Source organism: Thamnophis elegans, chromosome 8, assembly GCF_009769535.1.
Source record: "Thamnophis elegans isolate rThaEle1 chromosome 8, rThaEle1.pri, whole genome shotgun sequence".
In the NCBI taxonomy this organism is placed as follows: domain Eukaryota; kingdom Metazoa; phylum Chordata; class Lepidosauria; order Squamata; family Colubridae; genus Thamnophis; species Thamnophis elegans.
The window spans coordinates 26,093,986-26,213,205 of record NC_045548.1 but is presented as its reverse complement, the minus strand read 5'-3'; the positions used below and the strand labels follow the sequence as shown (position 1 = coordinate 26,213,205).

Sequence of the window (119,220 nt, the reverse complement as noted above, 5' to 3'; positions counted from 1 at the left end):
GGTTAATTGGGTCAATCAAGTGACTCCAGCTTAGAGTTTGCATCCTATGCTTTACCCACTCCTATGATCGAATTAAGCATGTTTGCAAACTGTATTAAAATTTCTTAATATTTAGTAGATAATGTGTTTCTCAATGAACTGAAACTAATCTTGAACAAATAAAAATACACAGTAAAAGGGATAAATTGCTGATGTAGTTCAAGGGGTACAGTCTATTGCATGGGCTTACTTTGATATTTTTGTTATATTTTAATAACACTAAGTGTGGTTATAATTCTCATAAACTACAAAACAGAATCTAAGCATATCTAAATAATGTAAAATATTTACATGGGTGGCTCAGTGAACTTTGTGAATCTTTAAAAGGAGTCTATGAGCTATAAAAGATAAATTCCTTTGAAATGATACATATTTGAGCTACAATAGGTCTGTGGGATCATTCAAATATAGCATATTCTAGGTTGTACATTACACAATTAATATCTTATGTTATTTAAAGATGTGTAGTTATATTCATATGAGTAGTGTATAGAGAAAGTACAGGTAGCCCTCAAGTTGCCTATAATGGCAACTGGGACAAGAATTTCCATCATTAAGTAATGTGGTTGTAGTTTGGCTACATCACTTAGCAACCTCAGTCCCTGCAGTTCTTGTTGTCATTGACTGAACCCATGATGGTTAGATGAGACAACTTCCTGCTGACTTCCCATAACCAAAATCAGTGGGAAAGAGACAGGAAATTGCCAAGTTCCAGGCCTGACTTGCAAAAGCATAGCACAAGTTAGAAGAAGTGCCATGCAGGCAGGAGATGAGGCATGAGGATGTGGGTGATGCTTGAAAGGTACCATGCAAGTTGGGAGATTGGTGCACGAGAGCTATGGGTTAGGGAGAGTACAGGAGTTGTGCAAGAGGTGCAGCACAGGGAGGGAGAATGAGGGTACACAAGTGGTTAGCATGGCATGAGTAAATACTAGGGGAGGGTGGTCAGACTTACCCACCAACCTGCAACCATCTCTGCTGGCTTCCACTTTGACTTTCTGTAGAAGCTAGCATGGAAACTTGCAAATGGTAATTAGACGATCTTAGGGTGTTTGGCAACCAATTGTATGAACAGGTTGCCTAGCACCCAGTTAGCAATGATGTGACCACAAGGATGCTGGGATGGCAAGGTCTGAAGACTAGTAATAACTACCAACAGTGCAGTGATGTGCAGGCAGGGGAAGCAGGGGAGGCAGAGCCTCACCACTGTTATCATGAAAAAAAAATGTAAAAGGAAAAAGGCAAGAGCTGAGGTCAGGCTGAGCTAGTTGCTGCCAGAGTCACCGTGGATGACTCTGCTTAGTGCTTAACTGTTTAAAAAAGCCTCTAAAAAAGCGCCCTCTACAGGAGGAGCCTCATAGACGTGCCTCATCTAGCCTGACTTTAGGCGTTTTATGTTCACTCGAGCAGAGTTAAGCAAGGGTTAAAAGCCTAAAAATTCCTGACGTAGGTGAGGCACTCCGTTCTCCTGCCTCCTCCTGTAGAGGGCATTTTTTTAGAGACTTTTTTTAAACAGTTAAGCAGAGTCATCCATGGTGAGGCAGCAACTAGCTCAACCTGACCTCAGCTCTCTCCTTTTTCCTTTTACATTTTTTTTCTTTTCATGATGACAGGCAAGAGCAGAGTTGAACTCCTCTCTGAAACAGCTGGAAAAGGTAAGTGTGGGTCGGAGCGAGGAGGAAGAATTCAAACTTCATCCTCCTGGTGCGGCGCTTTGGGCAAAGGCTGGAGGAAAGTGCTCTCCCTCCCAAGTGTAGTTTGATTGCAGGCAGAGCATGTTGTCTTTTCAAACCTGTAATCAGTGAAGCTGGGCTGATCTTTCCGGGGCTGGGGGAAAGTGTGTGTGCTCCAGTATGGCTCTTTCACTGGCTTCCTGCCTCCTCCTGTGGTCTCCCTGACTCCCTCCAATCCAACTTTGTGTGTGTGTGTGTGCGCGCGCGCATGTGCGTGCTTGTTTGAGAGTTTGTTTGAGTGAGAGAGGGAAGGGGGTAGGATAGTCCAATCCAACTTGTGTGTGTGTGTGTGTGTGTGTGTGTGTGTGTGTGTGTGTGTGTGTGTTTGAGAGGGGGGAGAGAGGGAGGAAGGAGGAGAAGGGAGAAGAAAAAGAAAAAGAAAGAAGGAAACTTATTTCGCAAAGGAGAAAAACAAATGCTGTTGCTTTAAATCGGAACTGAGCATGCCTGGCTGTGGAATTCTGGGAGTTGAAGTCCACAAGTCTAAAAAAATTTGAAACCCACCACTGTGTCAGTATCTCACCAGCCATAAACCTCACATGTCACTGCAACAGTGCTGTCATAACTTTGAATGTTCACTGAACAAATGGTCATGTCAAGGACTACATGTTTTTTTAAAAATGATCTGGAAAGTTAAGTTTTATTGTGTTGTTCTTTGAAAGACATACATCTACAAAATATCATTACCTAATCAGCTTCAGCATTCCATGTTTTAGCAAATACATAAGGGAGACATTATATGCCAGTAATGGTGAAACTTTGATACACCAAGTACCCAAGCTGCATGTGTGCATTCCCAAATGGAAAGGTGCATGCACGCGAACCTATGCATGCATGGACATGTGTGAACATGTGCATTTGCAGACATGGACAAATGTGCACAGGCGCAGCAGAGACCCGAAGACCAGCAGGCTGGCAGGAGTTGGGGTATCCCAATACTGGCAGCGTGGCAAGAGGTAAGATTTTTTTTTCTTGAATTTTTGTTTCATCGGTTGCAGGAAAACAGAAGCTCACCAAAAAAAACAACGCCATGGAGATCTGACCTGGGGTGATGTCGCGCATGCGAGCAGAGGGTTCTGCATGCCACCTCTGGCACACGTGCCAGAGGTTCACGATCACGGTTCTATGTGAATTGACTTATTTCTTTGCTTTTTCCTCTGTTCTGCTTCCATCTTTTATATCCTACAGATAAAATATTCCTGAGGAAAGTGTTCATTCAATAGCCTTTTGGATCTCAGTATGAAGGGAAGTATATGGAAAACTGTTACCCTTGGCCATTGGCTTGGCTACAAAGGGCAGTAATAATAGCAGGAATACAGTGAGTGCCAGTCTGAAGGAATTAAATAGGCCTGAAGGAATTAAATAGGAATTAAATTTTTTTAGTTGCTTTCAAAACTTTCACTCAAATCAATATTGTCCTTAATGTTCTGGATGTTTGCTCTTTTCCAGGACAGCCTTCTAAATTGCTGAAACTACCATCAGTTCTCGTGCCTTTTCAACGCTAAATCTAGAAGTTAGCCTATGTTGAATATGTGAAATAAAATCTAAATGTACTATGTGAAAAAACACAGAGGTGTTCAGTTTAAAAAATGTATCCCCTTTGAAAGTCTTTAAAATACTTCTCCAGTAACAGTACTCTGCTGAGTCAAGTAATTTAATGCTTGTTTCCATTGCCTATTTTTCACAGTTTGAATGTAGACATTGTCATTGAATGCAAATGTTTTAGAAAGAATTAACTATATGTTTTTAATCCATGTTAAAGACGAACCATTATTAATTGAACCAATAATATATTTGATTACATCCTGCATTAAAATATAGTCTAAAAGTGAATTTATTAATGATACATTCCATTAATCTATTAAAATAAAGTGATATATACATATATCTTGCTTAACATTCAGTAAACTGTTATAAATCCCACTTATTCTCAAGCAACTGGGTCAATCATATAGGTAATGCTATTTGTTCCTTATATTTGTGTCAGAAATAGGACTACTGGAGGGGTGGGTTCCGGCAGGCACTACTGCCAGTTCGCTCGTGGGCACACTGTGTCCATGTGTAGTGCAATAAAAATTATTCTAGACGCCACCCAGAAAACCATTTCAGGGGTGTGGCAGGCCTGGGTCGCTGCTGGTTCCAGCGAACCAGACCACCGAACCATTACCGATTCAGCTGAACCAGTCCGAACTGTAGGAACCCACCACTGGACTACTCTGATTTGATAAGTTGCTCTTCATGCATAGAAAAACATATGCCAAAGAGTAATTATTGTTCTCCCTTATGTGATACCTTTTTTGTTTAGATGACTACAGAGCAACATTCAAACATCTACTGTGGCCAGGGTGGGTTGCTAATTTTTTTTACTACCAGTTTAGGTGCGCTCACACATGACGCTTCGCCCACCCACCACCGCTACTACTGGTTTGCCCGAACCAGGAGCAACCCACCTCTGCTGTGCCCCACACTTATCAATACAGAAGTTCAGGCCCTTTTATGAGATTAAGTATTTCAAATTGATCTGTAAAATCTTATCTAGAAGAATAGAGAACTAGTGGAACCCCAGTGTACCATACAAATATAGAGAGCAGTCACACAAACAGTAAACAAATGTTTTCTACTTGGAACATGTTAGATCTGTTCAAAGAACAGTTACTAGCACGATTCAAGGATTTTATGTTTCAATGAAACAAAACTTCAGCGTTTTGTGTTATGCCTTAGAGAACAGCAGATTTAAACAATGAACCACCACAAAATTAGGTGCAGTTAGAATTTGTGCTGTGTGCCTATTAAGACAATCTTTGGGGAGTGGGGAAGGGAATAGGATGATTTAAAGAAGATTTTAAAATATTAACCCAGACCACAAATAAATTAAGTGCAAAAAACCAGTCCTCTGTACATGACCTTGAGGCTTTTTCCAAATGCACATGTGGAGCGTACATATTTTGCTTTTATCATCCTGCCTGCATAAAAACCAGCAGTTCACAAACAACCCAAGCGCACTTTTGCACGTAGCCATCTGTAGCCATCTGTCTAAAAAATGGAAGGCACAGTGCAGAGAACATACATGGGCATACATACTACATGCAAGACAGAAATGTTCTCAAAAGTTAAATCACATACATACAGTTTCCTTAGCAACAATATCAAATTAGCCTGTCCCTCTTGCCTTGGATATGTTTTTAATCTAGTTTATAGCCTTGGGATCCTGGTGGTCTCCGGTTGAAACATTAGCCAGGCCTGGTGTTCCTTAGTGTCCGAGCCCAGAGTTAAGCATGCAAACAATTAAAACCATAATAAATAGATTGATTGTGCAGTCAACATTCCCTTTCTTGTTCTACAACATTTCTAAAAATATGAATCCCTTTTTGCTTAAAGCATTCTCCAATTCTGCAACTCTGGAGAAACATAACATTAAGGCCCAAGCAGTAAAAAAGAACATAAAACAAAATGTCTGTATCTGGCCCCCCAAATGAGAACAAAACTCAAGCTTTTTATCCCCAATTTTGAAACATTTTGCAATCTTCATAGAAAATAAGCTGTAATAGCCCACAAAACGTATGTTTTGCATCCGGTCTTTAAACTTTCAAATTTCTGAATTATCTTGTATGCAAATTAAGACTATGAAAAAAATGAATCTGGTATGTTTGATTTGGTTCAGGTTTTTCCCTGTTAAACCCAGTTAATTCTATTCAATTACTGCATCTCTTTACAGGTTTTTAACAGTCATCGAATAGAATATCAGAATTGGAAGGGATCTTGAAGGTCTTCTAGTTCAGGAAACCCTAGACAGGAAACCCTACACCGTTTCAGACCAATGGCTATCCAACATCTTCTTAAAGACTTCCAGTGTTGGGGCATTCACAACTTCTGGAAGCAAGCTGTTCCACTGATTAATTGTTTTGTCAGGAAATTTCTCCTCAGTTCTAAGTTGCTTCTCTCCTTGATTAGTTTCCACCCATTGCTTCTTGTCCTACCCTCAGGCGCTTTGGAGAATAGTTTGACTCCCTCTTCTTTGTGGCAACCCCTGAGATATTGGAACACTGCTATCATGTCTCCTCTAGTCCTTCTTTTCATTAAACTAGACATACCCAGTTCCTGCAATCATCTTCATATGTTTTAGCCTCCAGTCCCCTAATCCATCTTTGTTGCTCTTCTCTGCACTCTTTCTAGAGTCTCCACATCTTTTCTACATCGTGGTGACCAAAACTGGATGCAGAATTCCAAGTGTGCTTTTACCAAGGCATTATAAAATGGTATTAACACGTCAGGTGATCTTGATTCTGTCCCTCTGTTTATGCAGCCTAGAACTGTTTTGGCTTTTTTGGCAGCTGCTGCACACTGCTGGCTCATATTTAAATGTTTGTCCACTAGGACTCCAAGATCCCTCTCACAGTTACTACTATTGAGTACCACATATACTGTACCTAGAAAAATCATTAATATATTAAATATGTAGTTTGTTATGTATAAAATTTTGTTACATTTTTGTAATTCTGGATTGATAACAAAATTAGGAAAACTTGCCAACATTTTTACATAGCTCTTCCAATTTATACCACTCATTAATTTCTTCCCCAATGCTAAATATCAGTGACAGCATCAATAAAGATTTCGTCAGTAGTTACCTATGTTTTGCTAAATGTGTTAGAGAAAATGTGTCTGAGGTTAGCCTTCAGCTTCTATTTTAATTGCAGCAATTTTAGCAGTAATTTGGGATAAAAAAGTTACGAGCAAAAAAATGAGATTTCTATTAATTCATCTCTAAATGTATGCTGAATTTACTTTTCATATTTAAAATCCACCCATGATATGAAAAAATATGTTTGTGAGTAGGGCCTTATATTACATATTTACTAGAAATGGACCCATATATGCCAAAGTAATAAAGGTTAAATAATTAACAAAATATTTATTGTAAATACTGATTTTAAAAAGCTTTCACCAACCATAAAAAACAGATTCAGCAAATATAGTTAATTATTATTTTATTTTTTAAAAATGTGTAGATGTTCTAGTTAAAAACATATTTTTCTTGAGCTGGAAAGTAAGAGGGAAATCACTTAAATCAGTATTATCATTAAAAGCATTTCTTTTTCATTAAGAGTTGATAGACAAAGCCTCTTAAAATGGAACATTTTTCCTCCCATTTAGTAGTCAGGCTGCAGGGCAGGAATGTGGAAAAACTCCACGCAGGTCAAAGGCTTCACTGAAGTCTAAAAAATCTGCTTGCTGGGCTTTAATCAGCATAAAGTTTCTTAAACACCCTTGGAAAGAATTCTTAGTGGTCAAGCAATTTTGTTTTATGTCAGCTGGAAAACAAATGAAAGAACACAGGAGACATGTTTACTGTATGGATAACACTGAATGCATATCTTGAAAGTAATAATTGAAGATAAATTGTCAGGTTAGAGCATGCAACAATTCCTTCAATCAATCTAATTTGCATATGGTAGCTTCATACAATAAAGGGAACCCTGTCGATCATAAAACTAATGAGTGAAAATGCTAATCTGTAACCGTAATAGTAATTATTATATTATTATTAAATCAATGAATAAATAATTCTTAAGGGCTAGATCAGTGAGTCTCAACCTGTGGGTTGGGACCCCTTTGGGGGTCCAACGACCCTTTCACAGGAGTCGCCTAAGACCATCGGGAAACACATATTTTCGACAGTCTTAGGAACCGAGACACCAATTTTATGGTTGGGGTTATGAAGAACTGTATTATGATACATGAAGAACTGTATTAAAGGGTTGAAAACCACTGGGCTAGATGGATGTCTGAGCCCAGGATTGTGTTCAGACAGATTCTCGGGAGGGGGTGGGGGGTGGCTGAGGTATAAAGCTGTAAGAAAAGGAACAAAACTGCAACCAGGACACTTAGATAAATGGACACTGGTGTTTTAATAGTCCTCATGTTTCAGGGTATTAACTTTATGTGGCTTACTATTTTTACATTAGTTACTTGGAAAAATATACAAGTCAAGATTAAGTCAAGATTTTTTCCTGCTTTGCTTTGAATGTGAGTAAAATTACATACCAGGATACCCTCCGACATAAATGGGGTTATTTGTATCTGCAGAGGTTGAATGAACATGTGGATTATCAGTCTGAACCACATTTCCATCGACTGTTAGAGCAATATGATGCTTATTTTTCCTAGCCTCCACTTTGTGCCACTGTCCATCACACAGATTAGACATTCCTTTTGGTTCATAGGAAGCCGTTATTCTGCCAGCTCCATTATTGACATTGAATAAAATCTACAAAAACAAAATAAATCACAACTGAACAGCCAAATGAAGTAAAGGTAGAAGATGGTTCTTTTAACGCAATACATTTTCAGAACTGCTGTGAGTAGGTAATTATTAAATCAATGTTCATTTAATATGAATTTCTTAGCTTTGCATTTTGCCAAGAAACAACTAATTCAATGCACCCTATTTCTATTTCAATACTGAAAGATTTGTTTTATATTAGTCATTTCTCCTCCTACTCCTCCTTGATAAAGTACAGACAAGGTTTAAGAGACATATACTGACTATGTATCTTCCCTGAAAACTTTAATGCTAGATTCTGCTGTCCAGCAATTGATTAAAATGGTTAATTATACTGTGTTTCCCCGAAAATAAGAAAGGGTCTTATTTTCTTTTGATCACTGAAATAAGCACTTGGCCTTATTTTCAGGGAAGTCTTATTATTTTTGAGGTGCAGGAGGCGGAAAGCATGGTCACCTCATGGTTGCTGCTGTGTTGCAATATTTTCAATATTTTTAGCGCATGCACTCAAAAGCCTGATTGACCTTATTATCTGGGGAAGTCTTATTTTGGGGAAAACAGGGTAGTTTGGACCAACTTTCATAATTAGGGGATTCTGAAAAGGGGGGATGTGTATGCTCCCTTTGATACTGTAGGGAACAGTGATGTCTTGATGTATGTAGGGATGATTATTTTTGAAGTATGGTCCATGCAAAAATAAACATCAAATTCTTTTTCAAACAACTATTACTAATGTTGGTATTCCCCTCCCCCACTCTGATTTCTTTCCTTTTAACCACTGAACTTTTCACTCAAGCCAAGATAATAAATATATTTGTAAAATCATAGGCATTTGTCTTCAAATTGGTTTTTTTTATCATTTCATCTATTTCATAATTTTAGAGCCGAGGTGGCGCAGTGGTTAAATGCAGCACTGCAGGCTACTGCTAGATCAGCAGTTCAGCGGTTCAAATCTCACCGGCTCAGGGTTGACTCAGCCTTCCATCCTTCCGAGGTGGGTAAAATGAGGACCCAGATTGTTGGGGGCAATATGCTGACTCTCTGTAAACCGCTTAGAGAGGGCTGAAAGCCCTATGAAGCGGTATATAAGTCTACTGCTATTGCTATTGCTATTGCTATTATTTACGAGCTCTCACATCACCAATTGAACTGTTTCTTCTAGAATAACATTTCTGTTTTCCTATGCATAATAAATGTATAAATAGCAAATTGTAATTGTCTTAATAATCTAAAGATAATTTTCAGAATAAAAAATTCTATTGCTGTAATATAATCAGATATGTTTCACAGAGATCATGAAAACATTAATTTCTATAATCATTATTATATATTAATAATTACCACAGATTTTCTCTCAAAAACTGCATATGTGACTTTCTTATATATATTTTCATATCCATCAGTTTAGGTAACACTTAAGATTTATTAGGATAAATGTATTGCAGCATATCCGTTTCAGAACCTACCTTTCCATTTACAATTTCCAGCCCAATGGCATCTATTTTAGCACTACTGATTCCAAAAAGAATTCCATTCACAACATTCGTACGAAATTCAAATGTAATGTTAACTTCAGATCTGACTTTATAGCCTTCCCTAACTACAAAAGAGAGAATGAAATAATGAAGTTAGAGGTGCAGCAGCCAATCCATCCCATTGCGTGGCGTCGCCATAAGCGGCTGCTTTTGCAATTAGCCATCCACCTCCTCTGACCCCACCGCTGTGAAAAAAGAAACACACACACAAATTCCTCACAATAAAAAATTACAAATCCCCTCCCTCCCTCCGTCCGATCCACATATCTTTTCCAGCTGTGGAAACTCTCAACTCTCCTCTTGTCCGTCCAACGTAAGCGTGCTCAACATAAACGTGCTCATAAGGCATGATTCGCTGCTCCCAGATCAGGAGGCGGGAGAATCAGTGCCCCCTTTGCATACAAATTTTTTTGCTTTTTAACCCTTTCTTAACTTTTAAAAGACGAAAAATTCCTTATGCAAAGGAGGCCTACAGTTCTCTGGCCTCCTCCTATAGTTAACACTAAGCACTGTTACAAGTCACTGTGACTTGGAATCTGGTAGCAACTACCTTGGCTTTAATTATTTTTAAAAAATTCTTTAAAATTCTTTCCTTTTCCTCAGGGGATTGGTGAGGCACCGTCTCCCCTGCCTCTAGTGACTGCACGTTCCTGGTACAATGACAATAAAGTAATTCTAAATCTTGACCAAGTGAGCAGACCAGGAATCACCCAATCAAATGATCATTTGACCAAAGCAACAATAAAGACATAAAAGATAAACATAACAAAAAATAAGATTAGCAAAACCACTAAGAATAAAAACCTCTTACACTAGTCATCGCTACCAACTTCAAAACTAAAGCTCTGTCTAAATGACAGCTCAGTTAGCAATTTACAGAGAGTGATAGGCCTCCATTTTAAAGAATTTTCTACTTATCTTTTATACATGAAAGTTACTGTAAGAAACACAGCTATCTAGGTGGGAAAGTGTGCTCACTTTAAGTGTCTCCTTGAATTAGACAAGTGGGTTGGCTTTATTGGAAACAGAAGTTGTCTGCAATACAGAGTTTTCCTTGTTCTTCAATGAAGCCATTCTATTTCCAAGTAAGGGAAATTATATGATTCTTACCACTACCAGCAGCTACAATAACTCAGAATTGGAAATAAAAGACCAAGAGTAAAACATTTAATGTTATTGGATATTTTCTATATTTCATTTTACACTTATATTAGGGGTGGAGGGGGGGAGAATAATACTTTACTTACCAAGAACAGCAAAACCACTTCCATCAAAGTAAGTTCCTTTCTGGATTGCAGCATAGCATTTATTCACAGCAAAAATTGAAACCAGACTATCTAATTGCTTGCTATTAATGGTTACTTCACTAATACATGCAGGAATGCTGTGAGTAATCTGCAAAGACAATTTGGTAGTTACTCCTGTAGAACAGTGTTTCTGAATCTTAGCAACCTCAAGACTTCTGTACTTCAACTCCTAGAATTCCCCAGACAAGTTTCCAAGATTAAGAACCATTGCTATAGAAAATCTGTATACTACAGACATCTGTTATCACCCACAGAGATATATCATTCAGCGCCTTGCTACTTTATAATTATTAATCATTGAGAAATTCAGACATCTATTAGAGGAAGTCACTCAAACTTTGTGGTAAATTTACACATCATTTTATATAGCATTTTGTTTTCACATAGGTCCCATTGCAGCTTGGTGGCCTGGCTGGGGGGAGGGAAGAGGGGAACTGGGCTGTGCAAGCGGCAGGCCAGTGCATGTGCACACAGCTCAAATTGATTGACTGCCTGCCGGCCCACTGCTTGCGCACATTGAGCTGCATGTGTGCACGTATTCCAGTCAGCCACTCGTGCAGCCCAATTCTGAATAGGCCATGGACTGGTAGTGGGCCGCAGTCCAGAGACAGGACCCCTGAGGTAGCGAGCAAAGGATTAAAGTCTATCCCTTATACAAAGATCCAGGGCAGAATGGATATTCCCTTATATTCTTTTTTGCTTATGTTTATGCTGCTATAGATTAAAAATAACTTCAGAGGAATTTTTTAAAAAAAAAGCAGAATGGGAAATCTTAATTTTTGGGGGATGGGACAGAGAGCTGAACTATAACAAATACAGCAGGTACACCTTTGCATTTTATGATGGAAATAAGATACAATACAGAAAATCTATGACCAGGAGTCATCCACCCAGCCATTTTTCTATTGCCCTGTTAGTCTTGCTGTCATCTATCTGGAACTTCTTGTGGGGAAAACAGAAAAAAGCATTGTTGTTTTGACAGCATCTGTCGTAAATCTGAGTAGCTACTTTGAAGAAGGAGAAGATTTAGGACAGAAAAACAGTGCAGCAAAAGGTTAATTCTGCTCTTTTCCACTACCGCTGTGGAGATCAAAATCGGACTTACAAGAGTTGTTTTATTTTGAAAAAATGTTGGGAAATCCATCTGTTTTCCAGCTTAAAATAGTTTCTTTCCATAGAGTGCAATTTAATACTGCTATTGTTATGACTATGACCATGAGCCTGCTTATTATGGTTACTGGAGGAGCTGAACATGCGGTTTCAGATACAGACATGTTTGATATCTTTTAACAAATTTAGTAAAACAACAACAAACCAGTCTTGTTATTTGAAGTAAAATGCAAACAGAGGAACTGGAATATTTCAAATCAAATGTGGATAAGTAAGTAAAAAATACCAAAATAGCATGTAAGAAAATGAACCTATTATCAGCATTACCCTGAGTCAATTCAAATATATTACAGAGGGAATTCATTTCTTAAATCACTCTGTATGTTATCACTTGAGAGCTCATGGTAAACAGTTCCTATACTTCCTGCGAAACTTCCACACAACTAACAACAACCACTATTTACACTCCACAACTCTTCCAATTAATTTTAAACTGGCACAATTGCCCCTCTAGCTATTGAGGCTCATCTGAATAGTTCAGAACTCACTCCTATCCTCCCAACCTGGCTAAAGGCAGAGGGCAATGAATATGGAGGATAGCAATCTACTGCCCCTTCTCATCAGTGACTCGCTGTGTTTGCAAAAGAGTGTATATAGGGAAATCCCTTGGATTGATCAAGACAACATTAAGGAAGGAAAGAAAAGGGGCCTAAATATGGCACAAGTCCTATCAATGGAAATAACCAGTTGCCCACCAGAGGAAATGCAAAATTATAGCCTCACAAGAGCTGATGTGAGCTGTTCTATATACAAAACACACCACCCTAAAAAAACTTCGCATCCTGGTGGAGTCACAGCACTTCTTCAAATCAGCAGAACACTGATATGGAATGTAGTATGATATGTTTGCATACCTGGCACACAAATGATCAATAAGAAAATAAAGTGCTTACATTTCTAATGTTCTTTGTGAAGTAACCTAAGGGTAGACCTCCCAAATACAATTTCCCATCCACATCCAAGGTGCTTCCGTCACCTGAAACATTGACAGCTTCAGTTGCCTGCCCATCAACTATGATTACACCTTTCCTTTTAGCATAATCTGTTTTTACCTGTAAGGTAAGATACATTATTTGTGAGCAGTTATTCATAGTTAAGAAACATGCAACTAAGAATAGTATTCCATGTATTTATCTGTGACCAGCAGACATTTTTATTCTTGTTTCACAACTGTTTTAGGGTTATAAATACATCAACCAAATATGCCAAATGCAAAAACTATTGTGTACCTAATACAACATTTCTACCTTAGGCGTTAAATGTACCAAAACATTTATGTATCTGGGCAGTTGAATATAAGAATTTAAGAAATGTACCGTATGCCATTTTCCATCGCTGATCATTGCTTCATGAGAAACTATTGACTGTCCTTTTCCAAGATCAAATGCAAAACGAAGCTTTCCTTCTTGTAGTTGAAGGGCTGCATAATCAACTTGCTTCTGATGAGCTGTGTAGTATATTAGACCACTAGAAGCAAGGGTCCTGATGCTTAATTGGACAGAAAACCTACAAAATAAGATATGGAACTGATCAAACTTTGGACATTTCAATACATGCTATGAAGACCATTGAAAATACTGACTTTCTTCCAGTTTGACATCATGACGAGACAGCCGAAGGAAAGCAGGGCTCTGCATTCCATGACTGATTTCTTTCTACCAGAGGCCCCTAAAGGCCTGTAGAGGCAACGATAAAAGTGGAAATCCACTTGACAGCAGTTGGCATGGTAGATCCAGTAAAAACCCTCTAACTGAAAGAAGAGCTCAGTTTTCTTTAAAAAAGAAAAGAAAATAATGTTCAATAAATATTCTAAGCTGAACTGTAGTTCAACTCTGAACTACCCAGAATTGTTGAGAGTCAGGTGGCATGCAAGTTCAATAAATTCTTGTCATTCAAGCATGTTGAGTAGCCATGGTGGTGCAGCGGTTAGAATGCAGTATTGCAGGCTAATTCATCTCACTGCCAGCAGTTCGATCCTCACCAGCTCAAGGTTAACTCAGTCTTTCATCAATTCTTCCCAGGTCGGTAAAATGAGATCCCAGATTGACTCTGTAAACTGCTTAGAGAGGGCTTTAAAGCACTATAAAGTGGTATATAAATCTAAGTGCTATTGTTACTGCTATGTTCAGAGAGAGACATTCACAAGGAAGTAAGATAAACCAATTGATGAAAGCTGTGCTGTGTTGTTGCCCTTCATTTTATTGTGTGGCCTATTATACTACAAACAAATATGAAGAGGGCAGAGTTTATGGAATAATGATTGAAGACCACTTTCACCATCTTAATGAAAGTAGATCCTGCAAGGATATTTGATTCAAATATTCTGTGATCCTTCTTCCTCCGACTCTAAATAATATCACCCTTGCTATTCTGGAAACTTGGCAAATCCTCTGGAGTGGCATCACAGATAATACTGGTAACTCTCCACTGGTTTCTAGTTCCCTCTAATGGGAAATTCCCCTAACATTAACTAGAGTAGTCATAAATGAAACATGCTTTCATTTTCTGGAGGTTTCTGAGAATAGTATAGTACGCGAATAATTATTGTAGAATAATACAGAAATTCTAGGAAGCTATTACCCATGAAGAAATCCATTGGAAAGAAAATAGTATAGGCAGAAACTAAGGAAAAGGAGTTATAGCAAACTGCACAATATTCCAATTTGCACTTTAAAACTTTGTCTATTGAAATGGGAAATTATTTTTAAAAAAGCTATGAGAAAGATCAGTGAACTTTTTTGGCTGTTTTTAAATGAAGCATTTAATGCTAGTTTTACCTAGTTTATATAACATCTATTTTACATATGACTGACAAGGAACAATTGTGGTTATTTTCAGGGTCTGCACAAGCCCCAATCTTTAATATTCAGAAAACTACTGTATATAGATGTAGGAGCAGGAAAACCATTTTAATAAATGAATGAAAAATAGATACTTGTTATGTGGCTATAGATAACCATACAGGAACGAATGGAATTTAACAGTGCCACATTGTTATCCCTTAACTTAATGTTTTCTAGCTGCACATTGGAATAATATTCTATCTCACTTATAGCAATTCTGTACAATAATGTAAGATATACCTACTTTTTTCTTACTGTAGACTGATTGAAAAGTAACATTAAATGACTGTTTTTGTTAACGCCAAACTGATGGGCATTGGAAATGTACTTCAGCTCTCCCCTTTTTGCACACTGTTTCTGTAAACAGAATAAATGAGGTAAATGAAATGAAATTCTCCATCCAATACTCATTCTCTTGTTTTATTAAATATTGATGTCACCCCAAACTTCATGCAAATTTCATGTTCAAATTATCAGAATCCAAGACAACACAAGCCTGATTCTCATCTGCTCAGGCAACTTTGGTAGTTTTATTTTTTATTCTTTTAAGAAAAAAGGGCCATTTTCATGCCTTTCCTGTGAGGTAGGTTGAACTCACCGACAGAAAGAAGGACTGTCCCTACATTACCCAGTTAGCTTTCAAACCTAAAGCGGGACTAGAATTTACAGTCTCCTAGTATATAGCCTGGTGTCTTAACCACTACACAAAAATAGTTCTCTTGCTTCCTTCAATTCCAGTAATAAGCCATGCTAATTTGAAATCAGGAAATTATGCTCCAGTGAGACTAGGTTAGAGAGCAGCAGAGTGGTACTTCCTCATTTTGATGATCAAAAGAACTGAATTTGTGAAATAGCCTCAAGTTTAAAAGTAAAACCATACCTACATTTAAGACAATCTGCAGCAGAACTGAGTACAGCTTCTATCATTTTTACTATGATTACAATGACACATAATTGAAATTATACATATCTAAATTTATATACTTATTGATCCAGTACTACAGTTGCAAAAACACACACTAATATTCAGAAATCAGACATGACTAAACACCAAATAAAAAATAAAGTAAAATTGATTTTATTTATGTGTATATTTAATGAAAAGTAAATGAGTTAATTCAATATGGTTAAGAGGATTACTTTCCCATGTATTTAATAAATTGCCCTGTAAGAGAGCAGGCTGCCCAGAAAATTGCCCGCACCTGTGCTGTTTTCTTTCCTTCTCTTTAAGCTCTCTCACCAGTAGCAGTACAGCAAAGCTTCCTATAAAAGGTTTATTGTGAAACAATGAGGGGTGGGGATGGGGGGGAGAGATATGTGAGGTTTGTATTGAAGTAAAGTAGCCTAAAGTAGCAGAAAGCAGTGAGAAAGCTTTTTTCCCCCTAGCAGTACTCACAAGATACATGAGCAATAGTGGAGAAGAATGAATAATGGAGAATAGTGAGTAATAGAATGTGAGTACTATGTGTGCTTGTGTGTGTTGTCTAGGCACTTGTGTTGTTGTTAACTCTTTTGTGTCTTGAAGTCACCAAATTGGGGCATAGTTAAAAGAACCCATTACAAAGTGGTGGCTTTATGATTTACCTATGGCGAAGAAGTGAATTATGAAATTGAAATTGGAAAATAGAAAAAAAAAGCCTTTCCTACTTAATTTTGCTTAATTATGATCATAACCACATATATAACCATCATAACATACTTCCTTAGTCTGTGAAAAAGACTTTAGAGAACTTGGCAGCATCTGCGTTTCAGATCGGATTTCAAAGTCTACTGGTTGAATAGCAGGCTTAGATGTTTCTGAATGAAAGCAGCTGTCCATATCAACACCTTCATACCTTACTGCAGTGGTGAAATCCAGAAATCTGTATTTATTTTTTTTTAAGGAAGGGAGGAAAGAAGAAACAAGCCCAAAGAAACATGAATTATTTTTCAGGCATAAGCTGAAAACTAAGAACGCAAAAATATTTATCAAGTACCAACTACTTTTCTCACATATCTTTGATGTGAAATTCTAAAGAATTATCATGTTTACTCCAACACTGTGGAATTTCATGATTTCCATGTTATATATCTATGGATCTTACTTTCTATCATGGTGTTGCTGCAATGTCCACAAGAAAAAAACAGAATTATAGCTATCAACTTGCACCAATTTTTTGGAGATATCTCTAACAACTTTTTGGAACATTATATTTACTCACATACTTATCAGCTTTTCACCCACGTAAACTAGGGAGTGACCCTAACAGTTTGAGAACATGTATTTTAATAGGGATGTTATTATACACTATTAATATCAGTACTACATTTTTTAATATATTGTAAAAAGTGATGTCTATTGCTGATCTATGATCGTAATAAAGATATATTCTACTCTACTTGCTATTATGTTCCATATAAGTGACATCTTTTATTGTAGTCAATAGTTTACAGTCTCAATATCTGTAGGCCAAAAATTATCCAACTAAGCATGACATTCTTTCCTATCCCACTGAACAACTAATAAAATCAGATATATTTGGTGTGAAAATCAGTTCTATATATGGACAAAGGAGAACAATTTAAAACCAAATCTGTCCATTAATAAAGCAAAACACATGGAAATCAGACCTCTTGTCTAAAAGAAGGGGCATTTTAGACAGGAAAAAAAGAAACAAGAATTTAAACACTGTTTCACTATAAATAGACTGGCACTTGATACTCAGCAATATTTGGAATTCTTTAATAATGGGTTCTTGGCTTTTCTACATAAAACATTGAATCAGAGTTTCTGGATTCTTCCATGCCTGTGAAGTGGTTTTAGTTTAAGCTTCTCTGACATTTGGCAGAGGAGACATTCCGATTAAAAAAAATGCAGAACTATCATATCATGGTAAAAACAGTAAATGATGCCCTCCGATAAAAGAATCCTTCTCCACCATGAAGATAGTATAGTAAAACCGAAGTAAAGGTTTTTTTTTAAAAAAAAATAATGTAACTTTTTGTCCATTAGATAATTAAATCACTTCTATTAAGTATATATTCTTTATAACTAAAGAAGCTTCTAGGATGAGAAGCAAAGAGTTTTCATAGGAAAAAAACCATGAAAATTCAATTGCCTTTTGGAAAAAGCACCTTTGGGACAACCAAGATGACTGAGAATTGAAGTGGACCGAGGAAGAATGAGGCAGGAGGCTCCTGAGGTAAGCTAACAGCGTTTATTCAAACTGGCTGTTGCTGGCTGTCAGTCGTACGTGCGAGGACTAACACGTCTTCCCCCGCTAGTGAGGGCGCATGTGGGAACATGGCACATGCGTACTCACAAAGATAGGTGGGACGGCGGTGGACACGCCCTGAACGCCTCAGTTCAGGAGGTGGCACCGGAGAGGTAAGATGTCCCTGTTGCAGCTACTCCACGGAGGGAGTGGAGCTCTGGGTGACATCACAAAGGCTTAGTCCGGAGGGCGGAATACCAGGAAAAGGTAGGCCGGGCGGCGGGGGCGCAGCCTGAACAGACAAACTTGCTGGTATGCGGCGAATGGTTTGGGAAGGCCTGGTGGTAAAAGGCCTAGGAGAAACGAACTGGGGAATGCGAGGTCGGGTTGAGACGGTGCATGAGATTGCCGGGAAATGGTAACTGGGCAGGAGAGGCCTGACTTGGGAAAGCCTCAGGTGGAACGGAGGTTGCGAGCGGCGGCGGGCCTGAGGCTGGCTGCTGGCAACGGTGGTCGGCCTCTGCGGGTCGGATTGAGTCGAGGCCTCTGGACGGTGGCGGCGCCTTAGTTGGTCCACATGGTGCCACCACTCAGTGCCATCTGGTAGGTGGACCCTGTAGGAACAGGGACCAGTTATTTTGGTGATGGTGGCAGGCACCCACCGAGGATCCCCAGAGTAGCTTCTGGCCCAGACCAGGTCCCCCACCCCAAAGGAGTGGGAAGGGGCCCCCAGGTTGCCAGGCTGATTCCCTGACTAGAGAGGGTGCAATCTATCCAGGGTAGTCCACAGGCACCGGCCCATCAGTAGCTCCACGGGGCTTTTCTGCGTGATGGGGCAAGGAGTGGAATGATGGCTCATAAGGTAAGCAGCCACTCTTGCTGGCCAGTCGCCACGGTCCATGAGACCCAAAGCCTCCATGGCCAACCAGACCACCCTCTCCACCCGGCCATTGTTGGCCGGATAGTAAGGGGCGACTGGCACGTGGCAGATCCCTTGAGCAGCCAGGAATTCCTGGAACGTTGTGGATGAGAATTGTGGGCAATTGTCGGACACTATGACGTCCAGCAAGCCGTGTGTGGCAAAGAGGCACCGCAAGACCTGCACCGTACTCTCGGCTGTGGTGGATGACATGAACACCAACTTCACCCATCGAGAGTACGCATCCATGACCACCAGGAACATCTCGCCATGGAAGGGACCCGCAAAATCGAAGTGCAGACAGGACCAAGGCCCCCTGGGCAACTCCCACTCCCAGGGGGAGGGGGAGGGGAGAGCAGGATGGGACACTTGGCAGGGAACACACCTCCCCACCCAGTTTTCAATCTTGTCATCCAAGCGGGGCCACCAGACATAACTCCGGGCAAGGGCCTTCATGCGCGCAACCCCCGGGTGGTCTGCATGGAGATGAGAGAGAACCTGGTGGCGGAGGGAGAGAGGAATGATTACCCTGTTGCCCCACAATAGGCACCCACAGTGCAGGGACAGCTCCAACTTAAAGGGGCAGAACTCCTGAGAGACGCCCCCTGTAGGCCAGCCCCTCAGGACTCATGCCATGACTTGCGAGAGGACAGCGTCAGCTTCAGAGTGGGCTGCCACGTCAGTGGCTGACAGAGGAAAGTCCGCAATGGACAGGACCGAGAGGCAAGGGACTGGCTGTGGGTCAGTGCAGGGAAGTGAGCAATGGCTAAGGGCATTGGCATGCCCCAGCTGCTTGCCAGGACGGTATCTCAGCGTATATGAATACACTGCAAGAAACTCCGTCCAGCAGGTCATCCTGGGAGACAGGATGGGAGGGATCGGCCTGTCACCGGCCAGAAGCCCAAGGAGAGGCTTGTGGTCAGTGTAGAGAGTAAAGGTAGTCGTGGAATTTTTGACACCACAGCCAGAGCCTCCTTGTCAATCTGGCTGTAGTTCCTCTCAGCTGAGGAGCGTGTCCGGGAATAAAAAGCCACGGGGGCTTCTGAGCCATTTGGGAGGACATGGCTCAGAACAGCTCCCAGACCGACAGGGAAGGCATCACATGCCAATGTCAGCGGCATCTTGTCACTGTATTGGACTAAGACTGCCTCTGACGTCAGCATGGCTTTGACAGCCGTGAACGCATGCGCTTCGCAGCTGCCCCAGCACCAGGCTGTGGATCGGTCAAGCAACCGATGCAGCGGCTCGGCTAGTAATGCCTTGTGCGGCAAGAAAGGCATCTAAAAATTTAAAAGGCCAAGGAACGGTTGCAGCTCCGCCTTGGAGGTGGGCGTAGGGGCATTCCAGATGGCAGTGACTTTAGAGGGTGTAGGGTGGATTCCCTGGGCATCAATCATGAAGCCCAGGAATTCTACCTTAGGAACAGCAAAGGAGCATTTGCTACACTTCAATTTGAGACCTGTGCCCCTAAAACGGTCGAGGACCTTCCGAAGTACTTCAATGAGCTCTGAGCGGCTGGTAGCAGCAATCAGGACGTCATCGAAGTAGGAGACGATGCCAGGGAGCCCATGAAGCAGCCGCTCCATGAGGCTCTGGAAGATCCCCCGGGCAATGGAAACACCGAATTGGAGGTGGCGACAACGAAAGTCCCCATGGTGGGTGACGATGGTCTGAGTGGCCGCCGCATCATCATCCACCAGGAGCTGCTGGTAGGCCTGCGCCATGTCCAGTTTGGCAAAGGTGCAGCCCCGCCCCAAGGAATGGAGCAAGTGCTACACCACAGGGACTGGATAGGGGTTTGCCTGGAGGCCAAGGTTGATGGTGGACTTGTAGTGCAGATCCTGATGGACCCATCGGCCTTGACAGGAACCACTATTGGGGTCTCCCATCATGAGTGGTCGACGGGTTCCAGGACACCTTGCGCCAAAAGCTTGTCAAGTTCCGCATCCACCTTGGGCCTCAAGGCAAAAGGCACCCTGCAGGCCTTCAGCCTAATAGGGGCAACCTGGGGGTCTAGGTTGAGGGAGATAGGGGTCCCCTTGTACTTCCCTAGATTACCATCAAAATCATCAGCGTAATCCGCCAGGACGTCTTCGATGCCAGGGGGCATGTCCGCTGTGAGGTGCACCCCAGAGAGGGAGAGGCCTAATGGGGAGAACAATCCAGGCCCAGCAAAGCCGACAGAGGCTTCTGGACCACCAGAACAGGCTGGCAGCAAACCACCCCTCCATACTCCACCCGCACCACATAGCAACCCATGGTAGAAATCTGAGTCCCCTGGTAATCCCGTAGAACAGTGTCCAATGGAGACAGCTGGGACTTTGGGATGCCAGGGCAGAGCCAGGAAAAGATTGCCCATGAGAGGAGGGAACAGGAGGACCCTGAGTCCACCTCCATCGTGCAAGGCGACCCCTCAATGAGGAGGGACAGAGTTATCTTTTTAGAGCTTGCCGTCGCCTGGCTGACCGACTCTGCAGGGGTGGCAGGGAGGTTCTTGTCAATGGCAAAGCAGTCATCACGCCGGCGCTGCTGGCTCCGCGGTGGTGCAGGTTGGCCATAGGACAGCAGAGGGACTTCAGGCTGCGGAGGTAACGGCAGGGTGGCCTGGCACACTTGCATTAGGTGCCTCTTCTTGTTACAGGGGCGGCACATAGACACTTTAAAGGGGCAGGATGCCCGGGCATGGTTGCCTCCGCAACCTAGGCAAGCGGCCCCTGCTGCAGCAGAGCAGGTCAGTGCCTGCGGCTGTTGTCTAGGGATGGCCATCAGGTGATCAACCTGGTCCTCCACATCAGGGTCAGGCAGAGGCACCAGCTTGTCAAGCCCGGTGCACAGGCGGAGGCAGGAATCTGGCCATCAGCAGTAGATTGCTCAGACAGCTCCACTGCCCTTTCCTCGTCCATGGCTTGCGGCAGGGTGATGTCAGCCTTCACCAGGAGCCACCACTTAAGCCGGATGTCCCGCACTCCACACACGAATTGCTCGGCGAGGTTGTCATCTAGGTCTGGAAATTCACATTGAATTGCCACGGTTCTGAGGGACTGGAGGAACTGGCTTACGGACTCAGTCTCTTTTTGAACACATTGCCGAAAGGCATACTGGTGAGCGATCTTGGAAGGGGTAGGGGCGTAGTGGTTCTTCATCCCGGCCATTAGCTCATCCCAGCCAAGCTCGTAAACTGGCCTCGGAGCCGCAAAAGTGCAGGCCGTGCCGAATATTTCGGGACCGCAGGCACTAAGAAAAAAACTGCACTTGCGTGCCTGTGAGTATCCCTGCCTGTTGTTCGCTATCAGAAAACACTCAAAGCACTCCAGGAACCCGGCCCACGACTCGCCGGTGGCTCCAAAAGGAGCGAAGGGAGGCATAGCAGCCATGGCTCGAGCGGCTAAGTCTTCTCAGCAGCGTGAGAGAGACAAAAAAAACAAATTCTCTGTCTCTGTCCTAGGCTGTTAAATCAGGGCCTGTGGATCCCGTCCTCGTCGCCAGTGAAGTGGACCGAGGAAGAACGAGGCAGGAGGCGCCTGAGGTAAACTAACAGTGTTTATTCAAACTGAACCGAATAGTAGACAGGTTAGTGGTAAATCGGGACTCCGCCCTGCTTGACAGCTATTTATATGGAGCTATTTATATGGAGCTGTCAAGCAGGGAGGCCAATAGGCACGCATCTGACAGCCCGTGCTCAGCCAGCCGCACCTTAGCCAATCAGGCACGGCCTGGCTGTTGCTGGCTGTCAGTCGTACGGGCGAGGACTAATATGAATCTCCATAGATATATATACTACAGTATAAGGTTAAATAAGAAATTTCCCATACATGGAAAATAATTTTAACTTACTCTGTGTTAAATATCACATTAGCTATACAACCATAGAAAGAATCCATGATTATTAATCCAGAAATGCTTTCTCCAGCAGGAATTCCACCAATGAAGAGCTTTGATATATTAATTGGTCTGCTTTCTGCCATTAGTCCAAGTCTAATTTCTTCAGGTTTACTCTCATCCACTTGTACATTTATTATTCTGGGCAGCAAAAGAAGCAGGGAGAAAACAGAGAGAGTAACAATTTTTTCAAGAGAATAATTTCAAGGAAGAGAAATCAAGTAAATGTTAAAATATTCATAACTGAGACAGACATGGGAACAAGGTCAGCCAATGAATAGTCATAGCAACTAAGCCAGCCAATGGGAGCTTAAACAGATCTGAGTCTGTGAAAAGAATTGAAACAGAAACTTAGGCAGTCTGCTGCTCTGAGAAATAAAGTAGCAGTCTGTCTCGGCTTGTCTGCTGATATGAAACTAACTGCTTGTGTTTGCCTGTAACTATCCTGCCTTGTGTTTATTTGGAAGAGCCACCTGTTGGTATTGTACATTTATTGATTTATTCTTATGTATATAAAGAAGTTAATGAATCCTGCTGCATCAGTTATCTGTGCTTCTGGATTTGAATTTATGCCAGTAAATTTTATAATCCACCCTAAATAACTAGAGCATAATTTTGTTCTCCAACATGTTTTGGAGGCTTGCTACTGTGAGACATCAGACTTTCTAATGACTTTCTAATTCATTTCTCTTGTAGGCTTTTTTTTTTTAAATACATAAGACCTGAAGGCTTCTTACTGTAGACATCTTAAAGTTAATTATGTATTTCTATGTTCTACAAATATTTGGTAACATTCCCTTTGGAAGTCAAAGCATCTACAAATTATAAAGGGAATAATCACACACATTTTAATCTGTAGCTGGACACAAAATATAATTAACACAGGAAACTGAACAACAGGAAAACATAACTGTGATTATTTTTCTGAAATAATGCTGGTCTCTTAGACAACATAGTAGAGAGCATAAGTGGTAATTACATTAGTACTTCAGCTTGTACCTCTTATTCCGAGTGAGGATAACAGAATGTTCGTTTCCATCACTGTAAGTTCCATTGGTAGACTTGACCAGGACCCTTTTTGCAGTTGCTCGGTCACCAGCAAGGACCTGCACAGCCAAGTGACCATTCACTAGCATGATGGAGAAAAAGGGCTACAAGGAATAGGGAAAAAACAAGTTCCATTATTGCTAGGTAAAGGTAAAGGTTCCCCATGCACATAAGTGCTAGTTGTTCCCGACTCTAGGAGGGTGTGCTCATCTCCGTTTCAAAGCCGAAGAGCCAGCGCTCCATGGTCATGTTGCCAGCATGACTAAACATCAAAGGCACATGAAATGCTGTTACCTTCCCACCAAAGGTGGTTCCTATTTTTTCTACTTGCATTTTTACATGCTTTCGAACTGCTAGATTGGTAGAAGCTGGGACAAGTAACAGAAACTCGCTCCATTATGCGGCACTAGGAATTTGAACCACTGAACTGCCGACCTTTCTGATCAACAAGTTCAGTGTCTTAGCCACTGAGCCACTGCATCCCTTACTCCAATATTGCTAGGCATATTAAAATGTGGATAGGGAGAGGGAAAGGACATCTCTCTTTCTTCCTCCGTCTCCCTTGGAATTTTATTTTATTATTTCAAATCCCATTGTCATTCAGAAAGGAAACTTCCTGCCGGTTTCCCACAACCAAAGTAGAGGATGCAACACAGTAAGGGTAAGGAAAATATGGCAAGTGTCAGGGACGTTATATAAAGTTGTAGGTCAATAATATTTTTTTTATTTATTTAGGGAATTTATATTGCTGCCTACTCGCACATAGCAATTCAAGGCGGCTTACAGAATATAAAACCTTATATAAAAATAATAAAATGAATAAGAGTCATATAGTAAATTAATATAATAAAATCACACCCCACCCCAGTGACAGAACCTCACATGAGACGTTTAATGGGCTCCGTCCCACTCTGGCTTCCCCAGGCCCGCTGGCAGAACCAGGTATTCAGCATCTTCCGGAAGAGTACTGGAGTGAGGGCCATTCTAATCTCTAGGGGGATGATGTTCCAGAGAGAGGGAGCCACCACGGAGAAGGCCCTCCCACCAAGTATATCTCCCTAGGGGATGGGACCCGCAACGTTCCCTGCCTCCCCATTCTGATGGGTTGGGTAGATGTGATTGGCAAGAGACGGTCCCTCGGATAATCTAGTCCCAAGCCATGAAGGGCTTTAAAGGTGACAACTAGCACCTTGAATTGCACCCAGAAGCAAATCGGCAGCCAATGCAGCTCCCACAGGAGAGGTGATACATGTGCACACCAAGTCTGCACAAAAAAATGTGGACCGTTGCATTTTGCACAACTGGAACTTCCAGAGGGTCTTCAAGGGCAGCCCCATGTAGAGCACGTTGTAATAGTCAAGACAAGAAGTGACTATGACATGAGTGACTGTGAGTAGGGATTGTTGGTCCAGGAAAGAGCATAACTGGTGTGCAACTGCAGTTGCGCAAAGACCCTCCTCGCCCCAACCGCCATCTGCTCTTTGAAAAGGAGTTGTGAGTGCAGGAGAACCCTGGACTATGCACAGTGTCTGTTTGGGGAAGTGCCACCCCATCCAAGACCAGAGGTGGCAATTCTCCCTGAGCCAACAAACCCCAAACCCAGCACCACTCGGGCATAGGTCAGAGAGGGTGTACAAGGTCAGGGACGGTATGCAGAAAGCACAGGGAGGGTGTACAAAGATATGGTGGGGAATGGGAATGATATGTAGGGGTGCACAAAGGAGTGGTGCAGTATGACACAGAGGGACTTGGTGAGAAAGCATGGGTGGGGAAGACTTAAACCAGCAATTTGTAACATTTCCTGCTAGCTTCCCCACTGGACTTTTTTGAAGTTCACAGGGAAGTTGCAAACAACAGTAACATGATTGCAGAATGCTGCAACCAGTCAGTAGAGATCGTTCTAACTTCAAAAGGTTACTGAATAAATGGCTGTAAGTCAAGGACTACCTGCTTGACGTAGGGATGTGCACTCTTCTACTCAATCCAATTTTAACAGAAAAAGGAAAGTTCTCTTCATTGTCTGAAAATGTTCTCAAACTTTACATGTTTATTGTGCTGACCAACCCAATTTTATTTGAAGAATTCAAACAGAAACACTCACGTATGAGAGCATCCTTATTTCTATTATGCCACCCTAACCTTTAATCTAGCATCTGATGATAAACATCTGTATTTCCTCTGAACTGAACTCAAGGTCTAGTGACTTCACAGGCTTGTAATTTCTTGGCAATAATGTAGAATGGGCTTGCCACTGCCTTCTTCCCAGATGGTCTGTGATTTTTTTCCAATCTAGACAGCAGCCCTGGCATTTTTGGTGGTCTCCAGCGCAAATATTACCTCAATCAGACCCTGCTCCGCTTTTGGAGATTAGTTAAGATCCATTCCAGAAATAACTAAAAGCATAAAATTAAAGGTGATGGGTACTCACAAGATGGACTTGCCTGCGTCTTCGTTTTGCTTCACCTTTGCTAAGCCCTACAAGAATGATTCCACTGGAGTTCTTTGTAGCAAAAGTAGCCATAAGTTCAGATTCCACCAAAAGGGGTTTGGGTGGCAACTCAATGTAACCATTATGTAAGATATTAGACCTGCGTATAGGCTAGATTGCAAAAGGAAAGGAACAACCAGTAAATATATCACTCTAAATCCCAAAAAGTAAAAGCAAAGCTTTTGATTATTTAACACTCAACATGCTAGTCATTATAAAGTCATCATGTATTATTCATTCATTTCTCAGTAGCAAACAGCTTAAATCTAGTGAACAGAACTGTTAGTATGTTTAATATGTCTTACCTCTAGGATGCAGCCTTTTCTCACACCATATGAATTTTTAAGCAAGTCAAAAGTAGATCTGGATATTTCCAAGTTCTTCATGCATCCCACGAAGGTTCTGCTTTGAACCCCTTTCCTAATAAAGGAAAATACTGAGCTGTTAAAATTGAACAAAATACTAAATTCTTCATAAAAGTCAGGATGGAGTCACTGCACAATTAGCTTCTGACAAATCAACACTTTTCCAACAATACCCAGAGACTACATCAATTACAAAATATAACAATAATTCAAAAAAATACAAAACACAATAGGCAGCTTTTCTTTCCATTTGATATTGGCAACCCTTGTGTTCTAAATTCCTATGATGAATTTGATGACTAAAACTGTCATTAGGTGTTTGCAATTTTTGTTGTTGTTGGAATCTAAGATAAGTCTCTTTAGGTATCAGGGAAGGGAAGCAAATGAACCACAAAGTATGGTCCTTCCTCTCCTCCTCCATCTCCAATTTTCTCATGTTTATAGGGAAGGTCTGAAGTGAGGGTGGCTGAATAAAGTTAGTTTCTCAACCAATGAGGAACCTTGATCTATGTAATCAGGGTGGCAGGTGCTCAGCCAATTACCGTTGTTATATTCTCTCTTTTCAGTTTAATACAAAGAGACAGAAATGAAAGCTATCAGATGGCATGGATATCTCATTTCCGTTCTATACATTCTTTTTCCTCATGCCTTAAGAAATCTCTGATCAAAAGAAAAACAGTGAGTGTATGCTCCATATTAAACATGAAAGTGAAGGATTGTAAGCATTTTTTTAAAAAAAAAATCCCTCACATTATGATGGGTACTCTTTGTTCAGAGCCATCACTTAAATCCTGTCTTTGCAAGTACGTATTTCCAAGAAAATCTGAAAAAAGAAGGTACCCTCCACAACTCCAAAAGAAAATTGTTCTATAGACCACTATGGAAGAAAACCACAGATAATGGTTAACGTTAAGCATATTTATGATAGGCAAGAAATGCCTTACTAAATATCCAAAACTCTTAAGATTGATTGTATGAAAAAAGACAGTCATATACATAATTTTGGCCCGAACAGTAGAATGGGTTTTATATACTTTATATATCTTGCTGAAATGGGCAAGAGAGTAACCAGTTTTTATCAGCATCACATCCACTATATTTAGAACCATATGCAATTTCAATATGAGTACACTCAAAACTGAAAATATGTGCCTGAAATATTTATCTTGGAATTATGCCTAACAGATTTGGATTGGCTCAGAATTCCAGATTTTCGTTAAATGACAACCTAGAGGAATTTTAGGGATAAATGACCTATCAGTCTTCTCAGAGACTTCCTTTCCCTACCTCCATTTAGTACTGCCAGAGATTTAATTGCTTTCATACACAAAAGAGAAAAGTAGAAAGAAGTTTGGCAGGGAGTAGGGAGGACTGGTTGGGTATGCTGTCCTTGGACTCAAGGCAAAAGCTTCTCTATCTGTTATCTTGGATTTTTTTTCTTGTACAGTGCCCACCCATGTATCAAACAGTGGAGATTGGTCCTTCTATTGCTTTTGAGAACTTAGATGTTTATGGAGATTCTCAGTTATCCAGGTCATTGCTGTCCCAAAGGTGCTTTTTCAAGAGGCAACTGGACTCGACATATTGCTTCTCATCCAAGAAGCTTCTTCATCCTTTGGATGAGAAGAGCTGAAGAAGCTTCTTGGATGAGAAACGAGATGTCAAAGTCCAGTTGCCTCTTGAAAAAGCACCTTTGGGTTCAAGAAGTTAGTTTTTCCATGGACAGAATGGTTGAGAACATTTTGTGAAATCTACTCTTAAGGATTTCCCTTGAGCATGGTTAATTGTACCTTACTGTCCTTGATCGTGGTAACCCTCCAATGTAAATTGGGTCTTTATCAGAACGATTCAGGTCAGAGGCAACACCAGGGGATTCTCCTTGCTTGATTTCTTTAGAATTGAGGCTATAAGCATCCATGACTGCCAAAATCCCTGAAAGATAAAAGGAATATCTAAGGTAAGCAAATAAGAATAGTTTGTAAGAATTCAGGAATTTCTATTTAAACAAACATTGCAGAAAATGTAACAGTACCAATACATTGTCTTGTTAGTGATTAAGCTCATTTAAATCCCACTCTCATATAGTAGAAATATGAAGCATATAATATTTCAGACAGTACTTTTCAACACATAATTTCACTTTAAACAAAATAGCAAGAAAACAATCTACCCTTCGCTATTCAACAATTGAAAGTATTATAAATATGTACAAAGAAGGTTTATTTTAGGGGAAATGGTTTTCAGCTAACAAAATGCACATTATTTAATATCTACCTAGGGTCTTCTCAGTATTATCAGGTAATTGTTAGAAAAGTGAAAACTTCAATGCTTTTTTTTTTGCTTCAAGGTAACCAACCAACTCTTGAGAGTGGAATATAAAGGCCTTGCTTTTTTCAGCCATATCTCATTCATTATTAAACTGATATAAAGATGTTTTTTTCATCCAATTAAGATAATTCCCAGATACTAGAGGCTCATACAGAATCCATTAAAAAGCATTATCCTAATTCTCCTTCTGTGAATTTTCAGTTGATTTTTTTTAGTGTGCTTGTAATCAGATACTGCTATTATGGTATTTGAATAAACCACTCAAATCAAACTTCTACCAAAAAGCAACGTGTTCATTTTAATTTTCAAAACTTTCTTGTATATGCAGAAATCATTGTTTGAAGTGAAAAAATAGATGAAGCAAGTCAGTCCTGCTATGTGCTTCTTAAGGCAATTCATTTCCATTTCAGTGACCACGTGGTACCTGATTCTTCAAAATAATAAAAGGATTGTGTCTAATTTTCATAGCCCTATGGTTTAACTTTTATAATTAAAATAAATGTCAAGGACAAACACACTCGGCTATATCTGGATTGACCTAACATATTTTACCTTCCTTTTTGTTTCGGCTGAATGAAAGTTTATACCATGTTCCATTATTGTAGCGGTTTTCTGTTTTAAGTGTAAGTGGACCTGAACCAAGCTCAACGGTTACTTTAATTCTGCCATCAACAAGCTCCAGAGACAAAAAATCCTTCTGCAGAAAAAAAAAAGTTAGGGAAATACACCACACTTAATGCTATAACCATTCAACTATACAAGTAAATAACCCTGGAAACTTCTAACAGTTGTATTTCATTTGAAAACTCAGAATGCGTCACATACATTATCTTGATGCAAATTCTGTATTATTAATTCTATTCTAAAAATGAGGAGCTGAGACTTAGTAAAAGCTACTAACTGTATTATAAGTCATGAAAGATTCAACAATGGTTTATCAAATTTATCATACAATACAATTTATGTAATTTATTCTTGATTCTTCATTGATGTCCACATTGGGTCAACAACATCCAAATCATTGGACAGTCAAATCCCACTCATTTTTATGAGAATGCTATGCATGTAACACATTGCACAGATAGTTCATTCTTATAAGGAGGCATTAGGCAGGGTTAGGGTTAGGATAACTTTGGGCCAGTCACTCTCTCTTAGACTCCCCCACCCCACAGGGTTATTATAGGGAAAATAAAGGGGAGGACGAAGGAGTAAGTTCATTGCCTCGAATAACTTATAAAGAAATAAAGGCAAGATAAAAATCTAATAAATAAATAAATAGCTTGTTAGGCATAGTGATTAATTTATTCATTTTTATTTAGTTATTTATCAAAAAATCCCCCCAATGTAGATTATGGACCTTATTGTATGTTTTTTGATAAATTGGGATTTATCCCAATTGGGACTTACTGTGCCATTGGAAGCCAGGTATACTAAGAGTCCATTAGTTGAAAAAGTGTTGAAAAATACAATTATCTGGGTCACAGTGGAGCGAAGTGCTTTCTCCACCACTGAATATCCACTGCCATCAAAATTAAATGAAGGATCTTCATACTGTGGGCTAGGGAGAACAAACAAAGGGAAGATTGAGACTGGCAGGATATAACTAAGTTCTTAACAAGATGCATTCTGCTCACAGAACTCTAGCTACTACACCCTGCAATGAAAATCCAATTTAGCAACAGTCAAAATAGACATCAACTGAGTCTATGTGTAAAATTGCTGAACTGCTCTTTTAGCCTAGGAATAAAAATAGTGCAAAGGATCCAGACAAAATTAATTTGATGTAATTTAATGTAGATCTAAATTTTAGTAAAACTGTATTAAATTAATTAAAGGCAGTTTAAAAGTATATACCAGTATAAATGATTTTTCTTTTGAATACTGGTTTAAATATATTCATGACACTTTTTAATATATTATTTTCCTTTTTCAGGAAAGAAGGCAATATATGAATTTGAAATATTTCAACCACATCAATAAAATAGTCACATTTAAAAAGCAACATAATAAATCCTTCTATAGTGTCTTTAGCAATTTAAAGAAGAGTACTCCATTTGTTTGGAGTATGTCTGTTAGTATTCTTCAAAACAGATTTATAAAATAGTCATCTATCTCCCTCTACTGGTTAAAACATACTTATACAGCTACGAGCGTTTTTTTAAACTGGTTTTGATATAAAAATGATCATTTACAGAATTATCTCTGAATCATCTTTGAGATCGGAGAAAATCCATAAGGTAATTTTCAAGATATATCATTACAACAATTTAAAAACAGAAAAACTACATTAAATTCCATTAAGCACCCAAAATGGAATATGGTACAGAGGTATTTGTAAAAAAAAAAAAAAAAAATCACCAAAAAATTGAATGTACAATGCTTTTACAACCTATCTACAAATTTGCTTGTCTTCTGAACAGGTGAATTCCCCATCAAATGGCATGCTTTACTTACGGATTGTGGTAGATGATCCAAACAATTTTAAAGATCACATATTTTTTAAGTTGCTTCATAGTGATCATGGAAACCCTAATTAGATTTATAAAAGCCTCAAGCAATTCATATATAGGCATACTTTTCAAACCCTAGATACTTGTAGCCCCCAAATTAAATTCCTTTATCTATTGACTGAAATGACGATACACAAAATAAATAAATTAAATGGATATCAGCAGCTGCTTTTCAGTTCTCACCTTCCAAAGCATCCTGTGCACTTGCCTTCTCTTTCCATAAAATTCCAAAGTCCCACTGGTCTGCCATTCAGGAATGTCTCCCCAATGCACCCCTTGAAATGTGTTACTTTAATTGATGGTGATTTCTATAGAATACAGAACATGTTTACTGTAAATAAAATAAGCTTTGAAATTCCTTCAGGTACATAGTTAGAAAGGTAAGTGAAAAAATAGTTTGATTTATTATTCCCTTCTGTGTGTGTGTGTATATATATATATATGTGTGTGTGTGTGTGTGTATACACATACATATATATATATATATTCATCCAAATGTGATTTAGTATAAGGGTAAAACCAAAACAGTTAATAGAACAATGTTTTATGAGCTCTACTGAGAAACTCTACTGTATTTGAGTAGTATGCTATAGTCCGCACTGCAAAATGAGACAACGGTATTTAATTCAAATCAGATTAATATTGACTAATATCATTAATCCCCATATATGTAATAAATTTTACCTATCTCTGGTGGTATCCTCAGGGGCTTGCTGGTTTTGTCAGTATTGCAGCACAACACTGCAAATTCTGTTCCTTTGTGTGTGAGTGCAACAACATGACATATGTCCAAAAGAGATGAATTTGAGTCTTGAAATTAATTTCATGAATTTGTCCCCCACCTCACACCGTTCCACAAAGATGGTGAAGTTTCTCACCTTAAAATTATAGGTAAAGATAAAAGTTCCCCTCGCACATATGTGTTAGGCGTTCCAGACGCTAGGGGGTGGTGCTCATCTCCATTTCTAAGCCAAAGAGTCAGTGCTGTCCAGACATCTCTGTGGTCATGTGGCCGACATGATTAAATGCCAAGGGCGCATGGAGCGCTGTTACCTTCCCATTAAAGTGGTCCCTATTTTTCTCCTTGCATTTTTTATGTACTTTTGAACTGCTAGGTTAACAGAAGCTGGGGCAAGTAACGGGAGCTCACCCCATTATGCAGTGCTAGGGATTCAAACCGCTGAACTACTGACCTGATCGACAAATTCAGCGTCTTAGCCACTGAGCCACCGTGTCCCATTAAAATTATAGTCACTGGCAGTTTTTTAGAGCACTCAGGTTTACAAGAACAAGCAACCTATCATATAGATGTCTTCCTTTTCATTTCTGAATACTTGATAGTTCTTACAGGTTCATTACAGTGAAGAGGAAATCATTTTCAATATTTGCCAACTGAACTATCACAATATATTACAGTAAACCTTTCACCTTGATTTGTCCTCCAAGTCCACCAATGAACATTAGAGTTGACGGATTTACATCTAGCACAGTGGCTGTTCCAGGGGACGTGGCACTTCTTCTGACGGGCTTCTGAGGAGAACTAGTCTCCTCTACACTCAGAGTGCCAGTTTTCGCAAACCTACGTAGAAGAATAATGAAGGAACTAAAATAGTTAAATCTGCTAACTGGTGTTACACATAGATGCAAATATTTATATAGTTCATGGCAACTGTTCTGAATGCCTTATCATTTAGAAGTTGCTATTTATTGATTTTATTTATATCCCATCGTATACAATGGAGCTCCAGGCAATGTATCTACTGCCTCATCCTTTTCCTTACAACAACTCTGTTAATAGATTGGACTGAGAGACAGCGAGCAACTGGTCCAAGGTTGTTCTGTGGGACTAGTCCAACAGCTTCTAAACCCACTACAAAAATTTAGTGTATTCATTAAATTCAGTTTATTTACGCAGACTTTCCCTTTTCCTAAAAAAATTACAGATTCTGTACCAAGGTATGAAAAGTTATATGTATAACTGTGAATAGGCTATAGTGAATTTACAGGATGGTTGAGAAGGACAGAAAGAAAATTTGTTGGTATAAATGAGGCTTCAGCTTTAGCCAAGAAAATGATTTGAAGATGATTTACAAAAACACCTCAAACAGCATCCCCTCTGCCTCTTAATTCCAAGAGGATACTGTAGCTGTTCTAATACAAGTAGTTTTAATACAGTAGTTCTAATATAAGCTGCACAATGAATGCTTCTTAGTCTGGTCTATCTCATATAACTGACACAGCCTTGACATAATAGTGATATTTTTCAGCTAATAAAGTCCCTGGGAGTCAACTTGCATTAAGCTATATAAGTTTCAAAGGCCATTTGAGTGCCTTTCTGTGGTTGAGAGGAGATTACAATGTCAGTCTCCCTGCTTCTAGTGTAACTCCTTAATGAAGGCTCCTGGGCTGAGAGAGGGAAATTGGTCCAGTGAGCTTCCTTATCTGAGGATGATTAAGAGTCTTGGTTTCCCCGTCTCATGGTCCAACACCTTAACTATTGTGCCACAAGGCCCTTAAAATATCTATGTCTGTGTCAGGTTCTGTGATTACGTGTGACTTGTCAGCATTCTTTCATGCTCCTCAAGTCAATATGCTTTAACATTTAGGAGAATGAAGAGGGGTTTTAAAAGGCAGAACAATTACTTTATATTTTACAAAGGCTTAAAGCATCACTTTCAACATTTAAAATTGTTGAATGTGCTGAAAAATTTGGTATTAACTAGCTGTTGGAATTATAAAACCAATAGTATCTATGTATCTCTGGTTTGTATCTGTTTATCTCTTACATCAACTTATGATAAATATCTTTATCAGATAAATTAAACTATTATTCTAAAAATGCTAATAGCTGTTTATTCTCAACACAACTTACCTTTTCTAGATATCTACATAGATAGTATCACATCCATAGTATTTTACCTTGTAGCGTGTATTCTATGCCACTTATTGTTGTTAATAGATAAATCAGGGTATTCCAGTCTTGTTGATCCAGACCCCAAATCCCACAGGAAGGCTACCTTGCCACGTCTCATCTCCACTGCCATGAAATCACTCTAAGAAAAAGTTTGTGAACATAAAAGAACATTAAAGTGTTCTAAAAATTTTAAAAATCTCTTAAAACAATCTTAATTGTTATGGTTCCATAAGAGAAACTATAATCACAACCATTTTAATTTTTACTTTTCTTTCTGGTCCTGTGAAGGAAATTTATTATTTAACATACTGCTCTGAAGTGGGCCATCTCAAATACAGCATCTTAAATATGAGATATACTATACAGTTGAAACTAGCCAACCACAAAAAAACACATGAGAGCCAAGGTGGCGCAGTGGTTAAATGCAGCACTGCAGGCTACTTCAGCTGACTGCAGTTCTGCAGTTCGGCTGTTCAAATCTCACCAGCTCAGGGTTGACTCAGCCTTCCATCCTTCCGAGGTGGGTAAAATGAGGACCCGGATTGTTGTTGAGGGCAATATGCTGACTCTGTAAATCGCTTAGAGAGGGCTAAAAGCCCTATGAAGCGGTATATAAGTCTAACTGCTATTGCTATTGCTACATTGGAAAACCCAGGGAAAATAATATAAGGTAATATTAATGCTGATTACTCTCATATTTGAAAAGTCATTAGTATACACAAGATGTGCTAAACTTTTCCAACTCTATTTTAAGAACTTAAAATAAAGTGAGGACTGTTAAGACATTTTGCTTGTAAATGAAGCATTCAAGAAAAAAAAACATTTTGAAAATGTAAAGGCCACATAAAATTATATAGGCTTAATTAACCACAAAATCTTTTAAATGAACATACTGTACCTCTAACTCTATATAAAGTACAAGCCATGTTTTTAAAGAACAAATTAGAATTACAGAACTATAAACTACTATAAAAATCAATCTAAATTAACTGTACCAATTTAGATACAATTGATTACAATTAACTGATTGGGAGAAATTGTGATGGTAAAAAATACAAAAAGAAAAGAAAAGGTAATATTGTTTTTTGAAATCCAAGTAATTTACTATTGAACTTCTTTTATCCAATTGGACAGCTACCTACTGCCAACTATAAAGGTTAAAGGAAATAAGGTTTCATTATTTATTTATAGTTTCTACTGACCATTATAGTTTACTTAATGTAAACGCAACAATGAATATTTAGATGTATTGAATTATGGTTTGTATAATATCTTGTCATTTGGCCATGCTTCTGGACCCATGAGAATTAGTCCATATTTAATATCCAGTTTTAAGAATTGTATCATTAAGAATGATCATTAATGTTTGAATATTCAGGATACTAAATTTAAGAGAATATTTATTATTGATCCACTGAAGTCTGATATACTTGAAATATTCAAGATATTTCACCCCTGCATTTCATAATAACCCCAAATATTATGCAACATTATTTCATTATCACATATACTAATAAATATTAAAGTTGCCACTATACTCATAAACATGTACAATCACTAAAATTGACCACTAAAATGCAACTTATTTGTTGTATGGATGTCAGATAATATAATTCAGTAGAAACCCAATGTAACTCAGGACTAATATTTGGTAAAGTACCCAGTCTATAGAAGAATCGAGTTATAAAGTGCTGTACTTACTTTACCATTGCTACCCAGATAGAACAAAAGATTGTCAGGTTCCATTGTTTTAACATTTAATGTTAATGTATTGTAGTTAGTAGATAATATCTGGGGTTGGTAGGCCCGAATACAGTCTTTTTCCACAGATACTGCAACTTTAATCTGACAAAAGGAAAAACAAAAAAATTATATAATGCAGGTACAATTTATACCCATACATCTAGAGACACATAGTGGATATCATAGAAATATTATTTACATTAATGAATAAAAAACTTGACATAATCAATATTCTGACTCTGTAAACTGCTTAGAGAGGGATGTAAAAGCATTGTGAAGCAGTATATAAGTCTTAGTGCTATTGCTATTGCAAATCAGATGTAGGAGTCATGAGATGGACAGCATATAAATTTATTAAACAAAAAATGAAATAAACCAACGGAAGGGAGCATCTTTCTCGATGTCTTTATATTTCACCAAAATCATGAATGGTATTTCTATATATTGCTGGTGGGGGCTGCTCTGTACATCCTACAATGCAAAACATATTGAGGAAATAGCAGATCGTGGAAAACAATGCATATTTTTTCAGGACCTTGGTTAGTTGTACTTGATTAGGGACTTATGTTCCCTAAGATGTGGAAATTAGATGTTTGAAGCAAAAGCCAAATGAAAAGTATGGCTTCTGAGAAAAGACTGGAATAAATGGATTAGGGAATGCCTAAAGTGATAGTTTTAGGAAGGAACTGGGATTTTTAAATAGTTGAAGACAGCACTATGCAGAATGGAGTGATGAGGGGTCCTTGGTGCTCTCTGAATTTGGTTACTTTTTTGCAGATGTTTCATTACCCAAACTATGAAACATCATCACTGTTAGTTATCATTTAGCATGGACAATGTTACCTAGTTCGGACAATGAAATGTCTGCAAAAACTACAAATTCAGAGAGTTCCAAGGATCTCTCATTTCAAACCTGAGCTATAAATATTTTCCTTTATTAGAAAGAAACGAAGAATATCCTGGGATGACATGCAGGAAGGCCATGGAGAGCTTTGACAATAGAATTAGTAGTTTGTACTAATTAGTAGTCTCATACATTGCATGAGCCTGTTCTCTTTGAAACTGCATTTTTGAAAATAAAAGATCCATGGAAGTAGCCATGGAAGTTTAATTTTATTTAAAGAAAAATACAAGTTCTTTCCTCCCTCACTATCTACCATAGTAATAGTAGATGCATCTATTTAGGGCATGTACTTTACATTGACGAACATATGTACTTTGTCAGTTATAGTTTATTACAATGATGCAACTATTTAGGATAGTTGCAAAATAGCAGTTTCTTTTCTGGAATACAGAAAAAGGTTAGATGCTTACAGAAGCCGCTTGTTTGCGAGCCTGGTTTATGAGCTCTTTAATTTCAGAGATGTTTCTGCTTAAATTCTCCTCCAGTATTTTCAAAGGTTTCAATCTTCCATATAACAGACCAGCCTGGATTTCAACTTCATTCACTTTTTTTTCAGCTGATGCTGCTGCCAAAACAGAAGTGGAGATATCCTGAAAAAAAGTTTTGGGGCAATTCTGCTAACTATTTATTCATGTTTTAAACTGCAAACAAATAATGAATACATATACAAAAAAATATGTAACTACATTTAATTTTTTACTGATTTTTCATTCAGCCTGGCTAGTCTGAAATGCCAACTTTCAATAAAAAAGATAGAAAATCTCATCACAAGTTCTCACCATATCAAAGTATACTAGTACAAACTGCTTTCAATATGAATAGGATAAAGAATTCTTTGGATTAAAAATTAATCCCTCTCTTGCATGAAGTAACATTTCTAGTAAGCAATCAAGCAGCAAACCTACCAGCATTTGTTGAGTCAATTATAAGTTCATTTGTTTTCTGCAACGTATCATTAACTTTAGATAATGCAGATGAAGAATTCCACAGCTTCTCACTAAAACCGTCAGTACGGCGTATACCATTAAGGGCAGTCAAATTAGCAGAAAGAGCTAGCCCTTTTATTGCCAAAATATTTTCATTAGTATCTGAAACAAATGATCAACACACATTTTATTATCTATCATCCTGCTTGCAAAGAATAGAAGACTCAATCTTTGAAACTTGGTTGCCATCTCCCTCAGGAACAAAATGAACCCAGTAGAGAAGATCTGTGATCAGAATCTCATATTTATTTTAATTCCTAAACTTAAATTGTACCCTACTCTGATAAATGCAGTACTATCTTATGTCTGTAACTGAACAAGTAATCACAGCATTAAAAACCCTCTGGGTGTAGAATTACAACATCTAAGCATATGCCTGCCCACTTCCTTTAGTCACTGATCCCCTATTGTATGGAGAGACTATTAAGATTCATATAAATTGAAATAAAGGCTTTCCACATGACTGTTCCCTATCACATAAACTGGTCGGTTTACAATTAAATGAACACAAGAATAATCAGACCCTGCTATATAACTATCAATTTCTGGAATTAGGAAATGTGTGAATCTGTAAGCAGTTCATTTGCTTTTGTACATAAAACAATTCTAATTATCTCAGCAACCACTCTAATGTGATATCTGTCAAATTAACAATTAAATTTAGGGTTCTTTTTAATCCATATTTCATAGTGTCCTGAATTCGTTTGGTTTCTGTTTTTAATCTTAAAGAATTGACCACCAAAACCAGAGTTAATGTGGAAAACTGAAGTTATACATATAGTTATACATATAAAAGTAATTCATATAAAAATTATATGATTTTTCCCCATTATGGTTTTCTTTTATCTTCAGTATATTAACTAGGTGATGTCTATTACAGTGAAGAAGTAGAAGTAGTACCATCTTGGTAAAAGAAATGAATAACTGATTGCTAATGCAAAAAGCTGCTACTATAAAGCTTAATACAATTGGTTATTACTTATACATGCAGTGTTAAATTATAGTTTGTTGGTCATGGAAAAGACCAATAAAATACCATTCAAATTTGCAATCCTATTTCAGTATGGCTAGGTTTCAGAGCTTTAATTGGCAGAAATCCAGCCAATGAATCTTTGCTTAGCACAATGCACAGGAATGTAAGTCAAATTATTTCTATTCATTTTCTTTTCTTTTTTTGTTTTAAATGAATGAGAACATGCTGAAAACAGCAATCATATATTGTCCTCTTACACACATGCCTTCAAAATCAATCAATCAATCAATCTGACATAAAAAGATCAGGTTTTCCTGTGGTGATGAAGTTAAATAGATTTGCTTTCTGGAATGAAGACAATGCTATCAAGATGAACTTCCCTTACCTCTGGGCAATGCAGTCAGCTGAAGTAGGGAATCATTAAACCTTTTAGCAATTCCACTGGCTTTCGCTTTAAGCCTTTCCACTTTTATGTTAATTTCATTTAACCCTGACCTGATTCCTATAGAGAAAAATAGTTGTAAATCCAAAGCAGTAGATTACTTTTTGTAAGAAACTAAAAGTAGTGAATTGTGCCTTATATAATCTGTAATCTATATGCTAAAAAGATGCCTATTCAGCAGAGGGCTGTATATAGGTTAAACTAATGAGCAAAGGCAAATGTTGCCAGGGATCAGACATAAAAAATGCACTAAAACATAATTGCAGCCTGTGCCAAATAGGTGACTGTTTTATTGCTTTCAGGAAGATAATTTGTAAGTGACCCAAGTTTATAGGTTCTTTGTTACAAAATTTCTCATGCTAATATACAGCAACCAATATTTACATCCAGCAAAGATCTCAGGTGGAGTAAACATCTTAATTTTATTAGCACAAGTGTCTTGTGATTATAAAAGATCTAACATCCCCCAGTAAGCTTCATTACTGAGCAAAAATTAATATCTCAACCTATATGTAATGAAACCTACCATCATACTTCTTGTGAAGATGTTTTGCATCCATTAAGACTGTGGAGCTAAGCTGAAGAACATTTTTCCCAGTAGTGTTAAAGGGCCCTCTTTGCTTAAAACAATCACACGAAAGAAAACATTATTTATGGGGAAAAGCAATATTAATATTACATGATTCAAGCAAAATATAATTTTGAAAAACCCTATGTGTCATGTGGATATAAAAAAACTCATCTATAATTTTATATCATTTTAGCTTATGCTTCCAATCTCACTCCTATGATTAAGCACATCAGATTTATTAATATGAGACAGAAAACCATAAAAACATATCTTCACATACATAACACACAACTATATTAGAAATAGGGTGTTGTGAAGATCATGAATACTTACAAAAATGTTTTGCTAAAATGGCCTTGTACAGATGTAGTTGACTTTTATCAACACATTCCATAGCAGCTGCTTGACTTGTTCAAAGAGATCCTGGAGTTGCACTAAATGCTTACATTGTGCATAATTATTTGGATTTCTGAGAACTTTGACCTGAAGAAGAAGGGTCTCATCCTTTACCCATTTACACAGTACGAAAAAAATATGCTAAGGTTTGCCAGGTGTCACATCACAAAGATTAGGTCTACCTAAAACTGAAAACAATTAAGCTTTCCAATTCTTTTCAATAGATTGAATTTCTTAAAAGGAAAACCTTGTACAAATAAGGAGATGCTTAGCATTCCTTGCTTTCATTAAGTTTTCAGAAGATCAGTTTTATAGACTCCAATACAGAGCTTTCAACAAAGAAAAAATATGATTGATGAACAAGTCAGAAGCCACTTTCATTGTATGCAGTGGTGCTTATTTTTTGTAATTATGCTTACATAATTTCATAATTAGAACAAAAATCTGGCCATTGTGGTTAGCCATTAAAACATTCCAAAACCTTTCATTTATTTGAGAAAGGAAACAAATTCATGTGTAGGATTTTTAAAAATCTGATATTGTGGTATACAAGCTATACATACTCAAGACACAACTGCTTTAAAGAGTCACATTAGAGACACAGGTATTTTAATGAAGCAACTCCATACATTTTTTTCAGGTTTACCTAGAAAAATGTAGTTCCTTTAAAGAGATAAAGGGTTTCATTCCCAGATGTTGCAAAACACGTCTACCATATAAGTTTTGAATGATGAATACCCATATTGAAGAATGTATACATGTATTGATCTTACTCAGACTTATTATGCACTCACCACATGTATTGGTTCATAGATAATCTTAGTGACATCACTTGCCAGATTCTCTGCACTTTCAACTAGATTTCTGATAGTAGAGTACACATAGACAGAATTTGTCACGTTCACAGTCACATTTCTAACATTCAAAAGGCCACTGCAATAGAAGGTGAAAGTTATATCTTTTGCATGGAATTTAAACCTATTAAACCTATTAAATTACGATCATCAAAGTAAAATAATCAGATTTTACTAGAACCTACACATTTGGAACAGTTTATTTATTTATTTTATTAATTAAATTGCTACAATGGCCATCTAGCCTAAATGACTCAGTGGTTTATAACAACATGCACTTGAAAAATAGCATTGTATTCTTTTAAAAACATAGAATATAAGTTGCATATTGAACAATACATTATGTTTCATTCCAAATGCAGTCATTAATTCCAGTGTCCTGTCACAATTGAAAGTTTATTTTCTTGAATAATTATATTATATTCTAGATGAAACAGCTTATGTATTTCAGTTCCAGTAATACTTTGCCTATCTATATGTAGCAATCATGTATGTTAGAGCTTATATGTATAAAAGAAACATATAAACTCAGAAGAGCTGTAGTACCACCTACATTGGTAGCTGATACTACATTGTATTGATTACAATTGCTGAAGAAGGAAATTGTGACCATTGGTTTGAAGCACTAGTTATAACTTCATGAATTATATGCATATAGAATCTATGTCCTTGAAATTCTATGTGTGCAGAATTAATAATCAATTTCTGGTTTGAATGTAAGGGTTGAATTCCACACTCTAGACTGGAAGTTTTGTATTTCCTATGTAAAGTTTTGGGTCTAATAATCTTTGAGGCACAAAGCCATTTCTAATAGACAGACATTTTAGGCTCTACGGACCGTCTGCAATCTATTTAAGTAAAGCATAATCTAATGATGACACTTTTACCTGTCTAATTCATGAACATTTTTTTCCAACTCAGCAGTATGATCTTCTGTCTTATAGACAAGTTCAAGAGCGCCTCGAGTAGACATCTGCATAACCAGGTCATCCACATGTTGTCTTAATTTACTACTCCATAACATCAATTCATCCTGGTGGATTTCTAAATCCTAAACATTCAAAATCAGTTAATATCATATTATGGCTAATTAACTATGTATAAATTAGAATTATGAGTATTCAATGACTTACAGACGTGGAATTAAATATATCCCTCGCAAAGGTGGCAGCAGCAGTTGTTTGGATTTTTCCTTCTTTTATCAGTGTAACAGAGAGCTCCTCGTCTTCTTTAACATTCAGCTTTTTATTCTGAATACAATATTGGGTATAATTAAAACTTTATATCAGCTATTACAGAGTAAGTATATCTTACATAAAATCCCTTTATACTTAAAGGGATGCAAATGCTAAGTGTAATATACTTTGCCTAATGCTAATGTGAAACCTAATTTTTTTTAAACACTATTTTACACACACAGAAAAATCTACTGTAAAATCACATGAAATGTTCTTACATTGAACTCATTGAGGTTGTTATTAATAGGAACAAGCAGACGTCTGGCCTCTTCAGTGTTACTCTTTGCTATATTAACAACATCTTGGGCTTCTTGATGTTTGATGCTATGGTCAGATAAGGCAAGTTTTGCTGCTTTTTGAAAGTCCTTAATTTTTTGCTGTGGTCTCCAATATTCTCTCTGGATTTGTGTCAGCAATTTTTCTGCATCTCTAAAATATATATATAAAAGACATACACAAAGTTATGTGATCCCTTTGAAAGTAAAAGCCATTCTGGATGAAGTTAAGATCTGTCTCATATACAGTAGCTAATGAGAAATTTGGCTTTGTTGTTTACTTACATTGTTTGTAGCCACCTACCATAAAATCATTGTCCTAGGATTACAAGCAAGTGCTTATGATATAAAGTGCAAAGTTGCATTTACCCTTGGTTTGTTTGGATGGACTAAAGTATGACCTGTGTTTGAATATCACAAGATGTTATTCTCAAAATATTTAAAGGAAAGGAGATAAAGAAACTATCTCCTATTTAGTGACAAGGCCATGAACACTAACATTCTGTGCATTCTAAAAGTGCTTTTTCAAATGGTAGCTGGACTTTGTTTGTTCCTTGAAGATGTTTTTTCTTCTTATCCAAGAGGCTTCTTCACTTCTGAAGAAGCACCTCTGGGGCAACCATGACCTTGATGACTGGGAATCTTCATAAGACATTCTGTGCATTCATATCCCAAATCTTTAACTTATTGTTTGGCATAAAGTGGTGAATGCACTTAACATTTATTCTTGCCATGGTCTCAAAAGCAGAAAAATCAGTGGAAAAATATCAGAACTCTTGATGGAAATCAAGACACTTTTTATTGGATGGCATCTTCTTGACTATAACTTAAAGAATATTTCTGACTTCTTTTATTTATATTTTAAGAAATTAATTTTATACATTAAATCACATTTCATTACTTTCTGACTGTTTTTTTTTTTTTACAAATTCTCATTTTGATATTTTATCTAAAGCCACATGAAATTACATTACGACACAGTTTTGGATTTTATTACAAGCGAAATCTTGGCTGTAGTTCTCAGTTAAATATCTTTGATATATATCCCAATAAGAGAAATTTTACCCTCTACTTCTAACACATTCTAAATCTAGTTTCTAAATCAATTTACCCTAAAGACAGCTTGAAACAATTTATCTGCATGAGGTATGAGTTATGTACAATAGACTATATAATTCCTGGAACTGGAAATTAGTGCTAAATTTAAAGCATATATGAAAATCAATGAATCATTCTACGCCTTTAAAAAATTAAGTATTCTAATTTTAGTGAAAATCCCCTGTTGTTTTATGACATTAAGCTTTTAATTTGATTTAATACATTAAGCATTTTAGAAATTACGTTTAGCAATTCATTCTTATAAAAGTCAGATACATTTTTCTTTACTTGTCTTAAATATTAATTATGAAAATTGCAGCAAGCCACAAAAGACTTACTTTAATTCATGTATACTATCTTGATGCAGTTGCTGGAAATATCTTCCACGCATTATGTCCAACCTCTTGGGAATATCATCTTGCAATTTCTGAAGTGTTTTATTTGATTGTGGGAAATCACTAGCACCTGTCATGTTAATAGTAGCTGCCATTTCCACAAGCACTTGGTGGAGAAGAAAAAAATAATTGGGAAAAAAAAAAGAATATTTTAAAAATCACTTTATACAAATGCAGAAACAATAGATTTTATTTAGCCCTCGCATCCTGGTCATAAATTGTTTCAACTCCTACTCTCAAAACAACTTTTTAGAGCATTGTACACCAAGACAACTAGATACAAGAACAGTTTTTTCCCGAACACCATCACTCTGCTAAACAAATAATTCCCTCACCACTGTCAAACTATTCACTAAGGCTGCATTACTATTACTATTAGTCTTCTCATCATTCCTATCACCCATCTTCTCCCACTTATGACTGCAGGACTGTAACTCTGTTCCTTGTATCCTTATGATTTATATTGATATTGTTTCCTGATTGCTTATTTGCACCTTATGACTATCATTAAGTGTTGTACTTTATGATTCTTGACAAATGTATCTTTTCTTTTTATTTACACTGAGAGCATATGTACCAAAGACAATTTCATTGTGTGTCCAATCACACTTGGCCAATAAATAATTCTATTCTATTCTATCTATTTATAAATATCTTATTCCTACTTCATAATATTCCTACTCCAAAACTATAATAGCCCCAAGCCAATCATCACATTACCTTTAATAGTTGCCTGAAATGTGTTGATAAATTTAGCCAATTCTTTACTCTTTTTCAAGGTACCTTCTGTAGCATTGTTGAGATGTTCTCCTCTTTCTAGTATTCTTGTTAACTAGTACAAAAACAAATATATATTTTTATGAAATACGCTATTGAAATTGTGGTTCGTAATTACCATAACAAAGAATGAGGAACACAATTGTCACTCAGTTATATGCAAAGCAACCCTTTTTATTTTGTAAAAATAGCGTTTTATATTATTCTTACCAAATAAATGCTGCAGAAAGAGTAAAATGTTCCAGATACTTAACATTTATGCTAAAAAAAAAGTTTAAGTGGAAAATACTTGCATAGAGGAGAACCGGGGTCTTGAGGCCGTTAAGAACTGGATGAGAGCTAACAAACTGGTACTCAACCCAGACAAGACCGAGTGGCTGTTGTGTTTCCCTCCCAACAATTTGGCCAATGTTCCATCACTCAGGCTGGGGGGTCAAATTTTACACCCCTCAGACAGGGTTCGCAACTTGGGAGTCCTCCTGGACCCACAGCTGACTTTCGACCATCATTTGTCAGCTGTGACCAGGGGGGCATTTGCCCAGGTTCGCCTGGTGCGCCAGTTGTGGCCCTACCTGAATCAGGAGGCCCTCACAACAGTCACCCGAGCCCTTGTGATCTCTAGGCTGGAATACTGTAATGTGCTCTACATGGGGCTGCCCTTGAAGAGCATCCGGCGACTGCAGCTAGTCCAGAATGCGGCCGCGCGAGTGATCGTGGGCGCACCGCGGTTCGCCCACATAACACCTATCCTCCGCGAGCTGCAATGGCTACCTGTTGATCTCCGGGTGCGCTTCAGGGTGCTACTTACCATCCATAAAGCCCTCCATGGTAGTGGATCTGAATACTTGAGAGACCGCCTTCTGCCGATTACCTCCCTCCGTCCCATCAGATCGCACAGATTGGGCCTCCTCCGAACTCCATCCGCCAGTCAGTGCCGACTGGCGACCACGCGGAGGAGAGCCTTCTCAGTAGCAGCTCCGACCCTTTGGAACGATCTCCCCGTGGAGATTCGTACCCGCACCACCGTCCAGACCTTCCGCACAGCCCTTAAGACCTGGCTAGCCCGTCAGGCCTGGGGATAAGATTTTAATCCGCCCCGCCCGAATGTTGAATGAATGTTGTGTTTTACTGTTTTGTTTTATTCTATTCACATTTATGTTTTCTCTTGCACCCCCTCCTACGAGTTGTAAGCCGCCCTGAGTCCCCTCAGGGAAAAGGGCGGCCTATAAATGCCAAATAAAACATATATATATATATATATATATATATATATATATATATATATATATATATATATATATATATATATATATATATATATATATTACATTCCCTAAGAAAATGTTAACAGAGCTAGTGAAAGGTAGAGGTAGTAGTTTTTACTGCAAATAATAGAAAAGAAATGATTGGAGGAGGGAGAAACTACCATGCTCCAGGAGATGTGTAAGTCACATAAGTGAGGTAGAGATCAGGATTCCATGAATGTAGACAAAGGCATTGAATTCAATAGCATTTATTCTAGAGTAAGCATGCCAGGATGTCCTTTTTGTTATTTTATTAATTTATTATTAACTCTACAGCCTAATTGAGCCTCATTCTTTTTAGAGCCAGAAAAATAAGACTGTTTTGATAGTATTCCCAAATTTCTTCAAGCTGCTAAGTAGACTGGACTCAGCAGCAACCAATGCTGGACTAAGCAGTAACTTGGGAATAAGAACTACTAAACTCTGTGCAACTTACTACAAAGTAAAGGGTGGTTAGGCCTAGGTTCAAACCCTTTCTCGTGGTTTTCAGACTTTTTTTCTTTCTCTTTTGTTCTTTCCCATGCCTATTTCAATCTAATTATAATTGTTGTTGCAGGGGGTAGATGTGATTATATTATATGTGAATTGAGATATATGAGAAAACAATTCTGCAAGTCTTTTTTTACAAGCGAATTAATTTTAATCAATATATTAATATTAGCTGATTTATTTTCTCTTAATTTTCCTTGTTTTGGAGTGCAGTTTACACACAGACACAAATTTTCCACATATCTCACACCTACATACAGGCACACTGCTAGGAAAAATATCAAGGATAGGTTTCAGCTGAATTAAATACCTAAGATGGCTAAAATTAAATGAAATTAAATTAATTAAAATAAAATAAAATACTTGTGAAGTCACATAATAATCATGGATAATTAGAACTGCAGAAAAAAACAATTGCTACCAACCTACCTTCAATTGAGGACCTGTATACTGCATGAGTGAAAAAGAGGGCTGTGAAAATATCTATAGACCGCCTCATACCCTGGGCATAAATTGTTTCAACTTCTACCCTCAAAACTATGCTATAGGGCACTGCCCACCAGAACAACTAGATACAAGGACAGTTTTCCCCCATGCCATCACTCTGCTAAACAACTAATTCCCACAACTCTGTCAAACTACTTACTAAGACTGTATTACTATTATTATTCTCATCCTTCCTATTACCTATCTCCTTTTCTACATAGCTATAGCTTTGTTGCTTGTATCTTTACAATTTATATTGTTTCATTTAGTTTCATAGTATGATTTATTTTGAATGCTTATTTAGTATCCTATGACTATCACTAAATGTTGTATCTTATGATTTATGATGCATATATTTTTATGATGACTATAATCATGATTTATTACTTATAGCTTTATGTACTGAGAGCTTATGCACCAAAGTCAAATTCCTTATGTGTCCAATCACATTTGGCCAATAAAGAATTCTGTTCTATTCTATTCTATTCTATTCTATTCTATTCTATTCTATTCTATTCTATTCTATTCTATTCTATTCTATTCTGATAAGCTTTACAGTAAATATACAGGTTTACCAGCTAAACATTTATAATTACCTGGATCCATTCAATGTTGTGGTAAATCTTCTACTTGCAGGTCTACTTTTACCAATTTTTACTTTACCTATTTTTCTAATAGGTAAACTTAAACTTGAAATAAAGACGCAAAATCCCTACCTCTTTGTAGTACTGATCTGAAACATTTGATATTGTATCAAGATTGCCATTCATAATTTTCATTAAAGAGTTTGAACTTTCTTCAATCCCCAAAGATTCCTGGAAATAAAATGTGTATGCAAATAGCTTCAGGACTGGACACAAGGATTTAAATTTAGACCTTTTAGCATGCAATTATTCCCACTTAGATGCTTTAACAGTCCTTTTTATTAAATAATGTTCCTAAAAAACTTCAAAATAACTAAGCAATTTGTTGGAATATAATAGAAAATGAAATAAAAACTATATTACATTGGTATGTAACTGAAACTGATCAACATGTGAAATTTTAATTCAGTCAAGATGTTAGTGAGACAGTCTAAAAATATTAAGTTACAGATTCAATTGATGAATCTTGGAAAACCTGAATCTGTAATAACATTTCAATATAAGTTTACAGTGCTGTACAAATTTGAAAGGCATAATGTGATTCAGAACTCGCATAAGCACATACTCTAAGGATATTAAAACAAATCAGTATTTCTTAAGAATCAGTGATGAAGGAAAGGGCACTGGGAGCATACCACGTATGCTCCCATTCATACGTTGCACAGTGTGTAACATGTGAATGGAAGCATATGTAGTGGTACAATGGTTAGAATGCAATATTGCAGGCAAATTTTGCCCACTGCCAGGAGTTCGATCCTGACCAGCTCAAGATTGATTCAGCCTTCCATTCTTCCACAATCGGTAAAATGAGGATCAGATTGTTGGAGGCAATATGCTGACATCTGTAAACCACTCAGAGAGGTCTGTATGGCTATATATACAACTATGGAGTGGTATATAAATCTTAGTGCTATTGCTACTGCATAGCTGCACATCTAACTACAACACTGCCCTCTCCCAGTTTTGTTATAAAATATTTGAAGACATTGTATAAAAGCAATTATGTAAGGAATTATATAAGTAACAACAACTAAATGGAACATTGTTATTAATTATCAGTAGTATCATTACTGAACATTAGGAATTTAACATGTGAAGTGATAGGTCTGTTTCCAGGAGATAACACATAGATTTATTTTGATACACTTTATATAGGATTTACAGTAAGACAGAAAGCTGTTCCTTAACCATAACACCTGAGAGAATCAGCCCAGCTCCCAACCATGGCTTAGTGGGTGGCAAGTTCAGAAGAATTGATTCCATAGAATTATGTCTAATTAGAAATAATGTTTTATCATAGAAGGCATAAGAACCAATCAAACCATACTTACAGTAGGCCAGTGGTAATAAATATATTCATTTTCAGCTACCTACAAAATAATATAAACTGCAATGTAAAAGATAAGCAATAGCTTCCATACCTTTAAATGTTTTGTGGCATTTTCCAAGTCTGAAAGTGTTCCATAAGGTGCCAAGATAGCACCAGTAAAGTTTACCAAAAGCACAGCTTTGCCAAAATTATCCAGATCATCCAACAACTGCCCTGTACAGTCATCATCACAAGCTGAAGAAAGAATTTCTAGATATTATTTTCAACTTAATACACATATTTGTATTGATGCTTACATTAAGGTTTGTATACTCATGAACTAAAAAAAATCTAAAAACAAAAAAAGGAGAGCCCTCACATTTGTATCCTTTAAACTAACACACGTATGACAACCTTTGTGATGTCTCTTTAGAGTCTCATGTTTGAGCTCCAAAAAATAAGGGAAAAAACCCAGACAACTTTAGAAACTATTTCATGGTTATATTATCATCATATACCTGGTTACAATTTTTTCTCTGCAATACTCAGTACTTTTTATTTATGTACACTATATAAAATTTACCATAGACACTTACTCCTATAGTTTTGGATATATTTTTGGAGTTCTTAATTGCCACTTTTCTTCTAATTATACTGAATTATAACTCCAGGTAATATGCATATGTTGAAAATCACCAGTTCACTGATCGAATTTACATTAATTCTTCCACTCTGTTTTTTATTCCTCAATATTTCTTTATTGATCAGAAAACAGAGTTCTTATCTCCTAATTTTTTTAGGTGGTCAACTTTTGTCAAAATCCAAATAAATATATTGAGTGGATATGTTTAAATGTACAGCATTTTATTCTTCTCTATATGTGCATTTATTTCTGTAGCTATTTTCCTTTGTACTCTCTACAGGAATACATACAGACATTCAACAGCTTCATCTATTTAGTTGGTCCTATCTAAAATATAGACAGCATTTTTTAAGAATGATATTTTTTGAACAAGTATGTTTCATGTTGCAGTATCTTGCAGATTGAATAATATTAAGCTGCATTTATCAGTTCCCATTCCAGGCACACTTCAACTTAAAAAGCAAAAGGGAAAATAAAAATAAAACACTTACAAACACATTCATTCTCCACAAGAATGTGTCTTGAATCACACTGATCACACAACTGTCCTATTACACCTTGCTTACAAACACACTGTCCAGAAGTATGATCACAGTGGTGATGGAGAGAACCATTTGGGTTGCACTGACATTGCTGACATTTTCCACCTGGTACTGTAGGATCTCCATAGTAACCTGGAGAACATCTAGAAAGAATCAAGGCAAGTTAGCCTTTCTTAAATGTCAAATAAAAAATACCTTATCATAAAATCACAATATTGTCTCTATTCTTTCGGGATTTCCAGTCTTTTATTAACGCACGCTACAAATCTCACAATAGTCTGAGACTTAAACATACAAAATATTTCCCATGTTGAAGGGCATTCTACATTCTATAGACTGCAAATGAATTCTGAGAAATTGCAGAGGTAATACTTCATTTTTTTTAATAGCATCACAGTCTTATTGAGAAAATGTCATACTAGGATTGGACCAGTGTAACATAAAAAGTAAAGGCATACTTTTGGACTGAATGATGGCACATTACAACATGTAGAATAGCCAATAAATCAGGTTTAATAGTCACTAGATGTTTATGTTAATACTTTAATTCTACAATGAAATAATATAACGGCAACTTGTTATCTACAGTACTATATTTCTAATAAGGTAAGACATGGGTTTTTGCATTTCTTTTGCCTAGTGCTGTCTGAATCAACTAAAATTAAGCTATGTCAACTCTTCTAATAATAATACAATAGCAGAGTTGGAAGGGACCTTGGAGGTCTTCTAGTCCAACCCCTGCCTAGACAGGAAACCTATACCATTTCAGACAAATGGCTATCCAACATCTTCTTAAAGACTTCCAGTGTTGGGGTATTCACAACTTCTGGAGGCAAGCTGTTCCACTGATTAATTGTTCTAACTGTCAGGAAATTTCTCCTCAGTTCTAAGTTGCTTCTCTCCTTGATTAGTTTCCACCCATTGCTTCTTGTTCTACCCTCAGGTGCCTTGGAGAATAGTTTGACTCCCTCTTCTTTGTGGCAACCCATGAAATATTGGAACACTGCTATCATGTCTCCCCTAGTCCTTCTTTTCATTAAACTAAAAATACCCAGTTCCTGCAACCATTCTTCATATGTTTTAGTCTCCAGTCCCCTAATCATCTTTGTTGCTCTTCTCTGCACTCTTAATGTAGGTACATTTGTTGCAAAAGTTGTAATGACCTTACCTTTCACAATACTGCCCTTCATATCCAGTGACACAATTATTGCAATGGAAATCCTTTATATCTTTTGCAACACATGTTGGACTAAAGCTTGAAGAACAAAATAATGATGATGATGATAATGACAACGACGACGACAACAACAACAACAACAACAACAATAATAATAATAATAATATTTAAGAAAACATATTTATCCAAGCTGGTAAATTATTAGAAAGGCTGAGCACCGAAGAACTGAGGCCTTTGAGAAGTGCTGGAGAAGACTCCTGTGAGTCCAGGGGATGGTAGAGGACAGAAAGGCCTGGGGAAATGTTGTCCATGAGGTCGCAATGGATCAGACACAACTTTGCAACTAACAACAACATTGTTTCATTCAAGGGTTTAAGGAAATAAACAGCCCTTGCTCTCCTCAATTTTTTCAATCCAATAAGCTGCAACAGATGTGGGTGAACTGGAGCCTGACTCTCCCCATTATCACTCCAACATCTTGTACAGCCATAATTAGGTATGTTGGAACATTAAGTCATGTTTCTTTTGATGCCTAAAAAAACCTACAGTTCCAGTACCATTCAATTCTACTAAGTATTCAACATTATGCATATGGATTCAGAAAGTCTCACTGATTTCAATAAGGTTTTTTCATAAGTAAACAAGATTGTTAATTAGCTACATTAATACATAAATACAATTCTGTTCCTTGTTGCAGTCTTAGTGTAGCATAATACTTTTCCAAAAGTGTTGAACTGTTATGTTTAGTCATTGTGAAAGGCTGATACGATGTAACCACAAGATCAACCACTAGACTATTATAATGTTTATTGAATTATCTGTCTAAGATGAATTACAAATCCCATTTTAGTCGACGATTTTAAAAAGAAAATAGAATCACTTAGAAATATAGCTATTGTATTGAAACACCAGCTCTTGTTGATCTAATACTATATTAAGTATAATAATTATTAAGACAGCCAGGTTAATACTTAGCTACCTTTCAGGACTCATTCTTGGACATGCACATGGTGAACAATCATTGATGGATCCTTTAATTTTGCCGTAATAACCAGGGGCACAAATATTGCAATGATCACCAACAGTATTATCTTTGCAGTCCTAGGAAGCAATAATTCATGAATTTTAAAATTAAAATAATTATAATAAAAAGCTTTCCACTTCATAAATACAGTGCTCTCACTAACTACCTAAAATGTCAAGAGATAGACATGACAGATAATATATTTATTCCTTTAATTATAAAAAAAGATTGATATTTGTAGAAAACCAAAGGAGTAAAACTGTAGAAAATTCTTGCCATTTCAATATGGTTAATCCTTGAAGTGAAAGTAATTAGTTCTATTTCATATTTTAATATTGCCCTAATTTCTTCAAGCCATCTGAGTCATCTCCATCAGTGATTCATTTTTGATGATGTTTCAATTAAAATTGTAAAATTTAAGTGGTTAATGCCACTATGCTAACCTAAACTACTGCAGCACACGTCATACAAACAGTTATTTTGAATTCAGAGCATTTTGAACCATTGTGTGCCTCGGTTTAATTTATTCTTTCAATCCCTTGCTCCTTGTACTGGTTTCTTTCAAAGAATAACCTCTTAGACATAGTCTGTATTGTTTGTTTGTATTAGCTTTGTAAATACTTTTGTGAATAAGGTAAGATGACTAAAAGTAATCTTGCAAAAGAATTACAGGTAGTCCTTGACTTATGATCACAACTGAACTCAAAATTTATGTTGCTAAGTGAGACATTTGTTATATGAATTTTGTGACCTTTCCTATCACAGTTGTGAATCACTGCAGTTGTTAAGTTAGTGACAAAGTTATTAACTGATTCTGGCTTCCCCACTTTGCTTGTCAGAAGGTTGCAAAAGTTGATCACATGATCCTGGGACACTGTAAGCATCATAAATATGAACCAGTTGCCAAGAATCTGAATTTTGATCGTGTGATCATGGAGATAACTGCGGTGATCATAAGTGTGAAAACGGTTTTAGTTCACTTTTTTCAGTGCCATTGTAACTTCGAACGGTCACTAAACAAACTGTTGTAAGTTGAGGACTATCTCTAGCCCATGCTAATATTGCAAAGTTTACAGCATGAATATTATTACATATATACCGTTTTTACTAAAAGTTGTTCTTGGAAGGTTTGCATTTCTAATTGTGACCATCTCATTTTCCAGATCTTTTTTATCTTGAATTATTTTATTTATTTTAAACATTTATATAACTGCCTTTCTTAAAGCAAATTGGCCAGCTCCCAAATATTGATACAAAAAGAATTTATTCATAGGAGTTTACATACCGAACATTTCCCTGTTTCTGGATCACAAGCACTGCTGTGATTGTTGCACTGGCAGGGCACACACAGTGAAACTACTGAGGGCAACACTTTTAGGTGTGCGTTTTCATGCCTCTCCCTATAGTATCCTGCTTCACAGTCCTATACAGAAAAGAGCTTTATTAACATGACAGACTTCTTTTTAAATAAGGCATTTAACGTTATGATAAGATGTTACCCTAAAATATTTTTTCACTAAGTCATATCATACCTGACAGGATAGTCCTGCATAACCTCGAGGGCACAGGCATTTTTCAATGTGATGAGCTGGTTCCTTGGCCCAGGGCATGTGATCAGCTTTCACTGCAATTTCCATGGAGACATTTGAGATTCTTAAAGGTGTTCCATAAAAACAAAGTAAAAATGAGACAATCTTCATTTATCAGACAAGAGATAAAAATTTCTTATTATTTCCTACCAATTGAAATGGCTTCTGCAAATATTTTAGTCAGAGTTATAGGTTACAAAACTGAATTGTAGAAATAAATGTCAAAACACAAGATTTGGAATTCTGAGGTACTAGCAGGTAATAAAAATTAATAAAGCTTAAAGGAATGGGCCTCTTGGTTAGACATTTCTGGAGGTTTTCATCCCAAAATATTTAGAAGGACCAGAAGAGCAAGGCTGATCTGCATAGCAAACCTTGTGATAATAATTTTCCTGAATATGTTAGGTGTGCCCATTAAAGTTTCTCTGAATATGCACTAATAATTTTTCATATAAGTTATGAAGAATTGCTAAACTGTGTATTGATTCACTTGGGACTGTCCGAATCTGCACTATAAACTTTAATCGCTTTAATTCAGAGTTTCTTAAGAAAAAAATGTGTTGATTTTCAGAAACATTTTTAGAAGCATAACCATCAAAAACAGCACAAAATAACTTGATATAATATTTATATTTATGTATACTGAGCAGTAATATGCAGTGAATTAATAAGATGGCTCCATTATTATTAACCATTATTTTTTAAGCTGCATTTTTAAAATGTTTTTAATAATAGCAGTTATTTGTGAACTCTTATTAACTTCATTATGCACCACCTATTCACTTGTTTTGTGACATGGATGACTATATGAATTTGATAATAAAATAAAATAAATAAAAACAAAAGTTTTAGCACTTTACCTGCTTTGTTGCAACCCTTGACCATATGAAGCCTTGATAAGAATATATTCAATATGGCTCAGAACTGACATGAAGTCAGAATGTGAAACAGATTCATCTGAAACAGCATTAAAGTATTTCCAAGTATTCTGTTAAAGACAAGAAAAAAATAAACATAAATTAATTACAAACTGTTAATAATATGTACTAGTTTAATGAAATTGCTTTTAGTTTTTTTGTGTATCAGTATTCCCCATTTAGTGACCACAATTGGGACTGGCAACTTTGTCAGCACTGTGATTGTCTTTATGATTTTACTTCAGCTTTCCTTTGCTTTACAAATCTGCAAAGGTCATAAATGCAAGCATTGGTTATAAACTTCCTTTTTTATCGCTGTGGTAATTGTAAATGGTCACTGAATGAGTATTATCAATATTGCCCTCAACACCTTAGCTGCAAAATTAATTGTATATGAAATGTGAAGTGCTTTTGCATTTAATAAAGCTGATCATAAGAACTAGTCATGACACTTTCCTAATTAAGTCTTCACTGGCTTTATGAGCCCAGTGGACTAAAATTAATAACCTAGAGTAACAAACATTAAGCATATTCTAAATTACTATGCTACATTTGAAAGATGTTGAAAGTTATTTTCAGAGACAGATGCATCCTGACAAGGCTCTAAGGAGCAAGACTGATGCAAGAAAATCTCTTCAGCTCAAAGTATAGTAGATACCTCCAAGAGCGGTGGATAGTATCTAGCAAAAGAATATTATTTGATAGATTTAAACCCATTGCTTATGCAATGACTGTGATAATATTTGTGCACTCTTCAAGTCATAAAATGTATACACTGAAAACCTTATACTTTTTATTTCAATGTTGCTCAGCAACAAGTCTTTCAGTAATGGTTGTGCAAGAATTTGCAAACCAATTCTGACATTGTATTCCCGCTTTTGGTTCTGTGACAGTTTATGTATGAATGTATGTATTATAAATGCATGTATGTACATTACATATATAACTTCTAATACACATTTATATTAAAATAATTCTAGAGTGATATAGTTTACAATCTTGGATAGAATATTAGCTCTTCAAATTGGGTTTCATTCACAGTTTTATATGTTGCCAATCAATATTTGAAAGAGAATAAGGACATTTTTCTTGGACATAAGATATTTTAGTATGTCACATGATGATGTCATACAACTTATATTATAAAAGATAAATAACCTGAAAAAACATGGTTGGTGATTTTTCAATTTTCACACAAAAAAGTAAAGAGCAAACAAGGCCTCTTTTCAACTGTGAGCAAAAATTCTAGATACATTTCTACATATATAACCAAAATTTTAGTCTCACCTCCATCATTAGTATCTCTTCATTTTGCCTTAATCCATTTTCTGGAGCAGGAATATCTACGTAGATGACCTGTTTCCTAGGGTGACCTCCCTTAATCAGAACTTGTGGTTCAAGATTTGCAGTTCCAAGACCATCCAGAGCATAAAAAGCTACTGAATATTTCAATTTCCCACCATATGCCATGAGCTGTTTGGATAAATAATTATATTGTTAATTTGAGACATTTTTGAAGTATTTTAGCTAAAATCTAGATTGATAGCAGACCATCTTTTTCCTCTTGGTCTGCTCCAAAATCTGATATCCAGAATCATCTTTTTTTTCCTAATACTTTTCATGTATTGACTTCATTTACAAATCAAGCAAGAATTTCTTATTCTCCAATATAGTCAATATAATTGGGTTTTGTTTTTTGCTTTCCATTTCATCTGAATCAAGAACTATAATCAACTTAACCTACATTCAGTTTTTTAAAAACCAGTTCAGGAATCTAAGATTTCAAACAAATATGTTTAAAATAATCTAAAGTTAACAATTGCATGTCCTTCTAGAAAAGTAAAAGTAAAACTTTAAAAGCTTCTCCACCTGAGAATATGGGGGGAAATGAGGTGAAGAATTATGTTGCAATATACTGTAATTTGGTACACACAGGTAAAAACTTATTTTAACATCTGTTACAATAAGATATGTAATTTAACAGAACCCAATAATAGTTTATATCCTTGCTTCTCAACTTCTTGGATCATTTCATTTTTTTCTCTACCTCTTAGTTTTAGTCACCTTTTAATCACTTCCTTTCATTATTTGCTTGCTTGCAATAGCAACTTTTCTATTACCGTATTCTTAGCAAACAGAAGACCTTAAACGTTTTCCATCACACCTCCCTTTAGTATAACCTTAATATACACACCTTCTCTAAAAATCCAAATACAAGAATAAACACAATAAAGAATACAATGAAACTTAGGAAATATAGATTATTGTAAAAATGTACAACTAAAAGATTCCCCAGGGGAAGTACAGTTCACATTATGGTAAACCTTGTCCCCAAAACACACCATATTCATCTTCCTTGCAGAAAAATAAAAAAGTAAATACAAAGGCTCCCCCCGCACATATGTGCTAGTCGTTCCCGACTCTAGCGGGCAGCACTCATCTACATTTCAAAGCCGAAGAGCCAATGCTGTCTGAAGATGTCTCTGTGGTCATGTGTCTAGCATGACTAAATGCTGAAGGCGCATGGAATGCTGTTACCTTCCCACCAAAAGTGGTCCCTCTTTTTCTACTTGTATTTTTACATGCTTTCGAACTGCTTGGTTGACAGAAGCTGGGACAAGTAAAGGTAGCTCACTCTGTTACATGGCACTAGGGATTCTAACCGCTGAACTTCCGACCTTCTGATCGACAAGATCAGTGTCTTAGCCACCGCATCCATGCTTTAAATGCTTTAAAAAGCATGGACTTTTTAAAACCATGGTTTAAAATCCAGGTAGCAATTATGTTAAACAACTACCAACACATCAGACAGGTCAGCTAAGTCAGCATCAGTTCAGAAAACCTGGGCATTTTGTTAAGCCTTCAATGACAGTACTAGCTACAACCCCAGAAATATGCCATAGTCTCTGTCTCTGAATTTTCACTCTGATTTTAGATTCTATTGAATCTAGTAGCTTTCAAAATTCTGCAAGCAGTCTTACATATATTATGTGATCTCAAAAAAACAAAGATATATAAAATGTTAATAGTTTTGCTGTGAACGTACAGTGAACATATATGAATGAATGTAAGTAGTCAGAAATACACAGTGAATTCTCTTCAGAATTTTAGATACTCAGTTGCGGACTTATCCACAGGGGAGACAGAAAAATAAATATTTACCTGGTTTCCCTGGAACTGATCTGGTAATTTCCAGTAAAAGGGTTCTGCATTCAAGTATTGGCGGACTGTTGCCGCATCCATTACTATGTCTGGAAATTGAAAAAATACACCTTCACTTGTTCCAGTAAAGTTACTAAGAGAAACCACGTGTAATAGTTCCTGTTCTGGAGTCAGTGTTACCTGCAATACCAAGCCAACCAGTTATCCATTTAAAATGAACTACATATGGGGTCAGACTAAGAAAGGTTTCACATGCTTCCTGAAAACAACTAACAAATCACCCATCCTTTGAAATTTGGGAGCAATTTTATTAATGCAGCTTACATTTTGTATTAGAATAAAGGTGCTTCCCTGTTCAATGCACATTGATATTTTTCTCCTTCTAGCTATAGTTATATAAACCAGCTGAAGCTAAGGATGCAGGAAAAGAAAGCAAAAAGAAACAAAACTTAGATAAACTGCATTCCTTAGACAAAAAGCACTGGTTGGGTTTAAAGATGCATAGAGAATCCTACAGTAAAGACAATTCAACACAGTATAAACTTGCCTGCAAATGAAATGCATATAAATAAGTGCAGTTGAGTTATTTAAGATTTGTATTGAACTTTCAATCAACCAGGACAGCTTGCAACAAATTTTAAGAAAATTAAAAGTAGCAAAATAAACTAACTAGGAGTTGGATATGTCTAAATCAAATTCTAAAATAGAATAAAATAATTAAATTCTTGATAGCGGCAAAATTCTAAACATAATATTAGGAAACATTAATACTGTTCCAAACATTCTAGTCAGTGGTAGTATTCAAATTTTTTTACTACCAGTTCTGTGGGCATGGCTTGATGGGCATGGCAGGGGAAGGATACTGTAAAATCTCCATTCCCTCCTGATCAACTGGAACTCGGGAGGCAGAGAATAGATGGGTGCTGGGCTAGTCAGAGGTGGTATTTACTGTTTCTCCAAACTAATCAAAATTTCCACTACCGGTTCTCCAGAACTGGTCAGAACCTGCTGAATTCCACCTCTGATTCTGGTGTATTCCCACCCTAGCTGCAATCCAAATGGTTTACAAGAAGACGTGTGATCACGTGAGGAAGAAATTAGAATAGCAAGAAAAGACAACTAGTACACTTTACTAACCGGAACTCGCACATAACCTTCTACTTCTGCACAGAGTTCTGTCATGCCAGAACAGAAGCAAGGGGTGCATCCCAAAGGATTTACAGCATGTAGAGCAAAGGTCCCGCTTTTGCATTCATTGCAGTGCAATCCAAACACATTTTCCTGAAACAAGATCATGATCAGCATCAGACAATAATGATTTTAATATTTTTTGTGGCCTTAATAGTATGTGGACAATAGATATATAGTATGTATGCCTTCAGGAAAGCTGTAAAAACTTGGCTGTTCCGGCAGGCCTGGGGCTGTTGACCTCACTTTTGTAGTCCAGCCCCGATTATCATGAATGTACGAGGTGTTGCTGTTTTTAAACTGTTTCTTTCGTTACGTGTTTCGTTATGTGTTTTTCTCTTTATTTTTGTAAGCCGCCCGGAGTCCTTCGGGATTGGGTGGCATATAAATGTGTTTAACAAATAAATAAATAAATAATTCTATAAGATACTGATAGGAGCTTGCAATTATTCCCCATATATTAGTTCTAGCCAACTCACTTTTCCATGAGGACTCTGCCCCACTTTAAAAGAAGGCCAAACTTCTGTGATCATATTAAATATATTTATGGCTCAGTTCAGGTGTATCTAAACTGGACAAAAACTTTTTAACCTGCAAAGCTGAGTCTTGAAAGAGATTTAGAATGTCCATGTCTTCAATTTTATATTCCCTTAATTCTTTAGCAGGTCTCTTAAGAGAAATACTTTGGGTAAAACTGACAACGGTTCCATTGGTTTCCTCTTCTCTTTCACCAGAATTGTGGCATGAGGTTGTTTGGGGTAAGTTTTTCATTTTTTTAATTCCCTTTTTGATGTAATGGCAAAGTGAATAAGGAATTTTGGGTTTTTTGCAGAAGTACCTTTACAATGCTTCCCAATTCCTCCTGCTTCAAAAGATTACCGAAAGTTTCTTTAGACTTTATCTTTCTCTCTTTTGTACAGTATACAACCATGATTAGAAACAATAAGGGCCATGATGGTGCAGTGACTGCAGGCTATGTCTGCTGACTGCTGACTGCCTATTCTTCGGCAGTTCAATTCTCACCAGCTGAAGGTTGACTCAGCCTTCCATCTTTCCGAGGTCGGTAAAATGAGGACCCAGATTGTTGGGGGCAAGAGGCTGACTCTGTAAACCACTTAGAGAGGGCTGTAAAGCACTGTAAAGTGGTACATAAGTCTAAGTTGCTATTGCTATTACGAAAATCCTAATAGGCCAATACTGGTGCAGTGGTTAAATGCAGCACTGCAGGCTGACTGCTAGATCAGCAGTTCAGCGGTTCAAATCTCACCGGCTCAGGGTTGACTCAGCCTTCCATCCTTCCGAGGTGGGTAAAATGAGGACCTGGATTGTTGTTGGGGGCAATATGCTGACTCTGTAAACCGCTTAGAGAGGGCTGAAAGCCCTATGAAGCAGTATATAAGTCCACTGTTATTGCTATTATTATTTATCTTATTATGCTATACCTTGCAAACACACACACCCGTTTCCTCTTCACAGCTGCAGATTCCTTGATTGCACATCTCTGCTTTACTCCCACGGATATCACAGTCACAAGGGATACAATCAGGATAGTCCCTGTAACCTAAAGCACACAGGGAACACCTGTCCCCTCCATATCCTTGCTTACATTGGCACTGAGAAGTCAACTGGTCACACTGGAGACTGAGAGAACCTAAATGACTACAATTGCAAGCCTGAAAAAGAAAGGATAGAATCCTGTAATTTGAAAAGGCCATGTTTACAAATTACTTTTGGCAGTCATTAAAAACTCATCAGTATTGTGTTCTTTGACAAGACCCTTTGTTTGTTTTGCTATAAGAGAAACATTCTCTAAAAATATTATTAGAACTCATTTTAAAAGTTGGCTCAAATTAATTTTCAAATATACCTTTGTAGTAGTGATTTTAAGGTGCAATACAGTTGACTGTAATGAAATCAGTCAATTGAAATAGGAAGAGGAAAAATACAGTTTCTTGAGGTGATCCATTTAGAAAAATTCCCTAGGTTTTAAAATTGTAAATCTAGGATGGAATTGGGCAAATTCAGAAAGTTTCAGGAAACATCAAAGGATTGTTGTTGCTCTACATTATCTATTAAATTATTGTAATTGTAATATGGTTAAAATTGCTAGATAAATTGCTTGCTTATACAATATTTTCAATGCGGGTTTTAAATGAGAAGCTATAGTGTATTACAAAAAGATAATATACTATACAATGTGAAAAATAAAATTTTTCTATACAATCTTTTTTATAGGTAGTGTAAAAGATTGTGATAGCAAGATTTCTTACAGTTTAACTAGCATATTAGAGAATAATTTAGAAATTCAGTAATTGAGATATTTACATTTGCATTGTATAAATGTTAGATTAGCAAAAATAAAATTGTGAATTGACCATTTGTACTACAGTAGAAAAGGGATTCTCAGGTCCAGTCCTTCTGAGAAATCTTACATTAATTTTCTTTCATCAGGCAAAAAAAGCCTTATTACACATAATGTAGCAACATTTTGTATAGCAGATATGAATGTGCCCAATTGATCTACAAGAGTCATATCTTTGTATTTGCTCCAACAATCTTTGATCATGTATAAATGATCACCTTCAACATATTAGTATTTTAGATTATAAGATTTTGTAAAATATTTTTTCTATATCCTGAACTTGATTGATTTTCTATTTTTAGAATTCATTTATAATTTTAATATTTTTTCTTAACCTTAAGAATTAATTTTAGGTGAAGCCTTTGTGCTGCATTATTTTACTTATACTCAAGTATTTTGTGGTTTGTATGATAGATTTTATCTTAGTTTAACCTGGTCATCCATCCATCCATCCATCCATCCATCCATCCATCCATCCATCATCTAACTATCCATTTAGATGCATTTGAAAAAAGAGGAAACTTCTCTAAAATAACACATGGTAGAAAGAAACATAATATGTATATTTTTATATAAAATAATTCATTAAATTTCATTCAACTTTTCAAAAATTCTTGATTTCCTTTTTTAACATATTACAACAAGCACATTACCTTGCATCCCTTTTCTGTATCATGACCCCAGAAATTTTCTTCACAGAGTTCACATTTTTCTCCAGTTGTATGAGGAGGACAAATGCATTGTCCCGAATCTTTATCACAAGTATTGTGAGTATGAGCACAATCACAAGCTGCAATTAGGGCAGGACAGAAACAAGTAAACTAGAAGAATTATTAGTTCTTTTTTTTTATCTAGGATTTAAGAATTCTGAAAATCAATGCCTTGTGAAATCCTAACATTTATTTTTCAATTTTTATTAAAAAGAAATTTCTTCCATCCACTATTGTGCCTGTATCAAATAAATGTTTTGCAAGTAAATGTGATGTGTTTTTTTCTTTATTAACTAATATTTTCCATCTGTATTCACTATTAAAATGGACCAGCTTCCTAATATGAAAGAGAAAAGAGAGAGGCAGAGAAACTCAGTTTGGTATAGTTTGGTGCTGGCCTAGAAACCAGGAGACTATGAGTTCTAGTCTAGCCTTGGACATGAAAACCAGCTGGGTGGCTTTGGGCCACTCATTCTTTCTCAGGCCAAACCATCTCACAAAGTCATTGTCATAAGAAAACTAGGAGGAGGAAAGAGTGTTAAGTATGTTCACTGCTTTGAGTTACTTGAAGAGTAATAAAGGAAGGATAAAAATCTAATAAATAAATATAAAATAACTATATTGTAGCTATCACAAGATCTAAAAACAGGTTAGATAGAACAATTCTTCATGTTAAAGTGACAACATGAATATCTTCAAAGAGGCATTTTATATTACTTTGATAGCCTTGTTTGCAGCTCCTGGGCAATGAGCTGTTTTCACTTTTAGAACAATTTTAGTTATTGCAAGCTCTGCTAATGAGCTAAAACTTACGTTTGCAACCACCCTCCTGAAATGCATAAAACCCTGGAGCACAATTATGACACTTGTCTCCAGCCACTCCTAGTGCACAGCGACACTGTCCTCCTTCATTACAATCTTCTTCAGCTGAGCCAATTTTACTGCAATGGCAGGGAAGGCAACTACCTGTAGTACTGAGGCCATAATAACCAAACTGTAAGAAAGAAAAGTATTTGGGTACATTTTAAATCATCTTCCTCCTCTTCTAATACCACATTTTTTATAGACTCTTGCTTGGAAGCACATTAGAAAGGAGTGTTTATCCTCTCTACTTTTTACAGCACGCAAAAATTTAAAATAAAAAGTATTTGGGTACTTCTAAAAGTAATGCCCTGGGATTCTTCTAAAAAAATAATAATGAAACATTTGAACAGTCAACCATCTACTAATATATGTCAAAATGTAGAAATACATTAAGATCAGGTTGATTAGCCAAAACCAATTAAATACTGTCAAATTTAATATTTCAAGGGAAAGTACAATCTTTTACTAGCATATAAACAGCTCCTAAACGTGTTAGGTTATTAATATTTTGATAGCTAGAAGTGTTGAAACATCAAACTACTTTCAAAGGTGTATTTAAGATTGGTGAGAGAAAAAGCTTATTTAATTCCTAATTAATGCCAGATCCTCTGGCTATATAATTTTAGCCTTTATATTTTTAATGCATGGTCAATTCTAAAATGTGACAAGAGGATAAGACACTATGATAATAAAGATTTTGATTACACCAATTCAAGTATGACTTTCTGGAGGTGAGAAGGACATCTGTTTCTATTTTGCTCTTTTTCATTTCTTAATTATAAATTAATATGAAAAACACCTAAAGTTTAATGATAAAGCGATATTTCGATTATCTGAAGCTTTAACTTTAGCCAACAGTCTTGCTGCATTCACACAGACAATATGACTATCATTTTAAATGTTACTTTTTTTTCAATCAACTTTATTTATAAAACTGGTCTCAGAATTCCTTGGAGGCTGGGAAATATGTTTTTGTCACTTCCCAGCATTCCTGCCTTGCAGATGCCAGCTGTATTTTGAATAAAGAAAAAAAAAAGACAAATGTAAATTATGTAGGGTGATGAGAAGGCTCTATTCCACAAGATATCTGGAACTAAAATTAGGCCAGTCTGTTATGATCTCTCGATGGGCAGTATGACTTCAAGCAAAAAAGAATAAAATCCCTTTTTGGTGTATCAAATTAATTTGATTTTACCTTTCAGTAACTATGAATTACATCTAGATCATTTCACCATTATGCTGAAGTTTAAATATATGTGTATATATGTACATTGTTAGATCTTTTGTACAAACAATTTGTAAAAACATAATGTGTTAGTAACGTAATTGCTGGGTTTTTTTTACCAAGCATTTATCACATCTCTTTCCGACTACATTGGCTTTGCATTGGCAGAGGCCAGTTTCATGATGACAGATGTTGGAAACTGAGCCATTTATGTCACATTCACAAGCTTAGAAAACAAAGAGAAAAGATGATTATTATTGTGACAAAATACATAATAGTAACTATAATATACTTTTCCCCTCCAAATAAAATGCAGAATTCAATTTCTTTTTTTTCTATAGTCTGGGCATTATTGTTTTAAATTTATATCTTTGGAAAAAGAAATTAATGTTGCAATCCAAGGAACTCCAACTGTATTTCTACTCGAAGGAGAGTTCTCTGGTTTTATTAATGGGTACCATATTTTTTGGACTATAAGATGAACCTTTTTCCCTCAAAAAAGAGGGTGAAAATCTGGGTGCATCTTATAAACTGAATACAGCATTTTTGGCCTCCTGAAACCCCACCCCCTTTGCAAAAATGGCCCTGCATAGCCTTTAGGAGGCTTCTAGAGTGCTCCTGGGGACTGGGGAGGCCAAAAATGAGTGAAAAATGTGTCATATTTTGCCCTCCCCCCCAGGCCCCAGGAGCACTCTATAAGCCTCCTAAAGGCTATGCATGCCCTTTTTTTTGACAAAAAATGGGCCCGTTTTTGTGAAAAATGGGCCTTTTTGGGAAGTCTGCAGAGTGCAAAAACTTTTTTTAAAATTTGCCTCTTCAAAATCTTGGTGCGTCTTATACTCCAAAAAACACAGTAAAATGTGTTTATGATGCCTCACAACCTTGGGGTGGGGAGAGCTCAAATGCAGAAAAAGGACATACATTGTTGATTGGTCATTATTGATAAGAAACTGAAAATAAGTACTGTATTGAAAACCGCCACACATTTTAAAATTAGAAATATGTATTCTTCACTGTAATCTTAAGATCAACAATTGTAAGAAATTTCCTTGTTGTAAAACAAAATGCTTTGGCAAAGTCTATGAAAAGTTCATCAGTTCAAAACAATGTATGATGCCCCCAGTGAAAGTGTTTAGTATCAGGGGGTCAATCTGGTCAACATGGCTGAGTCAACTAAAAAATACTTTATATTTAATTGATCATGAGGAACTCACCATAACAATGTTTGTTGGTCACTGCATCCCCATAATAGCCATCAGCACACCTTTCACAGTGACGTCCCACAGTATTTCCAATGCATTTCAAACACTCCCCTGTAACTGAATGACAGTGGCCATCTTCCAATGGGTTTACATTGCCATTGCAGTCACAAGGAATACAAGGTTTTCCTGGCAATAAAGGATTGCCATAATATCCATTTGTACATCTGCATATAAGATAGGACAATTGCATCAAAGTAGAAGTTTGTTGTTTGGTTTGTTTATAATGCCACCCATCTTACTGATACAGTGAATCTTTTTAGATCAGGGGTGTCAAACTCAAGGCTTAGTTGAGTGCTTACTGCTTAGATCTGGCCCACGGGGCCGGTCTGGAAATGGCAAAGGACCGGCCCACTTTGCCTCTGCTAGCAAAAAAAGGAGTGAGGGCAGGGTACATGCACACTCCTATAACAGCTTTTGGACTCCTGAGTGCCCCAGGAGGCCATCCAAGCCCAAAACGGGGTCTCCGGAGTCATCCAGGCTCAAAATGAGGCCTCCAGAATGGCCCAGGAGGCCTTCTAGGCCCAAACCGGGGCCTCTGGAGTCATCCAGGCTCAAAACCGAGCCTCCAGAGTGGCCCAGGAGGCCTTCTAGGCCCAAACTGGGGCCTCCAGAGTCATCCAGGACCAAAATGGGGCCTCCGGAGTGCATAAGTCATTTTTTAAGCTATTGCAACTTCACTAAATGGTCACTAAATGAACTGTTGCAAGTTGAGGACAACATGTACTTGATAACAGGAATCCCAAAAGTATTGAATATGAATAGTGAGGAGTTCACAAGAACTAATATGATCATAATAAAGATAAATATTGTCATATTCCAAATGCACTTCTGTCATGGAATCTCTATCACTATTACAATTAAAATGCATTTCAAAAATGATTTTTAAAATAGGATAGAAATAAAGCTGTAGTTATGTTTAATTATATTTAACTAAACAACAATTTCTGCTACTCCATACCTTTCACATCTGACTCCTGAATAACCTGGAGCGCATTTATCACAGACAACTTCACCTCTGCTATCCAAATGACAAGTAGGACTGAAACTAAAAATAAACAACTTATGATATAGATTATATAAAGTTAATACATCAAATACATGCATAGTTCATGACTGCACAATGTAGTAATTAGTGGACAATACAAGCAGTGTGCAATCCTGTATGTGCCTATTCAAAGTCAAGCCACACTCATTACTGTTTCAAATTGTGTTATAACTATGTAAGTATATACACAATTTCATTCTTAGCTACATGCATGTCTATCTGCTTAAAACAACTTTATAGTATCTGAAAGATTCAGTACTTAAGAGAGAAAACCTTTAAAATCCTTTAAAAGATAAACTCCTCCAGAATGCTTGAAACAATTTACTGGACTGCTACCAATCACTTGGCAAGACTCAGCTTAAATTACTATTATTTTATATAAATAGCAAAATGCTAGCAGGTTTTTTAAAAAATATGAGCAGCAGCACACAACACTACTGGATTTTAACTTTAAAAAAGCTGAGAAAAACAAAACTTCCCCATTTGGGCCAACAAGAGCGATCATTTCAGAAGAATGAAGTGGAATTTTTGTCTTGACTTTTCTTCTCCCCATTCTTATTCTCCTTCCTCCACTCCCTTTTCCCTTAGTGGTCCCGCTTGTCTGAAATTGCTGTAGTTTTCATATATCATTTCCAATAAGCAGTTTACTTGTTAGTAGCACTTCTCAGTGGACAGGCACATGGCTGGCAATCTTCTGTGGTTCCCCTGGAAGGCATTCCGTAGAATCCTGGCAAACACTGCTCACAAGATTGCCCTGTGGTATTATGCTCACAAGCCTATAAACACACAAGAAGCCTTTTGATACTTAATTTGGATGGAATTTTATTCCCAGAGGGAGCTCAGTATGAAAAAGCATGCAGATTTAGTATTCAAAGAACAAACACAAAGAAACAGGGATGCCAGTGGCAAAAAGCTTTTGTAAACTCACATTAACAACTTATGCAGAACTGATATGCACATTTGATTTTATAAATTAGTCATGTTACTTTGATGGGGAATGAAAGCAAATTAAATGTATTTTAATTTGGCAATCATACAATTCATTTAGATGTTTTTACTCCATCCTTAAAGAAATAATGCATAACAAAATATTATCTGGAAATAATGTCCACATTATTTAATACTAACTTAATTACCAGTTAGGAGCCACCCAGAAGAGCCACTTTGATGAGACGATCGGCCAAAAAATAAAATAATGTAGTAAAATAAAATGCTCCAGTATTTTTCCATCCAGATCTATAGGAATTTGGCCATTGACTTGAATGGAAAAAAGCTGTAGCCTTTTTGGATGGATTTCTTTATAAAATATGTTTTACATTAGTTATAACTAAAGACAGACTTCGAAGGTACTTTAATGTGCACAAAGAGCAGGCTTTAAAGGTAGCAGAAATGGTTAGGAATATGTGTATCCCTTCTTGTTTGATGCATGTTTAAAAATTCAACATTTTATATACCAGAAATGGTAGAAACAGGACACAAACTTACAATACAAACACCATGACTATCACACTCAGTTGCATGACCATTGCAATCACACGGCAGGCAAATCCCTCCGAAAAGTATTGCATCCACTCGATAGTACCCAGGAACACAGGACTAAAAATAGCATAAAAAAGGAATTGCAACAAGCATGTTAATTATCATAAATCTGACCTTATGGATTCAATAATGTGATATTTTGAAAACCCATTAACCCAAATCAAACGATGTTGCCTATAAATAAGACTTTACAATTTTGGATCTATAGGGCTTTTTCAGGAAATTTAACAAAAGCCTGATTGCAGATCTCTCTCTATGTCTGACAACAATTTCAAAAGTGAGCTAAACTCTCTGAATTCTTTCTTATCAGAAAGAAAATATAAAAGAAAATATTTTCTAAAGATATTAATATCCTTATCAGTTTCATTAATAAATAATAAATTAATAATGACAGTTTTCACAAGAGAAAGAATAACAATTATTTTAATTTTAATTTTAGATCTAGATCTAGAATAGGAAATGGTATTTTGGCACTGCATTTTTCAAAACTACAGGTCAAAAGGCAGTTTGTGTGAGGACTAATTGTTGTAAACTTCTAATAAATTTATATAGATTAAGGATGTATTACAAAACCAAATTTGAAGGAAAAAAGGTGACGGTATGCACTTTGGTGTCCATGAAATGCTTTAAAAATCATATTTTTCCCTTTGGATCATACTGTACTGTCCTAATATGCATGCTAAGTGGCTATGTTAGAGTCAGTTATTAGAATTATCTTAAAAGCCAGTTTGGTGCAGTAGTTAAGGTGCTGCCCTGGAAACCAGAAAACTGTGAGATCTAATCCTAATTTAGGCATGAAAGCTGACTGGGTGACTTTGGGTCAGCCATTTCTTCTCAGCCCAACCCATCTCACAGGATTATTGTTTTGAGGAAAATAGGAAGAAGTAGCATTGCTGCTTTGAGTCATATATAAAAATAATAAATGAGGTAAATCAATCAATCAATTTTTGAAAGTCTTATTCGCTGAGGAAAAGGACATCTTTATGATAAATGCTCTACAATTTTGGAAATTCCTGAAAGAAGTAAAGACTGCACATCATTGTACCATTTTGGCAATGCTGGCAAGTAACATTTTATTCTCTAATCTATTTAATTCTGATCATATTTATTAAATATGGACTTTAAACACATTTGTTGGGGAGGGGGGTTGTTTTGGTTTTGCTGCTCAGTGGTCACTGACTGTGCTTGATGATTTTTACTTCTTACCACTTGATTACATGCTGATGTTTTTCAGTTGTATTTCTATATATGGGTTCACTGATATTGATCATGTGACCCCTTTGGAAAACCCATTTTTAAAATGAGGCAATATTATTACATAACAAACAAATAAATAAAATATTGCAATTACTTCACAAGATATTCCGGAGTAACCCTGTGGACATTCACAATATTCTACATGTACAGCTGAAGACAGATCTATGAGATTAGCATTTGCTGTATCCAAAGTCACAGAGTCCAACCTGTAATAACATAAAAACTGGAAATTAATGGTGTAAACAATGTATTGGGTTTTTTTCATTGTGTAAAATAATGCATATCCACAAAATACACAAATGTACAGGTAAAACTTTGCATTCTTTCTTGTTCTGAATGCATATTTCCACATAAGATACATTTAGCAATCTATTATACATTCAGTAGTTCTGGCTTGTGTTTTTCCCTCCCAAAGATTGGCCTTGTATTCCATCTCTCAGGCTGGGGGGTGAAATTATACGCCCCTCAGACAAGGTTCGCAATTTGGGAGTCCTCCTGGACCCACAGCTGACTTTAGAACATCATCTGTCGGCTGTGACCAGGGGGACACTTGCCCAGGTTCGCCTGGTGCACCAATTGCGTCCCTACCTGAACCGGGAGGCCCTCAGATCAGTCACTCACGCCCTTGTGACCTCAAGACTGGGCTACTGTAATGCGCTCTACATGGGGCAGCCCTTGAAGAGCATTAGGAGACTTCAGTTTATCCAGAATGCAGCCGCGCGAGCGATTGTGGGTGTACCTCGGTACACCCATGTTACACCTATCCTCCGCGAGCTGTACTGGCTGCCTGTTGGTCTCTGGACACGCTTCAAGGTGCTAGTCGTTACTTTTAAAGCCCTACATGGTATTGGACCTGGGTACTTGAGAGACCGCCTCCTGCCAATTACCTCCCTACGACCAATTAGATCCCACAGATTAGGCCTCCTCCAAATACCATCCGCTGGCCAATGTCGACTGTCGACCCCTCGGGGGAGGGCCTTCTCTGTGGCTGCTCCAGCCCTCTGGAACGATCTCCCCGTGGAGATTCGGACCCTCACCACCCTTCAGGCTTTCCACAAAGCTATCAAGACCTGGCTGTTCCGGCAGGCCTGGGGCTGATGAGTTCCCAGCCCCACCTGAATTGCTGCAACTGTTGCGTTGTTTTTAAGCTGTTTTTTGTATTTGTTTTTGTCTTTGTTTGTTGTTTGTATTCCCCCCTCCCCACCTTGTTTGTTAGCTGCCCTGATTCCCTCGGGAATAGGGCGGCATACAAGTGTAATAAACATACAAACATACATACAAACAGTTCTAAATAAAATCCAATTGTAATCAGTATGAGCTGTACAACATTTGTAATACAGCCAGGATCCTGGCAAATATGGGTAATGGATAATACAGGAAACTGCAATTTCAAGTCAAATTATTTGTCTGTTATTCTTTTAAATTCCCTACCACTTAATCCTATTTAACTACAAAAAATTGAGAACCTGATATTATCCTATGGAAAATTAGGTCTTTGCCCAAACGTTTGAATATTTTAATAAAGGAGCACATTAAATCCTCTTGAGATTCTTTTGTTATTCTTTTGGTATGGCTTAAGTATATATATTTTAAACAAATCTTTACATTACCTATATACAGATTTTTCTGCGGTGTTGTAACTGGCCCTAAGTAGAATATGGGTCACATTAACTAAAACAGTCATCAGGGTGTCACGATCTATTGACTTCTTCGTATTAAAATCAACAAAGTTTTCAGATATAAGATGCACTGTACTGGAATATTCCTCATATGGTTGTAAAGACAGCCCTTCAGATCTTGTAGAGAGAATATGTCCATTGCCCTGAAATGACAGGTATTGTTATTTTATACATTTCTAAAGTAAAATTGGAAATCGTTTAAAATTACACTTAATGGAAACCATACTAGGTTCCCAGGATTCCTCTTTTTCCAAAACCCACTCTATCTTTTCCAAACTTTACATTTCTTTAGGAGTGTATAATATGTTTTGAATCTGAACTGTACTTAATGGAAAACATCAGTTTCAAATGTCATCTCTCTTTATCTATATGTCAATTATATTGGAAGTTCATCAAGATTTGAAAAAAGTTATTTTTCGAGTGCAAAACCTTCCACTTTCTAAAGTCTGCTCAAATGGGGTGTTTGGGATTTAAAATAAAGTATTCTGAACAATCCAAATTCAAAACCTTTTGCACGCCATTAATTTCTTTCAAACCATCTTATACTATTTTCCAGGTGTAAAGTAATATTAAGAAATGCCCAGATCATAAATTTAAACACATTTTCATGGAAATAAACCCACTTAGCCATAAAAACCACTTAACATCTTTACTTCCCCATCCAAACCAAGTCTCAATACAACTGGAAGACCCCATGATGGAGAAGACATTCTTGTCCTTAAGTATGATGCACTGACAGAGTACATAAATATCACCACATTTATATATATTTTTTTAATTTTAAAGAAAATTTTAAAAACCAAAAGTCAAAAGTCTGCATGTTACAGGAGGTTTCCAAGTTCATTGTTGCAAGGGTATCTTTTCTCAACTCTCCACTAAAGGACCATCTGCAGAAATTCAGAAGACCCTCTAGGAAGCACTTCCAAAGGAACAAGAACTGCTACCAGAAGAAGGAGCTACAGGTAGTCCTTGACTTACAACAATTCATTTAGTGACCGTTCAAAGTTATAACAGCACCGAAAAAAGTGACATGACTTTTTTCACACTTACCACCTTTGTAGCACCATCATGATCATGTGATCAAAATTCAAAGGACGCTTGGCAACCGGTCCATATTTATGACCGCTGCTGTGTCCCAAGGTCATGTGATCACTTTTTCCTGACCTTCTGACAAACAAAGTCAGTGGGGAAACAGATTCACTTAACAACTGAGTTACTGACTTATCTACTGCGGTGCTTCACTTAACAACTGAGGCAAGCAAAGTTGTAAAATGATGCAAAACTCACAACAGATGTCTCACTTAACAACAGAAATTTTGGGCTCAATTATGGTCCTAAGTCAAGGAGTACCTGTACCAAGTCAGGAACTTTCTCCCTCAAGAGCATTCAGAATACTTTATGCATTAATACTTTGTATCCTTATCCATTTAATACGATTACCTGGATAATAACATCGACACTAGATACCAAGTCACTATCTGTACTGTCCATGGGAATATCGTATGACACGGTATACTTTAAATAGCCACCAAAGGCAGTGAGCTGAAAGCATAAAATGCAAGAAATCAAAAGTATTATTTTTTAATCTTCTTTTTCATTTATAAATATGAAGATGAAATATAAATTTTGCATCCAATGACAGTTTTCACCTTTTTAAGATTTCTTATTAAATTATCTGTAAAAATGCTACATTAGACTCAAAAGAAATAAATCCTAAGAAAAATCTTATTTTTCATATTAACCTTACATTCTAACATCTATGTCTAACTTGACAGTTCTACATTTACTGATTTTTTTTAAATTCTGAACTTCTTTTTAGTTTCACTATCTTTCCATTACATAAAATCATAAACTTTCAAAACCAATTCTTAGTTTTTGAAATAACTGCAGTGCCTAAATGTAATGATTGTTTGGAATATAAATTGTGTCTTGCAACAGTTCTCTGATTATTTCTTAAATCAAATCTTTCCTGTACAATGAGTAAATAATAAAGATATAGACATGGAAAAACAGCTACTATATTTAAATGCACATTCCTTTTTGCATTAAGATGTTTGCATCTTAATTCCAACACCAATATTTCTTGGGGGGGGGGGGAGGCAGAGGTGACATATTCCAGATATAACTTTAATGATCCTAATATGGTAGGATTCCTAGGAAAAGATACCATATGCATTTTTAAACATTACATTATATACATAATAAAGTGAATATGCAACACATAAAACTTTATACATACACAGAACACTTAAAAAAGACACATTTCCTCCAGACTACTTACCTTATTTCCAAGGTATGATTTAGGTGCAGACCAGTAATAAGGAGGGTTTAGTACTTTTGCAACCTCAGTGTCATTAATACTTATTTGATGAGATTTATCAAACTGATCTTCTTGAGGTTTCATAGTTTTTGAAGAATATGGAATTGTCATCTCCCACCCAGTCATAGAAGACACCTTAATAAAACAGAAACATGATCAAGCATTTAAGTAATCAAGAAACAGAGAGAAAGGGTGTGATTGTGTGTGTGTGTGTTGCTTTAGCAAAGCTCTATTTTTATTTGGCCCACCATATGATATTATGTTATGGCAGAGTAATCCAAGCAAAATAGAAACCACAGGATATAGTTTTTTCCACAATGAAAGCATTAAAATGCTTTATATAGGAATGTGATTTCAGAATAGCTGTTTATGAGGCAGTACAAAGACTTCGTGTGGCTTTCCCAGGTCATGTGTAGTATGCCATGCACAGATTTTTAAAAAAATGTATTTTATTTCATCAAGCATGAATTAGATAACAGATATAAGTATAAACATGAATATGAATACATGAAATGAATACGAATACAAGAGAATAGTAGGACAGGGATGCTTATGTACACCCCTTATAGACCTCTTAGGAATGGGGTGAGGTCAACAGTAGACAGTCTAAGGTTAAAGGTTTGAAGAAGCTGTCCATCAGATTGCCATTATGTGATGTTTCATAGCATTTTTCCTATTTGCAGAGCTGGGTGAGGGTGGCCTGCGTGTAATGAATCTGGCCTCTGGGCTGCCAGTTTGACACCCCTGTACTAGAGATAACCTAGGAAGGTTTGGACACATCTTCCGAAGATGCCTCATACTTTTATAGGTTTATACATTTAAATCAATTCATAGTAATATATGAAAGTAGCAGCATATATGTAAGTTAGCAATTATACCCATACAAAATATAAAAGCTACTGTGTATGTGTGTGTGTATGTATGTATGTATGTATGTATGTATACACACACACATATATATATATATATATATATATATACACATACATACATACATGTGTGTGTGTGTTACCAAGCATATATGTTACCAATTACACCTGTAGAAAATGAACAATTTTCAGATCTTACTAGAATAGCAGCATGAACAATATTATTGCAATTCTCACTTGCAAAACTAAATATTTTAAATTCCTAATACTTAAAATTCTAGCATCTCTTTTACTTTAACTGTTAGTGCTTGGTTTTCAACAGGGAAATTGCATGCAAACCTGTAACTGATCAGTATTTTCAAATATTATAATATATCTTTAGATAATTTGCTGCTTTCTATAATTTAAACACATATAAAATAGAAGTATGAATTATGTTTTTCTCATTTGAGATCCAATCTTTTATGTTTATCATATTCTATTTCTTAGATACACTTTGGCTTTTTAGTTTGACCCTATTTTATTTTTATTAAGTGAAATAGTTAACAGAGTAAAAGCATTTATGGAAATTAATGTGAGAAGGAATGCCTGCCAAGCAAAATTAACACAAGAAGGGTGTTTATGTTTGAGGAAAATAAATGAAATACTAATTGTAGAATATTACTCATAGTATACCTTAGTAGCGGACCAAGGAAGACTTTCACACACATCAGAAACACCAAAACAGAAGCATTCCGTGCAACCCTGTGGGTTTCTTTCTTGGAGATTATAGAATCCAGATTTGCAACGGTCACAATTTTCTCCTTCTACATTTTCCTATGAACATAATCAGAACCAGCATACAATAAAGTGGACTTAGCAATTTTACCTTAACATTTTCTAGGATTTTCTTCTGACATAAAGTATTGAACAGAAATTTTTCACTGCTTATATATTATGTGTCAAAAAGTACTTGTATTTTATACTAAGAATATCATATGACAAGCAAAGATACCAATTATGATGCTGGCTATGAATACTGAGGCCACAGGCTCCACATAACTGATTTAATGTCTGGTTCAAAAAAGTCAGTCTACTTCATGTTCGCAAAAAAGTCAAATTTTGCCCTTATTGGTTTTTTGTTTGAATTTCATTAAATCCGTTTTTATTTTGGCACTTACAAGCTAGATATTGAGCCTATGCTAGATAAATGAAGTTTTTTGAAGCTTATAAAATCATATTAGAACATCAACTTCATTATACATAGAAGACTTTTGCTCATCAGTAAATAATGTGTGGGTGAATGTGAATGGTTTTAAAAAAAATCAACTAATGTATTCACAAACATCCCTCCTACAATATTTGAATTTGGAATTGCTTTTTCCAAACCAAGATTTACTCACAGTCTCTGATACATAATTTTGCCAATGTAAAATTATACCTGCATCATGAATCTTAGTTTAAATCCCCATCTAAGAGATTTTTGCTTAAATTCCACTTGTTAGATATAGGATTGCTATTAAGAGAGAAATTTCCCAAAATAAATAAACGGACAAGTTTCCACTTTAAAGTGTATTATTATTAAAATTTTAGTACGTGATACCTAGGTATCCATCATTAATTAGTTCCAGGAGGTGGATAAGTACAAAAAATGATGAGTACCATACAAATTTTTCACATAAGGAATAAGGTAGTGAGTCAACACCCATAAGTTCAAAGCTTATACATTGAGTACCAAACAAATGATGAGTGCAAGGACAGTTTTTTGACATAAAATACATTTAGTACCAAATTTGATGTGTTTCAAAGCAGTTGAGTATCAAGGTACCACTGTATAGTTAGTCAAAGTAAAAATCAAAGCTGTACTTACTTTGCAAAGGCAAGGTTCAGTACATGGATCATCATTTATGCTGCCAACAAGGCTACAATTACAGCGTATGCAATTTGGATAACCTTTGTAGCCAAAGGCACAATAGTCACATTTTTTTCCAGCATACCCTTCCTTGCAATGACATTGACCAGGCTGAATACCTTGAAAAAAATAAAACAAATACAAGAAAGTTGCTTATTCGTTATATAAATACTAATAAGATCCAAATAAATTTAATTTAATTTTATGTTTGGTTGTTTCTTACACACCCAAAACCTGATTTTGTAAATACTGCCTAGACCATTATCTCTTACCTCTTTGGGGGTCAGCATGATTATTATCCTTAACACAGTCAAAGCCAAAGGACCCAAATAAATGACACTCACATGGACGGCAAGGATGGTTGTCGTAAGGAGACACCTGGAATATTTTAATTTTTATTAATTGTTTGATGCTACTGAAAATGAATTCTTGCTCCTGTTTAGGAGTATATATGAAGACATACATCTCAACTGGCAAGGATGGTTAATTATTTCATGGGATGAGTGTAAGGCAAAAACTAGATAAATGCAAGCATAAATGAGGTAATGTTGAAACCAGCCATTATGGCACCGGGAAACACTCTGTATGTTACAAAAATGAACGGCTGGATCCAAAGATGGTTTCTTCAGGAGGGGTCTCACCACCGCCGCTTTAAGTGCGGGGGGAAAGACCCCCTCCCGAAGGGAGGTGGTAACAACCGCCTGGATCCAGCCCCGTGTCACCTCCCTGCTGTTGACAACCAGCCAGGAGGGGCACGGGTCCAGTACACATGTGGAGGCACTCACAGCTCTCATGGCCTTGTCCACGTCCCCAGGGGCAACATCCTGAAACTCAACCCAGCGATGGTCTACCAGGTTATCCCCTTGTGCCTTGGCTGGATCTGCAGAATCGGAGTCCAACTCCGACCGAAACCGAGCAACTTTGTCCGCCAAGAACTGGACGTAGTCTTCAGCCCTACCCTGCAGGGGGTCCCCCGTATCCCTCCTATTTAGGAGGGAACGGGTTATCCTAAACAGAGCGGCTGGACGCGACTCAGCGGAGGCAATCAAGGTGGCAATATAAGATCTTTTTGCCGTCCTAATTGCCCTGATGTAATCCTTGATGCACGATGTTAAAAGCGCTCGGCTCGATTCGGATTTGTTGGATCTCCACAAGTGCTCTAGGCGTCTCTTCCGGCGCTTCCTCTCCCGGAGTTCCTCGGTGAACCAAGGGGGCCTCCTGGATCCACAGCCTCGGAGCGGCCGTAGTGGCGCAATCCGGTCAAGAGACTCCGTCGCTGCCGAATTCCAGGCAGCAACCAGGGTCTCCACCGGACTGTGGGTGAGAGTATCAGGAATAACCCCAAGCTCCGTCTGGAACCTCAAGGGGTCCATAAGTCGCCTGGGGCGGAACCACCTGGTCGGTTCCTCCTCCCTACAGTGGAGGTTTGGCCTCCGAAAGTCAAGCCTCAGTAGGCAATGGTCTGACCACGACAGGGGTATGATCTCACTACCCCTCAGACCAAGATCACAAGTCCACTGCTCTGAGAGAAATACGAGGTCGAGCGTGTGACCCGCTGAATGGGTTGGGCCCCGAATATGTTCTCAGTGTACATAAAGAAAAATAAAATAGAATACATTCATCAAGAATCATAAGCTACAACACTTAGTGATAGTCACTAAAGCCTGGAGGATTGTTCCCTCTGTGCTTCTTTAAAACAGTATATGTTAGAATAGAATAACAGAGTTGGAAGGCACCTTGGAGATCTTCTAGTCCAACCCCCTGCTTAGGAAGGAAACCCTACATCATTTCAGACAAATGGTTATACAATATCTTTTTAAAAACTTCCAGTGTTGGAACATTCACAACTTCTCTCCTGGATTAGTTTCCACCCATTGCTTCTTGTTCTACCCTCACGTACCTTGGAGAATAGTTTGACTCCCTCTTCTTTGTGGCAACCCCTGAGATATTGGAACACTGCTATCATGTCTCTCCTAGTCCTTCTTTTCATTAAACTAGATATACCTAGTTCCAGAAACAGTTCCTCATATGTTTTGGCCTCCAGTCCCCTAATCATCTTTGTTGCTCTTCTGACTTATGACTGTTTTTCTCCTTTATGACCACTGCACCATCCTCATGACCACATGGTCAAAATTTGCTTGGCACCTGGCATGTGTTCATGATAGTTGCAGTATCCAGGATTATGCAATCACCATTTGTCACTTTCCCAGCTGGTTTCCAACAAGCAAAGTGACCGGGAAATGCCAAATTTGCTTAATGACTACATGGTTCACTCAACAATTGCAGTGACTCACTTAACAAATGTGGAAAGAAAGGTCATGAAATGAGGAACCGTCTTGCTTCGCAATGGAAATTTTAGGGTCAATTGTGGTTGTAAATCGAGGTCTAGCTGTACAGTATATGGAAATAATCCCAGTCCCTTAAAATTGAAGTATGCTTGCCTTGCATTCTAAACAACAAAATATCCAACCATTTTTTTCTTAAATATTTTAAGCAAATGTTGTACAAAATCTCCCAATGCAATAAGCTTAACACTGTATCCTGAAGTGTTGGAATATAGTATATGAAAATAGCAATGAATTTAAATGTATGAATTTAAAACTAAGTTTGGAGCTATTGTTTATTAGCCAATGTTGCACTCTATTTTATACAAAATGCTTCCATATCAGAAAACACCCATGTTCGTCTATTCCAGACACCTGTAATGACCCCAAAGGACAGCTATTTGTCTATGACCTTCTATAACAAATTCATGGCTTTATAAAGAGATACAATAATATCAACAGCCAACTATGCTCACTGGGTAGTTTCAGGTAACTGCTATTTGAGGAAAAGTTTTAGAAGTTACTTGCAATCTTGTGGCGAGTTTGCTGTTTAATCTGCTAGTTTTGCAAAAGGAGAAACTACACAGCCGTAAAAATAATTCCTGTTGCTCAATGCAGCTGTGCTGAGCTGCTTTCCTGGCACGATTTGGAAGATATTTGGTCACAGTAGATCAAATATGGATAAGACAGCCAGTTTGCCTAGTAGTGGTTCAGGCACCAGACAAGAAATCAGGAGTTTCTAGTCCCATTTTAGGCATGAAAACCTGCTTGGATGAAATGAGGCCAGTCACTCTTTTTTCCCCTTCTTTCCTTCCTTCCTCCTTTCTTTCCTTCCTTCCTTCCTTCCTTCCTTCTTTCCTTCCTTCTTTTCCTTCCTTCTTTCCTTCCCTCTTTCTTTCCTTTCCTTCCTTTTTCCTTCCTTCCCTAACTTTCTTCCCGCCCTCCCTTTCTCTGTTGTGGGGAGTCAGAAGGAGCATTAGATCTGCTCAACGCCTTAAAAGTGGGATTTTTTTTTTAAATGGCTTTTTTTTAAGTGATTTCAGCCGGGATGCCTTTAGTACTGGCCCCATCCGTCCTCCCATCCATCTTCCAAAAAGTTGATTTAAAAAGCCAGCGATCCGCGCCCGCTTCTCCAGCATTCCTGATTCAGGAGCAGAGTCCGAGACAGTTGCCTGGGCACGCCCTGTTCCCCCCTCAAGACTTCATGTTAATGCCAAAAAGGACCTCCACAGAGACGGCTCTGGGAAGGCAGGGCAGGGACGGGATGCTGGAGAGCAGCTTTCGCCTACAGCCTTGGGGGGAGGGGGTGTTTGCAACCATGCCCTGCTTGGTGCCCCTTGTTGCTTGAAATGGGGTGCACCGTTTGGGGGGGATGCAGGAGGTCCAAATAAGAGGCAGGCTCAGCCTCTGCTGGGATGGAGCAAGCAGAAGGAAAGGCAAGAGAGGGGGGGAAATGGGATTTCGCTGGCGGTTGCAAAGCAGCCTTCCCCCAATGCCCCCAACCCTTTCAAAAGCCACCCCCATCACCAGCCTCTCCCAACCGGATCCCCGCCTGCCTCCCCTTGGCTCACCCGGAGGCTGAGCCGCTTGGCCCAGGACCGAGCCTCCTCCTTGCCACGGTGCCGCCGCCGGAAAGCCGTCACTCTCCCTGCAGAAAAATGGCACGCGCACGCACAGGAGGGGAAGGAGGGAAACCACTGCCCTCTAAAGGCCACATTGGGAATGACACTTCAGAGAAATAAAAACTTTTTTTTAACCGCATCCTTTTTAAAATTGATTTTCTTTCTTTTGGAAAATCAGGACTTTTTGAACACACCGCGGGACACGGGATAAATTATTAAAAATCATGACTGTCCCGCCAAAAGCGGGACGTCTGGTCACCTTATACTACTTCTATAAAGAAATTCCTTTCTTTTGATCTAATATGTATTTGTAAATGACCTCATGGCTGGACAGACTTCCTAGTTTTTTCTCAAAGACAGAATCCTTTCCATTTTCCTTTCAGTATAAATTCACATGGTTTTAATCATATTAAATGAACAAGAAGTAAGGCTCAAAAAAATAGATGTCAACTTTTAGCATTGCCATTAATGATATACAATATTTCAGAATCCTCTTACTTTTTGTGGTCTGTAATAGCCATCACTACACATATCACAGTTTATTCCAGTGGTGTGTTGTGTACAATTTATACATACTCCACCTCCTTTGAATTGACCAAATATGTTTATACTTTTTTTTTCATCTGCTACACTCTGGTCATAATAACAATCTTCTGTTTTGTTGTGACAGTTGCATCCTAAAAAGAACAATACTCTTTTAGTATGTGTGTGTGTAAAAATAAGTTATTCAATCAGTTAAACAGAACACATTATATTCTACACACAAATGATCCTTTTACATAACACTCAATATTAAACACTGATGGAAGATTTTAATCTTTATAGCCATGATGGTGAACCTATGGCCCGCGTGCCACCCATGTGCAATATTTGTTAAGGCACACGAGGCATTGCCCTGTCAGCTCCAGCGCGCATGCACATGCTGGCCAGATGAGTTCGACCTTCATTTGCAGCCATTTTTTGCCCTCCAGAGGCTTCCTCGAAGCCTCCAGAGGACAAAAAACAACTCAATGTGCAAACTGGAAGTTTGGGAATGGACTTCTGAATTTCCTGTAGGACCATTTTTCGCCCTCCAGAGACTTCAGGGAAGCCTCCTGAAGTCTCCGGAGCGGCTCTGGGGAAGCGGGGGAGGCTGTTTTTGCCCTCCCGATGCTCCTAGAAAGTCTGTGGAGCCTGGAGAGAGTGGAAAAGGGGTCCATCATGTGCCAAAAGCGGGGGGAGGATGGGGATAGCATGTGCAGGGGGGTTGTCACACTTGCATGCGCACGTAGGGGTCATGCGCATAGAATTATGGGTGTGAGCAAGCCCGCACACAAACACCCCCCCCCGTGCTTCCCATGCTTTTGGTATGCGATGGCAAAAAGGTTAGCCATCACTGCCTTATAGTGGAAAAAATAGTATTATGCTGATAGTGTTTATTTAGTATTCCCAATTTTATTCTAATAAGATTATTTATGAATTCACATCTAATTTTCTAGAATACATTTATACCTAACATGAGATATTCAGTTTAATAAATGCATTCTTCTCCTCAAAACATATAGATACTGTATTATATCTTTTATGTAAAGATTAGAATGAAAATTAAGATTATGAATAGCCAAATTTTGCATGAAATAGGGTGACAGACTAATAATTTATGATCCAAATAAATAATGAAAAGTTTATAGGTTTTACAAGCTTTGTTTAAATTTTGCAACTCCTAAATTTTGAGTGTTAGAAATACATTTATGCATCATTAAAGAGAATTCCTTTTTCAAACTCATGGCTTTAGTGATGGATGGATTACTTATCTAATCAGTAAAGTGGTAAACTTTAAAGGAACTATCATTTAGTACCACATACTTTCACATTTGTTGCCAGCAGAAATAGTTCCAGGTCTCCATGGTGTCTGATGGTAGCCAGGACAACACTCATTACAACTTTCACCACAAGTATTGTGTTCACACTGGCACTGTAGTTTCTACATGAAAATAAATTATAATACATTTCTATTACCAATCACCTTAAAACAAAACTATTTACCTTAGATTTATGAAATACCTGAAATATCCTCTAAATATTTAGGGCTGAATATATTCTCGTGTATACTACAAGTCTGTACAAAACTATGGTGCAAAATCTTATCTGTAAGCATTGTAGGAATCCAATAAAGAAACAACAATAGCTCAAGGAACTGATAAATACAATTAGTTCAATAGTATGAAAAAAAGAAAAAGAAAAGAGATAGGAAAGGAAAAAGCTTCTTTTAAAATCCAGATACAATGATGACACAGACATTCTACAGGTGCAAATGTGAATGTTATTTAAATGTAGATATGAGAAACTGAATGACTTAATAAAGAATTGGAGAAAGTTACAGTTGTTTCTACCAATATAGGCTGTTCTGAAAAAAGTGGAGAAAGGGTTAGCCAGGTTAGTATTTAAAAGACAGACTATATGGACATCCAGTGCTTGAAAGCTGGGGGAAAAGTCCAGTAGAAGCTGATATGCCAATGTAGTCATTTGAAAAGTTCTTTACTGCTGCTTCAATCTTTTACTTATCTGGTTCATTAGAGCTGAAAACAAAATTCCAGACAATGTTTGTTTTCCACCATTTGTTTTCCACCTAACAGAAAACCAAAACATTCGAATATTGCAAATATTGCAAAATAAACAAATTACCAGAGGTAAATTTGCTAGAAGGCAAAAAGCTAATAATACATTAAAGCATAATATGGAAAAATAAGCTGTAGTATATATTTCATTTGCAAAATAATTTCTCAGATGCTTCAAGCACTTAGCTATGAAAATAATTACAGAAAAATGTGAAGAGACTTTAAAAAAATCTAAGACGTTTAATGATTCAGGTCTTAAACAAGTTTTCACAAGGCAGTGTGCTTGTGCAATGCTTAGGCATTGTTAACACTTATCACACTGCACAGCTGTTTGCTTGCACGGAGATGTTATCTATATATGAATATGTAACTGTGTATACAAAATAGTTTTATTTGGTAAGGAAAGATGTCCAGAAAAGGAAACATAATGCATTTGAACCGGGTCTATAAATTCTTATGTTCCATATTTTCTTAATTCCTACTTAATGTTAAAGCCACTGGATATCCGTTCCTATTCCTGTAAGATTTTTGTGATTTGTATGTATTTGTTCACTGATTTAAAAGGTCCTCTAGTTCATGTAAAGTTAATATGATAGAAAGTGAAGAAAAATGTGAGAAATACTATCATTTCAATAAATAGCAGACAACTATATTATCTTTCTAAATAATCTTGCTTTTCAAAAAAGGCAAAAATGTATATTTCTCTGTAGAAAAAATATTAAAAAATACTACCTTTGTGTCTTTATCCAAAGGACAACTTTGAGCATGGCCATAGCAAATGCACATGCCTCCAACAGAGATGTCTTTTATTGAATAGTAATACTAAATAAAACAAAGTTTGATTCATTAAGTTTAATGCATTTAATATTAGAAACACAATAGCCAATATTCATTAGAAAATAATGATGCATAAATATTTAATTATAATTTTTTTAAAAATCCAGTTTCTAAATTGCAATTAACTTCAGTTAGAATTTACATATGAGGTTTACATGAGAAAGTCTTCATGCACACCCACGCACACCCACAAATTACATTGATCAGTCAGGGCACTGGAGTCATTCTTATGCTAGATGTAAAGATAACATAAAACTGTTCAAGGACATACATATACAACACAATACAACACATTATATTTCTATGAGCTCAAATTTACTTGTGTTCAAAATAAAAATTACTTTTATATTCAGAAATATTTTTAATAAGATTGTTTTTAAAGAAAATTTAAAAAATAATTATATGTCTTCCTTCTCACAGAAATGAAACAAGAATAGTTTTAGCATGGTTATGGCACCTGTTAGATTAAGCTAAATGTAAAATAGTATTAGAGCCTTCAGATCAGGGTTGTCAAACTTCCAGCCTGCGGGCCGCAGGCGTCACATGCTGGCCATATCCACTCTCATTTTAGCAAAAAGGAAATGTCATGATATGTCATGTGACGACAACGTGACTCCGCAAGTTTGACACCCCTGCTTCAGATAATACTACTTCAACACTATTGTTGCTGCTCTACAACAAAATAATGTTCACAATATATAACGACATCAAGATACTACCCGTATTTTATATAAAAGTATACTTGGTATATAAATTGAGTATGTGATCTTGATTTTTACAGAACAAGATTTATGTGCTAGAAGTCAGTGTTAAAGTAGTGCATTTCTAACATGGTATCATGCTCCTTAACTCACACGTTGGCTTCAGCAATCAATTCTATATTTGAAGAGCAATTCTTGTTTACTAACATTTAATTACCGAGGTGATAAGCAAATTGACCCTAAAAGAGCTCTAAATTCATACTTAAATTTCTTGTCATAGTTACCAAACAGATAGCTGGCTAATGTGAAAGGTAGCTGTTGTAGCCTGTCAGCCATCCTAACCCTCCAGCAGCCGAATCAGATGAGGAAGAGGTGTGGGAAGTCGGGGTCAGCATCAGGGCAACCCTGAGAGCTACGAGGGGGAAGAGGGAATGGAGCTGTCAAGAGTGAGACTGAGGTGGAGCCTGGGCCATCTGTCAGCCCTCAAATGGAGAGTCAACAGAGTCCAGGTCTGGAGGTGGCTGATAAGGAAGAGGAGAAACAGCTGGGTCCAGTGCCTGGCGTGAGGACCACAGAAGGCAGAGGAAAGGAGAGCAGTGGAAATCTGTGGGCCGATCCTTGGGACGGAAGAGCCACCGCTGCTAGTAAAACCCCACCCTAGCTCTGGAGATAAAAGGCAGGAGGTGGAGATGAATAGATGTGGCAGACAACGATTCAGCTCTCTGCTGGACAGACTTGTTAGCCTGCGGTGAGAAAGAAACTTATTGTTGGGGCTGCTGCGCTCTTAATAGAGGAATCATTGATTTAACTACAGAGGGTTTGTCATGTTTGGGGAGCTGGGTCAGAACAACAGACCAACTCTCATCAAATCACCAGATACACTATTTTAGCATATTAGTAACTCTCCATTCTCCTAATTTCCAGGAATATTATTTAAAACGCACATCATAAGACAATAATAAGCAAGTGTCTTCATTTTTCCATGCTGAAAAATTAACATTTTTCTTAGCCCGTTTTAGGAAAAATTCCCATGGATCTTAGCCTGTTTTAGGAAAAATTCTATCAACCAGAGATAACAGGTTTCCAACACACTGATAAATGAAAAACACCTGCTTACCCTTCTTGTAACAATAGGATCAACATCTTTAGGATCATGGTGACTAAGTGTCATGAGATCAGCATTAAGAGTTCTTATCCGCTGCAATCGGAGACGGATATATCTTGCAGAGGTAAACTCCAGTAATGTTGGTGAAGGGTCATCAGCACTGGGTCTCCCATTGATCAGTGATGTGTGTATCTAAAAAATAAGACTAATTTGATTATAAACACATTGTCCACATGTGTGCAAAAATAACTGTGGTGTTTCCTCATTCATAGGCTTCTGTAAGAATTTAGAATAATTTACCTGAGCCAATGAGTACAGAAACTTATAGTACAGAAACAAAGCAAAAGAAAACAAGCTTTTGTATGCTAGCAAAACAGGTCAAAAGAAAAATGGCAAACAAGCAAAGTTTTGTGAAACTCAGGCCAAATAATGCTTTATTTTCTTATTTGCAGTTTGTTATACATAAAATTCCTTCTTGTGTCTATATTTACTTATCTAAAATTACTTTTTCAAAGTTTTTTATTTTTATTTATACATTTTTCTTTAGCATATATGGGTGCTTAATAAGCAGTGTATTGTCTGAGTCATTTTTTTTTAAAGCAACTCAAGAATACAATAACAGAACTGGACTGATCTGCACAAGATTTAACAAATTCAAATTCTAGTATGTTCACTAAATACCTACACACACACACACACACACACACACACACACACACACACACACATTCCTTCTTAAAGATGTTGAATCAGCTGTCTGCATCTCATACAAACTCTTTTTTTCTATGGGGAGATAAACTCTGCCAAGAGTGGAAATTTGTAACTTACAATCCTGACAAATTTCTGCTTTAGAAGTTTGAAAAAAGCACAGGAAGATCAGCAGTCCTTGACCTGTTACTAACTAACAAAGGAAAATCAAAGAAATAAACAGTGTGGAAATGCAATCATGCTGAACGTATGGATTTTACAGGACACCAAATGTGCTTAAAGAGGCATTTTGAACTTCAAAAATATAGATTAAAAGGAACTCAAGAACAATCTGCAAGACTGCAGGATACCACACAAAAGAATATAATGGGAAAAGGAGCTTAAGGTAGGTAGCAATTCCTGAAAAGTAGGTACTAAAAGCAGAACTATAAAAACTTCAAAAAGGAAAAAAAAAAATGAGGAATGGCAATAGAAGCCAACAGCGCAAAAACGTCTAATGCAAAGTTGAAAACGAATGATATATGTGAGACAAAATTGGACATTGGAATAATCTATATTTTCTTCTTTGTAATAAAATAATGGAATGTATTCCATCTGTGCATATGTTTGCATGTGTGCGTTTCTGTACTCCCCATCTGTTACAGCGGTATTTGTGCCTTGGGAAGTTCAGGGAGAGCTATACTTAACAACAATTCATTCAGCAACTATTGAGAGTTACAACAACATTGAATGAATGTTAATCTTCGAAGTTCTGGCTATTGTAGTGCCCTTGTGTTCATCTGATCAGAATTTGGGGACTTGACAGCTCGCCTGCCTTTACAACCACAGGAAAATTCAATGCCCTCAACCTGCTGTGAGCTGCAGAGCGCGCATTTGAAGCACCCTAGACAACCAATCTGCGGATTTCAATACACTGAAATTGCAGTCCCTGCAAGACTTTGTAGAATGAAGACTGGGCCAAGATTAGATTAGATTAGATTTATTAAATTTATATGCTGCCCTTTCCCCCCGAAAGGGGACTCAGTAGAGGGCCTGAAGGTACACTCTGCTGTTAGTGGGCTCACCTCCACCCATCACTGAAGCCTGCTGAAGCATTTCCAATGTGAGGTGCAGAACATGCGCTGGCCCTCCAAGAAGCCTTTGTCCCTCCGCTTCCTCCAGTTCTGCCACTACTCTTAACAGTGCCTTCTTCATAGCTTCTACTTTCACCCAGGGAAAAACTACAGCCTCTACAGCAATGGTTCTCAACCTGTGGGTCGGGACCCCTTTGGGGGTCAAATGACCCTTTCACAGGGGTCACCTAAGACCATCGGAAAACACATATTTTCGCTGGTCTTAGGAACCGAGATACCAATTTTATGGTTGGGGGACACCACAACATGAGGAACTGTATTAAAGGGTCACGGCATTGGGAAGGTTGAGAACCACCGCTTTACAGCCTTACCTGCAATAAAGTGTGCCATGCCTCACCATCCTGTCCCACTCCCTCAGTCCCTTGTTGGGCACAGCAATCTCCCTTTGACAGATGAGATTCTACTGCCCTGCAGGGCTTGGTGTTCACATCTCAGAGCTGCCCCCTTATCCATTGCCTGAATCCCTGGCTAGCAACAGCAGGATGAAGACAGTGAAGTTGACAGTTGGATTTTTGTTTAAATAATTTGAGAACTTAAACCTGCCTTCTCCTACTTGGATGTTCTCCAGATGTTGACTTTAATTCAAAGAATTCTCCATGATATAAAATCTGTCTGGAACGTATAGACGGTAATTCCATTTAACTATAAAATGTTCAAAGTCAGGAAAGTATTAAATTCAGTTAAAGTCTGCTAAAATTTCCTAACATGCTTTATTCTAAATTTCTTTCAATTATGAGGGTTAGAACAAATGTTTCAGCTCAGGAAACATCAGAAATATCCAACAATCTGGTATCTCAATTTAATGTTGGACCATACTTGTAACTGGGGCTAAAGCAGTAATTTAACATTTACTAAATTAATGTTAGTAGTGGTTTTAGTTTCAAACACATACCCTTTTAAAAGAAATTTTAGATTTGTTTACTAGTAACTTGGTACTGAGGTCACAGTTCTATCTGCTAGTATATAAGGAAAGGCATTCATTGTAGGTTAGTTTTCAATGCACAATTTCCTTATAACATGGGTTGCTTCTCTGATCTATGCCAGACAGCAAGTATGAATAGAGCTGCTTAAAAGGAATAATAATCAACTGTTGACCTGCCAATTCCAGCTCTTTTGATCAAGCTCTCCTTGAAATGATGCCAACAATTATTCAAGCTGCATTCAGTCATTCAGATTTTTATTCCAGTGTGTTATTTTTTTTCCTAAAGCAATTAAAATTAGAAACTTTCTCTACAAAACAATTGAGATCCAGCTAAAGGGGAATACACATTTTATCTATTGTGCTATTTCATTATTTATGAAGCTTATTAACTGTCTTATTTTTATAGGAGCAAAATACAAAAGAATGGCTACCAGAATGAGTCCCTTCTTCCCATTTATAGAAATAGATACTGCCATCTGGTCAACATCTTCAAAAGGGCTCTCTAAAATATTGATCAGGTTCATGGAAGAAGAGGTATTTTAACCTCTCATAAACACCTTAAATTATGCCTAGAAATCAACTAGCACCCATTTTAGATTTTTCTATAAAGATATGTGATCCCTGTACCATTCCTTTCCTGGGTTAGCAGCCTAATGTAGTACTTTGCATTAATTTCAACTTCTAAACATTTTCCACTTACAATGTGTTGCACTAGTTTAGTATCAAAACAAAGAATACTTGCCTTGTTCAGATACTATCAGATCTGTGGGATTCTACCCATGAGTTATATTAATGTACTTCCCTACTGGTTCGCAAATGTGAGTGCACGCATCTGTGCATGCATTCCTTCTTCTGCGCATGTGCTTTACCTTAAAAAAGGGACTAAATGGGATGCTGTAGAGCTGGGGCGGGTAAGCAGGGCCGCATGTGACTTCTGCTACCAGTTCAGGCGAACTGGTCAGAACCAGCAGAATACCACCTCTGATTCTACCTGAGAGGAGACTAAAAGTGTTGTACTCCCTCCGCCAGAAGTGATTCATAAATTGGAAAGCTTCAAATCCTCAGAAATTAAACCTGTCTCAGTTGCTACTAATGACAGATAAAAGATGGATGGAAGAAAAACAGGATTAACTTTTCAGCAGAGAGATATTTGTTATCACTATATCATTTTATTCCCTCCATGACCACAAATAATAAGCACATGAACTAAAAGAAAACATACCTCTCCATGCTCAAGTGGAACAAGTTTAGAATAATAGGAAGTGCATATAACTTCATTGTCTTTCTTGTATGTAGGAGGACCAAGTCTTGGTGTCACGTTGTATCTAGTTAGACACTCGGTATCACTAATTGCATAGTATTGCCAAGGGCTGAATTCAATACCATTCACAGAACGTTCCAAAATCCAGTTTCCAGGCCTTGGAGCATTAGCAGCTTTTATGATGATGTAAGCAACTTGAAAGGTCTAAAAATAATGTTAACAGAAAGGACAATATTTTACCAGAAACATGCCCAAAGTCAGGTTTACAGGCTTCAACAACATGCAAGGTTACTTCTTTTGATTATATTGCTTATTATACAAATACTTTGCATTCATTTCAATTGCTGATTCCACGAGTGTTCTTTGTACAGAGTTCAATTTAATTTTCATCTAATTTTCAGACTCAAAAGTTACATATTTTTCCCAACACATAAGAAACCCTTTAAAACCAAGCATTGAGGGATGACAGAATTAAAATGTAGCATCATAAATATAAAACCATTTTTGCCACAAAAAAGGGTTTTATAGTAAAGCTGAAAAATAAATTTTAATTAGAATGTAAAAAATATTTTAATACTGCTGGTTTGTACTAGCCTATAGATCCATGCTAAAGGGTCTCATTCAGATTGAATATATACAAAAATAAATCTTGACATTCCTAACAATGTAATTTAATTTATAAGATTTATTTTAATTATTTATTAAATATACCTGTATACTGCCACAATAAAAAATAATTCTCAGTGACTCCATCAAAATACAATGTAAAATAAGTCAATACAAAAATAAAACACAACATTTACATGCACTGGTACTTAAATCATACAATTTTCTCTTTTAAGTACTACAGCATACCGTATTTTTTGGACTATAAGATGCACCGGAGTATAAGACGCACTATGATTTTGAAGATTTTTTTTTAAAGTGCTTGCACTCTGCAGGCCACCCAAACCCTCTAAATTTTTTGCAAAAAAGGGGGGGCATGTAGAGCTTTGGGAGGCTTTGTAAAGTGCTCCTGGGGGCTGGGGGAGCAAAAATTAGCATGAAATGGCCCGTTTTTTGCAAAAATGGACCATTTTTTGCCACAAAAAACGGGCATACAGAGGCTTTGGGAGGCTTGTAGAGTGCTCCTCGGGATTGTGGGGGCAAAAATGAGCAAAGATGGCCCATTTTTGCTCGTTTTTGCCCTCCCCAGCCCCCAGGAGCACTTTGCAAGCCTCCCAAACCCTCTGCACGTCCATTTTAGCAAAGGGGAAGGGGTTTCGGTAGGCCAAAAATGCTGTATTCAGTGTATAAGACGCACCCAGATTTTCACCTTCTTTTGGGGAGGAAGGTGCATCTTATACTCTGAAAAATATGGTATTTAAAAAACCATGATCTAACAGGCTACCATTTAAGGATAAAAAAATCTAATGAGAGCCATACTAGTTCTCTATCCTATTATGTAAGCTATTTGTGTGATTTAAGACAATTATGGGTTTGGTAAATCTGTAATTAGGTCTGTGTAAACTGCAATTGCTTATTTACATAATTTCTAACATAATCAACAAATTGCAAATAATACAATATCATAAAAGTACTACTTTAATTTTATATTAGCTTCGGGTAATATACATAGTTTCTAGCACCAATATTCTTACATTACTCAGGTGCAGTATCTGAGTTTAAAAACATGCATAATGCAGCTGTAGCATTTAAAAATAAATTTTACTTCTAATGTCTTTCTATTATTTGTGGGAAACTGAGATCCCTTAGGTATCACAACCTGTCATAATGTAATTATTGCATGGAATGGGGGGGGGGGAGCTTGTATTTGAGTATTTGCTTCAAAATAAAAATTCCTAATCTTAATAGATTTGATACAGCTGTGCATGCCATGATGTATCTTTTTTCAGATTTTTTTAAAGTACAGGTGTACTTTAATGAATAGTCTAGAAATGCCATGATTGTGCAATGATGAATATTTTTTTTCCTAATAAATTTTAAAGTGTGCATATGGCTAATATTTAGGAACCATCAGTTAACATTCCAGATGTCGTATGTTAGAACTAATTAAGGAAATACTTGCAAATGGTGTTTTTTAATTCTACTTTTCAGAGGACAGCAGAGAAAAACAGGCAAGAATGTAAGTTCGGTGAAGTTCAAGCAGTAATATTTTTATGCAATCAGGAGTTCTTTGAGCTTGGTTGTTTTCTTGCAGAAGTTTCATTACACAGACTAGGTAACATCATCACTAGCAGCACTGATAATATTAGCTAATTTGGGTAATGAAATGTCTGCAAGAAAACAACCAAGCTCAGGAAGCACCAAGACCCCTCATTTCAATCCTGAGCTACAAATATTCTCCTTTATTTGTTCTATGCAATCACCACATATTTTAGGACTGGGTTTTTGTACAGTAACTCTGAACTCATCTTTTGTCTGTGTATAAATTTGCTGAGTTAGTTATTGATTTTAATATTTACCATTCATCAGGAAACAGTTGGAACTGAAGTGCATCACTGGATCAGAACATGTTATGAATTCACATGTTATAGCATCTTTCTTTCCCATTCCCATGTTTGTAATTTTCTGAGTAACTTTTGTCCCACAAAAAAATCACGGGTGCAGTTGGTCTGTTTCCAAGCAAGAGTATAGGCATAAATTTTTTCTCTATTCTTCATAGAATCAGGGAATATATTAATGATACACATGAAGTGAAAAATGAATGGAACAAACATATTTTGGAGCAGAAGTTCAGCAAGACCACTCTTGGTAGACCATTATTTTAACTCTCCTTAACCACTGCCATGTTTGTTTATTTGTTCACTCACTCACTCACTCACTCACTCACTCACTCACTCACTCATTCATTCATTCATTCATTCATTCATGTACAGCTAAGAGATCTCTCAACTGCAGATATCCCAGGTGACAGACATTAAAAGCTAAGAACAATTAAAAAAAGGAAATTTAAAAGATCATAAACTTTCAAAAGAGAAACTACATATAACAACAAAACATCCTATGATGGCTCAATCAATACTTTGACTCAAACACATGGAAAACAAGCATGTTTTCAGCAACTTTCTGAACATCATCAGAAGGGAAATTAAGTGTGCCATACACTGGATCTATCCATACTACCTGAACTTCCCTGTGCCACTAGTGTCATCCTACCCATTCTCTACTACTGCATTCTTTCCTTTCCCACTGCCACTTCATTCCTACTGTTGCATTCACTGGCTCCAGGCACCTTACCTCTCTAGCAACACAAAGCTTTCTTCCCACCCACCTCCTATTTTCTACTTTCCTGGATGCCACCATCTTTCTATACCCACTTGCTGCTTTCATTCAACACCACCTATTTTTCATCTCCAATGCACACCTTCCTTTCCTCTTCTCATTGTTTAGCACCCACCTGTCACATACATTCTACTTCTCCATGTTCACATGCTATGAGCCTTCCTTTTGTCATCCCCTCTCTCTTCAACTCCAGAAGATCTTTTCCAGAATGCTCAAGTTCCAAGTCCACACACAGACCTAGCACAAATGCTTTGGATTTAAATCTATGCCTGAATTGTCCTATACCCTTAAGTCATGCATAGAAATTGTTGCAGGTTTTCTAACTTAGATGAGATGGAAATGATCCAATAGATAATCTGATTCAATTTCCTGCTGGATACAGGAATTCACAAAACCATAATCAACAGATCAGTCCCTGTTTGAAAACCTCTAGTAAGTCTAGGTCGAACACTTTTCAAGACAGATTATTCCTTACTATAAAGAAACTTCTGTTCAGCACCCAATTCTCCTTGAATCAATTAATTTTAATTAAAACAACAAAAAAGAGTTTTTCCCTTTAGGGAAACATTACAGTCTTTTGTATAAAGTTAGCTAACAATTCCATTACTAAAGATTGCATTTGCCTCAAACCATAATGTTCTAATGATAAATAATGCATGACTAGTTCGGCTGTAGGAAATAAATGGAGGCAGCAAATGCAAAGAAACCTTTTGTTGCATTTCCCATCAACAGTTGCCCTATTATTCTCCCTTCACAGCCACGTGAACAACTGCACAACTACCAAGGCACAAAAAAATCCATTAATATGCTCTTGCTACCCTCCAGGTCTTTCCGCTTTTCACTTTGTTATTCTTTTATTTGTTCTGTTTTCTCATGTATGTTACTTGGAAATATGAAATGGAAAGGGAATGATGGAAATTCTTGGAGGTGTGATATAGCTATTAAAGCCATTATCTGTAGCTAAAGAAAAGAAAAATAAACTCTTAATAAAGTCCACCAGAAAATATCAGACTTATAGACTGGACTCGAAACTAAATAAAAATGCAGATACCCAAATAAGGCAATTAGAAATCATTTCATTACTGTAGAACAGAAAACAACAAGTACATAAAGTTATGAAAGATAATGACTGACTCAAAAGAGATTTTACCTGCAATTTTTCTTTGTCCTGGTCTTATAGCTACCAACCTGGTTTCATAGACCAGGTACAACAAACAGTTTGCACACAATTGATTAAGGACTATAGTTTATCTTAACCATAATTAACTGAATATATTGTCATTGTGATTGAAATTCCACCCCTTTGTACCTTTGTGTGATATCAACCAGGGCCACTGCAATCTGTGACTACCATCTTGCCTACTGTGATACTCCTCCCAGAAGATACTGCTGGGACGATATAATATTAATCCAACGAACAAATTATTTCATAAATTTCAGATTTTACCCAACAGGCAGAACTACTATTAATAGGTAAGATCACAAAAATTCAAGAATTTCTGCCAAGCAAACTTTTATCAGGGCAAAAAAGAAGCCATTTTGATGTGTCATTTTGTTTCAAAAGATAATGAATAAATAACTCCACATCTCTTGCTCTTTTCTGCCCATTCTTGGCAGTTTATTATCTTCCATAAAAGTGGACTGATTTTCATCACCTTGTGTTTTACAATGGGCAGATTAGATTTACTATCAAACTACAGTATGTTTCACTTACTGTGTATAAACTAACCCTCTAAAACTAATATACTATTAATGTATGTTTTAATTTATATCTACTTGGAAAATGGTTAATAATTCAAGATTAGTTTTAGAAATTAAGATATATATATATATTCCCCTTGAGGCAATTCAAACAGCTGAAGAACTTGGAACACATTCAGCAATTTCTCCATGTTAAAATTAGTAACTGAGAAGTAATCATTCACAGAACCCAGGCAATCTTTATTAAGCCAAATGCTTTCTTACTGAAAACAAATGTATTTTGGTATGAAATGCTTTTTTAAAAAAATAAAATGCTGTAAAGCAGAAAGAAATAAGGAAAAAGGGACACTTGATGGTGAAAGGTATAAAATCAATTTAATGAATGCTGGAATGCCTTAAGAAGAAAGATGCAATGCCAATTTGGAAAAAAACTTTATACATATAAATGATACGATGCTTCTTTTTAAAAAGTTAATTAAAGTCTGAATAATACGTTTAGCAGTGAACTGCAGATGGGCCAATGTTAATTTTGTCTCTTACAAATTAAATTTTAAATCAAATGCCATATAATGAAAGGCTAGTTCAAAGCTGATAAAATATATATCAACTGCAAATTACTTAATCAGAGCTACTTCCATATTTATGTAACTGGCTAGGTCAACAGCTGTTTCATATTTTAAGTTATCACTTAACTTTTCATAGAAAAGTGATCCTTTTTACAAATAATGGCTTAGTATTGAGACATAAATTGCTCTTCTGAGTATTCTTTCATCTTTAAAACTCTCTAAAGAAATAGTTTTCTTATCTCATGATGGAGTTTTGATATATAATTTCAAAATAATCCTTTAATCCTTTTTCAAAAGATAATCATTCAATTTTAGCAGATTAAGAATGTATGTATGAGTGTCTATCAATTTTGCTCACTTATTTTAAGTTCCTTCATTTATAAGGTGACCAGACGTCCCGCTTTTTCGCTTTTTCCTGCGTCTCGCAACATTTTTAAAAAGTCCCAATTTTCATGGGTGAGTAGACAAAAGGTCATCGGCAGTGCTGCCAGGACCAGCTGTGCGAGGGCGAGGGAAGAGCAGGGCGGGGCCTGAGGGAAGCCAGAGGGAGGGGGCTCGGAGGGAGGGGGGAGCCAAGATGGCGGTGGCTGAGGAGGAGGAGGTCTCGCGGCCGCCGCTGTCACCGACACCACCAAGAAATTGCAGGACGATAGTGGCCATGCGCCGGGAGGGCGGCCTGCAGGGCTGGAGGCTGCGCAGTGGCTGCATGCTGCCGAGCACTAACAGGAGTTGGGGGCAGGCTGGGCGGGCTGGCCGAGTGGCCTCGCCAACGTACGGAGCTCGCCTCGCCGCCCAATGGAGGCTGCCCTGCTGCTGGCGCTGCTGCGCCTCTGCTCCACCGCGAAGATGCCACCGCCACCCCCACCGTCTCTTCCCACCCGGACACCCGCCAGCCAGGAGCCGCCCGAAGCCTTCCTGCCCACCACTGGCTGCACTGCAGCCGACTCGCCCTGCGCAGGCTGGAAGGCTTCGGGCGTCCGAGTGGGAACAGCCAGCGAATGGATGGCAGTGGCATCGCCGCCCAGGAGCCACCCGAAGCCTTCCTGCCCACCACCGCCCCGGGTGGGCTGGAAGGCTCCTAGAAGGTGAGCGTCCGGGCGGGAAGAGCCGGCGAGGGGGTAACGATGGCATCTTCAGCAGCGGAGCAGAGGCGCAGTTGGGCCAGCAGCAGAGCAGCCTCCATCGGGCAGCGAGGCAAGCTGCGTGCGTGAGGCCGCTTGGCCAGCCCGCCCCGCGACTCCTGCTAGTGCTCGGGCTGGAAGGCTTCAGGCGGCCAGAGGGTGAAGATGAGGCCAGGCAAGAAGAAGGACCTGGGCACACTGGGTACGTGTTGGGCACCCCTTCGATTTCTTCTCCCCCCCCCCCCCGGTCAATGGTGTTCCGATTTACCAATTTTAAAATCTGGTCACTTTATTCATTTAGTACAGAACATTTAGCTAAGCTGCACTAACCAAACTGCATTTTTAATATAATAGTAAGCAAAGACAACTACTACGTTTTCTGTAAGTTGTTAAATACAAATGAAATTACTTTCGTTTCATCTTCGTTCTCACCACATTTTTTTAATGTTTCTTAGCACGCTATTCAAGATCAAATATTGCACTCAATCCAGAGAAAGCTCAGCACTTCTTGCTGAATTCTAGTAATCAAAGGCTTTCAAAAGAAAGGATGAAAATTTAAGTGATGTGTCATATATGTTGTTTATATATACAGCCAATCAACTGAGTGTCAGCTAATTTACACTGCAATAGTTTAGAGCAATTTTGACATTTATTAGTACAGTGTGTCGATATATACATGAACAGAAAAAAAATAAAATGTAAGAGTCAACTGGATATTGCATGCATTGAGTTGCTATGGGCATTTATTTATCTCAATCCAATCTACTTCACAGAAATGTTATGGAGATAACGATATAGGTGACTTTCAATGTAGGTTATTTCTTCTAATAAACATGAGATAATTTTCCAATTGCCATCACTGTACATTAGAGCAATAATAAAAGATATCAAATAGTCCTTTAGGAATGAAAACAAACTGCCTCTACCTACCTGTCTTAGGTCTAGAGTTATTGTTACCCAATGGTATTCTCTTCCATTCTGAATGCTAGGACTTTGCCACCAGTGATTAGTACCATCTATAGCATTTGAGATAGGATGTTGTTCTAAAATAAACACAAATTACAATCAAATTTTCCCAGTTTCTTTTAATGTATTATTGCCATGCTACAACCACTCACATATATTAATGTATACATGTTACAAAAGAAAATAAATCAGTTCAATCAATCTAGACTATGCTATATAAAGACCAGCCCACAAATCTAAGATTAAATACAACTCAGAATTCTGTTTTAATCTAAATTGGAGCCTTCACATGACATGCTCTACTCAAATAGTTGTGGGTGTAGTGAATAAGAATAAGGACCTTGATGGAAATATGCAGGTAGTTACTTAGCCGAAAATTCAGAACAATGAGTTAACATTCAGAAGCACCTTAATTAATAACTTTAATTCAGTCAAATACAAGAACAATATACTATGTAGCATTCAATATAATCAGAGTTGCAAAATTCTATTATAGCCAATCTCAATAAAAGTCATTTTAGCCTTCCTGTAGAGTTGCCTTCCTGGTCTGATCTACTTGGTAGACAATGATTCACAAAATGTCTAGAAAAAGTATGATGTAATAAACTTGCCTTTGGAATTTGCACTATTGTAATCACAAATTCGACACTGTGCATTGCGTAGGGGTCGGCCTGGAACGTGCTCCACAAGTTTACAAAACATTTCAGGGCCTTTTTCACCACAAGTAGCATTAGTGCTGATATGAGCATTACTAGCTAGGTTTAGAATGGCAGGAAATAAACCTGAAAGAGATTAGATATGAATCTTTATTAACATTTTATGGCAGTCTTTATCAAATCCTCAAGTAATGTCTTATGTGTCAGTAGCAACATGCTATAAATTTAGTACATTAACAAATAATTGGTTTACTATAATATATCACAGAGAGAATCACTATATGAAGAAAAGTTCTCTGAAGTTCAAGAAAAGATGTTTCTCCCCCCACCCCATCATAGACCAATTTAATGAATATTTCTGCCAACAAATAATTTAATAATACATGGCAAAAAGAAATTGCTATGCATTACAAAACATCAGTTCTTAACACACAATTCAGGATAGCTGAATATAAACTTGCACCAGATTTATTCAATGAAGCAGTAACATTTAAGGACCCTTAACCTGTAAGCTTACTTAGAGAATACTTTAAAATAAAACAAAAAATAAAAGTCTTCCAAATAAGTTTAACAAAGAATAGTCAACTAACACAATACCTTACTAACTCAAGGACAATATAAAGCCTTGCATGGCACGATGAAGTTTGTATCTCAAAAATACAACTTCTATTGACCCAATACTGAGTGTGGGAAGTGCTGTAGAAGTGTAATGAATATCTTTAATCATAAATGCACTTCCATTTTGCTCCCTAAAATTTTTCTCATAAAGCACAATAAGTGTGATTATTTGGCAAAATACAGTACAACCATTTGTTTAGTGACTGAAGTTACAATGGCACTAAAAAAAGTTATTTGTAACCATTTTTCATATTTATGAACACTGCAGCATCCCCATGGTCACATGATCAAAATTCAGATGCTTGCAACTGGCACATATACTGTATATATAGGGATTGCTGTATCCCGAGATCAAACTCAAATGGGGAAGCCAACTTCACTTAACAGTTGTGTTACTAACTTAACAATTGCAGTGATTCACTTAATAAGAAAGGTCATAAAATGGGGGGGGGGGGGCGACAGACTTAACCACTGTCTTGCTCAGCAATGTATATTTTAGGCTCAGTTTTAGCCATAAGTTGAGTACTACCTGTATGTTATTTTTATTGCAACAGATTAATAAGGCTGCTCCCCAAGAAACTGCAAATATATTTATGATTTGGGACTACCAATTTCCTGTCCTTTTTATCTTTAAATCTAGTTAGTTGAAAAAGCATTAATGGGATAAGAATGCTAATCTGTGCTTAGGAATATAAACAAATGAGGCAGTACTAATTTAAACAAGCAAACTGTAAAGAATTGGAATTCTTTCAAAACTTTTACCTACCATAACAATGTGGCATTCATTTTGTGCTTTTTTACCCTACTGTGCATTCTTTCTTTTAAGAGCCAGATATATTGTCTCAGTTTTTTTAAAAAAAAATGATAGAAGGATATGCAAGATTATTTCACTTTGGAACAAAATTGTACCTTGAACATAAAAACCCCTTCTAAATGTAGCATGAAAACAAATCTCACTGAAGTTGGTGTATGCTTGAATAGACCATATTAAATATTATTGAGGAATAATTAAATTTATAGATTGTTGGTTATAAAACTGACTTCAATCACTGATACATTTTTCATTTTAACATTTAAATTTAATTTTGCAAACTTCTCCTTTATACCTGGGAAAGTTCATCTGATATTTATAGTTACAATACTGAATTTTTAAAAGCCTACCTACTTGAGAAAGAAGTGTAGATTTTGAATACCATACTATTCAAACAGAAGAGTACACCGGTATGTGTATATTTTATTTCAGAACAAATATTCTGGATATCTTTTACTTAATGATAGATCATAATAACACCCTTAATATAGACATTTCAATGAGTTAGGGGGTTAGAGAGGCTGAATATTTCCCCAAGTATGAATGACATTTGAATAAAAAGTAATGAATTTTTCAGTGGGAACATTAATATTTAACAGTCTTTCCCTGTCCTCTTATTTAAAAAGGGCAAGCTGTTGTATTCGGTCTACTCATTTAAGAATTGCCTTATAAATTCTGGAGAAGGTCTGTGCTTTGGTGATTAAAATCCTACCAACATGTGATGGACTAATCCAATCACTTGCCTCAGCTTCTTCCAAGCTTCAAAACCATGTTACACATAAACTACATGCTGATAAATAGATATCACTTAAGTGAGAGAAATAACAGCATGTCATGAGAAAGTATGATCCCAACCGGTACCGGATCAGCCCAAATGCCAAAATGCGAGGCAATATCTGTGGAGAGAAAAGCTCCAGATGACACTGCAGAATGCTGTTAACTAGTGGTGGGTTTCCATTTTTTTTACTACCGGTTTGCTCGTGTGCGCTCACATGCCATTTCTGTACAGAAGTGTCTGGGTGGGTGGGTGGGTGGAGCCTCCCGCCACCGCCACCACCAGTTTGCCCAAGCCGGGCCCAGCCGGAGCAATTCACCTCTGCTGTTAACCATTCTGAATGTGGCGCTAGTTCATTCTGTGATGCACCATGCACGAGCGTGACAGCTAAATAATTACTCTATACTAACACTGTAGTCTCCTAGTTAATGTCATACCCTAAATAAATAAATACTTTCAATCTTATCACTCTATTGGACCTTCTTTGAGGGAGTGTGTTAATTGAGCATTTATTACCTGCCCCACTTCTAAATGAGTTGAGATCTACTTCTACAAACTTTTTCATTCTCCTGAAACTAGTAATAAAAAAAATTAAATGGCACATTGTCCTGCCATAGAATAGTTGTTCTACTTTATTTAATGCTACAAGTTTGCTTACAATACTTCTCGGGGGGGGGGGGGGGAATTATAACCAATTAAAGTATAGCTTATTCAAAAATTATAAATATACTTTCCTCCTTAGTATCAAATATATCTACATATTCAGTAGAGATACCTTCTGAATAATTAAATCCTTAGAGTTTTTTACATCAAGTAGATAACAAATATACTTTTCTGCTTTTAATTTTGAAAAAGGATATATACTTAATAAATACAGATTAATAGTTTTTGGGAAAACTGCCAAAACATGTATTTGTTATAACTTGCACAAAAAAAAGTCCCCCCAAAAAGTTATATACCAAATAAATAAATTCAACAGTCATTGCATAATAGCTGATATATATATATATATATATATATATATATATATATATATATATATATATATATATATATATATATATATATATATATATATATATAAAGTCACAGCCCCTGGTATGCCCAAATATGGGAGGAAGTTCACTGCTTCCATTCTCTGTCCATCGGCTCGTCACAAGAGACCATTCAGACAGAAACCCAATATTTTTACTGTTGCCTTTTGTTACATTTGTGTTGTATTTGTGCCTTTATTTATTTATCAGGACAAATACAACATACATACATACATACATACATACATACATACATACATACATACATACATAGATACATACATACATACATACATACGTACGTACGTACGTACGTACGTACGTATGTATGTATGTATGTATGTTATATTTATGCTGATAAATAAATAAAGGGAGACTAGTATAGATCTATTTCAAGCTATTTAGCTCTCATCAGCTAGCCATACCCATGTTTGGGAATCGAACCTGTGCTCCATTGCCTCCCAGGCAATGACAACATAACAAATATAGCATAACAAATGTAACAAAAAGGCAACAGTAAAAAATATTGGGTTTCTGTCTGGATGGTCTCTTGTGACGAGCCTAATGACAGAGAGTGGAATAATTTTATATATATATATATTTTATATATATATATATAAAATTATTAAACTATGCTGTAATTTCAATATTCTAATTTAGTCAATTACATTTTTTTAATATATATTTTTAATATAGCATTAGGACAATGTGATGATTTTTTTATCACATATTCTAGGAAAACTATTCATATCTCTCTCTCACCCACACACTATCTCTCTCTCTCTCTCTCTCTCTCTCTCTCTCTCTCTCTCTCTAGATAATAAATGAATTTTAAGATGTTTCAACTAAAGAGACATAATTACATTATTTTTGTTCTCTCTGCAAACAAAGATTGCATCCCTGTCTTGCAAAGCATTTTGCAATACTTTGGACATTTTGAAGCATTAATTCCAAGAGGAAGTAATAAATAAAACCATCTGCTTTGCTGCTTGAATATTTCAGAATATATGTGATCTCATTAAAGCTCACAATCCCGTAAACTCCTTCAAGTTATTGCCTACACAAACTTCACAGATAATATTTCTTATCAATTTGGCAGGAAAAAAGAAAACTTCCTTCCAGAAGATAAAAAGTGATGTATACATAGAAATCCTAAAAAGATTGGGGCAGTTACAGTATATTATAAATTTATTGGAGAAAAACAAGATTTTTATTTCAGGGTAATACTAAAAGAGTCCCCCTTTGTGAGATTCACAAAGTAATACAACTATCAAAATAATTCACCTTCAGAAACTAAGCTTATTTATAGACACAGCTGTCATTTAGTGGCAAATAGTAATCAGAAGTTTTTACTACTAAATTATTAAAACAGAATACCAACAAAAACTCAAATGAATTGGTTCTACCTACATTAAATAAAATATAAGAAAAACTCTTCCTAATAAAGTTTGTTCTCAAAAATTTGTTGGGATTTTTTTTGTATTCTTTTCCCTCCGATTCCCCCCCCCCCAAAAGAAACAGAACGTGGACAAATTTACATCTACAAAATAATTGTCACTAACAGCAAACTGCTGTTTCAAGAAGCACTATGAGTTGTAGTATAACCATTAAATATTTTTAAGACTTTTTGATATTTTATTTGTAAAAAATAATTAAGTAACCTCTTAATATATCATGTTTTTCTAACGTACATAGTATTTCAAGTATTTCGTTATCCTGTCAGAATGATAAGAGCAAGGAATATCCCAAGGACAGCAGCTGTTGAATCCTTACCAAAGAACAAAGAAAAGGGAACTTTCAGAAGAATCCTTCCCTCCTGTAAATACCTGCAACTTATCAGTACATGCTGATAATTTTTTGGTACACAAAGGACAACATTTTCCAAGATAGGCAAGAGTATTTGTTTACTAAACTTAATCTTTATCCTATTCAGAACAGCTTCACAAGATTTGTATGTGTCATCCCTTTGTGAGAAGAATAAGTGCTACATTATTCTAGCTGGAGTTGTAAATATAGGTAGTCCTCAACTTACAACCACAATTGAGCCCAAAATTTCTGTTGCTAAGTGAGAAAGCTGTTGAGGGACATTTGCTCCATTTTACCACCTTTCTTGCCACAGTTGTATGGTTGTTAAGGGAATCTGTCTTCGCCAATGACTTTTTTCAGAAGGTCGCAAAAAGTGATCACGCAAATTTGAAAGACTGGAACCATCATAAATAAGAGTCAATTGTTAACCATCTGAAATTTGATCATGTGACTGTGGAGATGCTGCAATGGTCATGTGAAAAACGGCCATAAGTCACTTTTTTCAGTGTCATTGTAACATTGAACAGTCACTAAATGAACTGTTGTAAGTAGAGGATTACAATGGGACCTCCGGTCACAATCGTAATCCGTTCCAGGACTTTGGTCACAACCCAATTTGGTCATAGCTGGAGGCAAGACTGACTGCGCATGCACATACAAAAAAAATGGTGCAGAAGGGGAAATTGCCATGGCAGGGGAAATCGCCACGGCTGTGTTTGGTTGCCACCCAAGTATTTGTTTGTGACCAGATACAAAAAATTTGTGAAATTTTTGGTAGGCACCCGATTTGGTCGTGGTCAGAAGTGTTCATGACCCGAGGTTCTACTGTACCTGTAATAACTGACTTATTCTGCATACAATGTGTGACCATCAGATTAGTGTGCAATTAATTAGAAAAAGAAGTGGGGTTATTCATAACTGCTTTTCATCTATTCGGGGCAAAATATACAAGTCAAAACGTTTGAATTTGGGGTCTTTACCTGCTACATTCTGGGTATGGGAAGCCATAGTAATAGCACAAAGAGGAAATTGAAGGATGAGAGAAAGGTGAAGATTTGGGCCAGTTCCTTTCTCAAAAGAAATTCTTGTTTGCCTTGGAGATGCCAATCATAATATTTGGGTTGGGGAGGAAGCTTTAATAAAAATTGGGGGCTGAGAAGGATTTCCTGTGCCCTTTATCCACTTTTATCCTGGGCAGCTTTGTGATGATGTTTTATCAGCTATTGCTGATATGACCTAGTGATGTATTTATTTGTAGAAAAGTCAATTAAATTCTTCATTATATTTCTGACTCATCAGTCATCTTCACTGCACTCAGGAAAAGTAATCATCTTTTCAGATAATTTCATCATACTCTGATGAAAAATAAAATTTGATTTTCAAACTCAAGACTCCGAGAGAATAGAATTTCATTATTTGCTGCAGGTCCAGGCATCAGTGGGACTAAGCTATAATCAGAATGATCCAGAACAGACTAGTCCATTTCTAGAGTTCTGGGTCAGCCCAAATTAGGCCCCGAAATCAGATTTGTCATTGTATAATCTACTGTATAAAAATTACAAAAAAATAATTAAGAAAATCTTAACTTTTAGCAAAACACCAAAAGTATTGGATTAATCCTGGAATCATAATTAAATTACATTCTGGTGGTTTCATTATTAATTTATAACTCAGAATAAACTTCTGGATGGAATTAACAGAGTTGTTACCAAATAAATCTGAAATGTATCATATTGAAGAAGGATGAATCTGAATATAGTGAGGAAACTTTTAAATCATCTCTACACCTTATACATATTAGGCTGAACTGTTTTTGTGTGAATTTGTTGCTAAAGTCACTGAATACCCATAGGCGCATCCTGCAGAAAAGTAATTGTAAATCTTTCACAGCCTAACTAGGATCCCCATGTATAGTATATCAGCAGTAAGCCAGGCCACAGTTAACTGTGCAAGACTACTACTCCTTTTAGCATATACATATGCATATAAAGATGTTCCTCTTGGCATGAGATTTCCCTCGTGTGTCCTACTCTTTCACACACAAAAGAATCTTCAGTTTTTATTTACCATACTCATTACTACAAGAATTTTGATTAAACTACTATCAAAATAGTTTTGAAGAAATTTATCGTTTGGATTAGATAAGGCAGAAGGCACATTATTCCTAGATCATTTTAGATCAATAAATCATTATTTTTATTCTAATCAAATTAATACAAGAGAATTATGTATTTCTTTTCAAAATGTTAACAGCTGCATTCTCAAAGGATTTAAGGTTTTTTTTAAAAAAAAAATTCAAGGAGTTGGAGAATTCAACATAATAGGAAGAGAAAAAGCACTTAGACTTATATGCCATCCCATAGTGTCCCATTGTTGGGGATAAGATGCTGACATTGGGCAGTTTACAACGTTAACATATTACCCCCAACAATCTGGGTCCTCATTTTACCAACCTTAGAAAAATGCAAGGCTGAGTAAACCTTGAGCCTGTTAGTATCGAATTCCAGGCTGTGGGAAGAGTTTGCCTACAATACTGCATTCTAACCACTGCACTGCCAGTGCACTGTCAGCAAATTTTTATAAAGCTCTTCCTAAAACAATGGGGCAAAGGTATGTTTTGAGGGCATGTAGTAATAGCTATTTAGTTATATGTTCATTATCTTTATAGAGGCTCTGCTTCTCACAACATGCTATGTACAGCTAATCCTTGACTTATGACTGGTTGTTTAAGTGTTCAAAGTTAATGACGCTTTTAAAAAGCTACTTACAAATTTCAATCCCAATTGTAATAGTAAGTTGAAGACTACCTGTATGCCATGTTATGTTGTACAGTGGAAAAGAGGTGAGATATAAAACCATTAGAAATTGATTTTGCAGAGGACCAGTTTTCATTCATTCCTTCACATTTCTATCAGATGCTTGCCAATACATTCATGTAATAGTAAAGAGATTCGTGGCAAAGAAAATAGACAGATATGTAATTACATAATGGTCATGACATTTCTGCAAAAAAAAAATGTCCAGTCCAGTCTCTTTTTGAAAGAGTAATGTTTAGTTTTACCTTATTTTTTCAGTTTAAATTTTTTGAAATGAAATCTCGTCACTAACAACAATAGGGACTGACTGATGGTTAAGCCCACTGAAAATGTATTTACTGCTTAGAATGAAAGGAAATAGTATCCCATCCAGCAGGTCTGTCTAGAGCATGAAAAAATGCAAAGTGCTTTAAATATTGACAATAACTTATAAAGCCTATCTTACCATTTAGTATGTAAATACCATGCTACATGTATTATTAGTGTGTGGACAGGTATTATGGATTTTCAGCAAACCATAGCTTAAAACATGACTTATGTCCCTTTTTTATTTCTTGGTACTGTCTAGATCACAAGTGTCACATGACATATTGTGACATTTATTTCCCTTCACGGTGGGTGTGTCCTGCGCATGACACATCCGGCCCATGGGCCACCAGTTTGACACTCTTGGTCTAGATGGCAATACTAAAATCTCTCCTCATAGAAGACGATGATACATGTATTTTTAATACAAGGACAATTCCAACTGCTTATACCAAACTGGCAGGAATGAACACTTTGCCCTTTAAGATAATTTTAAAAATCTATATAATACTACAATCTCTGCTTCGTAGTCTTTTGTCCAAAATCTTATTATCTCAGAACTAAATGATATGGAGTTACCCTTATACAACTGTAAAATGCTAACTATAAAATGCTTATAATACCACTGAGCTATTAACAAGTCATTTTTTAAAAATGTGTTCAGGAGAGAAATAAATTGTTTGCAATCTGCTGAACAAGTAATTCAAACGGTATTAACTAAAAGTTACTGTAGAGTTATTCTATTTTTTGCACATTTTCTATAGAAGGGAATTACAGAAAATCGGGTGGAAATTAAAGAGCACTTAAAAATGAAAGGAGATATTGTAAAAATTGGTGAATGGAGCACAGCATTTCCAATACAGTAATGAAAAGCAGGTCACAAATTTGCAAGTAAAGAAAAGTCTTGTTTTGCAGCATCTAGCAGAGAGAAAAGAAAGACGTAGATAAATAAAACACACCAACCAACTCATGTTCTTTTTTAACAGTTTGCTTTTTTCATCATTGCATGTTATAAGAAATCCAGTATTAAATGTAATAAAGTAGAATCTAGATACTATCTATTATGTAAGCAACTATTACACCATATCAAAATTATATTTAAAATTATTTTTCTACCATGAAATATCAATATGTTGATTTCTCACAATTGAGTTTATCACATCCATTTACCTATCTCTAACAGTGACTTTTTGTCAGATAAGTGCATTTCTTGGAATACATAGAAAGTTTCTGTAACAGCAAATATGTAATGAAATCTGGATGATCATGCATATAATCACAATGAGATTTAGGCAGAAAACCAAAAAAAAGTGCACAATTTCTCTGATACACATAGTAAATACACCTCACATACACATATCCATAAGCTGTTCTCTCCAGATGTAGTATGAGTAAAAGTTACACAATTCTCAAATAATAAATTCTGGTATGTGGAATTCCAGCACTTCCAGAAAAGAGAGATTAGAAAGAGAAAGATTGTATCTATACACCAGTGTACTGGTCCAAAACAAACACCTACTAAAGATTTCTTGGGATTTCATGCTTTTGCTGTACCAATCTTCTCCAACCCCTCCAAATGTACCAGATTATAATTATCATTCTATAACACTGTGGCTAGGAATTGTAATCTAGCACATCTAGAAAGCACCAGGAAGCCTGCTAGTCTTTCCTTTGCGATAAACTAACAATATGTGGCAATCAGTCCAATTTTCTAAAATTCAAGCAAAACTTTATCCTACTCCTGGGATAATCTAGGACCATTTGGCAAAAATGGTCCATAGATTACTTCAGAAAACATTATTGCATACTTAATAGATGACAGAAATGGTTTACTCATAACAAAAAATTCCACAGTGATCTGCAGGAAATGGTGATTCTCATTTAAGGAAATAATTGTCTTTGTCAAGAGTTTCTCAATCTTAGCAATTTTATGATGTGTAAACTTCAACTTCCAGAATTCCCCAGAAACCAAGTAATTCTGGGAATTGAAGTCCACACATCTTAAAAGTCGCTAAGGTTGAGAAATCTTAGTGTTATCAAGGGACAGAGAATCATGCGAACAGAAGGCAGGACTTTAGGCCATCAAGTCTAACCTTTTTCATCATTTAGGAATCCAAATTAAAGCAACCCAGGGAGGTGCCTGTCCCTCTGTTTGAACATATCCACTGAAATGAGTCAATCACCTGATTCAATAGCTACCAATACAGGAAGTTCTCAACTTACATCCACAATAAAGCCCAAAACTTATGTTAAGCAAGAAATTTGTTTAAGTGAGTTTTGCCCAATTTTACAACTTTTCTTGACACCTTTGTTAAGTGAATCACTGAAGTTATTAAATTAGTAATATGGTAATAAGTGAATCTGGCTTCCCCATTGATTTTGCTTGCAAGAAGGTTGCAAACAGTGGTCACATGACCCTGGGACACTGCAACCGTCATAAATATGAACCAGTTATAAAGCATCCAAATATAAATCACATGACCATGGGGATGCTGAAACAGTAATACGTGTGAAAAATGGTCATAAGTCACTTTTTTTCAGTGATGTAACTTTGAACGGTCACTAAACGAACTGTTGCTAGTCAAGGACTATATATACTGTTAAGACATATCCAGTTCTTCCATGTCTCTTCATAAATCTTAATTCAGTGTTCTTAAAACCAGGTTTAGTTACCAGGATTGGGGGAGGGGCACTAATTTGGGCATCTCCTGGATGTAATGGAGTTTGTGACTTGAGGATCCAGTTTCAGACTGCCACTGCCTATAAGAACTTCAAATGTATGCTGACAGCAGCAAGAATACTTCATGCACAAAAACTGAAAGATACTTTAATTCCCACAAAAGATAACTTGCTGCAAAAGCTGATGGAGTAAGCATAGCTGGACAAATTGACTGCTTCAATTAAAGAGAAGTATAAAATTAACTTTCTTTTTACTTGGAAACTGCTTCTATATTTTGGTGTTTGAGTTGGGGGAAAAAAGAAACTTATTAGGTAGGTTTGTTGTTATAGAAATGGCTAGTATATATTACTACATAAAAGTAAAAAGTTGAGGTTGTATGTTATCTTATTCTACTGTGCTCAAGAGTCTTCTTCTTTCCCCTTCATTTTTTCCTTTTTCCTATTTCCTCCACTACTTTCCCATTACTTTTGTTTGTATGTTATATGTTGATAAACAAATAAAATATGAAGTAAAAAGAGGCTGACATACTGCCATGATGTGTAAAGCTACAAAATCTTTGGAAAGGAGGGGCAATGACATTGACATCAGGGAAGGGGTGAAACGGTTTAAGAACCACTGGCTTAGTTTCTAATTCTTTGATCATCTTTTATTACTGTTCACTTAACCTGTTTCAGTCTCCCTGAATCTTAAAATAATTCCTAATTATAAAATTATGTTGATTGACTTTTAAATTGAAATGTATATGATTATGCTGTTGTTTGCTACACACACAGAAAGAGAGAGAATTAAGACATGATTTCTCCTACCAAATAATTTTTAAAAACTTTTGGCATTAATAATTGTATCTTTATAAAACAACATGTGTTTTCAATCTTAATAGTTTTATTCTCTTCCTCATCCTTCCCCTGATTCAGAATAGAGATCCAGCTGTAATCTTTACAGACAATTTATAATGTGCTTAGAATATATTTTTCCACCTACAGCAGTTCTGCAAAAAAAAATTTAATTTCTAGTCTTCAAGGTACAAGATATATTCCAAAACTTTGTTTCTCCCATTCATCAGAACCCACAGTAGTATATGCTATCACCGTTATCTGTTCTGAATAGCTGATTACACACTTGTTTCAGTCCCACAAAAGCAACTTCATGAAATCCAGCACTCCCCTGGCGTGGTTCATGGGTCTGACTAGCCCAGGATGCAAGATCCCCTTCATAGCCTATGAAATCCCAAATTCCATTTTGCTAGGAATGGAGTTTGGCAAACTCCCAGGGGGAATGGGGGGGGAAAAGGGGGGGGACCAGCAGCCTTCAAAGTTTCGGTGGCTCTAGAACCCCTAATAGTTCTCATGTCTGACTAAGCCACTGTTCAAAGAAAAAGCATCTGTAGGCTGGAAGGGGAATACTGTCAGTCTAGCTATATATTTTTGTTGGGAGTTAAGATGCCAGCCTTGAGGGCAATTCCACCAAGCCCACAAGAAGACAAACATCTCTAAACTTTTTAAAAAGTATATTTAATTTAATACTTTTTCTTGTTTTACCCAATTGAAAACAAAACAAAGAATACAAAAACCCTACTTTTTAAAGCAAATGGGCGGGGGACCTTCAACCCAACCGGCAAAAGGCGAAAGCCCCTTCCCGCAAGAAGATGAAACAGCGGAGAAGAGTAGAGTGGAAGGGAGTTGTAAATTGCAAACAGGATGGCCGGCAAGAACAGAGGGGCGGATGGGATACTGGTAGCACCAAGCCGGTGGGGAAAAGCGAATCGAGGCGAGGGGTAGCAGGGCTGCTCTCGAGGCCAGAAGAAGGATCTTTCCCGGATTCAAGAACCGCGTGATAAATCAATGAAGCCTCCAGCCACTTTGGGCATCTTAACGCTGGCCTTTGTGTTTCTTCTCCCCTTCGGTGGAGACCGAAAACTTAACTTTTAGCACGTGCTACCGCCGGAGCAAGAACTCCGGGGAGCTTTTCCACCTTCCCCGTCTGAGCTGGGGGGAAAAACCACGCGAAGAAATTGAAGGTGTTTCTCCGCCGCCGGCGCATCGCGCCCCGCTGATTCGGGCGCGCTGACCTCCCTCCCCTTTAGCTCCGGCTCCACGCGCCCTCGCCTTGCGCGTCCGGACGAACCAGGCATGCCGTCTCCGACTTAAGGGCCGGGGCCGGGGAGATCGAGGAGAGGAACTCCCGGACTGCAGCCCTCAAGACGCGGACCCATCCTCACGGATTTGGTGACCAGGGCAAAGGGTTCGACCGCCGCCACTCTGGCCACGGCGGTTGGGCAGAGGCCCGGGGTTCAACCCTTCGGGATTCCCCGTCGCCTCGTCGGAATGGAGCGCTCACCTCGAAGCTGACCCTGAACGCCGCCGAGGAGCAGCAGAGCCGGGAGCAGCAGCTGCCACCCGCAGGCGCGGCCGCCCATTTCTCTGCGATATGGCTGGAGTGGCTCCACAGGTGGAAGGGCGGAAAGTCTCAGACTCCGGAGATGCCTTTTGTTGCCGCTTTCTACTCTGCCGCGAAGCAGCAGTCCGGCTCCGTCACGCCCGCCCCTTCTTGTCACCCGCCCTTATCTCGGCCGCCCTCTGCAGTACGTGAGCCTTCCAGCCCTTGGCAAGCCGCAGGTCCGGCGGAAACCATTCCCACGAGGATGGGGTCCTTCCCTGGGGCTTGGGTGCTCCGGGGTGTAATTCCGGGATCCCCCGGGAACCCCTAAAGTGGAAATATTTCTGTCTGCATTCAAAGATGTCGGGGACAATCTGCTGGATACCTGAGACTCCCGCCCAGGGACGATGCTATTTCCCAAGCGTCACATCGTCACCCTTGCGGGTGGTTCGCTCCGGCAGTAGCTGTGGTAGCGAAAGACCCTGAAATGGGGATGAAGGGGGGGGGGTTGCTGCTGCGGGAGGGAAACATTCCTGAGCCGTTCAGAACGATTTTAAGCCGCTTCCCCCGAAAACGTGGACGGTTTCTAGTAAAGGCAGCTGATTCAGTTTCACAGCAATCACTACGCTCAGCTTCAAAGGTCTTAGCGTGCATCTTTAGAAAGGAAGAACGTGACTCGTTTTCTATATAAAACGCCCCAGCTTGAGATATCCAGTGATACAGAGGAGTGTCCGGTGTTAACTTTTTATTTATTTATTTATTTATTTCGTCAAGCATGTATTTGATAACATATATAAGTGTAAACATGATTTTGCATACATGAAATGGGTACTAATAACAACTTGTTCAGATGATCTTTTCTATTGCCCAAGAACATAATTTATTGTAAATACAGGGAAGCATCCGAGTTTCAAAAGATGGATTTTCTCATTATCTATAATGAATCGTTTTCTTTTGAAACTTTTTGCTCACTTTCTTTTAAGGGAAAAATAGCTTTTTGTCATTGTCAATCACAATTATGTGATTATAATTTGTTAAAAAAAGGAAAATACTGTGAAAATGCAGCTATAAATCACAATTTTGTCCATAACAAATAAGCCTATAGTATTTTAGCATGTGGTGCTGCAAAAGTGTATTGAGAATGTTAGGTGAATTTAGAAAAGTGGATTCTGCAAACAAGTGGTAAATCAACTATGGAAAATCATACTGTGCTTCATATTAAAGCCCTAACTATTGGGTTCCTAATAATAACAGGCAGATTTTGAACCTATTGTTTATATTGTTCTTGCCATTGGTTTTTTTGTATACAGTCTTGTAAATACTCATTCTAAAGAAAGGTTATACATTTCCTAGTACATACATATAAATCAATAGAAAGAAACCTATGCTACATAAAAGGCGACTTAGTAACAATAATCACTAATAATTTTTGAACAAGTACATTCCACAAAATATGAAATACGTCTAACAAGATATAGACAAGGTAGTCAGGAATCAGTATAAGCAATATAAGAACATTCCATTTAATTAAGTATATTGTTTGGAGTTAGTGCATGTCAGAAAGCTGCTCCTCTGCTCATTCCAGCAGCTTATGTTTCAGTTCTGGCACGAAAGAAGAAAGCAAAACATCCGCAGCAGAAAAAGTCAACATATTTCCAGAAACAGCATGTCAGTGGGAAGAATCTTCTCTGTAGTGACACAAAGCCAGATGGGGAGCAAAGAACAAAAGGCAAAAAAGTTAGAAAAGAAAATATGACCATTTGTGTATCTTTGGAACACAGTCAAATCTTACACTTAATTATTTTTTTAAATCACACATCAATCTTAAGGATTTCTTTCTAAATGCTACATTACTGTAGCAGATAGTTAAGACCTGATGAATCCTTTGGACTCAGAGAGATAAAGGGATTAGGAACTAGATGCGGCAGAACCTCCAGGAAATTCCTGGGGTGTAGGCTCAATGGAGAAGAAACATCCCTGAAAACACTCATGCAAAGCGCTTCCATGCTGTTGCCAAGAAAATGACATGGATATGACTGTGCACACCCCAGGAGTCAAGTTCAAGTCAAGGGCATTTTTTGCCTTTTGACTGTTTCCAAGCCAATAAAAAGTTAGAAAGAAATTATTAAAAGAGTCTCCTTACTCTGTCCATCTCTATCTGTCTGACTTCCCATAAGCAGGACAGCTACTATTTCCGAAAACAGAACAGAAACAAACCAATGATGTGCAAACTTGATGTGCAGGTTTAGGCAAATAAATAAGAATTAGGCAAATAAATAAGATCATGTTACAAAATGGGCTGGATTAGTGCAGGGGCAGCAGAGAGAAAAATATTCCAGAAAAATGGATCCAAATGGATCCCTCTGGGAAAGGCAGGCGGAAAACAGTGGTTCAAATTTTGCTGTTTGTTCATTTATAAGCTTCCTCTGCCCATTATCTCCTTCTGCCTCCCTTATTGCTTGAACATACACAGAGAAACTACTGTACAAGAAGGAAGAGATGCAATCTGTTACTTTATTACTCAAAAAAAAAAGTTATATCCCATGGCCAGTGTTGGCAAAGAGATTAGAAAAGCCATTTTCTGCATGCTTTCTCTATTTTGCTTTTTATCCAACCAAAAGTAACGTGGGAATGAAAACATGTAAAGAGAGGCCACATTTGATGACAAGGGATAAGTTGGCAAAAGAAAGATTGAGTTTGAAAATTAACTGGATCAGGCTGGGTCAGCAGAGAAAACACATTTCCAGAAAATTGTTAAATTTTGTAAAGCAGCAATTTAAAGCAGCATTTCGCAAGCTTAGCAACTTTAAGATGAGTGGACCTGAACTCCCAGAATTCTCCAGCTGGCACGCTGAATTCTGGACTTGAAGTCCACATATCTTAAAGTCATTAAGGCTGAGCAATACAGCTTCAGGGCATTTCTAGCATTTGAGAATGCTGCTACTCCTACACTGTAAAACTGTAAATTTCAGGTCATGTGACTCATAGTGGAGCAGTTATTAAGGGATTTGAAAGAGTTTTGCACAATACATTTTGCATGCTTTCCCTATCTTCTTGTACCACCACATTACCAAAGGCCATTCCATAATGTAAAAATAAGGAAGGGAGATATTTTCTTCTGGAGTGTCTTGACTTTGGCACCATCAGCAACGTCTGCTGACCAGACACTGAAGCTCTCAAGTTAGAGCCAACCATGGTGTTATGTCATAATGTCATTTGCAGTAACTGCACTGTGCCTTGGCTAAAAATTGAGCAATGCCACAGTTAGGGAATAGTGAAGATAGTCACTGACATCCATGGAAAAGAGAAGTGAGAGACTCTTTGAAGTCTTTAGATTCCATCTCTTAAGGTCAAAAGTGATAATAATGTCAACAATTATCCCAGGAGGATTATATTTTGCATTCCAAGGGATCAAAGCAGCTTACATGCATTATTTTAGGAACAAGACACAACACACACAAACCTAACATTAGTGGTTGATTAAAACCTGTATATTAATCCATACTAAGCATAAATATTGGTGTGCATGGTTTCCTTGAACAAGCTGGGCTACAATTGGATGCTGTATTGTGTTTCGAAGCCACTTTGCTGCTTCCTAACATTCAGGGCATAAGTGTTGAAAGTCTTTCATTGCTAATGGTGGAATTTGAGGGAGGGGGACTATGTCACCAATGCCTTCATAACTTTCTACTTAGATCATTGTCACATGCTTTACTTAGGGTTATGCTTGAAGAAATTTTGAAAGCCATATTAATGCAAACAAGCTAGAGTTTATTTAGGAAAATTGCAAAGCTCCTTTACACATTTTAATTCCATTTCAGTGGCTGCCAAATTAAGGAGATCAAAGCATCATCTCAAGGATAACTTCATGGTTACCTCTTATCTGTTCTGAATATTCTGCCATCCTTTTAACATGGCATGGCCTGAAGCAATGTCTTTGGGCTACTTAATGGGAATTATAAATACTGTATGTCACTTATCCAAACTACAATGCTTTTTCTTTTTACAATGAACAGGTTTCTTTTTTGAGTTTTCTCAGATAAATATTTGTTGTAGTTAAAAAGACAACAAAACGTTTCATGCTAGAAAAGGACATGAAAAAAAACCTCCTACTTGTGACATTTCATTGTACTCCTCTATATTCCATTGTCACCACTCAAATAATTAGATGACACAAACTAAGGAACTAGAACAAAGAACAAACCACACTAAATGTTTTAGAGAAAGGAAAGGAATATAATTTAAGACTATCATTTTTGGCAGTCACTTCATAAGGTTTATAAATAGACCTGCGCTGAGCAAATCATGAAGCGCAGGGCAATAAAGAGACCAAGCCCCAAATGAATTGAGTTATGAAGCTTATGATAATATTTGGCAACCTGGCATGTTGCTGTGTTGATTAAAAGGAAAGACTTGCAAATGTTTTCAGCATAAACTGATATTTGGATAAGAGGCATTTACTAATTTATGAAGATTGTGTTTCTGTGTAAACAAGAGCTGTTGATTAGAGGCATGATGCTGAGAATGAGAAATATGTGGCATCACAACCTAATTAGGTATCTCAAGAGATAAGCTCTCTATCTAGCCTTTATCATCAAAGACTGTGTTTAGACAAGAGAGGAACTTTTCAGGTTCATTTGTGTTGCTGTTGCTGACTCAACTTTAGTTGTTCAGTAACCAGGAAAATACTCTTCCATCCTTGATCTTCTGCATAGCTGCTCCACTCCTCTGATAAAGCCTTTTGAATTAATGGAGTCTTCTGCTGGGAATTGAAGTAATGAAAATCAACTTTCAATTAAAACGTTATTCGTGTGTGTGTGTGTTTTGTTGTTGCTGCTGTTGCCACTTGGATGTTTGTCTGTGATCTCAGGATCACCTGAGTAGTGCAAATGGGTATTGAGCTGCCTTGGAACTGCTCAAACTTCTTGGATAAAAAGTTGGGGAGGGGAGTTAAAAGTAAAAAACAAAGAACAAGAAAGTCCTCTTGAAAAAGCACTTTTGGGATAACCATGACCAGGATGACAGAAAATTGCCAGAAACATTTAGCTATGCACTTTAGGACAAACACCTTTCAAATTGTCCAGGACTTTAAATGGGTTCTCAGAAAAATTGCAGAATACAGGAACCATTTGTGCTTCAGTTTGAGATACAGACAACATGGATTCACACCCAACAGCCTGCACCTGTGTTCAACAGCGAAGGGACACGGGGCAGAAAACATCCTGCAGAAAGCACAGCTCCACAACATAGTCCTTTCAGCAGTTCCAAGAAGGCTCCACACCCATTTGCACTACTCAGGTGATTCTGAAATCACAGACAAACATCCAAGGGACCTCAGCAATTCTCTAAAAGAATGCAAATGACCAGCTGCATGCAAGGAATATAAACCCTTCCATTCCCCAACATCCAGTCAAATTGGAAGAAGCTTTTTGAATGAGAAGTAAAATGTCTTCAAAGAAAAACAAAGTCCAGTTGTCTCTTTTAAAAGCACCTTTGGGACATTTTCCTTTATTAGGTGTTTTACTTGCAGACATTTCATTACTAAACTAGATAAACATCATCAATGTTAGTAGGGAATGGAATTCTGCTCTCATTTTATATTCTAGTGGTTTGACTTGTCAGTGTTGGTGAGAATGGCCTGGATGTTTCTTTGATTAGGCTGTTTACTGTTAACATGTTTGGAAGTTTCCTGATTGGGGTATTGTTTGCTTTTTGATTGTGATATGTTAATCTTGGTGTTAATCTCTGCTCATCTGAGCATTGATTGCTGATGAGGACGTGTTTTGGTCTTTTTGTTCTCTTTTTGTTGTTGTTGTCTCTTTTGAGTAGTATGTAGATGTTGTCTATGTCTAACAGCCCATTAATGGCCAATTTGTCTGAGTACCAAGTTTCCAGGACTTCTCTAGCATTTTTGGATTTGGTTTGGTCCAGGATGCTCACAGTTTTCCAGTTAAAACCAGAGGTGGACTGCTGCCGGTTTGCACCGGTTTGGGTGACCCAGTAGTTAAGATTATGCACAGTTCAGTGAACTGGTAAATCCCACCACTGCTCCTGCTCATTTTTTGGCCTATTTTGGGGTCATTTTCCAGGCCATTTTCAGGTTGTTTTTGGCCCGAAAAATAGTCTGAAAACAGCCTGAAAATGCCCCCCCCCCCAAAAAAAAAACCAGGTGGGGTGGGGCCAACCAATGGTGGGATTAACCCCAACTGGCTGAATGCTACCTTTGCCTTTGAGGCAAGTGGCCAGGAGGTGGGGCTGGGTGTGATGAATGAGCCACCCAGCCAGTCACATGACCAAGTGGCCATGCATACCCAGTCAGAGAACCAGTTGTTAAGTTATTCAAGTCCCACCACTGGTTAAAACTATGGTTATGTCTGTCCATATGTTCTGAAACTAAGGAGTTTTCATCATGTTTTCTGATTGTTAGTTAGTGTTCATGGACTGCTAGTTGCTATCCATGGTCATCTTCTATAAAGTCAGCATCCTGACTACATACTGTGTAATAGTAGTGTATATTTAGAAAGTAATTTAAGGCCAGTGTCTTATGGTATTACTCTTTTATTTTTAAGGACATTAGTGTTATAACATTATTTTTAGTTCACAATATTTTATAATGTTTTTTACAGTTTTACCATTTATGCTTTAAAATGCAATAAGCTATTTGAAATGAACTTTAGTTAATGTGCATGCTGCATAATTAGCAGTGAGAGGTCTATTTGTCCAACAGCATAAATTAATGTGATGTATTAAAACAATTTAAGCCAGTTGTATAAAATCCAAAAACTATAATTTATATTTAAAATCTCTCTTAGTATTTAACCCCCCAAAATCTCAATGAAAAAAGGTTATTAAGAGCTGGGAGACATGAAAAAGATCTAGTTAAATTATCATTTATAAAGAATAACATGTAATAGATGTGCAATCTAGAAAAGGTGTAAATACAGTAACGTACTATATGGTTTAGGACTGGCTGGAATAAAATTGCATGTGCTACTCATAAAACTTCAGTTTCATATTTTAGGTTTGCTCTCTGATCCGGCACTTCTTTTAAATGGAGAGAGATTTGCAAAGAGCTTCAGACATTCCATGACTATCTCTAAGTATCTAAAGCATTCTATTGGGAGCTACTTTCCTTTTTTTAAAAAGAAACTTTGGAAACTATTTAAAAGATAAAAATACTGCCAGGGTGCTGATTCTAACTAGGTGTTCAGAATGTATTGCAACTATTTATTACATGAACACTGGAATTTGTTTCCAGGCTCAGGTCAAGATGCTGGTTTTAACCTTTTAATCTCCTGGGAATGTCAAGGATCCCTTCGTTCTCCATTCAATATCTTGCTCCAGCTTTCATTAAAGTACAGTTAATATACTGGTGTTGGATTTCACAGCCAATCTCTGTTAGGCTGGGCTGTGGTTCAAGGAGTCACTTTGCCTCTGAAGATGCCAGCCAGTTTCCAGAGAAATATCCATAGTCACTGGAGCCCAACAATGCCCAATGTAGAGTTAATTTCTAAAATTAATTTTAATACCTCCTTCTGCTTCATATAACACTTAGCTGAGGAAACATTGCTCATTTCTCCCTTTTTGTTGGCTAAAACAAGTAGAAAACCTGTTACCCTAGCTGAATCTTTTGTGGCCATAGAATCCTTCTAACCATCATAGATGAACACAGAGTTTCACGAGACCCAGCCTGCCTGTTAGCCCTACACACACACATGGGATAAGGCAGGGGTATCAAACTGGATTTCTTCAAGGACTGAATCACCGTTGTAGTTCTCCGGGGTGTGGGG

General features: G+C 37.2%; 1 protein-coding gene across 1 annotated transcript; it reads right to left on the bottom strand.

The window, feature by feature from the left end:
• Positions 1-6,929: 6,929 nt before the first annotated feature.
• LAMA1 (laminin subunit alpha 1) lies at positions 6,930-104,260 on the bottom strand. Its single transcript, XM_032222905.1, has 63 exons — positions 104,233-104,260; positions 98,164-98,334; positions 97,517-97,629; positions 89,875-90,117; positions 85,902-86,081; positions 83,979-84,068; positions 82,495-82,612; positions 81,148-81,326; positions 76,976-77,081; positions 76,662-76,822; positions 75,488-75,628; positions 73,905-74,078; positions 73,064-73,165; positions 71,555-71,766; positions 70,039-70,150; positions 68,634-68,744; positions 67,797-67,924; positions 67,062-67,148; positions 66,056-66,267; positions 64,961-65,067; positions 63,566-63,746; positions 62,696-62,832; positions 61,123-61,353; positions 59,630-59,773; positions 58,493-58,672; positions 56,618-56,803; positions 55,274-55,401; positions 54,357-54,477; positions 54,110-54,247; positions 52,780-52,901; positions 51,792-51,878; positions 50,573-50,766; positions 49,551-49,693; positions 48,202-48,300; positions 45,150-45,261; positions 44,373-44,535; positions 42,880-43,090; positions 42,557-42,673; positions 42,311-42,474; positions 41,364-41,502; positions 40,129-40,222; positions 39,546-39,662; positions 38,107-38,289; positions 37,612-37,766; positions 36,256-36,399; positions 34,560-34,693; positions 33,069-33,219; positions 31,824-31,948; positions 30,538-30,688; positions 29,683-29,827; positions 28,593-28,734; positions 26,743-26,857; positions 26,378-26,548; positions 23,902-24,053; positions 22,858-23,043; positions 16,610-16,772; positions 15,155-15,267; positions 13,384-13,573; positions 12,961-13,119; positions 10,838-10,985; positions 9,522-9,655; positions 7,818-8,040; positions 6,930-7,084 (listed from the first exon to the last, which is right to left on the bottom strand). The coding sequence occupies exons 1-63, from the start codon at positions 104,258-104,260 to the stop codon at positions 6,930-6,932; spliced, it is 9,222 nt and encodes a 3,073-aa protein (XP_032078796.1).
• Between the last annotated feature and the right edge of the window lie 14,960 nt (positions 104,261-119,220).

What these genes read in the sequence shown, in the direction of transcription:
- LAMA1 (XM_032222905.1), bottom strand. Translation starts at nt 104,260, where the DNA reads ATGGCTTCCCATACCCAGAATGTAGCAG. An exon ending in CTGAACCTTGCCTTTGCAAA is followed by an intron (nt 75,629 to 76,661) that starts GTAAGTACAGCT and finishes TTATGTTCATAG; the next exon opens with GAAAATGTAGAAGGAGAAAA. An exon ending in ATCTGGGTAGCAATGGTAAA is followed by an intron (nt 34,694 to 36,255) that starts GTAAGTACAGCA and finishes ACTTTTTCTTAG; the next exon opens with AGTGATTTCATGGCAGTGGA.